At 42.5% G+C, this 115,000-nt stretch overlaps 6 protein-coding genes across 17 annotated transcripts in view; 2 read left to right on the top strand and 4 right to left on the bottom strand.

Moving 5' to 3' along the window:
* The window catches only part of caska (calcium/calmodulin-dependent serine protein kinase a), an 87,826-nt gene extending 84,291 nt beyond the window's left edge, over positions 1–3,535 (top strand). For 6 of the 7 annotated variants that reach the window (XM_034693864.1, XM_034693860.1, XM_034693863.1 and 3 more), the window contains one exon: positions 2,430–3,535. In XM_034693864.1, the coding sequence (XP_034549755.1) occupies positions 2,430–2,606 (177 nt within the window). In that variant the 3' untranslated portion in view covers positions 2,607–3,535. The remainder of the gene's footprint in view (positions 1–2,429) is intronic. The other variant, XM_034693862.1, reaches the window with a different exon arrangement.
* A 7,076-nt stretch (positions 3,536–10,611) lies between these two features.
* Positions 10,612–20,419, bottom strand: nyx (nyctalopin). 2 transcript variants are annotated; one of them, XM_034694139.1, is made up of 5 exons: positions 20,239–20,419; positions 19,959–20,023; positions 17,622–17,908; positions 14,674–14,978; positions 10,612–11,805 (listed from the first exon to the last, which is right to left on the bottom strand). In XM_034694139.1, the coding sequence occupies exons 2-5, from the start codon at positions 19,978–19,980 to the stop codon at positions 10,977–10,979; spliced, it is 1,443 nt and encodes a 480-aa protein (XP_034550030.1). In that variant the 5' UTR covers positions 19,981–20,023; positions 20,239–20,419; the 3' UTR covers positions 10,612–10,976. The 2 variants fall into 2 exon arrangements, with proteins under 2 accessions (XP_034550030.1, XP_034550032.1); XM_034694141.1 differs by lacking the exons at positions 17,622–17,908; positions 19,959–20,023; positions 20,239–20,419 and adding an exon at positions 17,220–17,312.
* Positions 20,420–24,686: 4,267 nt separating this feature from the next.
* ddx3xa (DEAD-box helicase 3 X-linked a) lies at positions 24,687–44,691 on the bottom strand. Of its 5 annotated transcripts, none has more exons than XM_034693750.1 (19): positions 44,363–44,691; positions 40,079–40,130; positions 38,615–38,662; positions 37,946–38,005; positions 35,374–35,547; positions 34,930–35,068; positions 33,660–33,764; positions 33,474–33,573; positions 33,251–33,386; positions 32,914–33,110; positions 32,672–32,832; positions 32,421–32,565; positions 32,122–32,266; positions 31,734–31,784; positions 30,160–30,341; positions 29,799–29,916; positions 29,553–29,706; positions 27,866–27,996; positions 24,687–27,774 (listed from the first exon to the last, which is right to left on the bottom strand). In XM_034693750.1, exons 1-19 carry the CDS (start codon positions 44,405–44,407, stop codon positions 27,680–27,682), a joined length of 2,238 nt encoding a protein of 745 aa, XP_034549641.1. In that variant the 5' UTR covers positions 44,408–44,691; the 3' UTR covers positions 24,687–27,679. The 5 variants fall into 5 exon arrangements, with proteins under 5 accessions (XP_034549641.1, XP_034549643.1, XP_034549642.1 ...); XM_034693752.1 differs by having other exon boundaries at positions 35,440–35,547; positions 44,363–44,690; XM_034693751.1 differs by lacking the exon at positions 37,946–38,005.
* Positions 44,692–49,969: 5,278 nt separating this feature from the next.
* nup35 (nucleoporin 35) lies at positions 49,970–61,825 on the bottom strand. The gene is made up of 9 exons (XM_034694310.1): positions 61,512–61,825; positions 52,763–52,918; positions 52,539–52,669; positions 52,394–52,451; positions 52,182–52,290; positions 52,020–52,089; positions 50,592–50,720; positions 50,363–50,497; positions 49,970–50,270 (listed from the first exon to the last, which is right to left on the bottom strand). Exons 1-9 carry the CDS (start codon positions 61,522–61,524, stop codon positions 50,193–50,195), a joined length of 879 nt encoding a protein of 292 aa, XP_034550201.1. The 5' UTR covers positions 61,525–61,825; the 3' UTR covers positions 49,970–50,192.
* A 1,380-nt stretch (positions 61,826–63,205) lies between these two features.
* On the top strand, positions 63,206–75,655 carry dnajc10 (DnaJ (Hsp40) homolog, subfamily C, member 10). The gene is made up of 25 exons (XM_034694513.1): positions 63,206–63,519; positions 65,729–65,933; positions 66,042–66,210; positions 66,302–66,352; positions 66,597–66,679; positions 66,870–67,001; positions 67,571–67,664; positions 67,774–67,851; positions 68,180–68,223; positions 68,809–68,874; positions 69,554–69,619; positions 69,725–69,814; positions 69,896–70,006; positions 70,084–70,198; positions 70,876–71,003; positions 71,496–71,612; positions 71,695–71,796; positions 72,309–72,369; positions 72,820–72,914; positions 73,007–73,140; positions 74,010–74,063; positions 74,176–74,323; positions 74,439–74,561; positions 75,070–75,177; positions 75,259–75,655. The coding sequence occupies exons 2-25, from the start codon at positions 65,751–65,753 to the stop codon at positions 75,268–75,270; spliced, it is 2,364 nt and encodes a 787-aa protein (XP_034550404.1). The 5' UTR covers positions 63,206–63,519; positions 65,729–65,750; the 3' UTR covers positions 75,271–75,655.
* Positions 75,656–87,198: 11,543 nt separating this feature from the next.
* On the bottom strand, positions 87,199–105,119 carry frzb (frizzled related protein). Its single transcript, XM_034694425.1, has 8 exons — positions 104,611–105,119; positions 97,067–97,315; positions 94,785–94,820; positions 94,557–94,616; positions 92,767–92,832; positions 90,196–90,400; positions 89,914–89,977; positions 87,199–89,665 (listed from the first exon to the last, which is right to left on the bottom strand). Exons 1-8 carry the CDS (start codon positions 104,813–104,815, stop codon positions 89,606–89,608), a joined length of 945 nt encoding a protein of 314 aa, XP_034550316.1. The 5' UTR covers positions 104,816–105,119; the 3' UTR covers positions 87,199–89,605.
* Positions 105,120–115,000: the final 9,881 nt, after the last annotated feature.

The following is a 115,000-nucleotide window of genomic DNA, read 5'->3' as shown; positions in this document are numbered from 1 at the left end:
GACAAGGGAGCTCAGGGACTCCAGAAAGGTCTATGGTTAGTAACTTTAATGGGACAGGAAGAGTTAAAGTGAGAGACAGGCAGAGAGAGGAGAGAGAGGGAAAGACAGGATCCCAGTGTGTCAGTCTAAGCCTATAGCAGCATAACTAAGACCTGGTCCAAGCCTGATCCAGCTCTAACTATAAGCTTTATCAAAAAGGAAAGTTTGAAGCCTACTCTTAAAAGTAGAGAGGGTGTCTGCCTCCTTGGACTCTGACTGGTAGATGATTCCAAAGGAGAGGGGCCTGATAACTGAAGGCTCTACCTCCCATACTATCTTAGATTAGTCTAGTTTAATCTTCCATTCATAGGTCATTTTATATTCAGGGATTATTATAATGAACCAGACTGTTGATTCCTCTAACGTCCCCTCACTGAGACTTGTGGCTGCGATCTCTCTGATCCTGAATCAAAGCAGAATCTGCAGAGTCAGTTTGTGACTCTCTGCCATCACACAGCATGAGTTCATCCTCTCTCCTCCTCTCTGCACTCCTTTATTCCTGCATGCTGCATGCCTTTGTTTCTTTGGCTCCTCCGTCAGATGCCCAGGTGGTGTCGGACGCTGCCAGTAAGTAAAAACCTGACAGGATGGCGGCCGTGTCGTTGTTGTTATTTGTGTGTGTGTGTGTGTGTGTGTGTGTGTGTTCCTCCCCGTGTGCTTGTGTCTGTGTTGTTTTAGTCTCTGTTACATCATCCTCTGCTGAGTGAAGGCCTCTACACACTGTGCTGTCCTGCAGGTTAACAACACGTCACACACAGGGTTCTTAAGACACACTGTGATAATAGAAAAGAAACATGTGTTCATCCTTTCATCACATATCAACAAACGAGTTTCTGAACATGCTTTTAAAACAGTAAGCTGCTGCCTGTTGCATCATAAGCTGTTTTACTTTGTTGCTTTGGAGAGATGGGTCAAAATTGTGTATTACATAAGGAAGAATTGGATTGTTTATTTATTACATTGTTTACTCAGTCTCTTAGAAAAATTGAAATTGCATAAATTGGTATAAAAGTGAAACCTCAGAGTGTGTGCGGTGTTTAATCTGCAGCCTGAAGGGCCGGCTGTTTGTTGTGTTGCACTGTTACACAAAGCGAATACAAAGATATGTAACAACGTGGAATGAGACCAATAAGGGGAATCAAGTAAAGCTACAAATCTGTGTGATTTATGTAATTTTAAATCGTTCATTTGAGCCAGAAACTCGTGTCACACTGAGGTTTTTATGACGTTGCATAAGGCACAGATTATCCAAACTTCAACCTGACAAACCCTGAATTCAGACCTCAAACAAATCTACATCCTGATAGTTACTTCAGCATCTCTTCAGGCGGTTCATCAAATCAAAGTGAAATGTGTTCATTCTGGCTTCATAGAGCTGCAGGAAGACAAATTCAAGCTGACTTCAGTGAGAGATACAGTGAAACTGAGACCCAGCAGATGGACAAGCACTCCACAGCTGAAAAGGATAGGTAGTTAGTGTCCATCAGAGGAATCCTGCTGTTGATCCAAGCTAACAGGTCATCAAACTGAGCACAGGTCAGCCTTGAAAAGCTGGAAGCAGCAGGAAAGTTCATCCACACACAGATCATGGAGGAGGAAGGGACGTTACTTGAGCTGTGTGAGAGTTTGGAATGATCTGAAGTGACTAATTCTTCAGTTGTTTAAGTGGAAATGAAAATTCTTGACTAATACAAAGATTAGGAAACACTCAGAGGACAGTCAAAACCGAGGACAGCTTATTCAACATGGCTAAAAACAGGATCAAGGAGTCTGCAGGTGACATTTGCTTAGAGAGTGTGTCTAAGGTTAGCAGAGCTAGCACCTCCTTGCAGGTTAGCGTCCTCATGCCTGTGCTGGTTCCTCGTTGCTCTGCTGGAGTGGTTATAAGTCAGTTTAACAAAAACACAGCCTACATACAACTTCATCTCCATTTACTAGATGAACATACTGACAAACCACGCCGTGCTACGAGGCGTCATCTGTCACCTGTGCTCCTTTACATCCGGGTAGTAGAGCTTTAGAGCGTCATGGCAGTCGCCTGTAGATGCACGACGGCTTAGACACAGCAGACCGGCAGTTTGAGACAACTTTGATAAAACTATTGATCATTATGAGTAACTCTGGTGCCAACTAGTGAGGATGATCATGTTTGATCATTTAGGAGACTTCCAAAAAGGCAAATATTTGCACGTTGATTTCCTTCACAGAAAAAGGTGGAGCAGAGAAAGTTGTGAGGAGGACCTGCTTCTTAGATTCTGACACATCCAGGATATCACACAGTCTGTAGAGGCCTGGGAAAGTCTCCTGTCCGTGTAGCTCTTATGTCTCCCTCACTCTCACAGCCTTCATCAGTCTCTAACATCCTCCTCCTCTTCCTCCTCCTCCTGCAGGACGAGTCCCTCCAGCGGCTGCAGAAGGAGTCCGAGATCCTGCAGAAGACCTACGCCCACTACTTCGACCAGACCATCATCAACAACGAGATCGACGAGACCATCAGGCACCTGGAGGAGGCCATCGACCTGGTCTGCACCACCTCCCAGTGGGTCCCTGTGTCCTGGGTGTACTGAGACCCCTGATCTCCACCACCTCCACCTCCACCTCCACCCGCTCCTCCCTTCTCAACGTGGACACCTCGAAACATCTTTTCCACTTCAGAATAAAAAAAGAAATGTAAAAACTGTCTCGATCGACCCCCCCCCTCAGCGAGCACCTCCTGACGCTGCACCAACATCCTGCGGCGTGACAAACCGGACTGGACGGACGGACGGACGGACGACCTCGGTGTAGTGTTGTACAAAAATCAGAGTTAACAAACGTGAATATTGTCATGTCTGTTCTAGCTAGGAGGAAACATTTTTCTAGATGTTTGTTTTAAAGAGACAGTACCGTGTCCCGTCCTCCCACAATCCTCGGTTTCAACATTGTAGTCCTGTTGGGTGTTGTAGTTCTAAAAAGACACTGGCGGTGTGTACTCTGAATTAAAAGCACACAAACACGCTGCGATGTCTTCTCACCTGTAGATCATTATTTATTCATCCTGCTTTGTTCTAACACCGGGTAACATCCTGGCCCGTCTGCCCGCCCTGCAGGTACTGTCTCTTCTAAATAAATCCATTAATGTTTTAGAGATTTGAATGAGGTTATCATGCATGTGGACATTTTGCAAGCTTCCATGCTGTCAGTCAAGTCAGTGTTCCCCGTGTCCCTCTGTGACCCTCCGACGAAGAAGAAGAAGAAAAGAAGACTCAAATGTGAATACAAATAAAAAAACATTCCAGCTGTTTGGAAAATAACGGACTCAGCCGAGAGGAAGCGCAGCGAGGGGGCAGCAGCAGCGAGGACGGAGCCGGACGTTGACGTGACACCTATGCACATCCCTTGCATTCGGGTGACATTTCTTAACCACAGATTTACTAAGAAAACAAATGAAAGCCGATCATGTAGTGAGATGTGTTTGTAAAAGAAGAAATCCAATAAAAGTCTTGATTTTTCTCTTTTTGATTTGTCATACACTGAAAATATGAACTTCACGATACCCTTCATACGAGAATGTGATGTTCAGTGTTCGTGTTTGAATCGAGATCAGGAGATGACATTTTTATTCTGTGACTGTTTAACGAGGAAGAGGAGGAGGAGGCAGTGTGTTGGTGTGTGTGTGTGTGTGTGTGTGTATCTGATAACTGTGTGTATACAATGAAAGACTAACAGCTGTGTAAATGACTCTGCAATGATAAAAGTTCTTCAGTATGAACACTTTTTTAAATATATTTCCTTTTATGTGTTGGAAAAGTGAACCTTCGCGTGGCTCGTCTTTGTGTTGGAGCTTTTACTGTCGAGTGTTTTCAGAGTCCAGTACCGCCCTAAACGCAAGATTTGCAAGGGCTAACGTGTAGACTGACTCATTCATACCTACATGCAATCCATCAATCTATCAATCAATCAATCTTTATTTATAAAGCGCCAAATCCCAACAAATGTTCTCCTCAGACTCTTTCCAAACAGAGCAGGTCTAGTCCATACTCTATGCTCTATTATTAACAAAGACCCAACTTCAAGACCAGATCAGATCCAGTCCCATCTTACAGACAGGACTCAGTCTGATCTCATCTTAATCCAAAGATCAGATTGTATCAAATCTTCAAACGGGGATCACTGAATCAGATTAGATCAGGTAATCCAGGTTGTTTTGTTGCAAACTTGAAGGATGGGGATAACTTTGATAACTTTGACCCATAAAGTGAGGATTATCCTGGGTTTAGGCTGGGCAACAGGAACTGAATGAAAAGCAGTCAAACAAACAAAACAATCAATCTCACAACAAATGTTCTCCTCAGACTCTTTCCAAACAGAGCAGGTCTAGTCCGTACTCTATGCTCTATTATTAACAAAGACCCAACTTCAAGACCAGATCAGATCCAGTCCCATCTTACAGACAGGACTCAGTCTGATCTCATCTTAATCCACCATGAGCAGAAAACTTTGCAGCATTTAGCAAATTACAGTGGCAAGGACAAACTTCCTTTAACAGGCAGAAACCTCCAGCAGGACCAGACTCATGTTAGACACACATCTGCTGAGACCGTGTTGGAGAGAGGGATAGAGGGAGATGAAGAGAGAGAGAGAGATGATAGTGGGGAGACGGATAGTAGTAGTTGTAGCAGCTGGAGTCTGGCACGTCCACAGCAGCAGAGATCCAGAGGAACCTACGAGACAAGGGAGCTCAGGGACTCCAGAAAGGTCTATGGTTAGTAACTTTAATGGGACAGGAAGAGTTAAAGTGAGAGACAGGCAGAGAGAGGAGAGAGAGGGAAAGACAGGATCCCAGTGTGTCAGTCTAAGCTTATAGCAGCATAACTAAGACCTGGTCCAAGCCTGATCCAGCTCTAACTATAAGCTTTATGAAAAAGGAAAGTTTGAAGCGTACTCTTAAAAGTAGAGAGGGTGTCTGCCTCCCAGTCCCTGACTGGTAGATGATTCCAAAGGAGAGGGGCCTGATAACTGAAGGCTCTACCTCCCATACTATCTGTGCTATCACACTAGTCTTGTAATTTGCTGCTGTCTCTTGTTTACACTCTCTGCGCTTTATGTCTCCTGCCTGTAGTCAGCACCTCACTACACGTCCTTTGGTTTGTGTCCCTACAAACACTTTTACAGTTTACCACCTTAAAAACAACATTTACTGGATAAATCTGATATGTGAATGTTTGTAGCATCTTTTTGTCCTCTATGATGAAAAAATCAAAGATCGTTTCAACTACAAGTCGTTAAAGACATCGATGTTAATGTAAAAATCCATTATTTTGACTTTCAACAGATATAAAAATGATCCCTGAAAGAATCAGTAAAGAAAACAATCACAAGTTAAAGTGTGTGAATGGATTAAAGTGACTCCAGCATCACGTGACCCAGTCGCTGTGTTTCAGGTAAACCAGGATCCAGCTTCATTTCGAGATTTCAATCAATCAGAGTGAGCGATCGGAGCAAACTGCAGCTGAATGATGTTCCTCTGTTACATAATCCAACATCAGCATTAACATGAGAACAAAAAGGCTGACGACAGCTGTGTTTCAACCTTTTATCCAGAATGGGTTTTAAATCTGAGGACTCTGTTATTGATGAATGCTTTTAAAGCGTCACCTGTTACACCACACTCTGAGAACTGAGCACAGATTCAAGGTTTGTTCTCCATCAGAGATAATCTGTCATTAAACTACATAACACAAAATATAACATACTTAAATATTAGAGTCACAAAATAACGGCCTCACCTGGTTTTTGGAGCTGTTCAATAAATATTAACACATAATAATATTCACCATGAGGCAAAACGATATGATCACTCCACCGCTGCTAAAATATCAAAGAACTAAAGAGTTTTAAAAAATCACTGGGATAATCAAACACGCAGAGAACACAAGAAAGACGTACAATGATCCAACCAGGGCAGGGGAAACAAAGAAACTAAATCCACAGAGTGATTAACAAAGGAAACCAGGACACAGGTGAGACTAATCAGGGTCATCAAAAAGGAGGGAAACACATAAAGACAGGAAGTAAAAATAAACTGGACCCACATTAAAACCTAATCATAACCCTAACCCTAATCGTAACCCTAATCGTAACCCTAACCCTAACCCTAACCCTAACCCTAATCGTAACCCTAACCCTAACCCTAACCCTAACCCTAATCGTAACCCTAACCCTAACCCTAACCCTAAACGTAACCCTAACCCTAACCCTAATCGTAACCCTAACCCTAACCCTAATCGTAACCCTAATCGTAACCCTAACCCTAAACGTAACCCTAACCCTAACCCTAATCGTAACCCTAATCGTAACCCTAACCCTAACCCTAATCGTAACCCTAATCGTAACCCTAACCCTAACCCTAATCGTAACCCTAATCGTAACCCTAACCCTAACCCTAATCGTAACCCTAACCCAACCCTAATCGTAACCCTAACCCTAACCCTAATCGTAACCCTAATCGTAACCCTAACCCTAAACGTAACCCTAACCCTAACCCTAATCGTAACCCTAATCGTAACCCTAACCCTAACCCTAACCCTAACCCTAATCGTAACCCTAACCCTAACCCTAACCCTAACCCTAATCGTAACCCTAACCCAACCCTAATCGTAACCCTAACCCTAACCCTAATCGTAACCCTAATCGTAACCCTAACCCTAAACGTAACCCTAACCCTAACCCTAATCGTAACCCTAACCCTAACCCTAACCCTAATCGTAACCCTAACCCTAACCCTAACCCTAACCCTAATCGTAACCCTAACCCTAACCCTAACCCTAACCCTAACCCTAATCGTAACCCTAACCCTAACCCTAACCCTAACCCTAATCGTAACCCTAACCCTAACCCTAACCCTAACCCTAACCCTAATCGTAACCCTAACCCTAACCCTAACCCTAATCGTAACCCTAATCCTAACCCTAACCCTAACCCTAATCGTAACCCTAACCCTAACCCTAACCCTAATCCTAACCCTAACCCTAACCCTAACCCTAATCGTAACCCTAACCCTAACCCTAACCCTAATCGTAACCCTAACCCTAATCGTAACCCTAACCCTAACCCTAACCCTAACCCTAATCGTAACCCTAACCCTAACCCTAACCCTCGGAACCCTAACCCTAACCCTAACCCTAATCGTAACCCTAACCCTAACCCTAACCCTAATCGTAACCCTAACCCTAACCCTAACCCTAATCGTAACCCTAACCCTAATCATAACCCTAACCCTAACCCTAATCGTAACCCTAACCCTAACCCTAACCCTAATCCTAACCCTAACCCTAACTCTAACCCTAATCGTAACCCTAACCCTAACCCTAACCCTAACCCTAATCCTAACCCTAACCCTAATCGTAACCCTAACCCTAACCCTAACCCTAACCCTAATCGTAACCCTAACCCTAACCCTAACCCTAATCCTAACCCTAACCCTAACCCTAACCCTAACCCTAATCGTAACCCTAACCCTAACCCTAACCCTAACCCTAATCGTAACCCTAACCCTAACCCTAACCCTAACCCTAATCGTAACCCTAACCCTAACCCTAACCCTAATCGTAACCCTAATCCTAACCCTAACCCTAACCCTAATCGTAACCCTAACCCTAACCCTAACCCTAATCGTAACCCTAACCCTAACCCTAACCCTAATCGTAACCCTAACCCTAATCGTAACCCTAACCCTAACCCTCGGAACCCTAACCCTAACCCTAACCCTAACCCTAACCCTAATCGTAACCCTAACCCTAACCCTAACCCTCGGAACCCTAACCCTAACCCTAACCCTAATCGTAACCCTAACCCTAACCCTAACCCTAATCGTAACCCTAACCCTAACCCTAACCCTAATCGTAACCCTAACCCTAATCATAACCCTAACCCTAACCCTAATCGTAACCCTAACCCTAACCCTAACCCTAATCGTAACCCTAACCCTAACCCTAACCCTAACCCTAATCGTAACCCTAACCCTAACCCTAACCCTAATCCTAACCCTAACCCTAACTCTAACCCTAATCGTAACCCTAACCCTAACCCTAACCCTAACCCTAATCATAACCCTAACCCTAACCCTAATCGTAACCCTAACCCTAACCCTAACCCTAATCGTAACCCTAACCCTAACCCTAACCCTAATCCTAACCCTAACCCTAACCCTAACCCTAACCCTAACCCTAATCGTAACCCTAACCCTAATCATAACCCTAACCCTAACCCTAATCGTAACCCTAACCCTAACCCTAACCCTAATCGTAACCCTAACCCTAACCCTAACCCTAACCCTAATCGTAACCCTAACCCTAACCCTAACCCTAATCCTAACCCTAACCCTAACTCTAACCCTAATCGTAACCCTAACCCTAACCCTAACCCTAACCCTAATCCTAACCCTAACCCTAACCCTAACCCTAACCCTAACCCTAATCGTAACCCTAACCCTAATCCTAACCCTAACCCTAATCGTAATAGAACATAGAGTACGGTCTTGACCTGCTCTGTTTAGAAAGAGTCTGAGGATAATGTTTGTTGGGATTTGGCACTTTATAAATAAAGATGAATTGATTGAGGAGGGGAAAACACTTCACCAGGCTCACCACAGTCCAGTTTATGTCCTGTTAGTGTGACTTTTAACACGGCCTGCCATCATGCAAAGGAATATTTACTCGCAGGGAAAAAAGGCAAATAAATGAGCATAACTCACGAGGAGAAGTATACGTATAAATGTGTCCATTTCCACCTCTGATCATGAAAACATTATCCCTACAACACCTCTGACACTTCACCTTTACCCTGCATGAGTTAAACACATCCTGGACGGACTCATCCTCTGGATCAAAACAGCTCAGAGGAAGTGAGAGGGGGTGGGATGTCTTAGTCCGGGTCTAATCCCACATTAAGGGGCCATCAGGAGGCTGGCATGGAGATTAACTGGTGTGGAAACAAGTCACTCAGAAGGCATGAGAAAAGTTTAACAGCAACTTCTTTATTGTTATTATGTATAAAAATATAACACGTGATGAACGTTATGTTAAAATACACGACTGAGTCTGTCAGAGAAAAAACACGCAAGAGTCACCAAGGTAGAAAGAAAGCAGTGGTCCATCTTCAAAGGCCCTGTGAGGAGTTTTGAACTGGCTGAGAAACAGGCTGGAAATGACACTGATGCCTCTTTATGACCTTCAATAGCAAACAAGACCATCAGCAGCAACACTGACACCTTCTCTGTTGTCATTTTTAAAGCCTGAAACCGCCCTGAGGGGGTCGGTGTCAGACCAGATGATGGACATCTCACTTCAGAAACAGCCTTTATTTGACTGTTTTCATGGAAAAGAATCACATTGCCTGATAACATTGCCAGGAAATGGGCAGGGAGCATTACCGCTGACCCCTCACACCCTGGACACAAATTCTTCAAACTCCTCCCCTCCGGCAGGCGCTACAGATCACTGTGCGCCAAAACAACCCGCCATAAGAACAGCTTCTTCCCCCAGGCTGTCACTCTGATGAACACTAAACCATAACAGTGTCATACCTGTCAGATAAATACTCTCTGTAAATATACATGTAGATACACAATGCAACAATTCTCAAGCAGAATTCCATATTTCTATTTTTTGTATTATTTAACTTCTATTTTATAATGTAAAACTACCTCTGCAACTCACCACTGCACTTTATCATATTTTTTTAGCCTGTACATATTAGTCATGCCTATTTGTTGTTTCTTTGTATTTATAGCTAAGGTTATTGTTATTATATTTTCATTTTATTTTTTATTGTAGTTCTTATTCTTATTCCTATTCTTATGCCTTGTACAAAGAGAGCACAGTTTACTAAAGTCAAATTCCTTGTGTGTTCAAGCATACTTGGTGAATAAAGCTGATTCTGATTCTGATTCTGATTCTTCTGATAAAGTTAACTGTTAAAAGACAACAGGATGAGCTGATGAGGCTTTTGTTGAAAACACTACTTTTGCATGTTTAGGACAAAAGATAAGAGGTATCACTTTGTCCACAAGGGGGCGCCAGAATCGCTACAAAACAAAAGTTCCTCACAGCAGCTTTAACGTTTGAAACTTCATGAAGTCAACACTTATTTAATCTTTGCAGAAGAACGTACAAATCAAGAAAAGCTCATTTATATGCAATGAAACTTACCTGTGAGTATTTATCACTCCCCCTCCTCCCCTCCCCCATTCAACCTGACATATGGTAATCACATCACACCCCCCCGTACACACAGAGGTCACGTCCATAGGAGGGCGACCATCCATGCATACGGGGCGGAGCGATGTGAAAGTCCCTGCATTACGCTGCAGCGCACACAAGCCGCATGCAGTAAGAAGATTAATGAACGCATTTATGGAAAAGCTGCAGGACGTACACTTAGAGCTGAATGAAGAGCAGAGAGGACATCTGTCTGAGAGATCACCAGCCATCTCTCTTCATGTTACACATCCATGTGAATGAAATACAAAATAAACATAACGCATGAATATTACATAATATTAATTCAAAGTGAGTGCTATGCAACAAGAGGTGGAGGTTCACACACACACTTTAATGACAGGAATCCACAGTTTGAATCAACCCCCGCAGCGTTAACATGGCGTCTGCATCAGGACGGGGCGGACATGTTGGTTTCTCTTATGCAAGTACTTCACCTAGAAATATCAGGGATTATTGTTCATGAGCAGCCGTGTCAGCGTCAGTCTTTCTCACAACAGGAGCTGCAAATATCCAGGTTGCACGCCACCAGAGAAGAAGAAGAAGACATTCTGAAAATCCTACATTTGGCACGAGGAGAAGAGGATTCCTCGGACTTCATCTTGTATCTCCTCGGCAATTTGAAAAGCTACTCCTCATCGTTCCCCTCGTTCAGGAAACACTCTCCTTCCTCAGTTCTCATGTGCAAGAAAGACAGAAGTAAACATTCGATTGGTCGATCAAATTAAAGATCAGCCACACCCCGAGGAAGCAGACGAAGGATCTGCACCCCTGCTCGTGTTGACCTCCGACCCCTGCAGAGAGCTGTCCGTCCTCAGGATCCAGCAGAGTCCCGTTGCGGAGGCTCTCAGTGCTGTTCCCCATCTCCTCTTTGAGCTCCTGCTGCAGCAGTTTGGAAATGAGGCTGATGAAGCGGTTCTCAGTGGTGGAGACGATCTCTGAGGACACCGTGGTCAGGTTCAGCTCTGCGGGGTCCACGCAGGTGCCGTTTATTTTGGCGAAGACCACCTCGCTGAGATCCATCCCCGCGACCGAGGAAGGCGAAGAACAGGGGATGTCCCGCACCAGCTTGTAGCTCTCCATCCACTCCTTCAGCCACACCAGGGAGCAGTCGCACTCCCAGGGGTTCCTGAACAGGTACAGGCGACCCAGGAAGTAGATGGGCTGGAACACCGGGAACGGGAGCGTGGTGAGGTTGTTGCTGTTCAGGTGCAGCGTGATCAGGCTGGTCAGGTTCTCAAAAGTGCCCTCCTCGATGAACATCACCTGGTTCCTGTCTAGGTACAGGACCTCCAGCTCCACCAGGTCACTGAACCAGGTCTTAGACACATTGATCAACTGGTTCCCCCCGAGGTTGAGCATCTTGAGGCGTGTGAGACCCTTGAAGGCGTGCCGGGGCAGATCAGACAGAAGGTTGTCATTGAGGTAGAAGTTCTCGAGCCGCACCAGGTCCTGGAAGGCCTGGTCGTGGATCACATTGATGCGGTTCTCCTGGAGGTTCAGGTACCTGAGATGGGAGAAAGACAGAGAGACTTGAAGACTGAACTCAGGATGATTATGTCACACGAGGTAAACGTGGAATGAGAGGATGCTCGTGCAGAAAGGGGAAAACTGAGCAGCAGGAAGTACCACATGATGGGAACACAAGATCAAGCTTTAACAACGGGTTCTTCAACAAGTCTGCTTTCTTTCTACATCCACTGTTTTCCATTTATTCCAGATCAGATTGCAGCAACAGCATGCTTAGCAAGATATCCCAGACATCCTCCTTCACCAGCAACCCTTTCACCTACTCTTGGAGGATCCTGAGGGATTCCCAGGTCCAGCTTAGATCTGTGTCTACCTCCAATTTCCTACCAAACACAGAAAAACCTCCAAAGTAAGGCGCCCAGGTGGATCCTGAAGATGCTGAACTACCTCAACTCTCTTCTTGCACCATGAAGAAGTAGCAGCTTGGGGACGAGAGAGGAGGCATAGAGCCAGAGGAGGAGAGCTGGTCTAAGAAGACGGAGGTTTATGGAGAGGAGATAGAAGCCGTGTCTCTCCTCTCTCATCATGGGCAACGTGAGATCTCTGGATAATAAGATGGACTAGCTAACAGGACTAGCCTGGAGTCAGACGGAGTTTCAGGAATGTAGCATGGTGTGCTTCACGGAAACGTCTCCAGTGACGGCTTCCAGACTGTCTATTGTGTATAGAGCAACTGTAATGATTGAATCTACCCCCCTTGTATAAATAAAGTATCTCTGACTCTGATATATAGAGGCTGTAGTCCTCATTGCAGAGGTCTCTGGTTTTCGACTCCCGACCACGACCATTTGCTGCATGTCTTCCCTCTCTCTCTACTCCCCACATTTCCTATCTCTCTTCAGCTGTCCTATTAAATAAAGGCCCAAAAATATAACTTAAAGAGACAGAAAGAAGTAGCAGCTCTACTCGGAGCTCCCTCCAGATGACAGAGCTCCTTCTTCTCTCTATAAGGATGACCCGGTTGATGATCCTGCAGGCACTATCTGCTGATGCTGCACCAATCCTTCCATCAATCTACCGCTACGTTTAACCCTCAACAGCAAACACAAGCTCCGTGAGTCAAGGCAGTAACTCTCTTCCAACCTGCTTAACCCAAAAAACAACTCAACAATGCCAAAGCTTCTAAACCCCGGGACGTCTTTGACCCACCTCAGGCTTTGCCCTTCCACGTAGGCACATGGAAGGGCAGGGAGTTCCAAATGTAACTTATTGCATGCTAATACTTCCTTCTTTTGGTGAAAGTGGTCCTGACTGAAATGGGTTTATCCTAAAAACAGGCTCATTAGTTTCCTGAAGCAGCTGGACTCTTGTTTTTAGCAGATGTTCCCGACAGATGCAAAGTGTGAATGGAGAAACCACAAGCACACTGAAAATGATTTCCATCAATTTAACAACACAGGAGCAGATGTTTCTTAAAAAAGGGCTGCAAAGACAGAAAGAACATCCAAGTGTCGGCGCAGCAGAGAGGACTCAGGAAGTGTTGGCTTGGCTTGGACCAACTTTTGTCCCACCGTAAAAATGAAGCAAACTATGACGACAGACAATCAGAACATTACACCTCTAATTACAGGACCTAATTATCCTGACTGAGAGGTTGAGGCAGTGGGTAGGTGTCTCTGGGAGTGCCCTGGATTGGTTCTCTTCCTATCTCTCTGACAGGAGTTTTTCTGTGTCACTTGGTCCATACATGTCTGAAACTGCTGCTCTCTCCTGTGGTGTCCCTCAGGGTTCTGTATTGGGCCCTGTATTATTTGCCTTGTATTTGCTGCCCTTGAGTCACATTATCAGTAAATTCAAAGGTATTTCTTATCATTGTTACGCTGATGACATCCAGCTGTATGTGTCTTTTAGGCCTGATGACACAGACAAGCTGATAGTTTTGCTTGATTGTCTGACTGCCATTAAGGACTGGATGTCTGACAACTTCCTGCAGCTAAACGCTGACAAGACAGAGGTCCTTATTGTTGGTTCCGATACTATAGCTTCCAGGGTTGCTCAGTGTATTGGTTCCCTCTCCTCTGCTGTCCAGTCTAAACTCAGAAATCTTGGAGTTATATTCGATCAGTCCATGTACTTCGATCACCACATAAAACAGTTGTCCCGGTTATGCTTCTTCCATTTACGAAACATTGCCAAACTCAGGTCTGTTGTGTCACATCCCGAACTGGAAATGATCATTCATGCTTTTGTTTCATCCCGACTGGACTATTGTAACTCACTTTTCACCTGCCTCAGTAAATCGTCCCTCCATCGTCTTCAATTAGTCCAGAACGCTGCTGCAAGGCTGTTGACCAAGTCCAGCCGGACAACCCACATCACTCCGATTCTAGCTTCCCTACATTGGCTTCCAGTTAAATTTAGGATTCACTTTAAAGTCCTCGTTTTCGTGTATAGAGCTCTGCATGGTCAGGCTCCTGAATACATCGTCGACCTGCTCCACCCCTACCTCACCAGTAGGCCACTCAGGTCTTCTGACCAGGGCTTGCTGGTTGTCCCTCGAGCTCGTTTAAGAACAAAAGGTGACCGTGCTTTTGAAGTTGTGGCACCGACATTGTGGAATGCTCTTCCTGTAAATGTCCGTTCTGCTATATCTGTTGTCGCCTTTAAAAAACTTGTGAAGACACATTTATTTAAACAGGCCTTCGACTCACTGTGTTCAGACTAATGTTCTATTTATGCTGCGGTCTGTTTCTTTTAATGTGTTGGATATTTTCCTGTGAAGCACTTTGTGATTTTATTCTGTGAAAGGTGCTATACTAAATAAAATTTACTTTACTTTACACTCAGAAGTGTTATCAAAATATTTCCTCCAGCAGTTAAATCATCATGACGAGTCACTTCTTACCTCAGACTCCCCAGGCCCAGCAGGGAGTTGTAGGCCACCGCCTCGATCTTGCTCTTCTCCAGGTAGATGTGGGTCAGGTTCTCCATGCCTCGGATGGCTCCGGGGATCCTCCTGAAGTTGTTCTGGAAGCAGAGCAGCTCCTTCAGCGCCGTCTGCTCGATGAAGATACGATCGGGGATGTTGAAGAGGTTGCAGTCGGACAGATCCAAACGCACCAGCTTCTTCAACCCGGTGAACGTCCGCGTGTGAAGGTAGCTGATGTACTCGTTGTGTGCCATCTTCAGGTCCACCAGGTTAGAGAGGCCCTGCAGGAGAGAGAGGGGAAGGTGTTAGATGTGGAGATTTTAATCACTTGGTATCATTCTCCTGTATCAACCATGAGGTCAAAGAAAAAAACTCCTCCTGGTTGATAACTTACATCTCACAGCCAAACTTCACCAGCAGAGCTCTAAACAGAGACGCTTCAGGGTGAGGGACCAGTAGTAGATATTTTAAGATCCTTCCTTTCCCACTCTGACCCGTCCAAAATCATTCATGCTTTTATTTCTTTTAGTTTAGAGCATCATCTTTTTTCTCTGAATTTTAAAAAAATGTTAAAGGTGACATATCATGCAAAATTGACTTTTTAATGGTTCTTTACCTGAAATATGTTTCCCTGGCATGTCTACAAACCCCCCGAGAATGAAAAGAATCCATTCTGCCCCTGTTCTGATTTCTACACCTTTCTGTAAATGTGTGTGAAACGAGCCGTTTCAGACTTCCATGTTTTTGTTACGTAACAACAATATCCGGTCTGTCACGGAGTCAGAGCTCGGAGCTTGTTCAGCCCATACTCTGTATAAAATAATACTGAATCCCTCCCACGTTTTTCATTACCTGCACAAATGTGTGCTAACAAGGAGCTTAGGAGGGAGGCATGCTAGTTGTAGGCTGTCTTAATAAACACAAAGGTCGGTTTTACTCCCCACGTCTGCAGATTTGAAGATCTAGTGGATGATTTTTATTTGTCATGGATAAGTGCTAGCGCTAATTAGCATAGCCACATAGCTATATGTTAATAGCTGTAGCTGTAGCTGTAGCTGTAGCTGTGTACCAAGACACACGTCGACATACTGACAAATAAACAACAAGAAACACTAAATCTGTGACCAATCCTTCAGAAAGGTCCTGCTGCCTTTCTGGCAGAGGTCGGTTTTACTCCCCACGTCTGCAGATTTGAAGATCTAGTGGAGGATTTTTAGTTATCATGGATAAGTGCTAGCGCTAGTTAGCATAGCCACATAGCTACATGTTCGTAGCTGTGTACCAAGACACACGTCTACATACTGATAAATAAAACAACAAGAAACACTAAATCTGTGACCAATCGTTCAGAAAGGTCCTGTTACAGGCGCCTCTCCGTCAGGATCAGATTCTGGATCAGATTCAGAGGGTTGAAGTAACGCGATCTCTGAGCAGCCGTGTATATTCAGCCAACATGTAAACATTAGATCAACGTGCTGGAGAGCCGAGGCCACACCCACTTCCTGAGGGGGCGTGGTCAGAGAGAAAACAGAGTGTTCTGATGAGGAATGAAGAAGAGGGTTTTTCAGGCAGACCAAAATCTGATTTCAAAGTGTTTTTTTGAGCATAAACTTTAAAGACATGTTTTGTGGACCTCTTAGACCAATATATATTGATGAAAAAAGCGTGATATGTCCCCTTTAAAATATATAAATATATTTTTTTTATATTCTAAGAAAAAAATATCTCAGAATAAAAAAAAGATACATTTTAAAAATGTTGCCCACCCTCCAAAAAAATGTTTCTCAGTGGCTTTTCTTTTGCAGCTCAGAGCACTGAATGAAATGCCATGCTGTTAATCCTCTATAAAAAACACGGTCCATGACAACTGTCACAGTTAAATGTGTGTATTATCTGGATTACAGAGACACTGACTCCATGTTAATCTGCCTTTCTCTGATATACATTAATTCTGTTTGTTTGTGCAACAGCATTTTAAATCCATTTCATTATTTTGAAGTTGCTGCAAATATCTCTAAACCCTCCTGTTGTGTTCGTTTATCTGGAACAGCAATAATGATCCTGGGTCAATTTGACCCGGGGCATATTCAATTATCCAAAAGTGTCAGAACACCAAAAATTCCATATACACATTTTTTTTAAATCTAATTTTTAATCAATTTCTAACCATTTAAATCAGGATTTGGTTCATTGGTGTTCTTTAATTCTCACAGATCATAGTCATATGTGGACTCACTTGTTTTTAATTAAAATTAATGTTAAAACTTTTTTAATGTACATTGGGAAGCCCTAAAATTAAATACAATAGTTTAAAATGACAGATTTTTTTAAATTTTATTTTAAATTTTGAATTTTTTTATTTTTATGAAGTGATGCATGCTGCCCAGATTTTGATGCTGCATTAATCTGGTTTGGAAGCATATACTGCCTAAAATAGACTTTAAAAAGGGTCAATTTGACCCGCAACATAACAGGAGGGTTAAATACTCTTAACCTGGGTGAGTAGATTTTTCCTGATTTACATGAAAGTTTTGAGGCTCTTTGTTTGTCATTAACATCCAGAGAACAGAGAGGTCTTGACAGATGTGTGCTGTGTCTCGTTGTTATGTTTTTTAGTCCCACTTTCCAGGTTCAAAATGTATGCAATGTTTATAATAACTGCTTTCATCCTGCTGGAAGTGAAAGGACACAATCTTTCTCTGGAGTGCATGACAGATAAAGTGAGAAATGTCAACCTTGTTTTCATGATATGGAAACTGGACAGCGCTCTTAAAAAGAGCAACGCATGGCAAAGTAAGAAAGTAAGAGTGGTGTCTATCCTTCAGGTTTACAGAAAGGTATTTCAAAGGGTGACAAAATCACACCCCTTCTGTATGCATCTGTCTTTTCTACAAGCCTAAACTTAGACAGAAGTTAAAGCAGACCTTGAACGCCCCAGGAGTGATGAAGGAGATGTTGTTGTGGTCCAGAGACAGAGACTTGAGGGAGGGCAGGGTGCCGAACGCCCTCTCGGACAGGAACTTGAGCCGGTTCTTGTCCAGGTTGATGGCGGAGGCCTCGCAGGGGAACTCTTTGGGCAGCTCAGCCAGGGCGGAGCGGTCGCACAGCACACTGCAGCTCTTCTCCTGTGTGCAGGAGCAGGACGCCGGACACGCCCGAACACACGCCCACCGTGCCAGCACCGCCTGAGGCAGCAGGCACAGCACAGAGACTGCAGGAGGGCACAGTGAAACAAAGTTAACACAGCACTGCAGTAAAGCATGATCAGAATGAAGAATTACATTTCAAATATCAAGAATGATGCATCAAATAAGAACACTGCTCATGTGCAAATCTCCCCCAGTACTCTGATGTACCCTGAGACAGCAACTAAAGTTCTGGAAACCTCAAACCTCATGCAGAAGGGTTCCTTAAACCAGACCCTATCCATCCATGCATACATTTATACTCCTTATCCTAGTGGGGGTCGCCAATCCAAACCGTCATTGGATGAGAGGTGAGGTACACTCTTGACAGAGACATGTAGAGACAAACAACCAACACACTCACACCTATGAGCAATCTAGAGTGGCTAATTAACCCAACAGGCATGGTTTGGGACCGTGGGAGGAAGCCCCGGAGATACAACCTTTAAATGCACAGGGAGAACATGCAAACTCCACATGGACAGGCTCATGCCCAGGATGCCTTAAGACCACATTTCTGAGGATGACATGTGCCGCTGAATAAGACACCTAAACCTGTTGGATTAAACCAATTTGCTTTCTTGCAAGGGTTGCTTGATGACACTGAAACCACCTCCACCTCTGCACAGAAATCTGACAACTAGCAGACAGCAGCTGGTGAAGCTAGCTTAGCACAAAGCTTGGAGAAAAGTGGAAACTGCTAGCATGACCCTGAAATTTGGAGTTGTTTGTTTGATGCAAGCTGCAAACAAAGCAGACAAACGTAGGCACATGGAAGGGCAGGGAGCTCCCAGAAGAGAGTGATACCGCCAAATACAACATACTAAATTTGATGCCATAACTCCTTGACCCTGGAGGTCTTTGCTGCTGCTCTCCCTGCCCCAAGTCAGCATTTGCCCTTCCACGTAGGCATATGGAATGGCAGGGAGCTCCTAGAAGAGAGCAATACTGCAAATACAACATACAAAATTTGATGCCATAACTCCTGGACTTTGGAGGTCTTTGCTGCTTCTCTCCCTGCCTCCCTACCTCAGGCTTTGCCCTTCCACATAGGTACATGGAAGGGAAGGGAGCACCTAGAAGAGAGTGATACCGCCAAATATAACATACTAAATTTGATGCCTTAACTCCTTGACCCTGGAGGTCTGCTGCTGCTCTCCCTGCCCCCTTACCTCAGGCTTTGCCCTTCCACATAGGCGCATGGAAGGGCAGGGAGCTCCTAGAAGAGAGCGATACCGCCAAATACAAAATACTGAATTTGATGCCATAACTCCTTGACCCTGGAGGTCTTTGCTGCTTCTCTCCCTGCCTCCCTACCGCCCTTCCACATAGGCACATGGAAGGGAAGGGAGGTCATAGAAGAGAGCGATACCGCCAAATACAACATACTGAATTTGATGCCATAACTCCTTGTCCTTGGAAGTCTTTGCTGCTGCTCACCCTGCCCCATAACAGGATTTGCCCTTCCACGTACGCACATGGAAGGGCAGGGAGCTCCTAGAAGAGAGCGATACTGCCAAATATAACCTTCTGAACTTGATAAACACTACCTGGCATCAAATCTAGAGGTCTAAGGAAGCTCTTACTCCTGATAACCGTCCTCTGTTTGATGATTCACTCCACAGTGAGTCAGCTTTACGACAGATCCTGCACCGAGGCGAGGTTTGAGGTGAAATAATATAATTGAAATGTCTGCAGGTCTTTGAGATGGATGTCTGATTTGATGTTTGAGTCACGTTGATGGGCAGGTTTATGACTGAACTGTCTCTCTGCCAGCTGCTGCTGAAACGATGATGTGATTAAGAAAGAACAGCTTACATCAGAGATTAGCTCACAACAATAGGTACTGTCTGTGCGAGGGATTTCACCCTCCAGCCCGTCCACCATGGATCCAGATCGGCCTTTTAGGCTGATCAATGAGCGACAGACGTGATGGAAAACTACATTTTCAAGACGCTCTACTGAGAGAGAGTCTTTATAAACGAACGTGCAGCTTCTTTTTACATCATTAGACATTTTAGAGCTGAAGAAGAGGAGGAGGAATAAGAGAAGAGGGGTGAAGGGATTGAAACTGACCAGTGAAAGTGATGACAGTCATTACTGTAGTCTCTCATCTGGGACATGCCAGGATTAACGGAGGTCTGAAACAGCACAAAAAGAGCACAGCAGCACAGAATAATGAACCACTGAGAGTTACATAAAAGTGTGACAAAGCCTGAAATCCGTCAATGATCCAGTTTAGGAAAGTTCTCAGTTTGACTTTGACTTGGAAGAAGAGAGGGTTTTAAATCATCTGCATGAAGAAAAGGAGAGAAATCATCTGAGAGAGAGACGCAGGTGTGTGAGTCCGACCTACCTGTAGAAGTGTCCGGACAGCTGCATCCATGTGTGTTCAAAGTCACGGTCCAAACATGTGGGTCCATGTTCTACATCAGTCAGCACCTCCAGCCGAGCCAGCTGCTCTGTCCTGACACAGTTCTCCTGCTGAAGTGATGTTTTCACTCCTCATCCTCCCCCCTCTTCACTCTCTGTGTGTGTGTGTGTGTGTGAGAGCAAAAAGCCATCTCTTAATGGCCCTCAAATCCCCCTGGATGGATGGATAGATGGAGAGAGTGATGTAGTGATGGAGGGATGGAGTGATGGACGTTTTGCAGGATTACAGAAGTAAAGCGAAGCTCTCAGATCAAACCGAGGCCGAGCAGAGAAACACACACATGCAGCACGAAGACGGCATGAAACTTGACAGGAATGCAGATGTTGGAATGGATTATGGGATCAGCCTCCATCAGCGGTGTGATCTGATGAGAGGAGATCAATACGATGGGTTAAATAAGACCCTGGGGGGACAGATCTTTCTCCTGATTGATGCTCTTTTAGCTTGTATTGGAGTCATATTTAAAGCTCCTGTGAGGAGATTTTGGGAGGTTATAAAACAGAATGAAATGAACACTGATGTCTCTCTATGACCTCAAAAAACAAGCAAGACCTTTAAGAAGAGGAGGGGACGTTTCTGTAGTGATAATCTTACCTCTGAAACCACTGGTGGAGGAGGGTAGTTGTCAGGCTTTCATGTGTAACTGCAAAGATCCTCAATGAATGATACATTTGACTCTTAAAAGAGAGAGCATGATGAGTATTTATTTTATGCACAGGACAAAATCTGCTACGCCCATTTTGTCCACAGGGGGCGCCAAATACGGCACAACCTGAAAATGAATTACTGGAGGGTTTTTTGGGGGTTTTTTTTCGCCAGTTGTGTTTATTGAGTGAAATGCAATGACAAGTTTACATTTTTTTAAATTTTCATTTAAATGTAAAATAACCCCTTCCTCAAATTAAAAAAAAAAATGTAATTAAATAAAAAAATAACCCCTAAATGTATAAAAGAAAAGCACATAATAATGACACGCCTAACAGGAGAAGGTACATACATGTGCATAATCATATACCTGTAAAGGTCTATAAATACAGAATCACCTGCACATTTACAACACAAATATATGAGTCTCAGAACTAAAAAAAAACATGAGATAAATAATAAATAAATAAATTACCCCTTCAAAATACAAATAAAAAATAACCCCTTCCTCAAAAATAAATAAATAGAAAAATAAATAAATGAATAAATAAATAAATAAATAAATAACCCCTTCCTCAAAAATAAATAAATAGAAAAATAAATAAATAAATAAATAAATAAATAAATAAATAAATAAATAAATAACCTCTTCCTCAAAAAAAATAATATATATATTTTTAAAAACAACAAAAAAAAAAAAAAAAACCTTCCTCAATAAATAAAAAAATTAAAAAAATTAAAATAAATAAATAACCCCTTCCTACTTACTGGAGCTTTAATTTGGAACAACAGCTTAATCCAACCGATTGTTCTGATTGGACAAGATGAATTCCAGGCGTGCTGTTATACATGAAAACAGATTTATAACGTATGCGTCCATTTTATTAATTAACCCTGATTTAGCAGGATTTTAATATATAATTAAATGATATAATGCATTTTACCTTTTGGATATAGATTTGAACAGATTTTTATTTATTTATTTAACAGTTTATTTTATTTTACCTACTTAGTCGGGCTTCAAACATCTCTATATATATGTCTTTTAGTCTGTTTTAGTGATATATATTTTGGGACCCCCTTGAACACGAGATGCTGCATCTCAAGGAGCTATCCTATAATAAATAAAGAAATAAATAAATTAAATATATATATGTAAACACTCATTTTTGAGTGTTTTTTCACTCTTTAAATCTCAAACTTCATGTTTTTATTCATTTTTTAATCAAAAGCATCTTTTATTGACCCTGATCTTCCTCTATATTCCACTCACATGTCGTCTGCTGCGTCTTTAAAAAATCACAGGAATTATACAACCAGGTTTTAGAGAGTCACCGCCTTCTGCTGAAACCACTCAGCACATTAGAGACCATGTGACCCTTTAAAGAGTAACCTAAAAAAGGCTCAAAGTGTGCTTTATCAGAGTATGACAACACATTTCTGTCACAGCAGAGAGAGCATTACAGAGACATCAGATCCAGGTCAGCTGTTTTTTTTTCTCATTATTTTAACCTGGTTTTAACAGAATGAGTCACAACAAAGATCAGCACTCAGGCCTCAGCATCACGGAGTCTGCACGTCTGGTAACCATGGCAAGAGACGATGTCAACATGTCAACTGGCGGTCTGATGGGATTTGGGTCAGCAGAGAGATTCAGCTGAGTGACTGTAACACCTCTAAAGCCCGAAACACCCAAACTCAGCACCCAGACATGAGGCCTGATGAGCAGCCAGAGTTTAATCATGTGAAGCTGGTCCACAGAGTCCAGGACAGATGCTGTATGAAACACTGAATTCTCAGTGATGTCACATATTGTTGTGTTTCAGACGCTGACTCCAACTAACACTTTGTTACAGCCTGATCTCGCTTCATCGATGCATAAGTCACGTGCATTCAAACAAAACCTGTTGCAGTTCAGAAGTCCGGCACATGCAGCATCCTGCGGTCTTGAAATGTGAAGCCAATGCATAATTGTTAAAGACTGCAGTTCATCGAGCGTCCACTAGAGGCTGGCTGCAGAAGCACAAGAAACCACATTCACACCCATTCAAAGAAGACGATCTTTACAGCAGAAATAAACATGTTTACAGCCTGGTTCAAAAAACAGGTTAGGTCTGAGGTGCTCATTTCTGTATCGGCAAACACTGTACAAAAATAAAGTAATATAAAATAAAATAAAATATAAAATAAAGATTCTTACAAATGTTTTCAGTCACTCCCTCACTCTCTCCAGAGACCAGAAAATATTTAAAATAATAATATATGACACCCTTCTGAATTTAATTTGCATCATACAGAATATTGTTTTTCTCTTTCACAGTTTCATTGTGTTTTTGTCTGTCTTACTTCATTGTGCTCTTTATGTCTAAGTGTTTTAGTTGAGTGTATTTGTATTATACTCTGAGGATGGATGTTTAACCTTTGAATTCTGCCTAAAAAGTGTAAATTAAAAAGAAAAATACAGTCAATGGTGAGGCAAACATGCCTCTGTCTGTTTCATGGACCTGTCTTAATGCACGGTCATGTTCAAACGAAGGATTATGAAGTTTCTCTTGCACATCTTGCTTCCAATTCGAGGTGTCTTGATCTGAGTTTAGGAGTTACCTTATCCAACAAAAGTGAGTCCACCTCTCACATTTCTTCTAAAGATGAAGCACAAGAAAGTCCGCAAACAGTTTTCAGTGGGGGACCAAGATAAACTTATTTGGTTCAGAGGATGTCAAGTGTGTGTGTGGGCGCCCAGGTGAGGAGTACAAAGACAAGTGTGTCTTGCCTACAGTCAAGCATGGTGGTGGGAGTGTCATGGTCTGGGTCTGCATGAGTGCTGCCGGCACTGGGGAGCTACAGTTCATAGAGGGAACCATGAATGCCAACATGTACTGTGACACACTGAAGCAGAGTGTGATCCCTCCCTTTGGAAACTGGGCCAAAGGGCAGTACTCCAACATGATAAGGACCCCAAACACACCTCCAAGACGGCCCCTGCCTGTCTAAAGAAGCTGAGGGTGAAGGTGATGGAGTGGCCAAGCATGTCTCCAGACCTAAACCCTATTGAGCATCTGTGGGGTCTCCTCAAACGGAAGGTGGAGGAGCACAAGGTCTCTAACATCCACCAGCTTTGTGATGTCATCATAGAGGAGTGGAAGAGGACTCCAGTGGGAACCTGTGAAGCTCTGGTGAACTCCATGCCGAAGAGGGTTCAGGCAGTGCTGGAAAATAATGGTGGCCACAGAAAATAGACACTTTGGGCCCAATGTGGACATTTTCACTGAGGGGTGTACTCACTTTTGTTGCCGGTGGTTTAGACATTAATGGCTGTGTTGAGTTATTTTGAGGGGACAGTAAATTTACACTGTTACACAAGCAAAGTGTCATTTCTTCACTGTTGTCCCATGAAAAGATATAATTCAATATTTGCAGAAATGTGAGGGGTGGACTCACTTTTGTGAGATACTGTAAATCAGATTTTTATCCATGTTTGTTTTGTCCAAGATAAATTTGCAGAATTCTGAAGTTATTGTTGCAAAATGTTCTTGTCTTTTTTGGTCTGTTCATTTTGTTGTGAAGCTCTCAGACACATCTGTAGAAAATCCAGAATCTTCCCTTCCATGTTTTCCCATGTTGTAAACTAAAAGGTGGATCCTGTGCCACTAAAGTGACTCTGGATGTCAGGTTGTTGGGACAGTGACAGACTTTGTCAGGGGAAATAAAGCTGCTGACACAGATGAATTTACAAATGAAATCTTTATATTTTTTTTTCAAAAGAAATGAAGCCCATCCAATCTACAATACCAAATTGAATATCGCCGCCGGTCGTTCCGCCCCGTATCCACACGAGGCAGCGACAAGCTGCTTGCTACAGGTCTTCTCAGCACAACTACAGTAAACAAGTCTTCATGAAACATGCTTGATTTTTCCGGATACTTTTGCATTCAAACATTTTATTTTGGTAAAATCATACATTTGCACAGCTGAGTATTTCTCATGCAGTGCAGTGGCCTATAAGCTAATACAGAAAGCAAATTCTACGTCTAAAGAGCTCCGGGGTTCTCTGAGCAATGTGGAACGGGTCTCTGGTTCGACGCGAGCAGAACCTCCTCCTCGTCATCCTGAACGTTTCCAACAGACGCCGCCGCCACGTTGACCCGCTTCACATACACAGAGAACACCGGAGGGTTCATATATGCAAATACAACAATGAGAATAAACCACATGTTTGTTTCTTTTAAGGATTGCCATGTGCCAGACATTCACTGGAGAACAGAATCATCAGGTCAAATTAGAGTAAAGAATCAATAATGCACACAATTGGAGAATCTGAACACTTCTGCACTGATATGCTTCGGAAATTTATTTGCTATTTTGACAGCTATATTCCAAACCTTGGCATGTTTGTTCAATTCCATTTCAAATTTTGTCGACCAATTATCATAAAGAGATGACTGGCCCTGAGGAGGCCTGAAACAGCTGTGGATATTATTGACTGAGTCCAATGTATCTTAAACATTAAAAAGCTCACACTACCCCGAAATATATAAATTTCACGCATACAGGTGACATTCAACATTCAAGTGCCAGTGTTTTTGTTACTGTCTTTTGGTCAAGTTTCTGAAACTTTCAAAGAATCACTTTGAGGCTTACAAAAATAAATATTTGTCAAAAATGCTTAATAAATTACACAAAACTAGCAGCAAAAGTAGAATCTAGAAATCTGTGCAAATGGCTAAATTCCCCCGACTGCTAAATCCCCTGGTCCCAAATAAATCCTGGTTTAAACGTTGAGAACCCTTCCCCTTTGTAAACAAGCTGCGTTTTTCAACAATCTCCTCACACACAATATTTGGAAGCTTAAGGACACATATCCAAGACATCTATATAAAACTCTAGATGTGCAATAAAATAACTTTTTGTAAAACTTGATGGGCACGACGTACAAGGGCCTACACACCTAAATCAAGTAGCACCATTCAATCTCAAGTTCTCAACACTGTCAGTGCATCCGCTTTTAGTTCAATTTCTTAAAAAACAAAAAAAGGTTTCAAGGCACAACACAGCCGCTGAGACAAATGAGGGTGACAACACCCCGTCTTCTCCTCCTCCTCTCGATGGCTGCTCCTCTTTGAGAGGAAAAGCCTGCTCTGGATTTTTTTTTTTTTTTAGAAACATCTGAGCAAGATAAGCTCAGAGGACCTGACAGTACATTAAAGAGGTGGACTCTTCCCCCCCCTCCCTGATCTTTGGCCACCTCCACAGTTAGACATCGCAGCGATGGAGGAACCAAAGCTGCGGACGACGGCGGTGCACTGAAAATCTGCGCCCCACGCCTGCTACCCACCCTTCCCGCCACCCGCCCCCACCCAACCCGAGTGTCTGGAGTGCTGCTGAGCACTCTGCTCCGCTGTTTAAACCTCAGTGATCATCAGAATGCCTGTATCTTATCAAGATGAACCGTGCCTCCAACGCAGCTTGAAAAGAGAAAACGTTTGGTAATTAAGTTAAGCCTGCGACTCAATTCTCGTGTCTTTTCTTCCTTGACCAAAAAACAAAACACTTGCATGCGTAGAATACCATCTGAGCCTCATGGTTAAACACTAACACCACGCTGTGCCCCCCGATGCTGTGGTCCTTTGTGCGGCCATTTTGAACTTCACTTTCAAGATGGCAGGCATTTTTTGTTTTGATACATATTTGTAGAGAAACAATTCAAAAATCAAAAAACTGAAGAAGTCAGTTTTTCAATTTTGCACACACCTGCACCAAAAATGTCTCAAGTAGAAAGAAACAAAAAACACCGCCCACTTAGTGTAGCTAGCACTCGGTCACATACTAGCTGCCGTAACACTGTCGAGTCAATTGAAAAATGTGGAGTAACAAGTTTCCAGCAGAGATTATTCTGGTTAAAACCTCAGCGTGTGCTGGCGCTGAGCTTTAATGACTTCTGTGTTCGTTAAGATTACGTAAGGAATGACTGTCACACCCGTTTAAAGGAGCCTGTCCAGGATAGAGTGAGCAAAAAAAAGGAAAAAAGAAAAACAAATGTAGCTTTGTCCCGAAGGATTTGAATACAGTTGCTTCACAGAGTGGCCCAGTTTGATTAGACGGAGAAATGGCTCCATAAGCTGTTCCACTATAAAAGGCTACATGATGTTCCTGCAATAAATTTGAAGTTCAAATGGAATCATGACTCAGAGCCACGATATCCCAGTGTTTGCCAAGGTTTGATTAAAGTCCAAGCTTATTTTACCTTTCTAATAGTTTTCACCAAACAAAAGAATCGTAAAATCAAATTTGTTGAGCTCTTGGCCGTTCGTCTGGTGAAATGAAAACATAGATTTCCTGTTTAAATTCCAAAGGCACAGTACATTAACATACAAATGATCCTCAGGTTATTCGATTGGGGGTTGTTTCCACAAAAAGAACAAAAATACTTTGAACAATGAAAGTCCGAAGTTGCTATCGGACAATGCATGTCAGCATCCATGCTCACTCTGAGGTGTGCGAGTCTCTGCGCTCTCCGGTGCGTTTTTGCACGTGCTGGTGACTTTCCTTTGCGTCGTGCTGCACTTCCTTTGAGAGAGAAGCGAATGGCAGAGAACCAGGGTTGGTAATGTACTGTGTGTCAGTGAAGCTACACAGGGAGGGTTTGGTATGGTCTGGCTTAAGTTAACATGTGGTTTCCATTGGGCTGGGTTGGCAGGGCAACCTATTCCTATGGTGACTAGTTGCCCCACCAATCCACACTACTAGAGTGGTTGTAGTTTCCTCCGTAGCCATCGTTGCCGTAGAAGCCGCCGCCGCCGCCGCCGAAGCCACCTGAGGAGGACAGAGGTCAGTCAGTCAGACGAGCAGTGACCACAGAGATTTCACCGTTAAAGAAGTGCTAAGATCATTCTCTCTTCCTTACCTCCACCTCCAAAGCCGCGGTTTCCTCCGTGGCCTCCAGTGTTTCGTCCTCCACGGTTGCTGCTGTAGCTTCCGCCTCCGCCGCCACCGGACGACTGACGGTAATCTCTGGCTCCGAATCCAGTGGAGCACCTGGATGAGACGTACGTGTTTGTTAAATACAACGGTCTCTGTTTCCTCCGGGTGAAATAAATCAAAGCTGAGGATGTCTCGAGCCAAAAGCATTACAGTGGTTCTCAAAGTGGGGTCCTAGGACCCCCAGGGGTCCGCGAACCAGAGTGTGGGGGTCCGTGAAATAATTATAAAATTGTGCTGTCATTAAAAACAGCATATATACAGATGAGGACCATTTGCGCCAATGAAACCAGAATATCTAAACACAGATGAAGTGTTTTCTGTGTATCACTGTGGAACAGGTCTGGAATATTAAGATTGACAAGTTTTACAATTCAAATAGTTCCAAGGGCATCAAAGAGTGCAAATGGTGGTAAGCATGTGCTTAATCTATGTTACAGTTATGAGGGGTCCTTGGAAAATGTTCACCTGTAAGGAGTCCCTGGCCCCAAAAAGTTTGAGAACCCCTGGATTAAACTAGCAACATGTAAGAGGATTAATATTTTAATCTGTGCTTTAACATTTATTCATCTTATTTATTTTATTCCCTGTATTCTTCTGATCGTGTTAACTCTACCTTATTTTTAACTTTTCTTTCCACTCTTATTTTATTAAATTTACGGTGTTGATTTTATTTAATTTTATTTTGAAGTCTTTCATTTATAATCCTGCCTTTTTTTAATTTTACCATCGCTGTTTTCTGTCTGTTATTCTGTGAAGCACTTTGGGCTGCATGTTTATATGTATTAATAAAGTTGAGTTGAGGGGATGCATCCCTTTAAGTCTGATTACAGAAGTGTTGCTTTGATTAAACATTGAATCCCCCTCATGCTGGATTTTCCTCGTCTCATTTCTGACGTGGGCACATGCCCTGTAAAGTGGTTTTGTGAGGCGCCGTTGGCCTATCGGTCTAATTGCGCCCCATGTACAGAGCAGGCTGTATATAAAATGGATGTCATCTCGCTCGGCTGGAAGTGAAGCTTCCACAAAAACTGCTGCCCCTAGTGGATGGCTGCAGTATAGGTCAAAGACTGTCTCCCCCATTCATTTGAATGGGGCTGCGGTCAAACTTTAAAAAACAAATACACGTGGTATGAATGTTTCTCACATCCGTATGCTGTGGTGATATGTAGTTAGTATTTGACTGTTTTGTGTTCAAGGACTCTTTTTTTGTTAGTTATTAGAGGGTAAAAAAACGGGGTTTCACTTTTGGGTTTACTTTGATTGACAGCTGCCGTACAGAGAAACTCTGTAGGAGCTCGGGACACAAATTCCCTACTGCGCAGACCCTGGCTGCAGAAAATTTACAAGATGGCAGCGCTCTGGAACAGGATATTTTGGCCTCAAAACCGTACAATGGGAAAAGGCGGAGTGACGCTGTCCATTATATATACAGTCTATGATTCAGAGGCTAACCCTCGTCACAGAGGTCCCAGCAGCGATCGTTTCCTGCATGTCCTCCCTCGCTCTCTGCTCCCCACATCTCCTGTCTCTCTTCAGCTGTCCTGTCCATTAAAGCCGAAAATGCCCCCCAATAATATAACTTTAAAGTGGCTTTGTGTTTATCCATTTACCTCTTGGAGCGTCCGCGGCTGCTGCTCTTGTGCTGGTGCTCGTAGGCCAGGCTTTCAAGCCAGGAGGGAACCTCCTGCTTGGCCTCCACCAGAATGTCCAGCAAATCTTTGGTTATGTTGCTGTTTTTGTCGTTAAAGAACGACGTGGCCAGACCTGAAGGAAAAACAAGAGCAGCGGTTAGATCAAACCGAGGATTCGTTCATCAAGTCAGTGTTTTAATGGATTCATAAAAGATAAGGTCTTACCAAGGTTGCCCACACGTCCCGTACGGCCGATACGGTGAACGTATTCCTCAATGTCACTGGGCAAATCAAAGTTAATAACGTGCTTCACATTGCAGATGTCCAGACCTCGAGCAGCCACCTGCAAAAGATGGAAGAGTTGAAATGGAAACATCTGAGAAGCTGGATCAATATTTTGTTTTGTTAGGATACAACGGAGGATTAGAGTAACCTCAGTCTTGTAGGAAACATTTCTCAGAAGCTAAAACAGACTTTAACAAAAGTCTCCTTTGCTTGGTTGTGAGCTAATGCATCTGGTTTTACAGTTTACTTCCACTGCTGAAGCCCAAATTGAGTGTTTGTTTGAAGAGTACACATCACTTACAGCTGTAGCCACCAGGATGGGGCAGCGTCCGGATCTGAACTGGTGCAGAGCCTCCTCTCGGTCTCTCTGGGATCTGTCACCGTGAATGCTGGTGCAGGCGTAACCCTCGCGGTACAAGAAGTCCTCCAGAGAATCTGCTCCCTTCTTGGTTTCCACAAAGACCAGAGTCAACGATTCTTTGGCTAAGAGGGGGAGGAGAGGGGAACAAGAGGGAGGAGAGCAGGATGAAGAACACAGAAGGAGGAGGGGGGGAGGGGAGAAGAAGATGTGTTGATAAAGGGGAGTGAGGATGTGGGTGAGTGTTTAACTTCAAGATAATGGGAGCAGGAACTTAAAGCTGTCTCTAAAAAGAAAAAAAAGGAAGTTAAAGAAATTTTTTAATCCAAATTGGAAACTGAGGAATGGAGACAGGGGTCAGTGGTCACCATAAACTGACCATGGGTTCAGCTTTTACAGCATGCAGCATTTAACAGCTGCAACTACAGTGTTGCTGCTTTCATCTTGGATCGCTAATAAAGATGTTTGTTTACGTTTCTGGTCTCAATGCTAATCTTTAAAACTTAGCGTTTCAATTTATCTGATCAGTTAATGATATGAGCTTAAAATGTTGATACAAAAGCAGGTATCTCAGATATTCTCACTACGCAGCATTCACAGTTCTACACTGTCGGTGCAGAGTGAGATATCTTAGCACATAATCAATCTCTGAAGCTCCAGCAGGCTGAGATAAAACTGAGAAGAAAGAGATCAGATTCATGTTCATTTATCGTATACTCAAGATTAAAACTGTCCCTCATTGATCCTACAGACTGGTAGCGTTAATAATAAACAGAGTAGAAGCTCTGTAAAGGAAACAGTAAAGTGGTGAAGGTCTTATAAAGAAGCACATCAAGAGACATACCCAGAAAATAAAATATGCATTCATCTGAGCTCCACCCCCCTCAGAGTTACTGAAGCCTGAGTGTTTTAAAGCTTAAAATCAGCCGAATTACGACTGTTCTGCAGCTGACGACCCCAAGCCTCTTTGCTTTGGTCTGTAACGTCCAAGTGTCGGCTTTAACGAGGCTGTTCGTGACATAAATTACACATCAGGTGGCTTTTTGTAGCAGCAGCTGCACCTTTAACGTCTGTGGTTGCATCAAAGCGGGAGTTTTTAACTCTGCACGATAATTAAAAGGGTCATCTTTTCTCCTTTAAAAAGCAACCTGAGGTCGAGACTACATCAACGCTTGTATTCTGCTCACAGCTCTAACAGATGGCGGTGACAGATATAACGGCTCCGTCCTGACTCATGGAAACTGAGAGCTCTTTCTATGACAACCAGCCAACATGGCTGTGTTGGAGCCAGCTGACCTTAGCACTGGTGTTGATGACACTCAGCTAAATAAGAGTCTTTTTTTTTTAATGGGTTGTTGTGATGGTCAATATTATAACTTTGTCCCAAGAAGCTTGTTTAAAAAAATGAAGGAAACAAACAGGAAGTAAGGCAGCATGTCAGGGACAGGATGAGCTGTGGGATGTGATGTTTCTGGCTTGTGGGTCAGAGTGAAGTTAGGGTATATGTCCATACTTACCAGGTTTCTCTGGGGCATCTGGCACACTTTCCGGAACATCACAGGGAATAACTAAGATAAAACCAAACCGGCCAGTAAATGTGAGACTGCTCAGCACATAGAAATCGCAGCTTTAGATCATCATGAGAAACCCTTACACAGGGCTGCCAGCACCTGCTTTCCCCCCTTGAATGAAAGTGTGTTTTGATATCTTATCTTTTACTGTGAGCTCTGGCTATAACGATAACATTTGTTAAGTAAGCAGAGATGTAGCAGAGTCAATATTAGCTTGATATGAGGCAGACTGACAAACACAGGATGATGGGTTAGAGTCCAAAGTGGCCATCATGGGAGGAAGAAAGTCTAACTGTGTGCTGTGCGTGTGTGTGTGTGTGTGTGTTCACCTCACCTGTGGCATTGAGCAGATCGAGGAGGAAGGACCTCTTGTCGGTCTCCTCCACCCAGACAACCTTCTGGGTGATGTTCTCTGAGGTGGAACCAACACGGCCCACCGCCAGGAAAATGTAGTCATCAAGGAAGTCACGAGCCAGGATCTACGCCGAGACAAAAATCAACATCAGTCTCTGATTTAATCAAACAAGATTACACTAGGAGAGAAGCAACAGAACTATAAATGAAGGGACAACTGTAGCCTCTGTGTGGGTCAATCAGCACCCCACTTTCAAGGCTTCAGATAGTCCACCTTACCTGGATCTCCTTGGGGAAGGTAGCACTGAACATCATGGTCTGGCGGATGCCTTTAGGAGGCATGGTATCCTGCTCCACAATACGTCTGATCTGTGGCTCAAAACCCATGTCCAACATGCGGTCAGCCTCATCCAGGACCAGGTAGCTGCAGAGACGAGTTTCAGATTGTATCAGAAAACAAATAAACCGCTGAGTCATGCTTTAATGTTTATAATAAAAAGACTCGAGAAGGATCTCTCAGCAGTACTCACTTGCAATAATCCAGCCCGATTTTGCCCCTCTCCATCATGTCCACCAGACGTCCAGGTGTGGCCACCAACAGGTGACAGCCTCTCTCCAAGTCCCTGATCTGCTGTCCGATGTCAGCGCCTCCGTACACCACGCAGGGACGCACGCGGGAACGGTACGCAAACTATGAAGAAAGACAAACAGTCAAGCTTCTAATATTCAGACAACAAATATATCTTTAGTTTCAGTATCAGTCAGTTCTCACCTTTCTGGCCTCATCGTAGATCTGCAGAGCCAGCTCTCTGGTTGGAGCCAGGACCAGGGAGAGAGGGTACTGCTTACGGCGGCCATACCTCCCGTTCTCCTGTCCGGAGTTTTTGGGAGCCTGTGCAGCTTCTCCCGGCCCCTCAGTGTAGATCTGACTCAGCACTGGCAGCAGGAAGGCAGCGGTCTTTCCAGAGCCTGAAACACAACAGGGATCATACATTCAGTTTCAGCGCTGAGACCCAAAAAAAGCTACCTTATGTTCCGATTAAATAACTCCTAAAACCAGTTAAAGGGGGAGGGTGGTGGGAGATCTACACTGGTGGGTTCAAGCTCACCAGTCTGAGCACAAGCCATCAGGTCTCTCTTGGTCTTGATGATGGGGATAGCATGCTTCTGTACCGGGGTGGGCCGAGTGTACCGGCTCAGGTTGATGTTCCCCATGATGATCTCCCCCATGTCCACATCGTGGAACTGCAGAGAAAATATCACACATCATTAAAATACGTCAAACTCAAATATATACGACGATCAATCGTCATTTCTACGATGAGGACTCACACTCTCAATATGGGGAGGACAGTTGCTTCCAGTGGCCTCCACTGGAATGTCGTCATACTTCTCAAAGTTTATCCCGGTGTTGCTTCCAGCGAAAAGCTCACTGCAGAGACAGAGTGGTGCATCAGCAGAGTTTAAAAACAACAATGAAGGTTTTTTTTTTTTTTTAAGTTCAGAAATCAGACTCACTGTTCAAGGCGCTCATTGGGCGCAGTGGGCTTGGACCAGTCCTCCTCTCTGACGTCCTCCACCCAGCGAGTGTTTCCTCCACCAGAGAAGCCTCCACGGTCATATCTGCAACACGATTCAAAAAGTGTAAAGGTTACTGAAGTCAGGAATGTTCTACAGTTCACTAAAGTCTTTAAATATCATCGATCTTATTCCAGGAAGGTCTTTTTTATCTATAACATATTTATATCTGTGCTTTTACATGGATTGCTTTATAAATCCTGTACTCTATTTGATCTGCATTTTATTTCATTAGTATTTATATCTCATTTTATTCCTTCTATTAATATTTTGACCTTCTTACATACTGTTTATTAGAGCTCTGTAATGACTGAATTTAGTATTACTACATTCATCTGCTTTGAGCTTGTCGGATAAAGTAATCTGGAATAACTCAAGTCGTATTCATTCTGTATTTAATGTTTGAAGGTGATCAAGATAATGTCATAACGGACTAGATGAAGCCCCATTTATTGGCAAGAAACCAGAGGTTATAAGCAGCTATGGTTCTTTGTTCATGTCTTCCTGATGGGGATGTCAACAACTAATGGAGAATCGATTATTTGATTGTTTAGAACTTACTCAAACACATTATTTTGATTGGATTATGAGCGTGTAAGCTCCACACGTTGATATTCAGCTCGTTTAACATTTTGAACAGCTCAATACGACCCGAAGATATTAAATACGGTCAGTTGTATATATTGTGTCGTGAAGGAAAATTTGATTCAGGGGAAAAAACCCATTTGCCGTTGTTTTTGAAGGAAAACCTTTCAGTTTTTTTTATTTTTATTGATCAAATCGATAATTGCTTCAGTACCATGGGTGCCCGAGGCTTCAGCTGCTCAGCACCCAGACTCTGGAACTCCCTACCCCCACACATAAGATAGTCGGACTCCATAACATCATTTAAATCCCAAATCAAAACTCACCTTTTCAAACTGGCATATTCACTCTAACTGGACTCTCTGCACTTCATTAGTTTTTATTTATTACTGTTTGTTTTTCTGATGTTTTTACTGATGAATGTTTTTATTATCTGTAAGGTCACCTTGGGTGATTTGAAAGGCGCCCAAAATAAATTGCATTATTATTAATTGATCGTTAACATTTCTAAAGATCGATCATGAAAAATACTTGAAATTTCCATCCTTACTTCCTCAATCTATGAACACAAACTAAAGCATCCAAACCATATAATAAAGACTTATATACTCATGATCACACACACCTTCCCCTTGAGCCCGACCCACGGTCGTTGTAGTAGCCCGTCTTGGAGCGATCATTGCGTCCTCCAAAGTTGCTGAAGGCGGCATCCCTGGGTTGTCCTCCCCAGTTGCCGTCTTTGTTGTCATAGTTGCCTCCAAACCCTGTTAAAGACCAAAAGTTAGTTACATCCGAGGGAGAGACTTTTCATGGAAATCCGCCTTCAAGGGGGTCGTTTCCTTACTCAAGCTGTGAACCCCTCTGAGCAAGTAAAGTGATCTTCAATCAAGCGCACACCTAAAGTTATCAAAGCTGACCTACCTGGTGTATCATTATCTAAAAACACGGTGCACTAAAGACACCGTTCTGACTGAAGCAAGGGTGGGGGGAGGGCTGAGTTTAACTCTTTAGCTGCTTTTATTATTCTATCTGCGGTTATTAAGTTTGAGGACCGACAGGATTTCCCCACCTGCATTCTGTAATGGTTGATTAAACGTGCCTCCACCCCTGTTACCACGGTAGGCGCCTCGCCCACCTCTATCATTGCGAGGGGGTCCTCGGCCTCCAAAGCCCCCGTTTGCTCGGTTGTCGTGATAACCATTCACAAATCCATTGCTTCGTCCGCCGTCCCATCCAGGAGAATCTTCACAGGAAGACAAAGAAAAGACTGAGTCAGAGGCCTTGGAGGAAGAGCAGACTGTTGAACACCTTAAAGTTCACACTAGCCATGAGTTTTCTAAATTAATTCATCACCAAATTTCCTGATAAGTGGGATGCAAATAAGATTTCAACCAAGTCTAAATTACTCTGTGTCACATTAAGAAGACAGAATAACAAACAAGGGCAAAAAATGCAAAGCAAGTTCTAAACTTGTGCAAAGGACACACTGCAGAAAAATTTAGGTTTTCTGGAAATCAAATAATCCTCTCCTTACTTTTTAAAGCTTGTTTTTGTTTTTAGGAAGGATGACAGCTACCGCTTCACAACGATCGGCTGAGCTCTACACACTGACTGCGTCACTGCCCCCCCTTTAGGGGCCTCACTGTTATCAGGGAAACTGCAATGCCTGCTGAGTGGGGTGGGTGTTGGGGGAGGGCCATACTCTGCACCGAGGCCTCACAAATTCAGCGTCTTGCTGAGTCTTTCAAGCAAAAGGGGCCGATCTAGATCCGTGTCAATCTGGACTTCTACCGGAATTTAATCAGCTGTGAAAATATGCATCAGGGGTTTGATTGCTCGGAGTGGAGTTGGACAGAAAAGATGCATGTGCACGCTGCGAACGACACGAAGATAAGATCAGCACCGCAGACGACGCAACAGTTCACACCAAAACCAAACCACCAAGCTGGAGAACCTCAACGACACGGATGATGCTAAAGCTGTCAGAGGAGGGAAAAACACACAACACGCACAATGAATAAGCTGAACGCAAAGAAAGTGGACGTAAACATGTGACCGAGCATCTTACATTTGGGATTTTGATCTATTTGAACTACAAGTGGTTAAGAGGGCCGAACACAGCCTAGAGGGAGGAAACAAACCCCCCTACCACAGTCCTACTTATCACAGACGAGCACCAACTCGGTCACACTCCAAATCCGGACAGCAAATTGACAGCGTTTTCTAGGTTTCCGTGTCACGCCTGTTCAACTTCACAGACCGCAATTTTCTTTATCTGAGACAAGAGGAGTACAAATGATCCTGGACGCTGTCAACCTAACAAACAATCAAACACTTTAGGGTTCACAAACAGCAAAGAGAAGTACACTACGAGTCAGGAGTGTTCAATCATGTGCCGAGAAGCGTGTTTCTGTTCCACCTAATGCACGGGAGATTTCAGTGGTTACTCCAAATTCACACAGAGGACAAATGACTAATCAAAGAAATCTCCTGGAACAAAAGCCTGCATGCACTCAGGATTGCCGCACTCTGTGCTCTGTAATCTCTTTATTGCTGTTCAAAGCATGCCACTAGCAAACACTAGAAAGCTAAAGGGTCCATTAAGAACTCAAAAGAAGGGAGAACTTGTGATTCATAATGAGCTGGATGTTTTTTTATGCCAAAGCTGCGATGTAAAGCTGTGACATTGATTCACAAACTAAATCCCTGATTGTATTTAATGACTTGCAGGTTACAGGGTTCGAATGTTGAGATTGCATAAAAAAAAAAGGGGGTCTCATGTGGTCTTTCTTTCACAGCGGCGCTCGTGTGGTTATTAGTATAACAGTCACACTAGTGATGCAGTGCAGCCGCACCATCACCATGCATCACTTCACGGCCAAGCGTCCACAAACTTGTGTTAGGCCCAGATTTCAACTGCTTCTCTAAGTGACCATGACAAAGCAGGGGCATGCTGACGATGCCCCGGTGTTCAGTTAAGTAAAACTAATAAGAACTCTGCCAATACATTGATGGCATGGCATGCAGGTAGAGTCAAGGTATACCACTTCTGTTTCGCCAACCCCCACTGTAGGCATGGTAAAAGGCAAGCTCTTGAGAGGCCAGTCTTGGGTAACCTGAGCAAAGGTAGGGAAGCAGGCTATAAAAAGACTCTCCCATGATCACTTGCTCATGCAGTATGAGTGTTGGGCTTGACTTAACACTAATAGTTACCGATCGTACAGTCATCCCATCCTGATGGACAGTTATCGTTTTGTCTTTGCTGACACTCTGCCTGCCATGGTTGTGGGCACTGTTTAGAAGAAACTAAGCGACATTGCAGGTGAAATAAGGGCTGAGTAAGAAACAGTGAATCAAATGTGTATTTAGTAATTATTTACTTTCTACACAAGATTTAAAATTCAATTAAAGAAGCAATGATTTCACAAGCTTTTGCTGACATTACAAATTGCCCTGACATTTCTCATTTGACTGCGAGCATCCCAGCAGAGAATTAACTTTTGAATTAACAATGTGGTAAGCTCTAACTCATCCCTCTCCCCCTTTGCACTGGCTTTGCTGCTGCTGTGTAAAAAAATGGCTATTTCATGCATCTGAAAATGCAGATTGCCCTCAGCAAAAGCAGACAGGAAGGGACTTACAGATATTTATTGGTGCCACTGTATAACCGCACTGTCTAGCAGCGGAATAAGCATTTCCTGCTGTGGAACAAGAAAACAGTAAAACGAGAAAAAACGTCAAGTGTGCAAATGACTGAGAATCAAAGATCCAATATTTAAAGATTATTTTACTGTCAATGCCAGGCATGTGTCTTGAATTAAAGCCTTTAAGAGGCTAAAGCAGCACAAAAAAAAACTTCCTGGCGTAAATTTTTTTTACATTCAAAGACAAGAGATGTCATTATTTGTGCACCCAAAGTCCCCTCTACCTTCCCCTTTATCAGAGCAGCCAACAGCTAGCACTCCTCTTTCCAAATGTGGGAAAATAAAAAACTTAGGAGGTTGGATTTTTCTTCAATGTGAATCCAAATCAAACAAATTGGTGAGCAGTCTGGGGTCCTTGCCCTCCTGCCAAAATCAGCATCCATGCGCAGACAGAGAACCACTTTGACATGGCTCAAGTCGAATGAAACTGGTGAAGCCCAATGTGCTCAATCTTGCCTCACCGCTTTATTTGTTTGTATTTTGTTTCTCAATGGTGCTTGCTTTTACCATGCTCTGATGGGTTCAACGGTAAGAACACCACACCTGTAAAAGCTGTGTGGTTGCTCTTAACCGTGGTTCAGCGAGTGACCGGTAGACCACACTTACCATTTTTCGGACCTTCTTTGTTTCTCAAGTGAGGTGGAATGTAACGGGCTGCGGAGGAGGAGGAAACAGAAACATGTCATTTTGCAGTTAAACGACAGATAATCACATTTACTGAGGCTGCTTGTCTTCCAGTTAAAGAGCTATGCACGCTTTAAATAGATGTTGCATTATATCACCACACTACAGAGCGTCTATTATAGTGTCGCCGTCTGCTGCTCTGTTAAACATGCAAAAAAACAATCATACCTAGTCTATTGTGTATAAACCTCTTCTGCACTCTGACTATATTTAACACCTCTCCTTTCTGGTCTTCAAAAGAACACAATAAACAAACTGCAATTAATACAAGAGCTTTAACGAAGACCAGAATGAGAGCTCATGTTACACCTTTTATATCTTTACATGGCTTCCTGTTTCTTTTCGTATTGATTTTAAAATTCTTCTACTAGTCTTTTAAGACGCTGCACGGCCTCACACTAGACTACATATCAGAGATGCTTTTAGTGTATAAAGCAGGAGGGCCTCTCAGATCCTCTGGCTCCTCTCTTTTAGTTGTTCCTCAGAGGAGAACAAAAACATTTAGTGATGCTGCTTTCAGCCATGAAGCTCCTAGACGATGGGACAGCCTGCTGGAGGATCTGAGGGGAGCTGACAGAGATATTGAGACTTAAATATAAACTAAATATGTATTTATTCAGTCTGGCTTTAATGTAGGGTTTTACAATTGTATTACTTACTTTTTACTGTTATATTTTGATTTAAATGTTGCTTTATTATTTTACTAATTTTGTCAGTTTCTTATCTTATTTTTATTTATTTATCTTAATGTATCTACTCAGATTTATTGATATTTTAATTTTATTTTCAACTCTTATTTTTACCCCTTTTTAAATTTAGATATTCTAACTAATTATATTCTTATTAAAAATCACATTTTATTGTTGTCAGTGTGCATCAGTCTCTTTTAAAATCCTTTATTTTTTAAAATGTCATGCCATTATTTTATTACTTACTTTTTACTGTTATATTTTGATTTAAATGTTGCTTTATTATTTTACTAATTTTGTCTGTTTCTTATTTTATTTCAATTTATATACTCAGATGTATTGATATTTTTAGCCTTAATTTTATTTTCAACTCTTATCCTTAACCTTTTTAAATGTATCTATCTTAACTATTTATATTCTTATTAATTTGACGCTTTAACTTATTTTAATTACACATGTTTTATTGTTGTTTGTGTGCATTAGTCTATTTTAAAATCCATTTTGTTTTTAATGTCTTGCCATTATTTTATTTCTGCTTCATTCTTATTTTCAGTCGCTGTAAAGCCCTTCTGGTTACATTTGATTTGTATGAAAGGTGCTCTATAAATAAAGCTTGATTAATTGATTGATTGAACACAGATGCACCAAACCATAAAAACCACAGGTTATGTTTCTGCAGGATGGTAGTCACACTTACTGCCAGTTCCTCCGCCCTGTCCGTCAGGAGAGTTCAAGTCTAGGCCAGCAAGCTACAAAAGAGAAGAAGAGAAATCCTGATTATAATTCAGTCAGACGCAGATATGCATTCATCAGAAATATCAGAAATGACGCTGAAACATTGGCGTGTGTTCACGGATCGAGCCAAACAGGAAGGTGGAGCCGTGAAGCACCAGAACAAGGTGTGTTGTGCCAAGACTCACAAACAAAATAAACAATGCAGTAGTTTGTCCTTGCACGCAGGATTAGGCTTGTCAAATATGAACTCAACTATACCGGTCGCACTTTGTTGGACACATTTAAAGGTTTGTTTGGAGGATAAACAGGCTTGGCTTTGCAGCACACATGCACAAGTAATCGTACTTTTGGTTGCTTCCTGATTTAATATCATTAATGAAAGTAATGGGTTACATTTTCTGCACCACCTGACTTTGGCAGCTCTCTCAGGAGTCACTTAAAGTCAATAGAGTACCTTCCAGTGACTGTAAATGTTAATGACGCTGAAGTTGGCATCCTATTCACCCACAGCTTCCGATTCAGCTGCTGCAGGGAAGGTTACCTAAACTTGTCAGATCTTGCTTAGATTATCTAAGAGGGTGTACAGACTTCTTAAAACACAGTTTCAGACTTGTGAACACTTTATTCCATATGCCAAAATGCAAAAAAAAAAAAACTGTTGATTCGCTACCTTTTTTTTTTGTCTGCCTAGACCACATCAGACCAGGTCCTGATGGAAAACCCCCCCATGCCTACGCTTGTGGGATCTTGCCTTAATTATGTCAGAGGTGCTGTAAACTATTTTTAACACCATTTCAGTTTTGTGCAACCTTTATTCTGTGTGTGAACATGACCTGGTCCTGATTCAAGGTACTTAAACTGGTCCTTCTAACTGGTCTGATCTATTGAAGATTTCATTATACAAAAAAGTGACAGGTATCTGACATAATAAAGGATTCACTTATATATAATTAAGTCTTAAAGAGACTACAGCCTCTGGAGGATAAGCTAGTCCAGAAATTAGACATGCAAGTGTTCAGGTTTGGGATCAGGACTTGGTCTTGATATAATCATTCCATAAAAAGTGCACAGTTTTTGCATTTTCACATGAATAAAACTGTTGTCAGAAGTTTGTAGACTCTTTCTCATGATGTAGTCCAGATCTGAACTGTTCTAGACTTGTGGGATCTTACCTTAATTACATCAGAGGTGCTGTAAACTATTTTAAAACACTATTACAGATTTGTGCAACGCATGAAGATGACCTGGTCCTGATTCAAGATACTTAAACCCTTTTAATTGATCTGATCTAGGGAGTCTCTTTAAAACCAGTCTCAGATTTGTTCCTCCTGTGACAGGTATATGCTATAATAAAGGATTCACTTTAAGAAGAGACCACAACCTATGCAGGATAATCTAGTCCAGAAATTAGACATGCAAGGGTTGGGGGATGGGATCCGGACTTGGTCTTGACATAATAATTTCATAAAAAAGTGCAGTTTTTGCATTTTCAAATGTATAAAACTATGTTGTAAGAAGTTTGTAGACTTTTTCTAATGATGTAGTAAAGATCTGAACTTGTGGAATCTCGCCTAAAGTACATCAGGTGTGTTGTAAACTATTTTAAACACTATTACAAATTTGTGCAACCTTTATTCTGTGCATGAATATGACCTGGTCCTGATTCAAGATACTTTAACTGATCTGATCTAGGGGGTCTCTTTAATACCAGTCTCAGATTTGTACTAGGTAAAAGAGAATACAACATCAATCCCATGACAGGTATATGATATAATAAAGGATTCACTTTACAAAGAGACTACAACCTATGTAGGATAATCTAGTCCAGAAATAAGACATGTAAGTGTCCGGGTTTGGGATCAGGATCTATGATCAGGACTTGGTCTTTACATAATAATTTAATTAAAAACTTACTAGGAAAATGTCATTATGAAAATAAGATGAAACAACAATCACTTGACAGGTATATGATATAATAAAGTACTCCCTTATACATAACTAGGTTTAAAAGGAGAGCCTCTGTAGGATAATCTAGTCCAGAAATTAGACGTGTAAAAGTTCGGGCTTGGGATCAGGACTTGGACATGACATGATAATTTCATTTAAAAAGTGCAGTTTTTGCATTTTCCCATAAACAAAACCGTGTTTTCAAAAGTTTTTAGACTCTTTCTCATGATGTAGTCCAGCTCTGAACTTGTGGGATCTTTCCTAAAGTACATCAGAGGTGCAGTAAACTATTTTAAACACTATTACAGATTTGTGCAACGCGTGAATATGACCTGGTCCTAATTCAAGATACTTAAACTAACCCTTTTAACTGATCTGGATCTAGGGGGTCTCTTTAAAACCAGTCTCAGATTTGTACTAGGAAAATGTCATTATGAAAATAAGATGAAACAACAATCACATGACAGGTATATTATATAATAAAGTACTCATATATAACTAGGTTTTAAAGAGAGCCTCTTTACAATAATCTAGTCCAGAAATTAGACTATTAATGTTCGGGTTTGGGATCAGGACTCGGTCTTGACATAATAATCACATAAAAAGTGCTCAGTTTTTGCCTTTTCAGATGCCTAAAACTGGGTTGTAAGAAGTTTGTAGACTCTCTCATGATCTGAACTTGTGGGATCTTTCCTAAAGTACGTCAGGTGCGCTGCAAACTTTTTTAAACACTATTACAGATTTGTGCAACCTTTATTCTGTGTGTGAACATGACCTGATCCCGATTCGAGATACTTTAACAGGTCCTTTTAGCTGATCTGATCTCAGAGGTCTCTTTAAAACCAGTCTCAGATTTGTACTAGGAAGGTTTCATTAAAAAAAAATCAGATGAAACACCAATCACGTGACAGGTATATGATATAATAAAGTACTCACTTATATATAACTAGGTTTTAAAGAGAGCCTCTGTAGGATAATCTAGTCCAGAAATTAGACGTGTAAAAGTTCGGGTTTGGGATCAGGACTTGGTCTTGACATACTAATTACATAAAAAGTGCAGTTTTTGCATTTTCACATGAATAAAACTGTGTTGTAAGAAGTTTGTAGACTCTTTCTCATGATGTAGTCCAGATCTGAACTTGTGGAATCTTGCCTAAAGTACATCAGAGGTGCTGTAAACTATTTTAAACACTATTAAAGTTTTGTGCAACCTTTATTCTGTGCCTGAATCGGACCTGGTCCTGATTAAAGACAACTAAACTAACCATTTTAACCGATCTGATCTGGGGGGTCTCTTTAAAACCAGTCTCAGATTGGTACTAGGAAGGTGTCATTATAAAAAGACAATACAAGCACGTGACAGGTGTATGATATAATAAAGGACTCATATATATATAACTAGGTTTTAAAGAGAGCCTCTGTAGGATAATCTAGTCCAGAATTTAGACATGTAAGTGTTCTGGTCTTGACATAATAATGACATAAAAGTTGAGTTTTTGCATTTTCACATGAATAAATCTGTGTTGTAAGAAGTTTTAGACTCTCTCATGATGTAGTCCGGATCTGAACTGTCACAGTATAGTAGTTCTGGATCCGGGCCTTGTTTCCCTAACCTCCCCTGTCGACTCTGAAGCTGTAAATAAAGTGACACCTTCATCGTCGCAGTGTGAAGGCATCAGATAAGAAGATCTAAGAAGCAGTAAAGTGAATTTTGATATTTATGTCGTTTAATAAACTCATTTAATCCAACAGTTCACGGACGTGTTGACCGGAAAATGCTGACAAATAAAAAAATATACATCAATAACAAAATAGAAACAACACCACACAGCTCCTGTATTCATATACTGCTTCATTAAAGAGTTATTTCTCCTGTTTTTCCTCCATTAAACACTGAAAGTCGGTCTAACCGGTGCCAACATTTCTTCCTGCGCCACGTTTCAGGTTGAGAAGGCCGAACGTTAGCCGAGCTAGCTTACCGGCACGTCAACCAATCTTTAAAAAAATTACACAAAATCTCCTTTAATTCACAACAGACTCCATTACACGTCACGTTTAAGTGTTTTGGGGTTGTTTTAAGGAGATGTAAGGACACAGAAAGGAGGTAAAATGCTCGTAAATTAGTTAACTGGCACATCGTAGAGGAGAGCTCCGCCATCACAATCTCCTCCACATCAAACCTCCATTTTAGCTCCATGCTAATGTTCCTGTTCGAGCTCCAAACTACATGTGCGCAGAGGAAAATTACAAAACTCCAACACGAAAACCAGACAGTAAAAATACACTGTAAAGTACTCACCTGCTGATCTAGACCGTTTGGATTATCAACGACCACATGACTCATAACTAAAGAGAGGAGTGGGGATTATTTCTGAAGAGAAAGGATTTTCTTTGTTAGCTCGGCCCGGCTATGCTCAAACACTAACTTCCTTTTTTTCTGTACAAGTAACGACCTTGAGTTCTAAAGGTATCGAGAAGATGACGTGTGCTTTAAATAAATAAAAGGTCGGTGTTAGTATAAATATAAATTCCGTGTTTCCAGATGAAAGCTTGGTGTGGAGCTGCTGAACAGAAACCCCCTCCCGGCAGCTTGATCGCGGTGGAATGAGACAGTGCGCAGGTAGCGCGAGATATCATCGCCTCTGTAACCCGAGGCCAGCGAGCTGCTCTCCAAGTCTCGCGAGATTTCGTCCCAAATGGCCTTCAGCAGAAACAGCAGAGAGACATGAAACCAATCATTACGGCTGACTGGAGTTTCTCTGTGCAACACAAAGTAACGCGTTGTTACAGTTATGTGTTTTTAAAACACTGATTTGAAACACAAACTTCAGTAACATGATACAAACTCAATATTCCCAAACAGAAGGAAAAGTTGGAACACTTGGGGCTGTTTCATGTAGATGTTCATGACATGTACAGGGGCGTCTTAGTGGGATTGACTACCTAGGGGCCAAGTGGGGAGGGGGGTCCTAATGGGCCTGAAAGTTTTCATTTCTTTTTAAAGGTGACATATCATGCAAAATGGACTTTTTAATTGTTCTCTACCTGAAATCTGTGTCTCTGTCTACAAACCCCCTGAAAATGAAAAGAGTCCATTCTGCCCCTGTTCTGATTTCTCCACCTTTCTGTAAATGTGTGCTGAAACCAGCCGTTTCAGTTTTCAGTGTTTTTCATACGTCACAACGCCATCCGGTCTGTAACAGGAAGTCAGAGCTCGGAGCTTGTTCAGCCCATAGACTGTATAAAATACAACTCAACCCCTCCTCTGTTTTTCATTCCCTGCACACATGTGTGCTAACAAGGAGCTTAGGAGGGAGGCATGCTAGTTGTAGGCTGTCTTAATAAACACAAAGGTCGGTTTGACTCCCCACGTCTGCAGATTTGAAGATCTAGTGGATGATTTTTATTTTTCATGGATAAGTGCTAGCGCTAGTTAGCATAGCCACATAGCTACATGTTGATAGCTGTGTACCAAGACACACGTCGACATACTGATAAATAAAACAACAAGAAACACTAAATCTGTGACCAATGGTTCAGAAAGGTCCTGCTGCAGGCGCCTCTCTGTCAGGATCAGATTCTGGATCAGATTCAGAGGGTTGAAGTAACGCGGGTCTGTGAGCAGCCGTGTATATTCAGCCAACATGTAAACATTAGATCAATGTGCTGGACAGCCGAGGAGGCCACACCCACTTCCTGAGGGGGCGTGGTCAGAGAGCTCATTCTCATTTAAAGGCACAGACACAGAAAACAGCCTGTTCTGAGCAGGGCTGAAAAAGAGGGATTTACAGGCAGACCAGAATCTGATTTCAAAGTGTTTTTATGAGCAATAAACTTTAAAGACATGTTTCGGGGACGTCTTAGACCGATATATTTTGATGAAAAAGAGCAGAATATGTCAACTTTAATTTGATGCTCAGACCATGATCACATGGTATGGAGCCGCAGGACATAAATTTCAAATAACAAAACAATATAATGATGGCACACGGCATGTTTGAAGTACAGCAGATCTTACTTAAACAAAGTAAGGACATTCTTCAGAAAAGCCCCTAATTTACAGATAAGTTTCGGCTTATCTGATTGCAAAAGTAGAATTAATTTAAACACAGAGGGACGTTGGAAATAATACCTGGGTATGAACCTCTCTCTATTATTCAGAATGATTGTGTTCCTGCATTCAAACAAAATATGGTCCTCATCGCCCACACGATGATCATTACAGAGATTACAAATCCTCTGTTTTCTATCCAGGCCTTTATACCTTCCAGTGACCTTAGGGCTCCTGGTGTTATTCATTCTAAAATGACAGATATCCTATCCATACTTCCGGTTTTCAAATAACACATATTTTTCTAGTTTTACATCTCCTTTAGATTGTACATATAAATCACATGATGTCATTTTATCCAGTTCACTTCACCACTTTTGCAGAAACTGATCTTTAAGGCTCTGTTCAACAGTTCATCTAAGCCAGTTAATGTTATACACTGCTGTGTGATCCAGAGGTTTCTACTACGCCTTTTCTTTTCTTTTGTTATGTAAGGATAATGTATGGTGAGCAGGTTGGTATGGGAAAAAGAATCCCGACAGGGTGAGACAAGACACCGACATGAATTATCCCGCTTATTACCCGGCCACTAACTTAAGATAGAAACACGTTGTCAAAAATATTGATTAAAATATTATTTTATTGATTTAAAATGATTTATATTTACAGTTTTAAAAAAATAATCCAAGTGATTCCACATCAGTCAGCGTTCCATGGTGATGGATTCTTGTCTGCCTGTTAAATGTGACTGAACTCTTTTCAGTGGATTGTTTTGACATGAATGCATGTGATCAGTTTGACTCTGGTGTTGCTCATGTTAGTGAATGTTAATAACCGCTTTCAAGGGGTTGTCAAGGGATTTTGACCAATCAGAATCAAGCTTCTTACACAACCAGAAGATCAGTAAGAAAGCCGGTTAATAAAACTGCAATAAGGTAACTCAAATTGTCTGAATAAATAAACAAACATTCAGAATTCATTTCGTCACAGGATTGATTTAAAATTGCACGTTTCACATACAGGGCCCTAAATGGCCCTACATTTTTTACTATAATGGGTAAAATGTACTTTAAAAAAAAAACCAACATTCTGGAAGACATCTGACAACCCCCCGTTTGTGTCTCGCGACCCCCCAGGGGGTCCTGACCCACACTTTGGCACTGGAAATGTAGAGGCATATTTTTTATAGCTGTATTAAAAGCTGATTCTGATCCCTCTCCCAGGAGAAAAGAAGCAAATAGACCTCTTAGATTTCAAGTGTGGACAAAAATAAAAATGACTCTTTGGATAAACAGGATTAGACTATACATTGGAACAGTGCAAACAGACAAAGAAAAGGATCCAGATGGTCGTTTACTTCCAAGGAGGCCACAAAAACCTGGTAACTCAATAGGGCCATAAACCCAGAGAAAAATAAACATGCAGCTGAGTCGACTAGAGCTCAAAGACCTGAGTCAGAGAGGACTCTGCTCTGAATATAATCTCTGTTATGTCCCTTAAAGTTGTTTAAATCGACAAACTGTGCCATGAAAAAGGTTTTAAATGTCCCCTCTTAGGTCAGGAAGGTCAAACATAAGCTGAACCAAATCCTCCCCCGGTCCCTTCCTCTCACATCCCCCCTCTCTGTTTCCTTTCAGCCGTCTGTTCTGCATACAGTCGGAGCAGTCAGAGAGGCCTGATCCAGTCATAGTAAGGGCAGAGGAGGCCATATGTCACCAGGATCAGGTACACCACGAGTAATTGGCTATGAAGAGAGAGAGATCAGCTGTTGAGAGGTTTCTGACATGACTGAGAAACCCCCCCCCCCTTCACTTCACCTCATAGACATCAGGAAAATGAAGCAGCACATGACTCATATGAGTCAGTGTTTAAAGTGCAGAGGGAGACTCACTCCTTCACTTTACCTGTTTGAGCCTCTATGATACCTCACACAGGAGGATCAGAGTATATTTCCACCATAACAACTCCTCATTAGTTATTAGTCATGAGGTATGAGCGGTGGATTTCCCAGCAGGTAAGGTGCACCTGCCTAAAGTATGTTGCCTAACTTGATACAGAACTCTCAGAGTGGGTGTGAAGCTTAAACATGTAACGGTCATCACACATTGGATTTAAATCCACAACCTGTTTAGTGACTGAAGTTTATGTGTCTCCCCTCTCTCACTCGTGTAAACATTTGAACCCAAACTTTTGTTTCACCACACAAGAGATAGTTTTATGAGTTTTGAGGCCTCACTCATGTAATGGTGCTTCTGAGATTTGTGCAGCTGTGCTTGTGGCTCCATCTGCTGGACAAAATCATAATTCAACAAGTCAAAGGCAGCACTCCTCTGCTCCTGCTGAAAGGGGCACAACTACACCTTTCACATTCAACATCTGATCAGTGTATTTGCACAACTGCACCTCCTTGCAAAGTATGTTCACAATGTGGATATATTTTAGATATGTATGTTTATTTCCTCTAGTATTAAGTTTGTTTACTGTGTGTGTCTTTCTCTAATGCTTTATAATGTTTTTAAAAGCAAACTCAAGACCTACTTTTTTTAGTCTTTTAACTGAGTTTTATTCTTATTACCGTTCACCTTACCTTATTCATTTATTATCTAGTTCACAATTTAGTCTCTTTTTATTTATATTATTTTATTTTAAGTATAGCATCTTATTTTCTTTTAATTGTTTCATATTTTAGTGTTTTATTATCTTAGAAATGTATTTTATTTTGGTGAGTTTAATTTCCTGTGTTGAGTTTTAACATCTTATGTTTCCTCCAGTGTTTCCTCATTAAGATATCATGAGAGTGTTTCCTCAGTTTGTTCAGAAACGCCTTTATAATTTTTAATTTATTTAATTTTCATTGTTATAATTACTATTTTTGCATATATTGTGTTCTTAACCTTAGGATTGTGGGGTGGGTCTGGGCTTGGGTCTTTTTATTTCTATATATATATCTTTCTTTCTTTTAATTTATTCTATTTGAAGTTGTTTTCATGTACAGCACTTTGTGTTACAATGTCATTGTATGAAAAGCGCTTTATAAATAAATCTGATTGATTGACTGATTGATGTATTTGCTCTGAAACCTGCTGCTGTAACTCTGATCCATCTATATCTGTCAGGCTGGTCTAAAGGTAAGAACACACTCAGCAAAACTTCAAAATTGAGCACATATAAGTCAACACAGTCGGGATTGCAGATTCTGCAGGTAAAATAGTTAGAAGTGTGTTAAACACTAGCAGATCTAGCACCACCATGTCCACATGCCTGTGTTTGTTATGCATTGCACATCTCCATTTTCTAGATCAAAATACTTACAAACCACGGCGTGCTTTGAGATGCCATCTGTGCTTATTTACATCCAAGTAGTAGAGCATTATAGCAATAACCATTAACCGGGGCTACAGAGCCAGCTAGTGGCAGGAGGCAGCACTACGTAGACATAACGTACTGCCACCATTTCAAACCAACAACAATAAAAATATTTTTCTCAACCGACAGGAAATTCCTGTTTCGTCTAGTGAGAGTGAAGACAAGAGATCAATCACCTGTCTTTGACTGTGCGTGATGATCATATAACAGGTGCATTTCCTCTTGACCTATTTAAGTTTTCACACTGTATTAAAGCTCCCCGGGATAAATAAAGTGTATCTGATTCTGATAAATGTGAGTAAGCCTCAGCAGATTGTTAAAGATATCTGGTTAAAAAAGCAGAAAGAAGAGGCTGATCAATAAATCGATCATATTTGACTCTTTGTGTTTCTGCAGATTCTTGGTCATGTAATTGAAGTCTGTAAACTGAACAGCTCCCCCTAGTGGCGGCTGAGAGAACATCACCTCTGAATAAAACTTCAGCTGGGCTGAATTCAAACCAGGGAAAACTTTATTGAGACAAAAACTTTAAAAAACACTGATCATAAAAGAAGAGAGAGACAGAAAATCCTCGACTAGCACACTCACACACACTCTCACACTCTCTCACACTCTCTTACACACACACTGTAGTGAATCAGTTCATCCATCTCTCCCATGATTCTCCTCTTTCCTCTGATGCTGCTGGTTTCCCATGATGCCCGGTCAGATGTCACCAGCCAAACATGTACTCCATCGCCTTCGAGACGAAACTGTCATCCTTCCTGGGAGTGTGTCTGTCTGACACCACCTTAAAAAAACACACACACACATCATTAAGGTCAGACAAACACTCGGCTGAGACTTTCAGGTAAGGGTGTCAGTCATGCGGTCTGATGTCACCTGGTAGTCGCTGCTTGAGCTCCTGTAGGCGGCGCTGAGCGGTCTGATGGCAGAGCGAGGAGTGCAGGGGAGAGCGGAGGTGGAGAAGGAGGTGGAGAGAGGAGAAGAAATGGCGATGCTGCTGTCCATCACACTCTACAGGAAAGAGGAGGAGAAAAAAATGCGACGTGAGGCTTTAAATCAATCTGAGGACCAATCAGACGATCAGGAGGTTGAAAGCGGCGCTCACCTTGTCTATGCAGGGCTTCACTCCCACCATGATGGCGTCTCCGAACACCTTCCCGTCTTTGGATAGAGCTTTCCTGGCCTGAAGTCTGGACTGATACTGAAGGTGCATCCAGTTACCGGGAGACGCCATCTGTCAGGAAATAAACATCCATCAGTTTACATTTCTGTTTCTCTGTCAGTCTGGTTCTGTTCGAGGTTTCTGCCTGTTAAAGGAAGTTTTACTTGCTCATGGTGGATTAAAGTTGGGTTTCTATGAACAATATAACAAAGAGTAGAGTCTAGACCTGCTCTTTATGGAGAGTGTTCTGATATCTTTATATATTTCTTGTTTTTGGCCAGTGCTTATACATTTTGTATCCCTATTTTCATTCTATTTTGGTATATTTTGTTATTTAATTCACATCCCTATATTTCTAAAAGCTGTTCTTCTGTATAAGAGCAACCGCAAGCCAAAATGTCCCCCTAACAGCCAAATTCAACCAGATCCATGTCCGGTCCGCGTGCGATCCGTCACGGCACCGGATCTGATAGCTTTCTATTCTAGTCAATGTGTTAACTTCCACTGGATCAACAACAAACCGTCATGATGAGCAGAGCCAGGCCTGGAGTCAACAGGTCAGAGGTTTTCAGAGGACCAGAAAGACAACATGGATGAGGAGAGGAGGAGGAGAATCTTGGTCACATGACTCCAGCTGTCCAGCGGTCCTGCCCCATGCTGCGTTCTGAAAATGCAACCGGTGGGTGTTGACGGATGAGAGAGCACAGAGCCGGATCACAGCTGATTGGAGACGGACCGTACACGAATCTGGTGGAAGTCCTGTGTAAGGATAGATAAAGTGTACTCTAACATCAGACTTCCACCAGATCCTCTGTGGTCCAGCTCGCTCGGAGCAGGACCACTGGACAATTGGAGTCATGTGCCCGAGGTTATCCTGCAGTAATCACTGAATCAAGGATTCTCCTCCTCCTCCTCTCCTCATCCATGTTGTCTTTCTGGTCCTCTGAAAACCTCTGACCTGTTGACTCCAGGCCTGGCTCCGCTCGTCATGACTTTGGTTTGTTGTTGTAGTTAAGTGAAATACGATCTGGTGATAACACAGAGTGTTTTATTCTGAAAATTAACCGGATGTTTTCATTTTGTTTTGGTGAAACCTGACTTCCTGTCCCGCTCCATCTGCTCTGTTGAGATTGATGCGTCGTGCTCCGGCATCCAGAGAAAATAGAAGTCTTGTGTATCTGATCCGGAGGACTCCGACCTGCTGGATCAGAGACGCAGCCAGAACGCAACGGAGCAGATCCAGTGGAAGTTAACACATTGACTAGAATAAAAACCTATCAGATCTGGTGTTGTTTGGAGACGGACTGGACACGGTTTTGGAGGAATTTGGCTGTATGTGTGTGTGTGTGTGTGGGTGCGTGTGTGTCTCACCGTGTGTTTGAGGATGTTTCCATACTGAGCAAACTGCAGCAGGATGTACGACGCAGAGGCTGGAGGAAAACTAGCAAACACACAAACAGAGATCATGCTGAATTATCTGTATTATAATATTCAGTGAAACAGTGTTAGTGGTACATTAAACAGTATAAATACCCAAATACTGTGACCCAGGTCTGGTCCAGCTGGTCGTCAGATGACAGAGCCTCCCCCTGGCTGTAGAAAGGATCCACCTGAGCTGGAGACAAACACACCTGCTGCACGCCTGGAGACAGAGAGAGATTTAGGAAGGAGGAGCACAGGTTAGATTTGAAAGAAATCGATGGAGGAGTCGTAGTATGAGCAGCAGTGATAGCATCAGTGAGTACCTGTTCCTGGAGGAGAGGCCCCGCGTGCAGCCAGAGGAGACTGCATCACTGGAAATGCCTGAAGAGAGAGAACAAATTAATGAATGTACTTTCTTTCACCTTTCACATGATTCTGCTGCCCTCCATCACCTCTCCTTGGACTCACCTGTCTGTGTGTGCTCAGGGGTGACGCCACAGCCATCAGGTCATCATGGATACTGCGAACAGGAGGGGCGCCACTTTTGTCTTTAGGGGTGGGGACGACGGGCTGCGGCGCTGAACCTCCTCCTCCTCCGACTAAAGAGCAGGAGAGAAAAGTGATGAACCAACAGAACATAGAACAATCAGCTGATCATCAGGTGGGCATCTTCCTGCCGACTCGGCGCCTACCTGTGCTCTCCATGAGGGGCGAGGCCAGACTGAAGGGGCGGGGCTGAGGGGTAGCTGGAGCGGGCAGGTCCCCCATTAGAAAGCCAGGTAGAAACTGAGCTCCGGGGGTCGGCTTTGGAGACGTGGGAGACCCGAGGGTCATCGGTTCAGATCCCACTGAGAGACACAAACAGAGAGAGAGAGGTTCAATGGTTTCCTCTTTTCCTTTTGTTGTTTTTGTCAGTTTGTCGTACTTCACTCTGTCTTACATCCTCGATCAGAGACCACAAAGACCGAGCGATGAGGTCAGCGGGTCAGACCGGTTAGTTTGAATCCTGTAAATGCAGCAACCTCAACTCAAACGCAGACCTTCAACATTTTGCCAGTCCTGTATCCTTTTCTTATTTCAAAAGTAAACACTCCTGTCTCTTCTGTCTTCAAGCTTCAGTAAATAAGAAACTTTCACATCTTCATAAACTAAAGAGACGCTCCATAAAGACTTCTTATCATTCTTCCAGCTGCTTCACTCCTTTTTTTCTCATTGTTTTGATTGCTCTGGTTAATTTTTACTGCTTCTATGGCTGTTATGTATCTTTATTACGTTTATCTACTTTAACTATCATGTGACTTTGAATTTATTTTACTGCTTCAATTCATTTAATTGCTTTTACCTCTTTTATTCTAACTTTCTCTTTTTGTTTCATTTATTTTCTTATATTTCTACAAGGAATAAGCATTAGGGCCATTGATAAAATAATGTTTTGGGCACGGACTTAATCTAATGATTACGTTGCACGTTCATGTAGTGGACCGTCCGGGTTTTTAGAATCCAGCCTGTGGCCTCTTTCCCCACATGTCATTCCCCCTCTCTCTCCCAGTTTCCTACACTATCCACTGTCCTGTCCAGACATCTTTTTTTTTTAAGCTGCAATTTATTATTTCAAATAATGATATTAAATCAGAATTATGACGTTAATCTCTGAGTCAGAATTCAGAGATCCATGTCATAATTTCTTTAAAATTGTTTGAGGTGTATTTTTTTTATTTTAATTTTGATTTAAAAAAGTCATAATTCTGACATTAATCTCATAATTCTGAGATTAAAATCTGAATTATGGCTTTTTTCTAGTTATTAGAAAATAAATACACCTCAAAAAAAATTTTTTTTTGCTCACTCATCCTGTTGCGGCTGACTGACGATTTATCCAAACCAAAACCGACACGCCGCGGAAGGCTAAGCACGGGAGTTTACCTGTGACGCGCACTCACAGAAACACACATCCACTTCTAATGCTCGTTAATGCTCTTTATTTCTCACGATGCGCAACTTGAACAGATGCTTCATACAATACAAGACAAAGTACAGAACGGCAAAACTAATGTGGTGTTAAGCGTAGCGGTCAACAGAAAGTGTCACTCCCGACTCACCCTTCCTCGTTAACAAAACCAACAGACTACAGGTGCGTGGAATTACTTGTAACCACCGCGCCCACACCCACAGTGACGTACCCACCACTCAAGTGCCAGCAGAGTGCACACACCCCCCTCACATCAATATACAGCACTTACCAACACGTCACATATAAAACACACACATATGGCTCCTACATTCCGGCCCCTAATTATGCTAAAACACTAATTACACAACAACTAACCTGTAGGAGACAGAAACTGCAACAAAATCAATCAGTTAACAACATTACATTCAAATACAAATCCATCAAGTCCAAAAAAAACCCCCCCAAAGACTCTAGCTGGAAGTTTTAGCTGAAGTTCATTACCATGTCCATTTGCGAATGTCCAAGTCAAAAACAATAAAGTCCATGTCTGCAAAAGTTCAAGAGTCAATTCAGATCTTCATGGTTCCTCTGCTTCTTGAAGAAGGCACACCTTAGTGATGGGCCTGTCCAGGCAGCTGGTCTTCGTCTTAACACGAATCTGTCTCACCAGTCCTCTCTTATCAGGAACAGCTTACACCACTCTTCCAGTGAGCCATGAGTTACGAGGCACAGACTCATCCACAATGACAACAAGATCTCCAGGGACGAAGTTCCGTCTGATGCTCTGCCACTTCTGTCGCTCCTGAAGTTGAGGCAAGTACTCCTTGACCCACCGCTTCCAGAACAAATCAGCGTCTTCTCATTCAGCCTTTCTTCAAGCTGCCTTTCACCCAAGCCAGACTGAGCGAAAGCTGCTCTCAACTGCTTCCTCCTTTGACTAAGAGCCAAAAGCAATGTCTTAAACCTAAGGAGCCAACAAACCATCCTCTTCAACTTAATCCAAGAGGAGAAATAACATATGCGCATAACCAAGCCCGTCTGCTCATCAGCTTGGATTGCATTCACAGACACAACTGTCTTAACCTCAGGATCTTCTGGAGAGAGCTTCCCAGAGACATCAGGGTTTTCAGGCCAATCACTTTCAGGCTCGACAAGAAACTTGGGCCCTAACACCCAAGCGTCAGCCTTCAAGAAGGATCCCACTTTAGCCCCTCTGGAAGCCAGATCTGCAGGATTACTCAATGTATTCACGTACCTCCATTGCGATGGACTGGACAGTGTGAGTATTTCTGACACCCGATTTGCAACAAAGGTTTTGAATCTCACAGTTTCGTTCCTGATGTACTTCAACACGGAAGTACTGTCAGTCCAAAAAACGGAATTTTGCAGAGGCAACTGCAACTCCTTCCTCCACAGCTTATCCATCCTGCCTGCAACCACTGCCGCTGTCAATTCCAGACGAGGAATAGTGACGGATTTCAATGGAGCGATGCGGGCCTTTCCCATCACAAATGCACAATGCACAAGAGGTTTCAAGCACCTTTCAACCCTGAAATTCTCAAAATGATGGAGTTCCTTGAGCCAGGCTATCCATTCTTGGGCCACCATGACTGGCAAGGGATCATCCCAACCAAGCTGACTTCTGCACAACCTCTGAAGGATTCTCTTTGCAGAAAGGACAACAGGTGCCAGGAATCCCAAAGGGTCGTAGATGGAGCTGATGACCGACAAAATCCCCCTCCTTGTCAGAGGCCTGTCCCTGAGTGTGATCTTAAACTTAAAGACATCTTCCTGGACACACCATTGTACCCCCAAGGCTCTTTCCATGGGCAAGATATCACTATCCAAGTCAAGATCCTTAACTTCAATAGATCTTTCCTCTCGAGGAACGGCAGCAAGCACAGTGCGCCTATTGCTAACCCATTTGGTTAGCTGGAAGCCTCCTTTAGCACAGATAGCACAGAGATCTTGATAAAGCAATACAGCCTCCTCTTCAGAACCAACAGATACGAGGCAATCGTCCACATAAAAATTACGCAGAATGGTGTCAATGACCTTAGGACTGAACTGACCTCGGTTATCTTCTGCACACTTTCTTAAGGCAAAACTTGCACAACTTGGAGATGACGCGGCTCCAAAGAGATGTGCAACCATTCTATGATCCACAAGGTCCTGATTGTGGTCTCCATTTGGCCACCAAAGAAACCTTAACAGGTCCAAGTCTGAGCTTGCTACTCTGACCTGATGAAACATAGCTGCTATGTCAGCCATAAGTACAACAGGCTCCTTTCGAAACCTGCCAATGACGCCAACCAGGGAGCTAGTAAGGTCTGGGCCTTGAAGAAGCTGGGAATTTAATGATGTTCCTTGGAATGTAGCAGCACAATCGAAAACAACCCTCATCTTCTTCTTCTGAGGATGGTACACCCCATGGTGTGGTATGTACCACACCCTCCCATCACAACGACCCATATCCTCAGTTGGTACCCTTTCAGCGTAACCCTTAGAAATTATGTCGTCCATGAAGTTGGTATAATCACCATGCAAAGCACTGTCCTTTTTGAACCTCCTTTTGAGACTCAGTGCTCGCTGCTCGGCCACCTTCCTATTATTAGGCATTTTCAGGTCACCTTGCTTCAAAGGCAAGCCAATGCTATAATGGCCATCAACCAACCTAGCTGACTCTGAAACGGACTCCATGAAGTGTCGGTCTTCCCTAGACAGCCCGAGTTGTTCGTCCTGAGCACATTCAGGGAAGTCTGTCTTTGTCTGCTGCTCCCAGAGCTCATCAAGCTTTGCAACAGAAATCCTGTTAACAGTGACATCATACTCCACACAGTTATCAGTGATGCACTCTCCTCTAAGAGGACCATTCACAGTCCAACCCAACATCGTTTTAACCGCATACGGACCACCATTCACGCTGCGAACAACCTCCCATGGCTCAAGGGCCCTGGGAACGTTGGTTCCAATAAGTAGGTCCACGCCTGAGTCAATCTCTGCTATCTTTAAATGCTCTAGGTGTGGCCATCTTACAAGATCTTCCTGTCTGGGAATGTTACCTTGATGGACAGGCATACATTTTTGTGTGAACATCTCAGGTAGCTCAATGAAAGAGTCTGCGCCAAACCCAGCTACCTCTAGGTCTGCCACAATATTACTGCCAACTACTTTCTCTTGACCCATGGTTCTAAGGAGAATGTCTGTTTTCCTACCTGTAATATTCAACCTGTTCATTAGTCCTTCAGTGCAGAATGACGCTGAGCTCCCAGGATCCAGAAAGGCATAGGTAACAAGTGTTTCTTGCCCTTTCTTTGACTTAACTTGCACTGGCAGTATAGAGAGAGTACAATCATGCTCACCGGCCCCAGTAAGCCCACTAGACTGCACTGAAATCAAAGCACTTCTACCAGTGGCTCCTGCTCCCCCCCTTACTTGCACTGAACCATCTTCACCTTCTTTGCGATGGATGTGCAACATGGTGGGATGCTTCAGATTGCATACCTTACATGAAAGGCGCTTCCTGCAATCCTTACTTCTGTGCCCAATGCACAAACAGCCAAAACACAACCCATTTTCTTTCAAGAAGGACATCTTCTCACTATGCATCTTCTTCTCCAATAGAAGGCATAGATCCAGGGTGTGTCCAGCTCCACAAAACAGGCAAACCTTTACCACAGGTGTATCGATTCTTCTCTTCGTCCCAGCTTCAACCTTCTCATCCACACTAGTAACAGTAGTGGCAAAACTACTTCCCTTCGGCTTAAAAGAAGGTTGGGATTTAACATGTCTAACATCCTTTCTTACTGCCGCCGGAGAATCACTAAGGTCTCCAAAGATCGGGTCGTTTGCAATTTTCACTTGCCTTTCAATAAACCCAACAATGTCCCGAAAGTTGGCTCTTCGATGGAACCTTTCCTGTATATCACAGACGACATCTCTCCAACGATCCCTGAGCTTATAAGGCAATTTCTTTGTTACTGTCTGCATATTAGTAGGAGCATCCAACTCATGTGTGGACTCAGCTCCTTCCATAGCATTACAGCATGCCCGCAACAAGAAGCTATATGCCTGCAAAGCTTTCACATCCTCAGATTTTACCACCGGCCATGTGAAAACTTTCTCCATGTAGGCAGAAGCAATTTTCAATGGATCGCCAAAATGTTCCTGGAGCAAAGATTTAGCCTTGACATATCCACTCTCATGAGGCATATGCTGACAGCTTCTAACCATCTCCCTAGGCTGCCCTCTGGTGTACTGCTCAAGGAAGTATAAGCAATCTCTTGCACTGTGGGTCTTTTGCTCAATACTATGTTCAAAGGCCCTGATGAAAGCCTGATACTGCAAAGGATCCCCATCAAAAAACTGAATGTCACGTCTTGGAAGAAGAGAGAGAGATTGCTGCTCCACCAGTAAGGATGTTATCTCATTTTGCCTCTCCAAGACTGATATTAAGCGTCCCTGATCAGTGCTACTTCTCATCACAGGTGCAGAGAGATCTTGTTCTACATAGGGTCCAGTATTAAAGCTCTGTGTACCACTTTTCTTCATCTTTGAATCTAGTCCTGGCAGCTGGTATGACAATGTGGCTTGAGGTTGCAGTTCCACATTTCTTACCTTGGGTCTTACATCCACCAAATGTTGTCCAAGCTGGCCACCTACAGAGGTATACAGAGATGCCTGGCCTGCAACCACAGGCACAAAGATCTCAGCATCAACATTCAATGCTTGAACCCTACCCTTTTCCCTTTCCAGGTACGAGCTCATTCCATCCACTCTACTACGCACAGCACTGGAAACACGTGAAGTGTTGGAGGCTTTCAACACATTCAATTTAGCTGCAGATGCAGCTATTTCCATCTCCAAATCAAGCTTCTCTTTCCTTTTCCTGAGCTGCTCCTCTTGCTCTTCCAAAACATGCTTATCCTTTAACAACCTTTGGCGAGCCATAAGTGCAGCCATATCTGCCTCAGCCTTAATACATGCAGATGAAGTGGACGAAACACTGGATCTTCCGACTGAACTTCTTTTGTTCGATTCTCTGCTTGCAACATTAGAGATGCTGTCACTCGGCCTAATATCATCCTCAACATGATTGGAAACAAACAACTCTTCATTTTGTGCATCTTGCAACTCAACACCAGGCAGCAGTGACTGAGGGAGTGTAGAAATATCTGTATTCCTCAGGGTTAGGATTTGGGCATCAGAAAGCCATTCCTTCACCTCATCCACAAACCTATGATGGTGTCCATGCACGCTGGAAAACCACACATTTTGTTTTTCTTGTTCTTCCTGAGGAAGCAATGGAATTACAGAATCATGGAGCTTACCTGCATCATCAAACAGCACATGCAAATTTTCAAGCTGAGACTGAATGTTTGTAGCATTATCTTTATTTTGCATTAGACCTTTAATTACCTTTGAAACACCTTTAATTTGATTTACTTTTACTTTTCGCTCCTTTTGAAGACTTTCAATTTTATTCGCAAATGCTTTGGCAGTGAGTTTACTTTGTCTCTTATCTTCCTTTTTTTGACCCACATCAGAAGAGGGATTTGACCTGCCTGACTCCATTTTCATTCACAAATTATCAAAAACCATGCAAAATACGTTCATAACTACAGTCAGTTGACCTTTAAGAATAAGATGCATATACTACAACAAGCTTCACAAAAAACACTCAATTAACAGGTAGACCAAATATTCCCCTCTAAACTGCCTACAGAAAACTAGACTAACCAACTCACCCTAGTCTTCTGTGGCTCAAGCGGTGGGTATTTATGTACCTGTATACCGATGGTCCCGAATCAGACAAGCTGTCTTAAAACGAGAACCACGGCGGTACTCCCGAGACAATTTGCTCCACCCGCCGATGACACGAAAATAACAAACGGCTGAAAAACAAAAAACAATACAACCACCTTACGTGGCTATATCGCTTATGCCTACCAGGGGAATAGTTTGATTCACCAAAGGAACCTGTTGAGTGTGTGTAGCAGTACCTTAATTCCAGCGGTGATGATGAATGAACGTAGTAGTAGGCAGGGCGTGAATGAATCAGAGGAGACCAGCGATGAATGAACTGTTACTCACCCGCGTAACAGCGAGCGCTCCAGGAGTCCATAAACGAAACATCTTCCACGTATCAACACTTCGATAACTTTTCTGTTGACTAATGTTGCGGCTGACTGACGATTTATCCAAACCAAAACCGACACGCCGCGGAAGGCTAAGCACGGGAGTTTACCTGTGACGCGCACTCACAGAAACACACATCCACTTCTAATGCTCGTTAATGCTCTTTATTTCTCACGATGCGCAACTTGAACAGATGCTTCATACAATACAAGACAAAGTACAGAACGGCAAAACTAATGTGGTGTTAAGCGTAGCGGTCAACAGAAAGTGTCACTCCCGACTCACCCTTCCTCGTTAACAAAACCAACAGACTACAGGTGCGTGGAATTACTTGTAACCACCGCGCCCACACCCACAGTGACGTACCCACCACTCAAGTGCCAGCAGAGTGCACACACCCCCCTCACATCAATATACAGCACTTACCAACACGTCACATATAAAACACACACATATGGCTCCTACACATCCTTTAAAAACATTTTTTTCAGTGGCCCTAATCCTCGTCCATAAGATTAACTATTTCTTTCTTCTTTTTTTAAATAAATAAATAAATAAATAGATATATGGTTGGAGGGCAGACCGGTTTTCTTTTTAAAGTGCAATTTCTTTTTTCAAATTATGATATTAAAATCAGAATTATGACATTTTTTTCTCAGGAATTTGATTAAAAATACACCTTCAAATTTTTTTTTTATTCGCCCGCAATTTGAAAACATTTTTTTCAGTGTCCTTAATCCTCGACTGTAAGCTTAACTTTTTATTACTTCATTTTTTAAGATAATAAATAAATGTAATGATTAATTGAATATTTTGAAAATCATGACTCATTTCTAGTTTTAACTTCTTCAGTTCTTGTGTTGTTTGGATCACGTTTTCAAATGTGCTATATAAATATAAGGTTGTAATTAATACTATTCTAATATTGAATAACACAAGCAGAGTTCTGCTCCTCCTGCAGATGCTTAAGTATTCTCTTAAAGGTCTAAGGTACTGTGAATTGTTTATATTATAGCAGCAGTGTATCTCAGACTGCCTCCAACCCTGAGTCCAGGTTCAACTTTAGTCCTGTTTGAATCAGGATCAGCTCATTAAACTCACAGTTCAGTTAAACACTGTCAAACATCTGTTCTCTTTAGTTTCCTTTCAGTCTGAGTCTTCACTTAAATCACGTTTAACCCTGTTTAACCTCCAATCACGACTATAGCTTCAATAACACAACAAACAGTACAAATACAGACCACAGTTTGTTTAAAACACACTATCGAAGCAGTAATATGATTCATAAACACAGTAAAAGCACCAAATAACAGGTAAAAAGCAGCTAAAGGCTTCATGTGTTCTGATGTTACCTTGTAACTCCATCTCTGTTTGGATCCTTTCTGGCCGCGAGTTTCAAAAGTAGGAAGTGACGCCGGGTGAAGAGATGGCGTGGTAGCTAACGAGGCTAGCAAATCTAAGTAATTCCTCCCTCTGCCTCACTGCTTTAGAAAGATACACTCTATATGAATAAATACTGACTTATATCATCTATAGAGTCACAGTTCAGAGGCTCAGACCGGGTTTCTGTGTCCACAGCAGCTTGTTTGATGAGCCCTGGAGGAGCGAGCTGACGTGAAACTGGAACTCTACTGACAGGGTCACTTCCGGTGCGTTTAGATCGCGTCAAAGTGAGGGAAGTTCAAGGATGTAGTTTTTCCTCCTTATTTAAAAAAGAAAACAGTGTTATAAAAACAGTGCTAATAGCTTGTAGAAGCAGAGCAGGGGAATGAATTAAATACAATTTAAAAGGTAAAAATAAACATGCCCAAGAAGTGTGATTTTATGAGTAGTTCAAAGTAGATTCCGTTTATTCTCCATCATGAGAGAAGTGGAAATAAATCCATCAACAAGTGATACATAGACAGGAGTTTGGCAAAATAACTTAAGATATATTCTCTTTATCAATACATGTATTCTTTCACTATTTAATTCACAGATGTAAATACATTTACTCAATTTGGCGACCCTGAAATGTAATTTTGGAATATCTGCATTTATGAACGAGCGTCCCTGAACGCACCAAATCTCATCATCGGAATGCTGCCGATGTTCTCCGAGTTACGTCAAGTTACCCCAGCCAATAAGAAGTACACCTTCTTATATCCGCCCTCTCCTTTCAGATTAAAAGCACAACATCTCCCAACCTTCATCTTTTTTCTTTTTTAATAAATATATTAAAAATAAACGATACATAGGACACGTTAATGTCATAGACATAGTGTACTTTAAATAATGAGGAAATAAATAAAACATTTTAAATAAATCTAAGTCAGCACTGAAGGTAATGATAATAATAATTTTATTTGTAGAGCACTTTTCAAAAACCAAGTTACAAAGTGCTTTACATGGGCAGCAAAAATAAAACAGGCAGATCATAACAACACACAAGTCAAGATAAAGAAATAAAACATATTTTAAAAGACATAAAATTCCCCTAAAAGAACTCTAAAGGAATACAATTATTTTAAAATATATTTCTTAAGACGGTTAAAATAAAATAAAATAAAAGGCAAGCTTTCTTATTATTAATGTCTGAATTTAATTTAATTTAATTTCACTTAATTTAATCAAATTAATTTAATTTGTTTTATTCCACTTATCAAATTAAATAAATGTTTAAGGAAGTTTCCCAGATTTTCCCAGAGTTTACTTAAAAAAAAAAAAAAAAAAAGGCTATCATTTAATATTTAAAAACTCTGCACCTAATTTCTTCATTTTTTTTTAGCTTGAATTGAAATTTTTTTTCTGAAGTTATGACATACAATAAATACAATTAAGGCATTTTATGAACAAGAACAAAGTCACCATTCCTGGAGTGTCCGCATCATAGACTGTATATAATGAAATATTATTAAAGAAAAAAAAAAATATATAATATATCTATTATATAAATATGTTTTACAGTCTATGGGAAATATATATATATATAATACAGTCTCCAACCGTTTAATCCACCGTTCTCTCCCCTGCTTTTATTGTGAAAGAACTCAACGGAAGTAGTACCTATTAACGTCTGAAACTTGATGCCGGTCTGAGCCGGATCCTGATGCGGATCCCCAGGCTTGCAGAAGTTAAGACACGTCTGAGGTATCATAGCTGCAGAGTTAAACAGACAAAGGTCGGATAAATGTTCACCGTGTCTCCTCCTTCACTCTGCAGGAGGATTCATGTCGCTGTGAAGCTAAGAAGCTAATTAGCTTTAATTATAGATACTGCTGACTGACACACAGCTAGTTAGCTTAGCCTGTGGAGCTGATTTTAACCTTTCTGCTGCTTCAAGAAGAAAAGGACTTCAGTCTGAGAACACTTTGACTTTAGGTAAGTCTCTTTGTTTATTTCAATAACTCTCATTTTACTCTCTGTTATAAGTGTTTAATATCCGATATTACTGCTGCATTAAACACAGACTGTCCATAAAAACAGACATGACTCTGTAGTGGAAGTCACTGCATTAAACACAGACTGTCCATAAAAACAGACATGACTCTGTAGTGGAAGTCACTGCATTAAATACAGACATGACTCTGTAGTGGAAGTCACTGCATTAAAAACAGACATGACTCTGTAGTGGAAGTCACTGCATTAAACACAGACATGACTCTGTAGTGGAAGTCACTGCATTAAAAACAGACATGACTCTGTAGTGGAAGTCACTGCATTAAAAACAGACATGACTCTGTAGTGGAAGTCACTGCATTAAAAACAGACATGACTCTGTAGTGGAAGTCACTGCATTAAAAACAGACATGACTCTGTAGTGGAAGTCACTGCATTAAACACAGACATGACTCTGTAGTGTAAGTCACTGCATTAAACACAGACATGACTCTGTAGTGGAAGTCACTGCATTAAAAACAGACATGACTCTGTAGTGGAAGTCACTGCATTAAAAACAGACATGACTCTGTAGTGGAAGTCACTGCATTAAGAACAGACATGACTCTGTAGTGGAAGTCACTGCATTAATAAACAGACATGACTCTGTAGTGGAAGTCACTGCATTAAAAACAGACATGACTCTGTAGTGGAAATCACTGCATTAAAACAGACATGGCTCTGTAGTGGAAGTCACTGCATTAAAAACAGACATGACTCTGTAGTGGAAGTCACTGCATTAAAAACAGACATGACTCTGTAGTGGAAGTCACTGCATTAAACACAGACTGTCCATAAAAACAGACATGACTCTGTAGTGGAAGTCACTGCATTAAAAACAGTCATGACTCTGTAGTGGAAGTCACTGCATTAAACACAGACATGACTCTGTAGTGGAAGTCACTGCATTAAACACAGACATGACTCTGTAGTGGCAGTCACTGCATTAAACACAGACATGACTCTGTAGTGGAAGTCACTGCATTAATAAACAGACATGACTCTGTAGTCGAAGTCACTGCATTAATAAACAGACATGACTCTGTAGTCGAAGTCACTGCATTAAAAACAGACATGACTCTGTAGTGGAAGTCACTGCATTAAAAACAGACATGACTCTGTAGTGGAAGTCACTGCATGGGCTCCACAAATGCATTATAAAACTGAACCATGCAAAGAGGAAACCATATATAAGCTTGATCCAGAACCACAGAGACTTCTCTGGACCTGAGCCCGTTTAAGATGGACTGAGGGGAAGTGAAAAACTGTCCTGTGGTCTGATGAATCAAAATCTGACATTCTTTTTGGAAATCCTGGACGCTGTGTCCTCCGCTCTAAAGAGGAGAGGGACCACCCGGCTTGTTATCAGCTCACAGTTCAAAGCCAGCGTCCCTGATGGTATGGGGATCATAAGAGTCCATGACATGGGGAGCTTACACATCTGTGAAGGCTCCATTAATGCTGAACTATATATACAGGTTTAGGAGCAACACATGCTGCCATCCAGACAATGACAAACCACATTCTGCACGTATCACAGCAGCATGACTCTGTAGTAGAAGAGTCCAGGTTCTAAACTTGCCTAAACATTTGAAGCATCATGAAACTAAAAATACGACAAAGGAGACCCTGAACTGAAATCCTCTATCAGGCAAGAATGGGACAACATTTCACCTTAAAGTCCAGAAGCTGGTCTCCTGAGTTCACCAAGGTTTACAGAGTGTTGTTTAAAGAAGAGCTGATGCAACATGATGGTCAACGTGTCCCTCAACCAACTTTCTTTTGGAACGTGTTGCTGGCATCAAATTTAAAATGAGGATATATTTTATTATTATAGCTTAACTTGAACCTCTTCAATTAACTTTTGCACCCAGAATCAGAGAAGTAGAATCACTCTGAAGTGCTGCCCATGCTGTTTCCTCCATACCCAAACTGAAGGCCCCGTAGGATGACAGTCTGGGGGGTTGGAGAGACCTAATTGGCTGCAAACCCTCCTCCACCTGCTCTCATGCTCTAAGCCAATCCTCTACAGACACATATCTGACTCACAGAGAGAGCAAAGCAGAGCAAATACTTTAATTATGACTGAGGCTGTAAACTTTACAGGCTGCAGGGTTGGGCTGTTTCTAACCTGGTGGCTCTGGTGTTCTAGGTCATTACTGGGAGGACTGGTGATGGGACGCAGGGTCGTCCTCGGGGTTCAGCAGCTGCTGCTCCTCGTCGTCCTGCTGGTGGCGGTCTGGGCGGAGAATCGCGATTTCTACAAACTCCTGGGAGTCAACAGGGAGGCAACGACGCGGGAGATCCGACAGGCTTTTAAGAAGCTGGCGCTCACGATGCACCCCGACAAAAACCCTGTGAGTAAAGCTGAGAAACAGGACCCTGTGTTCATCCTGAAACCACTTCACACATAAACCATACATGTGATGACGGGGGAAGTCTCTGATGAAAGTTCTACATTTCAGGGTGACCCCACAGCCCACGAGAAGTTCCTTCAGGTGAACCGAGCCTACGAGGTCCTGAAGGACGAAGACCTGAGGAAGAAGTACGATAAGTACGGAGAGAAGGGATTGGACGAGCAGCAGCAGCAGGGCGGGCGCTACGAGAGCTGGAACTTTTACAGATATGACTTCGGTTCGTCTCAGTCTTCCTCCTCACCGTGTTCAAGTTAATATTCATGCTCCTGATGAGACTTTAACTTCTCCTGATCTGTCTTTGCCTTCAGGTATCTATGATGATGATTTGGAGATCATCACGTTAGACAGCGGAGACTTTGGTAAGAGCAACTTTCTTCTTCTGCAGGCAAGGATGTCACTGATTCATCCTCACAGCTTACATTTCCCACAATGCAACTCATCGACCCCTCTGCATTCTTTACATTCAACCTGTCACTTTGTGGCTGCATCAAGAGAAGAGAGATGTCACGATTCAAACATGATATTTAAACATGTGTGTGTGTGACACAGGAGACAGGTAATAACTGCTGTGTGTGTGTGTGTGTGTGTGTGTGTGTGTTTCAGAGTCAGCAGTGAACTCTGGAGAAATCTGGTTCATCAACTTCTACTTCCCACGATGTTCACACTGTCACACTCTGGCCCCGACGGTAATGTGACACTGAAACACGTCACAAGCTCACAGAAACACAACGATTTAAAACTCACTGATTTAAATCTCTAATTCTGACTTTTAAGAGACATTTTAGCTCCTTGTGTGTTTAATTTTCCCCCTCAAGTTTAATCTGATGGACACAATAACAAAGTAACACACCGTCTGTCTGTCCCTCCGTCTCTCAGTGGAGGGAGTTTGCCAAAGAGATGGACGGAGTGATCCGGATCGGAGCGGTGAACTGTGGAGACAACAACCATCTCTGCAGGAGGAAAGGCATCACCAGCTACCCGAGCCTGTTCGTATTCAGAGCGGGACAGGTCTGTGTCCTGGTTATTGATCCTTTTGTTATTGATCTGAAAGTTAGAGTTAAGTGAGGGATGCTAAACCTGCAGGGAGGCGGACACTCTTCTTCCACCTCAGTCTGAAAGGATTCAGATCCTCTTCTTATGTTTACAAGCAAAACAAACCGGCGTGTTTACAGGATTTGAAATCAACAATCAGCAGAATTTGCTCCTCTTCATGACGGCGTAACTGATAACTTTAAGTCAAGAGTTAAACTCAGTTTTGTCCTTCACATGCTCAATACATCTGACGTCTGTAAGCAGAGTCAGAACCAGAATCAGGTTTATTCTGCAAAAACAACAAGCACAGATGCACTCCTGATGTCAAGAAACTTTAGTAGAAGAAGATTAACATATAAAGATAATACGTGGGATAAAAGAGCTGAACTGTTGTGCAGAAATGTGCACGGATGTAATTGCAGAAATCTTGCAATATGCAATTTAAACACAGCTCAACTCAGTGCATGAATGCATGAAGCTGCTCAGGAGCTTCACATTAATATAAAGCTGGATGATGATCCCTAACTCTTTCTGTCGCTCTGCAGAGACCGGAGAAGTTTAACGGGGAGCGCAACAAAAACAACCTGATCAGTTTCGCCATGCAGTTCATCACCACCTCCGTCACCGAGCTCTGGCAGGGTAAAACCTCTGAACCATGCATCTTTCCCCCTCCTGTCTCAGGAGTCTGAATCTCTAATCTCTCACTCTTGTTTTCTCATCTAACTTGTCGTGGTTGTCTTCCCTCCAGGTAACGTGTTCACTGAGATCGAGAACGCATTCTCGTCGGGCCTCGGCTGGCTGATCACCTTCTGCGCTGACTCTGGAGGTAACTCGCTCACGCTCACATCAGAGTTATGTGTTCCTGTATTTACCACTGAGGTACAGCCAGCCTGCAGAGCCAGTTCTTCTTATTTAACTAACATTTATTAACAGGGAAGTCTGAGATAGCAATCTAAAACAGATATTACAAACTCAACAGAGGATTAATCAGACAAGTGAGGCAAGTTTGGTAGACTTTAAGAGGACCTTGTATCTCTCCAAGTGTGCCAGGAAACTCATGCTCTCTCTCTCTCTCTCTCTCTCTCTCTCTCTCTCTCTCTCTCTCTCTCTCTGTCTCTCTCTCTCCTCTTTCTCTCTCCCCCCTCTCTCTTCAGATTGCCTGGAGTCAGGGACACGACAGAAACTGGCCGGCATGTTGGTGAGAGCTCATCTCGGATTTATTCAACTTCTACTTTATTATTATTATCTCGAAGGAATTTGATCAGCAGCAGAAATCAAATACAAAAGGAACAACACGAATCAATAAGGACTCTTTCCAAACAGAGCAGGTCTAGACCGGACTCTATGTTCTATTATTAACAAAGACCCAACATCAAGACTGGATCAGATCCAGTCCCATCTTACAGACAGGACTCAGTCTGATCTCATCTTAATCCACCATGAGCAGAGCACTTTGCAGCATTTAGCAAAAGAAGGAAAGTTTGAAGCCTACTCTTAAAAGTAGAGGTTGTCTGCGTCCCGGACCCTGACTGGTAGATGATTCCAAAGGAGAGGGGCCGGATAACTGAAGGCTCTAACTCCCATACTACTTTTAGAGACTTGAGCAGGCCTGCATGTTGGGAGCGTAGTGTTCTAGAGGGGTTATAGGGCACTATGAGGTCTTTAAGATATGAAGGTGTCTGAGCATTAAGAGCTTTGTAGGTCAGATATAAACGTGCACATGTCATTAAATATGTCAAGAAGCTCACAGTCGTGTGTGTGTGTGTGTGTGTGTGTTCTGCAGGATGGGTTAGTGAAGGTGGGATGGATGGACTGCACCTCACAGGAGCAGCTCTGTGACAGCTTCCAGGTAAGACTCACAGCTGCTGCTAAAACTTCACTTTAACAACAAGCCGGTTTAGTTACTTCCTGTTTGTCTTTCCTTTGATAAAACCTGCAGATTTGCAAATGGATGCACTTGTTATCCTTCTGTTGAGGTACCTCACTGTAGCACCGATTCTTTGCAGGTGACGACTGTGATTTACCTTTCAGATAAATCCCACCAGCAAAGAAGGAAAGTTAGATACTTACTGAACATTCAGCTTCACTTTTTAGATGTTTGAAAACAAGAGTGTTCTCCTGGAAGAGATGCACCGATTACAACTTAATTAACTGATTCAGATTTCCAACAATTCAGATGTTCTTTGTTAGATCCATGCATCACACTTTCACATCAGGAGGAGCATATGTCAGGAAATGGTCCAGTAGGTCAGTGTCTTTATGCCTCTGCACACCCACACAGCTGAGATGTTTGTGTGTGGGTGTCTTGTTAGTGTTTATGTCGCTGTGCACGTGACAGAAAACATGCTCGTGTGTGTAAATCTGACATCAGTGCAGAATCAAATATATTTAAGAGGACGATCACGGCCACATAGTCTGAAAATTCAAGCACTGTCCCGTTGATCGGTGCACCTCTACCTCCCAGAAGTCACAGCAGCAGTTTAGTTCTGTTATGAGGAGGATCATCTCTGTAATCTGTGATCTCTCAGGTGACCACCGGATCCACCGCTTTGTTCCCACCCGGAAGTTCTCTTGATCAACCTGACAGTGTTCTGGTAAGACGCATGTTACTTAAACTAGAACAGTCTTAAATACCTCTGCTCATAACGCTGAGTCATCATATGTATGTGTGTGTTTGTGTGTGTGTGTGTGTGTTGCAGTGGCTGAACAGTCTGGACAGCAGAGAGATTTACAACCTGGTCATCGATCACCTTCCTGATCTGGAGCTGCTGACCGGGGAAACTTTCAAGGTACAGACTCTCAGTAACTACAGCTTTCAAACATGCTACATCATGCTAACGTGCTAATGATGAGTGACGTCTTGTCTGCAGAAGAAGCTGGCTCATCATCGCTGGTTGGTCAGTTTTACGTTCGGAAGCGGAAGCCCCGCCTCCAACGAGTACAAGAAGCTGAAGGGTTCACTGCGAGACGACCACATACAGGTACCTGTCTGTTTGTCTCTTTATCTCACTGTCTTGTCTGTTCACACACCTGACTGTCTGTCTGTCTGTCTCCTCAGGTGGGCAGAGTGGACTGTATATCAGACACACAGTTGTGTGAGTCTCTGTACATTCATCAATCCTGCGTCGCCGTCTTTAAAGGACTGGGAATCCAGGACTTTGAGATCCACCACGGTCAGTACGACGCACCTCATTTAACTGTTTCTATAACTTTCAGTTTTCTACCAATCAATCAATCTTTATTTATATAGCGCCTAATTCTAGACCGTCCTCTATGTTGTATTATTAACTAAGACCCAACATCAAGACCGGATCAGATCCAGTCCCCTCTCATAGACAGGACTCAGTGTGATCTCATCTTAATCCACCATGAGCAGAGCACTTTGCAGCATTTAGCAAGTTACAGTGGCAAGGACAAACTTCCTTTAACAGGCAGAAACCTCCAGCAGGACCAGACTCATGTTAGACACACATCTGCTGAGACCGTGTTGGAGAGAGGGATAGAGGGAGATGAAGAGAGAGCAGCAGAGATCCAGAGGAACCTACGAGACAAGGGAGCTCAGGGACTCCAGAAAGGTCTATGGTTAGTAACTTTAATGGGACAGGAAGAGTTAAAGTGAGAGACAGGCAGAGAGAGGAGAGAGAGAGAAAGACAGGATCCCGGTGTGTCAGTCTAAGCCTATAGCAGCAGAACTAAGAGCTGGTCGGAGAAGGACTTCTAGAAGCTGTTTTCTTTCATATATGATGGTGCAGCATGACTCTGTGGACGACTTTAAGGTCTCTCCTGTCCTTTCCCTGCTCTGTTGATAAAGTCCTCGTCTGTATAACCTGCGTGTTTCTCCTCTCTGCAGGTAAAGATGTTTTGTACAACATCGTGGGTTTTGCGAGAGACAGCGTCCGCGCTCACGTGACGACTCTGAGACCTGAGAACTTTCCTTCGGACAAAAAGGAGCCCTGGCTGGTCGACTTCTTCGCTCCGGTTTGTGACAGACAACTTTAAACCAAATCACTGAATGATGCAAAAACTTGTATTGATTGTTTTTTTGAAGCCTGATCCGTCTTAAATCTTTAGAGCAGGAAAAACAGGCTGAAGTGTTCTTTAACTCTCCTCAGAAGAAGATCTGGAACTATAAAGACTGCAAACTTAAAGTGAAGTGAAGCTATGAAGCATCCCTGACTTGATTTTAGTTAGTTTTAAACATCATGTGTTCCTTCTGAATGAGTCCCTGTTTGCTCTGAGGGCTGCAGGTTCAGGTGTTACACCTCCAACGCAAATATGAGCAACAGGGTGACGGACAGAGTGATGCAAGCAGGAATCAGACGCAGGGTTTTACGTGAGCGTTTAACCAGAACGTTAAAGAGCGTATTTACTTGTCAGGCTTGTGATCCTGATATTTATTATTACTGAGGTGGAGACAAAGTTAATAACTTTCTTTCATCTTGATAATAAAAACGTGTCCTCTTGTTTCAGTGGTGTCCTCCGTGTCGGGCGTTGCTTCCTGAACTGAGGAAAGCTTCCATCCAGCTGGCGGGACAGATGAAGTTCGGCACTCTGGACTGTACCATCCACCACAACCTCTGCTCCATGGTAGGACACATCACACCTGGACTGAACCATTATCACTGAGCTGCAGACAGGTTGATTACATGCAGTCTTCTCTGTGTGTCAGTATAATATTCAGGCGTATCCCACCACGGTGATCTTTAACGGCTCCTCTGTTCATGAGTATGAAGGACTTCACTCAGCTGACGGCATCCTGGAGTTCATACAGGTACGTAAACCACAGTGACCGGGTTAAGTCTGTGAAGGGGGCACTATGGGAAGGGGGGGGGCAGAACAGGGAGAGAGTTCAGCATCCTGACTGCCTGGTGGATAACACTGTCCCTCAGTCTGCTGCTGGTTCTGGTCCGGAGACTGCGTAGTCTCCTTTCTGATGGTAGCAGGCTGAAGAGGCTGTGAGACAGGTGGGAGGGGTCGCCTGCAATGCGCAGGGCTTTTCAGGTGAGGCGGGAAGAGTGAATGTCATGGAGGGAGGGGAGAGAGTTCAGTAACAGTGAACGGGAAGCTCCTGAAATTACTCGGGCTTGACTTTCCTAAAATGATCCAGAAAGTTTAAAGAGTTCATGCATGAACGGGATAAATCAAATGTAGTTTTGTTGCTCTGCCTTTCAGGGATTGTTTTTTCATTTTCACACTGCTGAAACCTTCCTCATGATGTTTCTATTTCAAAATCATGTAATGAGGAACATGTTAAACTGAAAGAGATGCTTTACGTTCTTTCAGGATCTGGTGAATCCGTCTGTGGTGATCCTGGATCCTTCCAGCTTTGCAGAGAAAGTTTCAGGTAAGCTGCAGACCACAAAAGAGATTCTAATATTAGTTTTGGTTGCTAAAGCTGCAGGATATGTTACTGAAACTTAAGTTGTGACCCCTGCAGCACAAACTCAAATTCAAATAATCTGAACGAGCAAAAACTGCAACAAAAAAAAGGTCCATCTCGTTTCTTCTCCACAAACATGGTCAGAAACATGTGTTATGAAGGAGGTCAACTTTTTTCTAGAGCTGATGCTTAAAAAAAAAATGCTTTAGGCCATATTTTTGCCATTTGATAGAAGACAGAATGAAGAAGATGCTCCTTCATATTTCAGATTAAAGTCTTGGAAATGTGTGAGAGTTTTAGAAAGAGCCTGGAGAATGTTTGGAACTTGATGAGTCATGGTTTTTAGTCTTTACTCTGGTCCAAAGACCTCTTACCTGCTCTAACTCAAGATCCTCAACTGTTGTTTCGTCACAGGTCGATCTGACGGGGAGGTCTGGGCGGTGGATTTCTATGCCCCGTGGTGTGGTCCCTGTCAGGCTCTGAAGCCAGAGTGGAGACGTATGGCCCGGGTATGACACTCTCTACTCATCTGTCATCTCTCCAGGAAAGTCTTAACTGCTTCGATGTGACTAACCTGTGTGTCTTTTCTTTCTGCGTCCAGATGCTGACGGGTCAGATCCAGGTCGGTTCAGTCGACTGTCAGCAGTTTCAGTCCTTCTGCAGAAGCCAGAACGTGAGGGCGTATCCTGAAGTCCGCGTCTACCCCGGGAACTCTAGACAGGCAGATCATTTCATGTATGTTCCACGTTCACCAACACACTCATCCATCAACCTTTATTTATGTAGTGCCAAATCACAACAAACCTTATCTGAAGACTCTTTCCAAACAGAGCAGGTCTAGGACAAACTTCCTTTAACAGGCAGAAACCTCCAGCAGGTCCAGACTCATGTTAGACACACATCTGCTGAGACCGTGTTGGAGAGAGGGATAGAGGGAGATGAAGAGAGAGAGAGATGATAGTGGGGAGACGGATAGTAGTTGTTGTAGCAGCTGGAGTCTGGCACGTCCACAGCAGCAGAGATCCAGAGGAACCTACGAGACAAGGGAGCTCAGGGACTCCAGAAAGGCTAGGAACTTTAGTGGGACAGGAAGAGTTAAAGTAAGAGACAGGCAGACAGGCAGTCTAGGCCTATAGCTGCATAACTAAGAGCTGGTCCAAGCCTGATCCAGATCTAACTATAAGCTTTATCAAAAAGGAAAGTTTGAAGCCTACTCTTAAAAGTAGAGAAGGTGTCTGCCTCCCGGACCCTGACTGGTAGATGATTCCAAAGAAGATGGTCATGATAACTGAAGGCTCTACCTCCCATACTACTTTTAGAGACTTTGTATGTTGGGAGCGTAATGTTCTAGAGGGGTAATGGGGCACTATGAGCTCTTTGAGATACTAAGGTGGCAGCAGAGAACCAGAGGAACCTACGAGACAAGGGAGCACTTGACATTTTGAAACCTGGAGTCAGAGGAGAGGATGTTTAGTGGGTGTTAATGAAGCGCTTTTAGCTGTGGAGTTCCTCTGGGCTCTCTGTTAGGTCCTCATGAAATTTGATTACATGCAGTAACATTTGTATTTATCTGTTCACTCATTGGTTCATGTGTCTCACTTCAGGAGTTATAACGGCTGGAACAGAGACGCTCACTCTCTGAGATCCTGGGCTCTGAGGTGAGTCACAGCATCTCAAATCTATTTTCTCTCTTTGGTTAAAAGCATCAATCATCAGGTTTACGTGGACTCGTATATGTGTCGTTGACGTTTACATCTTGTGTGTTTTTAGCGCTTTACCTCGAGTGTCCGTGGACCTGACTCCAGACACCTTCAGGACTCTGGTTCTGTTGGGAAAGGACCACTGGGTTCTGGATTTCTACGCACCGTGGTGCGGACCCTGTCAACACTTTGCCCCCGAATTTGAGGCCCTAGCTCGGGTGAGACGGATCAGACTCCTCCTGCAGCTGCAGAAACATGACCTTCTTTTAAAGAGGAGGATTTAAAATGACATCCTCTCTCTCTCTCTCTCTCTCTCTCTCTCTCTCTTTTCAGATTCTTAAAGGGGAGGTTCGAGCAGGGAAGGTGGACTGTCAGGCGAACTACCAGCTCTGTCAGTCGGCTGGAATCACCTCCTACCCGACCGTCAGATTCTCCCCGTACCTGGGAGTGAAGAGGGTGAGGACACACACACACATGAAGCTGCAGAACAAAGCAGAAACAAAGGGTCCAAATTAGCTTTGTAGTGACACTTATATTCATGCACAACAGAAACTCTAAGGTGCTTTTAAACACACTTTAAAAAACACATTTTTATATATTTTTTAAGTTTGCAATCCCAGTTATTTCTGCTCTCAGTTTGACTTCCTTATTCTACATTTTTAAATCATTTTAGGAAGTTTTAACGTCATTTTTAAGATAAAAAGCAGAGCATCTGATGGTCACCTTCTTCTAAAATCAACTTCACTGGGTCTCAGACTTTCTCCAACACACTTCACAAGCTGGAAAATATTTTTTACTAAATCAGTGTTGGATAGATGAAGGAACAAACTGTTAAAAAATAAAATATATATAAAATTTGCAGAGAAATTGGTCCTGCATGGGAAGCAGAGACAAACAAGAAAAGCTTACAAAAATCCAGCAATAGGAGAATTTGATTCATGAACTAAGTGTTGTGTGTTTGCAGCACGAAACCACAGGAGATTACATCAACAGCCGGGATTCAAACGTGATCTCCAACACCGTCAGAGAGTGGATCCAGCAGCTGAAACCACGGTTACAAAACAAAGCAAAGGTGAGCGTCCGATCACCTGAAAGTCAAACATTCAAAGCCACACGATGATTCAGTCTCACACTGCGTTTATATTCCCTGCAGGACGAGCTCTGATGACGCTTTGGGTTAACGCAACGATCTGATTGGTCAGAGAGGGACAAACGTGGATTTGATTGGTCCACATGATGATCAATCAGGAAACACTCCTTTTATTAAACACGCAGCGACGGACTCACACTGACTGTTACTCTGCTGTGATGAATGTACGGAAAGCTTTCAGCCTTTATTTTATTTGTTTTTTTATGTTTGTCTCCATCGTTTGTATTTACTCTATGAAGTAAAGCTGTGGGGCGCTGTATACTGTACGCACACACACTCACACACACACACACACACACACTCACACACAGGGTGCCACATGTGTTGGACATGGTGTTGTATTTTATTGTGGATGTTGAATCTGTCAAACCTTCAAAATAAAATGTTTATTTTAAAATAATTCTGTTGTCAAATCAGTCTGAACCTTTCTTTAATATCACCTGTGAATCTTTGCAGGTCGAATCAATTTCATAAGAACTTTAAGCATCATGCACAAGTACATTTATTCCTTAGTGTGCAAGGGAAACATACCTGAGGATATGCAGCCCCAATGTCTGTCTCTGTCTCCTTATTTAGAGCTCTGCAGCTTTCTTTTGTTTTGATTTACTGCAGAAGTTAGTTGTTAAAACCAGCAGGTGGCAGTGTTCCTCCTTTGTTCCTTGTTCCTCTGAACATCAAGATTTGATCGAACAGAAACTACATGAACAAGTTTGCAGAAAATCCAGTGCAGAGTTTCTGATACAGGTTCAAACATGGAGCTCTGAACTCTGGTTTCTACTTGAATTTCTGCAACCAAGTTTATTCTCTTTACAAGATGTTCAAGACTAAACTGTTCTGCAGTGATTCAGGTTCTTATGGAGTCAAGAACAGCAGGTCCCATTAAGTATTCAGTCTCTTTACACAGACACAGAATCTTTGTTTGGACTTGAGTTTCTGTATCTGATGCTTCTGTTGTTCTGGTGACCTCAGTGCGTGCCGATGACTCAGGTAATTCCCTCAGTGAGATTTGGAGCAGATGGGTTAAGAAACAATGGCCGAATGATCGCTCTGCCATAGAGCTGTCATAAAAGATTTCATTGGTCAGTGGAGGAGTGAACATTCACTGGGCTGCCTGGAAATGACAGGACAGGGTCTGTAAAAGACAGTGAATGGTCTGAGATTCATCAGGATTATTAGTTTTCTTTGGTATCTTTAGACTAATGTGAAGATTTAAAGGTGGAACAGGGCACACAGCACATTCAAAGGGCGTTTACAGGGTCAAAGTCATCATGTTTGTATGTTTCAGAACAGCAGAAACATAATTCATCTCTTCCATCTTTAAAAAAAACAGAGTAGCAGTTCAAGACAGTATTAAAATGACCACTCACCTGACCTACCATGAAGACAAGTCCAGTCTGAATTTGGCCTCGAGAGCTGAATGCTAAACTACGTATGCAAAAATAATGCAAACATGTTAATGCTATGAACACAAATTAAAGAGGCTGAAGGGAAAGTCAGCAGGTATTTGGTCATAAACCATAAAAAGTCTTGAGGGTAACATGAAAAAATCTGAACCACATTCATTGAAATCCAAAGATCAGTTCCTGGAACATTCACACCAAACCACAGAATTTGATTAAGCGCTTGTAAAAAGTCAGAGGATCACCGTGAGTAAGCAGGAATACTGGACTCAGATCAAACAGGATTACTTCAGTCAAAGTGAGCAGGATTATCTCATTAAGATCCCTGATTAATGAACCAACATGATCATCCTCTGGGGACAAGAGTTTACCTCCAGTCCCTGAGAAAAGAAGCCCGTGTGGAAGTTCTAAAACTGCAGTACCTGGGGACAGAAGCTGCAGTCCTTGTAGCAGAGGTCGCCACATTTCCTGTCTCTCTTCAGCTGTCCTATCAATAAAGACAAAAATCCCCCAAATGTATCTTAAAAAAAAACAAAAAAAAAAAAAAAAACTGCAGTTCCTTGAGTGTCCACTAGATGCTTGTTGCAAACTCCCAGGAAGCACATACACACCCATTCTAAAGAGCCCATCTTCACAGCAGAAATAAACGTTCCCAGCAAGGGAGAGGTTCCGGTGGCTGGTGGTGAGGCTTTCAGCAGTGTGACTGCCCCCTGGTGGCTGGCTGCAGTATAGGTCAAAAAATCTGTCTCCCAGAGCAGTCAAACTTTAAAAAATAAATACACGTCGTACGAATGTTTCTCACATCCGTATGCTGTGGTGATATGAAGTTAGTATTTGACTGTTTTGTGTTCAAGGCCTCTTTCCTGAAAAGTTTCTTCTTCGTTAGTTATTAGAGGTTGAAAAACGGGGTTTTACTTCCTGTTTCCTTTGATTCACAGCCGCCGTGGAGGGAAACTTGAAAGGACTCAACGTCTTGTGAAGTCACGCTGTAGGGCGGAGCTTGTTACAGTGGCTTCACAGGCTCTGGCTGCACAATGGCGGCGCCCAGGAGAGGGATTTTTTGGCTTCAGAACATAGACTGTAAAAAATATGGACGTAGTATCCGTGACGTCACCCATCTGTTTCTGAAGAGCTGCTTTGAGACCAATCGGCTGCGGCAGCCATATTGCTTCTGTCGAGCCAGTGTGACGTAAAGAGGCGGGCTTTGAGCCTCCTAGCCAACAGCTGCAGTGTTCCCACAGGCAGCTGTGCCTCTCATTGGAAGACTAGTAATCTCAATATCTTCTAAATTACCGAATTAGAAAAAAATTCACCCCCCTCACAGTGAGAGGACATCTAGAAATTAGCTATTAAGACTACACTCATCTTTTGTACCAGGCTGTAAACATGTTTATTAATGCTGCAAAGATCGTCTTTTCCCCATTCATGTGTATGTGACTTCCGGTACTTCCGGAGCCAGCCTCAAGCGGATCCTCGATGAACTGCAGCTTTTAACACTTCCGCATTGGACTCATATTTTTAGACTGGAGGTTGCCGCTTGCTTCAGAACCGTACAACGGGAAGAGGCGGAGCAACGCTGTCCATTTTTATTTACAGTCTATGGTTCCCAGCCTGGTACATAAAAATAGTTTGACTCATTTTGCTGCACGTCTTCCCCCTCACGAATCCTCACATGTATTATCTCTTTAGCTGTCTTAAAAAATAAAGACAAAATGCCAAAAATTTAATTTAATTTTTAATTTAAAAAACAAGAAAAAGACAATATTTTGGTCTGAGTTGCTTATTTCTCATACATGCTGTTCAAGCTCATCATTTTTGAAGATGTAAAGGTGAAAAGTTTTGCATAATCGTCTGCATGACTGTTGAGGCTACAGGCCTGACTCAGTCCCACCTCTTTGTCTCATGCTGGGTCGACTGAACGTTTGGTTGGGTCAAAATTTTGGGTATGGAAATAGCTTTGAAACTCTACTTCAACTACTTCTACTTTATTCTGTTTTCTACATAGCTTATTGTATAACTTATTGGGTATAGAGCAACTGTAAGGACTGAATTTCCCTCCCTGGGATAAATAAAGTATTTCTGATTCTGATTCTGAAACCAGTGGGGACGTCACTGAGAGTACGTCCGTGTTTTATACAGTCTATCTCGGGAATACACACAACAGTTGTTAAGATACTACAATCAGGAATACTGTTATTCTTTGAGCAAACTCCTGAGTATGATTTATTGTAAGCTACTACATGAAATATGTCAAAACATCAGTGTTGCACAATTTCCCTTCTGTTTTCAATAATTATTTGATCAGAGGAAAATGGTGTAAACTTGATTATTCATTTGCACGGTTTCACTTTGAGTGTCTTTTTTTCTGTTTCCAGAATAAATAAGTATGAAAATGTAGAAAGCAGAAATTCTCACAAGGAAAAACCTCCACCACTTAAAAAAAAAAAGGTGATCTAACACTGTAATTAACTAAATGACCTTACGTACTTTCCACCTCTTAATATTGTTCGAGCAGGGCATATCTCCCCCTCCCTCCCCCCTCCTCACCCTCGCTCTGTTTTGTGGGCAGTTGGAGGTCAGCATTGACGCAGCACTGCTCCATAAACCACTGGAACCACTTACTGTGCGTGCGTTCTATTGTTTCATGATGTGAAATGGAGCAGCAAGTTGGACAAACACTGGCTGAGGTATTGTGGGAACCAACCTGGTATACACTGTGTGTGTGCGTGTGTGTGTGTTTGCATGATGACGTCAGGTTAAAATCGCTCTGTGTGTTGGACTGTTGGAGCTTTGGCTGTGCGTGTTTGAGTTGGAGGGAGCGCTGATCACGATGATTAACGCACAAAGGAAATTCCCACCAGATCTGTGAATGTTTTAACCTTTTCATGTCAGCAGCTAAATTAATAAACAATAAGATTTTTGTTTTTTAAATTTGATCAATGCTTTTCTCTGGACAGCTCAAACAATGCAGGGCAAAAAATGTGTGGAAACATTGTGCAATACTGGACTGAAACAGGGCTACAAGATTCACAGGATAGGAAAACAAACAAGGGCATAGATCACAGCAAACATGCACCAACATGAGTTTGATACTGAACCAAACTGATGGTGATGCAGCATTAAATATCAGACTAAACAAGAGCAAAACACTGAACAAGACCGGAGCCTAAACACTAGAAAACACCAAGCCAAAAACAACCTGAACACAACTTATACAGCAACAAACATCGGACCATTGAGGGCAGAAACACCAGAAAATACTGCAACACACCATTAGTCAAAAACCTGAGAATGTGACTAAATCCTCTGAGAGTACTGAAGGAGGCGAGCGATAACACAAGTGAATAATTCACCAAACCAGGATAATAACACTTTTAAATATTTGGTCCAAACACAAGAGAATACTGGACCTAACAAGGTCTCACTGATGCCGGACTAAAACACCCAAAACCAAAGCCAAGATGAGATTCTAGATTAGACTGCAGAAAATCCTGGTGAAAGCATGAGAGATTTGGGGGATAAGTTGTCAAAAACAGCCAATATTGGTCCAAAAAAGGTTTTAACAACAGCTGCAAATGTTGATTAACAGCAACTATAACACAGACCAAACCAGGCCTGAAAACACCAGTGAATGCTGGACTTTTAGCAAGTATTTGAGCAAAGCTGGGCAAAAACACCAATTACAACTAAACCAAGCCATAGCTAAGCCACCACTGAATATTGGATAAAGCCAGGGCCAAAGCACCACACATTACTGGACTAAACCAAAACAACAACACTGATGACTACAGAGGAAACCAAAATACATACACCAGGGTCAGACCAAATCAACGCTGAAGAAATCAATGATTAGCTTGATCCAACCAGATCTAAAGCACCAAATAAAACTGTAGAAAAACAGGATAGAACAGAATAAAATGGAATATAATGAATGGAGTGGAATATGACCCAACCAGACCTAAAACACCAGTTAACATTGAACCAGACTGGGACTAAGACACTGAACAATGTTGGTCAAAACCAGGGTAAGAATGACTTTGATTACTGGACTAAACAAGATAAAAAACACCTCTGAATATTGGATCAAATCAGGACTAGAGCACCAGAGGGTACTGGACAAAACAGGGCTAATACACCAAAAACATTAAATCAATATAAACTGGGCCAAACCAGAGTTGACTGGATCCAACTGGATCCAACTGGATCTAAAACACCAATTAAAGCTGTAGATAAACAGAATGGATTGGAATAGAATGGAATGTACAGAAATGGAATAGGACCCAACCAGATCTAAAACACCAGTTAACATTGAACCAGATTGGGGCTAAGAAACTGGACAATGTTGATCTAAACCAGGGAAAGAATGACGTTGAATACTGGACCAAACCAGATTGGAAAAGCCTCTGAATATTGGATCAAATCAGGACTAGAGCATCAGAGGGAAGAGGACAAAATATGGCTAATACACCAAGGAGTACTGGATCCAACCAGATCTAAAAAAAACAATTAAAGCTGTAGATAAACAGAATGGAATGGAATAGAATGGAATATGACCCACCCAGACCTAAAACACCTGTCAACATTAAACCAGACTGGGGCTAAGAAACTGGACAATGTTGGTCTAAACCAGGGAAAGAGTTATGTTGAATACTGGACCAAACAAGATCAAAAAAGCCTCTGAATATTGGATCAAATCAGGACTAGAGCACCAGAGGGTAGAGGACAAAACAGGGCTAAAACACCAAGGAGTACTGGATTAAACCAGGACTAAAACACTAAAGAGTACTGGACCAAACAGAGCTAAAACACCAAGGAGAGCTGGATTAAACCAGGACTAAAACACTAAAGAGTACTGGACCAAACAGGGTTAAAACACCAAGGAGTACTGGATTAAACCAGGACTAAAACACTGAAGAGTACTGGACCAAACAGAGCTAAAACACCAAGGAGTACTGGATTAAACCAGGACTAAAACACTAAAGAGTACTGGACCAAACAGGGCTAAAACACCAAGGAGAGCTGGATTAAACCAGGACTAAAACACTAAAGAGTACAGGACAAAACAGAGCTAATACACCAAGGAGTGCTGGATTAAACCAGGACTAAAACACTAAAGAGTACTGGACCAAACAGAGCTAAAACACAAAGGAGTGCTGGATTAAACCAGGACTAAAACACTAAAGAGTACTGGACCAAACAGAGCTAAAACACCAAGGAGTGCTGGATTAAACCAGGACTAAAACACTAAAGAGTACTGGACCAAACAGAGCTAATACACCAAGGAGTGCTGGATTAAACCAGGACTAAAACACTAAAGAGTACTGGACCAAACAGAGCTAAAACACCAAGGAGTGCTGGATTAAACCAGGACTAAAACACGAAAGAGTACTGGACCAAACAGAGCTAAAACACCAAGGAGTGCTGGATTAAACCAGGACTAAAACACTAAAGAGTACAGGACCAAACAGAGCTAAAACACCAAGGAGTGCTGGATTAAACCAGGACTAAAACACTAAAGAGTACTGGACCAAACAGGGCTAAAACACCAAGGAGAGCTGGATTAAACCAGGACTAAAACACTAAAGAGTACTGGACCAAACAGAGCTAAAACACCAAGGAGTGCTGGATTAAACCAGGACTAAAACACTAAAGAGTACTGGACCAAACAGAGCTAAAACACCAAGGAGTGCTGGATTAAACCAGGACTAAAACACTAAAGAGTACTGGACAAAACAGAGCTAATACACCAAGGAGTGCTGGATTAAACCAGGACTAAAACACTAAAGAGTACTGGACCAAACAGAGCTAAAACACCAAGGAGTGCTGGATTAAACCAGGACTAAAACACTAAAGAGTACTGGACCAAACAGAGCTAATACACCAAGGAGTGCTGGATTAAACCAGGACTAAAACACTAAAGAGTGCTGGACCAAACAGAGCTAAAACACCAAGGAGTGCTGGATTAAACCAGGACTAAAAAACTAAAGAGTACTGGACCAAACAGAGCTAAAACACCAAGGAGTGCTGGATTAAACCTGGACTAAAACACTAAAGAGTGCTGGACCAAACAGAGGTAATACACCAAGGAGAGCTGGATTAAACCAGGACTAAAACACTAAAGAGTACTGGACCAAACAGGGTTAAAACACCAATGAATTCAAGAGAAAATGAGGGCTTAAACCCCTGAAAAATACTGGACCAAACTAAGGCTCAAATACCAAAGAATACTGAACAAACCAGACCTGAAACACCAACTTTATTGGACCAAACAAAGGCTATGACACCTACAGCGCTGGACAAAACCTTGGCTATAAAACAAAGAATGCAGGAAACGAAAAAGAGCTCTAACACCTGAATATGTTGGACCCGATCAGGGCCAAAATGCCCGTGAAAGGTCTGAGAACTAGGGCAACAACACAGAGAGGAGTTGAATCAAGTGGAGGTTAAAGTGGATTTGATGAAACTACTTTCAACACAAAGTGAATTTCACCAGAACGAGCATAATTCCTGTTTTTATTATTTTCTGTCGTTGCGTTAGTCTGCAGAGCTCAGTGAGATAAATATAGTCCACGGAGGCTCCTGTGTTTTTTCCACTTCCTGCCCTCTGGTGTTGAAAAATCACTTGATGCATCTTTAACTTCTTTCAGCGAGGTCAGTCAGTATGAAAATATTCAGTGTGTGCGACTGTTTGCTGTGTCAGCACTCGGGAACATGAATAGAGGCACTCAGCCTGAAGGAACAGACTTCACCTTATACCAACACCAGGTGTGTTTTCAGTCAGGCAGTCAGCTGAAGTCAACGTGGACTGGAGGAGAGAGAGGGGGAGAGAGGGAGAGAGAGGGAGAGAGAGAGGGAAGCAGAGGGGGATAAGGAGGTGTAATAGCAGTAAATCTATGAAAACATTTTCTCTCCCCTCTCATGGAAACTGCAGCTGAGAAAACACGGCTGGAAATTAGCAGGCAGGGACTACTGGAAGCACGCCTACACACACACACACACACACACACACACACACACACACACACACACACACACACACACACACACACACACACTGAGTGTGTTCATGCTACTGCCCTGTTCTGTTAAACAAACTTCACTCCCATCAGTGAGGTCTGAAGGTTCAGCTCCTCTCTTCTAGTTTCAATCTGTGATGTAGATTTCTATCACTCTGTTTTTATATCAAACATTAAACTGAGTTTTTTTCTGAATAAATGATTTGAAGTTACAATCTTGACGTCAAGTGTTCATTGACAGACGATGGAAACACTCTTCCCTTGGCCCTTTTAATAGATGATTAAAAGCCCCAAACAGGCGACCTATCTGCTGCTGTCTGTTACATTGGAATATCATCTAGTGGACAATGTGTAACTACAAGCTGATTAAGACATAGGCAACCATACCTGCACATTCGGTCTCAGCAGATGTGTGTCTAACATGAGTCTGGTCCTGCTGGAGGTTTCTGCCTGCTTTTTTGGGTCTGTCATTCATCCTTTCTTTCTTTATTTTCTGTCTTACTTTCTTCACTTCTTTCTCTTTTTTATTTTTTCTTCCTTCTTTCTTTCATTCCTTTTTCCTTTCTTTCTTTCTTTCTTTCTTTCTCTCCTTGAGTCCTCTTTCCTTTCATTCCTTCCTTCCTTCTTTATTTTCTTTACTTCTTTCTGTTTTTTCTTCCTTCCCTTTTTCATTCCTTTTTCCTTTCATTCCTTTTCTCCTCTTTCCTTCTTTCTTTCATTACTTCTTTCTCTCTCTTTTATTCCTTTTTCCTTTCATTCCTTCCTTCCTTTCTTTCTTTCTTTCTTTCTTTCTTTCTTTCTTTCTTTCTTTCTTTCTTTCTTTCTTTCTTTCTTTCTTTCTTTCTTCATCCTTTATGTCTCATTTTCTCATCCCGTCCTTTCCTTCTGTCTTTCCTTCATCATTTATTCTCCTCTTTTTCTTTCTTCTGGTCTCCCTCTCTTCTCTCTTTTCTTAGACCTTTCTGGAGTCCCTGAGCTCCCTTGTCTCGTAGGTTCCTCTGGATCTCTGCTGCTGTGGACGTGCCAGACTCCAGCTGCTACAACTACTACTATCCGTCTCCCCACTATCATCTCTCTCTCTCTTCATCTCCCTCTATCCCTCTCTCCAACACGGTCTCAGCAGATGTGTGTCTAACATGAGTCTGGTCCTGCTGGAGGTTTCTGCCTGTTAAAGGAAGTTTGTCCTTGCCACTGTAACTTGCTAAATGCTGCAAAGTGCTCTGCTCATGGTGGATTAAGATGAGATCAGACTGAGTCCTGTCTGTAAGATGGGACTGGATCTGATCCGGTCTTGATGTTGGGTCTTTAGCTGCATTTCGACCAAGAGTTCAGTGGTCTTTTAGTCTTACCCTGAACTAAAAGGTCCGTGTGCCCCCATTGAAGTCCCGGTTAGATTGTGCAAATCAGGCCAGTGACATGTGGAGAAAAAAAATATTAAATAATATTTTGAAATCTTAATAAAAAACTAAACTAGCATGCATTCCCAGGATTAACTACCCCTGAACTAAATTTAGACCCTGGTTCCTCCAGTCAAAGCACATGTACTGTAGTTCCTGCGGTCGAAAAACGCCTTTTGTTAATAATAGAACATAGAGTACGGTCTAGACCTGCTCTGTTTGGAAAGAGTCTGAGGAGAACATTTGTTGTGATTTGGTGCTTTATAAATAAAGATTGATTGATTCAACACTAGACTGAGTGTTTTGTTCCCTATGAGAACAGAGTGCTTTCATACAGGAGGGAAAAACACCGTCCCTTTCCATGGAGGCCGCCATCTTTCAGCGCTGTGTTTCTGCAGTAACTCAGAATGGACGTACGTGTTTTTGTATTTAGTGAGTGGTCTTGGGAAATGCACCGGTTGGAGGACAAAGTCAAAGTCAAAGTCAAAGTCTTCTCTATTGTCAAAAACTGCAGTATGCATCAGACATACAGAAGATTTGATATTATGTGTCTCTCTCAGACCATAGCAACGACAACAACAGATAAACGTAGGAAAGCTAGAAAAAGATAAGTTAAAATTAAAGGTGACATATCATGGTTTTTTCATCAACATATATTGGTCTAAGAGGTCCCCAAAACATGTCTTTAAAGTTTATGCTCAAAAAAACACTTTGAAATCAGATTTTGGTCTGCCTGAAAAGCTCTCTTCTTCAGTCCTCCTCAGAACAGTCTGTTTTCTCTCTGGCCACGCCCCCTCAGGAAGTGGATGTGGCCTCGGCTCTCCAGCACGTTGATCTAATGTTTATATGTTGGCTGAATATACACGGCTGCTCACAGACCCGCATTACTTCAACCCTCTGAATCTGATCCAGAATCTGATCCCGACGGAGAGGGCACCTGCAGCAGGACCTTTCTGAACCATTGGTCACAGATTTAGTGTTTCTTGTTGTTTTATTTGTCAGTATGTCGACGTGTGTCTTGGTACACAGCTACGAACATGTAGCTATGTGGCTATGCTAACTAGCGCTAGCACTTATCCATGATAAATAAAAATCATCCACTAGATCTTCAAATCTGCAGACGTGGGGAGTAAAACCGACCCTTTGTGTTTATTAAGACAGCCTACAACTAGCATGCCTCCCTCCTAAGCTCCTTGTTAGCACATGTGTACAGGTAATGAAAAACGGAGGAGGGGTTGAGTTGTATTTTATACAGTCTATGGGCTGAACAAGCTCCGAGCTCTGACTTCCTGTTACAGACCGGATATTGTTGTTACGTAACAAAAACATGGAAGTCTGAAGCGGCTCGTTTCACACACATTTACAGAAAGGTGGAGAAATCAGAACAGGGGCAGAATGGATTCTTTTCATTCTCGGGGGGTTTGTAGACAGGGACACATATTTCAGGTAGAGAACCATTAAAAAGTCAATTTTGCATGATATGTCACCTTTAAAAAGAGTAAGCTAATAAAAATGATAAAATACAGTATTGAAACAGTGCAAAAACTTTGCTATAGTGCAATTTAAAATCAAAGTGAGTGTGTGCATTTCAGTCCTGAGGATGACAGACCTCAGAAGTATAGTAGTACAAAATAATTTGTACTCATTGATGCTACAACTTGACAAATGGAGGATACTACTTATCATATTACCCTGTGGAGGTGGTGGCTGACAGGAGAATTATGGCCAATCTGTCGTCTTTGATGGACATTTCTTTTCTATATATATTCTTGTTCTGTACACCTTCTTGTTTGCTGCTGTAACTCCATGAATTTCCCCGTTGTGGGACGAATAAAGGAGGATCTTATCTTATCATACATTAAAGGAGCTTCTTGTCCTTAAAGGCCACCGTAGCTTCACCAACAGGAGGTATAAGCAGGGGAGGGTTTCAATCTACAGTCTGACTGCTATGTTGCTAAATGTTCCCATTTCTTCACACTTAACCTTTAAGTACATACAATGTTTACTTAAAATCCCCACCTGTGTTAATAATTACCCTGATTTAAAGGTCTAAAGCTGTACAGCTCGTTCTCATTAGACTGAAGAAGTTGCACAATTGGTGTAAGATAAACACACACACAGACGTCACCGTTGTGGTCTAAATTCATGTTTATTATTGCTGTGACGAGCCCAGAGATCAAAATATCAGAGTGTTAGTACAGTTTAAAGTCGTGTTGAGTGTTAGTGTGTTTACATGGACAGCTCCTGTGATTATGGAGGAACTGAGCGTCTATCAGAGAGCGAAACAAAACACGAGAACAGAAAAGGAACATTAGGAGACACATCCTGACAACACATTAGACAAGTGCAGACTCAGTGTAGCTGCTCTGGATTCAGGTTCCTGATGTTTGGGCTGCTGGTTCACTTCTGCACCGTCAAGGTTTCCAGAGTTACCTGGCTGAGACAACTTCACATCTAACCATAGACCTTTCTGGAGTCCCTGAGCTCCCTTGTCTCGTAGGTTCCTCTGGATCTCTGCTTTTGACGACCTGTTGCTGTTGAAGTGCCAGACTCCAGCTGCCTCAACTACTACTATCCGTCTCACCACTAATATCCCTCTCTCTCTTCACTGAGACAACTTCACCAACTTCTTCATCTCAATATGCAGATGACAGCCATGTATACATCATCAACTCAAACTAGACTTAATGAGTTTAGTCCTCTTCTCTCCAAACCAGTTGAGCAAAATCAAATTCATGTTTGTGTTTTGCAGCGTTACAAGTGCGTGACAGCATGAGTCCAAACGCCTGCTGGGAAAAGGCCCTTTAGCAGACTTTCTTAAGGTCGTCACACTCGCTAGTCGGCACCTCAACAACCAGTTAAACAAATTCTCAATATTTGTATTATGCAGGCCCGATATGCTGTTCATATGTTGTGTATAACCTGCAAAACCTCAAACCGCCACTAGCTGGGGCTGCAGCTCTGGTTAAGGGCTGCAGCCATAACACTCCAAAGCTCAACTACCTGGATGTAAACAAGCACAGATGATGATGTCATCTTGTAGCGCAGTGTGGTTTGTCAGTATGTTGATCTAGTGTATGTAGATAAAGTTGCGTCTGGTTAAACTGACATATAACCACTCCACCAGAACAATGAGGAACCAGCACAGGCATGAGGACTCTAACCTGCATGGGGGTGCTAGCTCTGCTAACCTTAGACACACTCTGCACACCAATTTGACATGTTTCCCTGCAGACTTTGTGGTCATGTGTTGAATAAATTGTGCTCAATATCAGCTGTTTTTGGTGTGTTTTCTTATCTTCAGACTTGTAGGTTAGTTTGAATTCAAATTTCTGTCCAAACAAGGAAATTAGTCGCTTCAAAACGTCCCAAATATGAACACTTGGTGATAGAACAATTCAACATCCAGTCTTGACAGGATAAAGTTGAAGTGTCTCTTTGTTTTTTTCCCCCTTAAGTGTAAAAGCCGCTGTTACAGGACTATTTTGGTGTCGCTTTAAGAAGATGTGTTGCCATACCTCTTTCCCCACAACATCAGCCCACAACAGAAAATGCATCAACCATCCAAACAACACACTGAATGTCACATGATGTATTTAACATGGCCTGACCAAAACTGGCGGATTACAACTGTTAAAAGTTACAAGTACAAGAAAAGATAAAAGAAAATATCTCAGAGTAGAGTCTGATTATTAATGATGGCCTTCATAAAGCCTCAGTTTGAGTCAATAAAGACGTCTGCAGACTAGTTCTTGAAGCCTGGTCCAGGAAACCTTCACCAAAGTAGAAGTTTTGATGAACACAGCTGCATTAAGGTGTCCGCCTCTCTGTTGTGATGACGGTCAAAGGCCCTTGGATGATTAAGAAGTTGCTGCTGTTGCTCTTGCTCCTTCATGCTGTTGTTGTTGCTCAGGCTGCAGGTGATGTTGTTGCTCCTGCTGCTCCTGTTGCTTTGGTCGTGTCTGCAGAAGACGTGAATTTTCTTCTTTCTTTTTCTGCACACTGCAGAAGAGTTAAGGCGACAGATCCATCATAGTCCAAAATGTCCAAGTCAAATGGCTTTTGTATCATTAAAATGTCCTCCATCACATCACCACAGACACATCCAGGATTATTGCAAGCTGTGACCGCCAAGATGGCCGCCACGGAAAAGAAACAAGTCCAAAAAAAGGTGGTACTGTAATATACTGTAAGGCTGTGTGTAGGTTTAGTACTACAGCTCTGAAGCTACATCCCTTCTCTAGTCTTTTCTGAGTGCTTTAAGTGCACACACACACACACACACACACACACACACACACTATCACACACTCACTCATTTAAAAACACACACACATGCATACACACTCTAAACGCACACTACTTAATGTTTGTGCAAAGAAAATAAAAGACAAAAATCAGACTTCAAACAGTCTGACTGATGAAGAGATGAACTAGATTCAGCTACAACATCCTGTCATAGTGCAATATCTACACACACCTCATGCGCAACACACACACCATTACACACGCACACACACACACACTGGATCAGGTCTTAGTGGCGATTCCGGCGCTGATTCGCTCGTCCTTTGCCCTGCAGGATCTGATCCCATCTCTGCAGAAACACAGACAACAAACTCTGAGTCAAACTCTCTTTAACTCCATGCACAGGCTGCAGAAACATTCAGTACTAATCAAAATCAGCATAAATGGCCTCCACTTGTGCCGCTGCAGGTGTGTTTACACAGAAAACAACATGCAATGCAACCCCTGAAACCATCAACATGTTTTTCTTTTAGGATTAACCCTGCTGTCAAGAGAACTGCTGCTGTCTGAGTGCGAGCGTTTGGATGTGAACCGCACCTTGACCTTCCTGCCCATTCTGTCCTTCCACCGCTGAGCAATGGAGCCGTCAATCAGGAGCAACCTGCAACCACAAGCACAGAGTGAGGTTTGTGCAGGGTCTACCAAAGTAAACGTGGAATTAAGGCCATTAAGTGTCGGGGAAACAAGCATTAGCCCTTCATTAAGGTGAGAACGCTTGATTTATTACTCATGGCAAACACCTGGTTCAACTACGGATGAGGTAATCTGATATATCTAGACTTTAAGTTTACAGGTCTTGTTTCCTGGAGCCGCTCTTACCTGGACGTCTCCTCGTTCTCGTAGCCCATAATGAGGTACTCCTCCCCAGGAGTTAGAGGAGGACACAGGCAGGAGGAGGAGTAGTACAGCGTGTGTGTCTCTTTGGGAATGTTGACCAGAGAGGATTTCAGCACCTCCTTCACCTCCACCACGGCTGTGGGCTCCAGACCGCGATTCCTCACCTCCCTCACCCTGGCTTTGATCACTGAAGGAGAGAGTCGTCAGCATACAGAGGAAATCTGGACTCTAACTTCACTGACCTCCTCTTCCAGAAAGAGAGTCTCTCTGTCTTTGGATGTTCAGAACCAGTTCAAGTGCTCATCGTACCTAAAGTCTCTAAAAGTAGTATGGGAGGTAGAGCCTTCAGTTATCAGGCCCCTCTCCTTTGGAATCATCTACCAGTCAGGGTCTGGGAGGCAGACACCCTCTCTACTTTTAAGAGTAGGCTTCAAACTTTCCTTTTTGATAAAGCTTATAGTTAGAGCTGGATCAGGCTTGGACCAGGTCTTAGTTATGCTGCTATAGGCTTAGACTGGGATCCTGTCTTTCCCTCTCTCTCCTCTCTCTGCCTGTCTCTCACTTTAACTCTTCCTGTCCCATTAAAGTTACTAACCATAGACCTTTCTGGAGTCCCTGAGCTCCCTTGTCTCGTAGGTTCCTCTGGATCTCTGCTGTAGATTCCTTTTTGGGGTCTGTTATTCATCCTTTCTTTTCTTCCTTCTTTCTTTATTTTCTTTCCTACTTTCTTTACTTCTTTCTCTTTTTTCTTCCTTCCTTCCTTCTTTTATTCATTCTTTCTTTCTTTCTTTCTTTCTTTCTTTCTTTCTTTCTTTCTTTCTTTCTTTCTTTCTTTCTGTCTTCACTTCTCTTTCTTCCTTTGTCTTCCTTTTTGCTTTCTTTCTTTCCATGTTTCTTCATCCTTTATGTCTCCTTTTCTCATCCCCTCCTTTCCTTCTATCCTTTCCTTCACCATTTCTTCTCCTCTTTTTCTTTCTTCTGGTCTCCCTCTCTTCTCTCTTTTCTTAGACCTTTCTGGAGTCCCTGAGCTCCCTTGTCTCGTAGGTTCCTCTGGATCTCTGCTGCTGTGGACGTGGTCCAGACTCCAGCTGCTACAACTACTACTATCCGTCTCCCCACTATCATCTCTCTCTCTCTTCATCTCCCTCTATCCCTCTCTCCAACACGGTCTCAGCAGATGTGTGTCTAACATGAGTCTGGTCCTGCTGGAGGTTTCTGCCTGTTAAAGGAAGTTTGTCCTTGCCACTGTAACTTGCTAAATGCTGCAAAGTGCTCTGCTCATGGTGGATTAAGATGAGATCAGACTGAGTCCTGTCTGGAAGAGGGGACTGGATCTGATCCGGTCTTGATGTTGGGTCTTTGTTGATAATAGAACATAGAGTACGGTCTAGACCTGCAGGATTATATATCCCATCTAGCTTGGGAACACCTTGAGATCCTCCAAGGTGGAAAACATTAATGGGGAGAGGGATGTCTGGGTCGACTTGCCACAGCGGACCGACCCTGGATCAGTGGAAGAAAATTGATGGATGGTTTTTAATCTGGCCTAACTTGTTCAACAATTTAAATGGGACACCCTCAGCTTGAGAGTATTAAGATCCATCTGTATCTGTCTCTGCAGTGTAGTAAACAGTGCTTTCTGGGTAATTGGTGAAACTATCCAGGTTGCCCAACAGCAGCAGGAAAAGAGTCAAACCCTTTATTGTTAAAAACAGATATTTGGCTGATTTTGTCCCTAAAAGCTCCTTAAACGCATTCTTCCAGCGTGAGCTTACAGGCTGCAGACAAAGAGCAGAAAATAATGAAGAGCTTTCTAAAGAAGCCAGCGGTGAAATCCTGAAGACCACCTTGTTGTTCACTCTGTCATGCCACCGTGCTTCACTAAACTCCTCAATTATATCCGAATATTTCTAAAGTGAGCTCTTGTTTTTATGACGGCTGGAAAGAATCTGAAATCTTCCCCAAATGGATTCTGTGGCCAGAGGCATCAGAGAGCTCAAGACGTCCTCATGGAAATCTCTGCTGGATTCGCCAAATCGTGCCTGTGCACAGGAATCATCTGGAAAAGCCTTTTTAGCATTAGCGTGTCTGATTTAATCTAAGTAACCTAAATGCCTCCGAACCAAAATCTTTCCTGCAATGAGGAGAAATAAAGCTCAGAGAGGAGGAATCCACAGGATAATAAAAAAGGTTTCTCATTCAGCAGCACAGTAAAGCCTTCAGACGAGTCAAACACAGACTGTTTAGAAGATCCGATCTTATCTCTCATGTAGCAGCAGGAGCTCTGATTGGAAATTAAGATACAATACAATACTTGAACCACCATCAAACATTAAAACCAGGTTTGTGAAACACATCGCATCAGCTCTGCAAACAGAAACATGTAAGAATATCTCTGAGATCCTCCTGACGGCTGCAGACTGACTGTGAAGGGTTCTCAGAGGGATCAGCAGGAGTGAAGAGACAGGATTTAATGCTCCATAGATAATATTGTGTCAATGATTTCACAGAATCAGCAGGTTTTATAAAATGAGTGATGCTGAGATGCCTCACCGTAGTTGTAGTTGTTCTTCAGGTACGTTCTCAAACTCATTTTCACGCTCTTACATCTGCAGCGATCTGCAACAGACAAACAAATAAAACACACAAGATTTAAAAACAGAAAGCAAATACAGTCTGACTCCAGCTCTTTGAAAGGCTGAGAAAGGATTGCACCGGCTGAACTTGTGCAAAGACACAAAAGACACACGGGACTTCCACCAGATCCGCGTGCGGTCCTGCTCCGTCCTCTCTCGTCCGTCAACACCCACTGGTTGTGTTTTCAGAACGCAGCACGGAGCAGGACCTCCGGACAGCTGGAGTCATGTGACCGAGGGTTTCCCCGCTGTAATCACTGAATCAAGGATCCTCCTCCTCCTCCTCCTCCTCTCCTCATCCATGTTGTCTTTCTGGTCCTCTGAAAACCTCTGACCTGTTGACTCCAGGTCTGGCTCCGCTCATCATGACTTTGGTTTGTTGTTGTAGTTAAGTGAAATACGATCTGGTGATAACACAGAGTGTTTGATTCTGAATATTAGCGGTGGTGATATTTTGGAGGCAGCTCGTCGTGGGACGTCATTAACTGATATTCAAAATACAGTAAGGTGCTTCAGAGGTAAGGTCTTTATCTGAAACATGAACACACAAGAGACACAGAGGTAGTCCCAGGTAAACAAGACATGGCATAAATGGTGCCGCTGATGTAACGCCATTGGGTCCTAGAACTTTGAGAGCTTGAATGCTGCAGAGACAAAGGCCGCCTGTAGAGCTTCCACCAGATCTTTGTCCAGTCCTGCTCCGTGCTCTCTCGTGTACAGCTGGAGTCATGTGACCGATGTTTCCCCTCAGCAATCCCTGAATCAAGGATTCTCCTCCTCTTCTCCTCCTCCATGTGGTCTTTCTGGTCCTCTGAAAACCTCTGACCTGTTGACTCCAGGCCTGGCTCCGCTCATCATGACTTTGGTTTGTTGTTGTAGTTAAGTGAAATACGATCTGGTGATAACACAGAGTGTTTTATTCTGAAAATTAACCGGATGTTTTCATTTTGTTTTGGTGAAACCTGACTTCCTGTCCCCGCTCCATCTGCTCTGTTGAGATTGATGCGTCGTGCTCCGGCATCCAGAGAAAATAGAAGTCTTGCATATCTTGCGACGCAGCCGAAAAGCAACGGAGCAGATCCAGTGGAAGTTAACACATTGACTAGAATAGAGACCTATCAGATCCAGACCTGAGACGCACCGGACGCGGATCTGGTGGAATTTAATTCCTGAACACTGTCGCCAACAGCCACGCTAAATTAGAACAATATGTTTACCACCTGCTGAGAGTTGGTGATAACCACATGACATTTTTATAACTTCTGGGACATGCAAACTTTCTGGAGTTCATCACAGTTCCACCTCTGGATGACCCGAGTTAAATCAGTCTGGGTACACGTTTCCAAATGTTTGAGGTGGTCTAGTTTTTATCCGATCGAGCTGCTTCGTCGTCTCACTCCACAAAGGAAGCTTTGCTACGTACCGTAGAGCTTGTATCACATCAACAACTTCATAATAAACAGCTGAAAGAGTCTCCCCTTGTGGACAGAATGGAGCTCCGTCAGGATGAGAGTGCACAGTGCAGCTCTGTGCAGCAGAGAGTGGAGATGCTGACAGCTCATCTCTACAATCAGACGCAAAACAAGAGCAAACTGCACAAAGCTGCAAAAATGTATGGCTGGTCCACAGAAAGCCAATTCTCTGCAAGAAGGAGGAGCTGAAGCTGAAGCTGAAGCAGAGGTAGAGACAGGGGAGCAGACAAGTTACCTCCATTTGGTCCTCTGCAGTGGAGGTTGTTGGAGTCCATTGGAAAGTCTGGACTGGATTCTGTTGGAGGATTAGAGGAGATCAGCTCTTTAGGAACAGGTTTCCAGACTGTGTTCAGATGTGCATTATTACCACTGTTGTCCAGGTGGTCTATTTCTCAGTGTGGCATGCACATGAAGGTGCCCACATGTAAAGCAAGGCAGAAAGAGGGTGAAAGAGCAGCCTCACCTGGGTTACACCTGGCTGGATCCTGGTAGTAAGGATCTAAGGAGAGACAGAAAGGCGTTGGTGAGCATCAGCAAAGAGAAGTTGTATTTTCTGGTCCTCACAGAGTAAATCCGACTGGATTCAAATCTTATTTCAGGGGATCAGGGTACATCGAGTTCAGAGCGAACAAGTTCATGAAAGGAGGGTAAACTTCTTTAACTTTGTGGTTAACTCCTGTGAAAGTGTCCGTGTGAAAGCTGCTCCTGGATCAGTCTATTTCACTCTCCGTTGAAAACCATCAGGAAGCAGTTTCCCCGCTCTGCTGAGCCCCGATGGTGTTTTTTCTATCATGTTTCTACTCTCAGCAGTTTGTTTCTGCTCCCCTTCCAACAGATAGCGTGACTCATTTCCCCTCCGACTTCACTCCCACTGACTTTCTCAAAGAGCTCCTTGATACAGCCGGCCCACTCGTTTTACAGTCAATAAAACCCTCACTGTCCTCTGCTTCTTCAAAACCGGCCCTGGACCATCTCAATCCCCCTGACCTCCATAACCATACACCCACGTATCTCCGAGCCGCCCCGGCCTGGCCCGGCTCAGCGGGGCCTGGGGATTTTCCCTCGCTGTGATTTGTTGATCTGCTGAGGTTCAGGCAGGGTGGAAAGCTCAACGTGTTCCAGTGAGTTTCAGTGGTGCTGCTGTCTGAAGGGTTCTGTTAAAAAGTCTGTCTCTGGTGGGAACAGAGAGAGCCAAAGAAGTCACAGTCTGCCTGTTTGCTGCATGCACGCCCATGCAACTGTGATTCATTTACAGGTGATTAGAAAATCAGGAGCTGAAAGAACTTCTTCTGACTCAAACAAACTCACAGAAAGTCATCTGTGGTTCATTTCCACCCATTCTGAGCTTTGACGCCAAAAGACTCCTCCATGGGCGCTGCCTTATTCTGCTGCTGCTGCAACCACACCATGCACTGAAGCCACCTGACTTCACAGGACTGACGCCACACCCTCTATGCTAACCAAAACACACCAATACAACATCAAAAATCCCTCAGATGGGTCCAGTCCAGGCAGAACAGATTCATAGTTGATGGTTTTCGAAAGTTCAATGACTCTTGTGTTAGTGTTTGTTATATTTCCTGTCACCATTCCTCCTCTAATCTGATAATCTGGTGCTGCAGGAGCCTCATTGGTTAACAGAGCTATCAATCATGATGTCACATCCCTTTCTTTTACATTAATTAACTAATTAAAAATAAACTTCTGGACATAAATCAGCACAATGTGACTGAAACCATGTGAGAAACATTTAATTGACATGTATTCTAATTTTCGTCCTCTGTCCCATCTGTTAACTCTAAGGAGGCGGGGCTTAAAACCTACACTGCAGCCAGCCAGCAGAGGGAGCTCTAATTTTTTTGGCCTCAATGCAGAAGAGCTTACATGGCATCCATTTTTATCAATCGGCAACATCCGCTCTTAAAATATGAAGCCCATGTGTAAGTGCTGAAAACTGCAGTTCATTGACCGTCCACTAGAGGCTGGCTGCAGAAACACAGGAAACCTCATACACACCCATTCAAAGAAGACGGCAGAAATAAACATGTTTACAGCCTGGTTCAAAAGAAGACTTCGGTCTGAGTAGCTCATTTCTCTATCAGCACACACTGTACAGGAGGTGAATTTATTCATAACTTTGTATTTTTGAAGATATTAACATTAGGAGTTTTGCCCAAATAAGGGCGTGGCTGACTTGATTGACAGGCGGGAACACTGTAGCTGTTAGCGAGGAGGCTAGAGGCCCGCTCTTTACCTCACTCTAGCTTAGATGAAGTTAGGTTGAGTTCAGCATTTCCAATATGTCACCCGCCGACGATCTGCTTCAGGACAGATGGGTTTTTATATATTATCTCTGGTACCATGGCTTAAATGCACCGATCCCATACCATCATCAAATAGCCTTCATGAACAATTTAAACTGTTGGTTGAACTTGCTCATTTTCAGCATGCAATGCTTCTCTCTTATGCTGTCTATATTATGTTGCAGGATCATGTGTCGCTCTGGTATCAGGAGTCCTTTGAACCAAGCTTTAAATATCAAAACCCCAAAAATGACACCAGAACAGTCACTCTGCTTCTGTACCTTGTAGGTAAGGAAAAGATTGGGCTCAGAATCCCATAAAGGATGTTCTGCAACATCCCTGAGGTATCTTCATAAGGAGACTGATATAATAACTCCTCAGCTGTCTCAGGATGACATCATCATAAACGTTATAGTTCTATAAACGATGAAAGCATCGATACCTGGTCCCTCCGCCTTCACGATGGCCTCGGGTGAGATGCAGACGCCGCGGTCGTACAGCGGCAGCTCGCTGCAGGCCAGGCTGTCGGGCCAGCTGTGGTTGTACCGCTTCATCACCGGCTCGCAGCCGTACTTGGCCCGCTCGCACACCGCCTTGCAGGGTTTGATGGGCTCGTGCTGGAAGTCGATGGTGCAGATGGGAGCGTACATCGCACAGAGGAAGAACAGCAGGTCCGGACTGCAGCCAGTACCTGGAGGCAGGAACAGAGAGGTGGGTCACTTATGGAGCATACTTTATGAGTCAGCTGAAGTAGCTTTAGAAAACTTTTACAGCTGAATTCAACTTTCTGGGATTAGAAATATAAACTAAATCCTGTTTCCTTTTCAAAATGGGAAACAGGAACTTTTTTTGGACATGTGTTTACATATATTTTCCAACATCTGAAGCTTTAAATGAATGTGCTTTTACAACATGGGTCAACTTTGGATAGATTTAGCATCATGGTGATGTGTTTTAAATGTGCAACCACTCAGCTGCCTCTAAGGCTCATGGGTAATGTAGTGCTTTGACCTGCTTTGGACCAGTAATAAAGCTGAGATTTTAAGATGCAGACCCTCCTGACTGAGGCTTCAAGAGTCTTCTGTGAGAAAATGGAAGCTGGGTTGCCTTCCTGGTGTTGCACTGTTTTCTGAGGCTTGTGTTTCCAAACCCTACATCTAGGACTTCAATGTCTTCAATCCAGGACCTCAAAACTGTGAACTGAAACAAACTTCTGGAAAACTAGGAAGATTATGGCGAAGCTGCTCATCTTATCACCGCTCTCTCTGTCTCTTAATCTCCTCTATCCCTCTTTCCAGACCCAACACGGTCTCAGCAGATGTGTGTCTAACATGAGTCTGGTCCTGCTGGAGGTTTCTGCCTGTTAAAGGAAGTTTTTCCTTGCTGCTGTAACTAGCTGCTACTATGAGGTGCAATGCTCATGGTGGATTAAGGTGGGGTCAGACTGAGTCTCATCCTGTCTTGAAGTTGGGTCTCTGTTCATAATTTGACATAGAGTGGTCTAGACCTGCTCTGTTTGCAAAAGAGTCTTGAGATTACATTTGTTGTGATTTGGCGCTATATAAATAAAGATTGATTGATTGAATGTGTAGCACAGTTCTTTGCATGTGCATATGTACTGTATGCAAACTGTTTGGTGTTTTGAGTGATGAGAGCTACAAAAATCTGAGTTTTTGAGCCTTTTTTTTGGATTTAGCACTCTGTCTGCAACTTATATAATCTCTAGTCAATGCGCTGATTCTAATACCATCCAAGATTAGCCGATTCCCTTGCTTTCAAAAATCTAAAAAATAGGGTGTAGTCTTTACAAACAAGTTGAATCCACTTCTCTCCAACAGTTGACCTTTAAATCAAACCATGAGGTCAAACTATGGCTGAACTAATTCTGTTTGGAACGAAGCAACAGGAAAAGAATTTCCAAACCATCCAGATTTTGTGCCAAACTCTGGAGGAATTTTCAGTCTCTGTGTTTTTTCTCTTCCAATCTGAGGAAAGTTTTCTGTTAGAAGTCGAAGGACACGGTGGATGTGGCTCACCACACCCAGGACGTCTCCTGACTTCCATCCTGCTGCAGGTTTCACACGGGATGAATCCAGTCAGAGCTCAAACTTCACATCAGAGCCGTTCCTGCAGAGAGGGCCTGAGGTTTGGCGGAGCGGCATCGTAATGAAGTCACAGAAAAAACTTTGAACCCGTGACCTGAAACTGCTTCCTGGTTTTGGCCTGCAGGTCTTTCATTAAGGACATTTTTCTGGTTAAAGCTCTTTGCCTCTGCATTTTCTCTCCTCACTCTTCCGACCTCAGCTGAGCCCCGAGTTCAGCCAAAACCTAACATTTTGATTGAAGACAGACGTGCTTGTGTCGTGAAATATCGCCAGAGTTAATGAAGCCGTCCACATCCTTCTCATTGCGTAATAAATTACAGTTTAGGACATTTGAACCGCGAAAACAAGTGAAACTCCAAGAAGCAGCGATGACTCTTATATCCTGTTATCTAACCTGCGGACTCACTGCAGGACAGCTTAGAAGACTTACGCTTAAGAAGTGCACTTTCCTCATGAAATGCACCATGGGTAATCATATCTTAGATATTTTTATTCTTACACTTAATTTAGTTTTTCTTTTGTTGCTGCAGGGCTTCATTCTATTTCTACACCATGATGATACTTCAAGGTTCTTCTGTCTTCAAACTATCCATGAGGACAAACTTTGAGTGCATGTAGTTATTAACTTGTGTGTAAAAATGGAGACAAACATGCTTAAAATATCTCCAAATTAAGAAGCTGCATTTAGAGACTCTTAAAAAAATGTTAAGTCAGAAATCTAAATCAGCGGCACATATTTATACACAGAAAATCAATCTATGATTGAATTTATCTGCCAAGACTAGGAGCTTATGCTTGCATGTTAATGTCGAGCAGGTATTTGGTGTTTCAGCATGCTCAGATTTTAAATGCAGCACAAAACATGACGTGCATTTAAGGCTCTTGGAAATTGCATCTGTTTTTTGGGGTATTTGGTTCCTGCAGGGATCCAACTATTCAATATTTTGACTTTTGGGGTGCTGTTGGCCTAGCAGTCTAAGCCACGCCCCATATACAGAGGCTACAGTCCTTGTCACAGAGGTTGCAGGTTTGACTCCCGGCCTCTACCATTTTCTGCATGTCTTCCCCCATTCTCTACTCCCCACGTTTCCTCTCTCTCTCCAGCTGTCCTATCTAATAAAGGCCAAAATGCCCCAAAAATATATATATATTTAGACTCCATGATGCACCAGATGAAGTGGGTTAAAAGGGGCCACAGCTCATCATGTCAGCACCTAAAATCAAACCAATGACATTAAAGTTTTTGAACTTTTTGAAGTCATAAATATGAGTTCAAAGTGTTGTTGGAAAATAAGTTAGATGAGGAGGAGAGTTCTTGGGATTTACTGTCATCTGAAAGACATATTGTGACGATCTATCCAAGTGGTTGGTTTATTTATGGTAAGTTGAAAGCGGTGGCCTGGAGCGAAGGATCCTGCGGCCTGCATTCTGTCACATCTACACATATTAAGTCTATGGTCCCACCATCAACATACATGAGATGCAAAACCTGGTAACAAACAGAACACACATGTAGAGGAGAGAACAGCTTGATACCCTTCAGAGTTTACCACAGGAAGTCTGTAATATTTACTCTCAATGGAGGGAGACACAGAGATTAAAAAGTCAAATGGGAGCCAGACTTAAAAGAGTCAAATAAGTTCAGTTTACTGACGGAGTGTGTGTGGACAGAACGTGCAGAGTCGCAGAGTTGCAGCATTATCAGCTCAGCTTATCAAAACCACACAAAGGTTTTCACATTCTGTGCCAGCTGGTGTAAGAGGACAGAAAGGTTTCAGACTGAAGAGAGAACAGCAGCATGCCAGGGTCAGTTTTAAGACTGGCTGCAAATCAGAGCAGTCAGAGTTAGCTGGTTATCATATCTTAAAGAGCTTATAGTGCCCAGGGTGTGCAGAAAGTAGTATGGGAGTTAGAGCCTCCAGTTATCAGGCCCCTCTCCTTTGGAATCATCCAGGAATATCTTTACCCTTTAGAAGGAGGCCTGAGTCTACAAAATTAGTATGGGAGGTAGAGCCTTAATTTATCAAGCCCCTACCATTTGGAATATTTATCTTTTCGAAGGAGGCATAAGTCACCAGAAAGAGTATGGGAGGTCGAGCCTTCTTATCAAGCCCCAATTTTTTTAACTGCTTGTGTTTTGTAAGAAAAAGCCCTGAAACTATGTTCCCAACATGCAGGCCTGCTCATCATCCCTAAGGTCACTTAAAGTAGTATGGGAGGTATAGCCTTCAGCTATCAGGCCCCTCCCCTTTGGAATCATACAATCATCCTGGGATATTTTTATCCTTTAGAAGGATAAAAATCAATTATCAAGCCCCTCTTTTTTAACTGCTTATGTTCTGTATAAAAAAGCCCTGACCCACTAGGCTCCTAACATGCAGGCCTGCTCGTCTTACATTAGGTCTCTAAAAGTAGTATGGGAGGTTGAGCCTTTAGCTATCAGGCCCCTCCCCTTTGGAATCATCTAATCATCTTGAAATATTTGTATCCACTAGAAGGAAGCCGGAGTCTCGAAAACAGTATGGGAGGTCAAGCCTTCATTTATCAAGCCTCTGTTTTTTAACTGCTTATGTTCTGTATAGAATAGACCTGAGACTACGTTCTCAACATGCAGGCCTGCTCGTCGTACCTAAGGTCACTCAAAGTAGTATGGGAGGTAAAGCCTTCATTTATCACATTTCTCCTTTGTGATCATCTAATCATCCTGGAATATTTGTATCCACTAGAAGGAAGCCGGAGTCTTGAAAACAGTATGGGAGGTCAAGCCTTCATTCATCAAGCCCCCCAACATGCAGGCCTGCTCATCGAACCTAATGTCTCTAAAAATATGGGAGGTCAAGCCTTCAGCTATCAGGCCCCTCCTCTTTGGAATCATCTAATCATCTTGGAATATTTTTATTCTTTAGAAGGAGGCCTGAGTCTCCAAAACACTACGCTCCCAACATGCAGGCCTGTTCATGGTACCTAAAGTCTCTAAAAGTAGTATGGGAGGTAGAGCCTTCAGCTATCAGAACACTCTTCTTTGGAATCATCTACAGGGTCCGGGAGGCAGACACCCTCTCTACTTATAGGCTCTAAACTTTCCTTTTTGATAAAGCTTATAGTTAGAGCTGGATCAGGCTTGGACCAGGTCTTAGTTATGCTGCTCTAGGCTTAGAGGCCGTCAAACTCTGGCATATATGCACTAGAGTTTCCGTCGTTCTGGTGCATCCATGTGCACGAGGATCGTTTTCATGAATATGAACATGGACCTTAAACTGTTAGGTGACCTAGCAGATGTCTGAGTCTGAGTCTGTTTGAGGTCTCTGCCTGTTAAGGGAAGTTTTTCTGGAACACAGAGCTCCTCTCTCTCTCTCTCTCTCCCTCTCTCTCCCTCTCTCTGTATTCTTCCATGTCATATCAATGAATCTTACTAATTTAATATCTTTATATCCCAAATGCATCTACTGGAGGAGTGCAGAGGAGGGAAGAAGTGATGAAGATGAGAAACTTTAATAAAGATTTAGTCTTGTTCTGCAGGGAGCAGTTGATCAAGGAGGGAAATCAGAGGATGAAACAGGATGAGGGATGATCTGCAGTGTTTTCCTGTTATTTATAAGGTGGGGTGATTTTCTGCACTTGATGCTCCTCCTGCGTGAGCGCCTGACTGACTGCAGTCGGAGCAGAAACCTGCAGAGGGCCGTAACTCAGACCAACCCTTCAAAATCAGACTGCTCGATCACTGAGGGCTGCTACAGGAGCCAAGTTTTCCCTTCCTAAGTAAACTAATCAGAATGATGTTTCCACAGAAATGTTTCCATGCTCTCGACACGAACCGATGGTTTTAGGTTTCCTGTTTCTCAGGCGGGCTGAACAGTTAAGAATCCTCTCTCTGTAAGAACTCCATGCAGGGCTGAGCCAGGTCACTTCAGGGTCAAGTTTAAACAAATCAGACCAAAATAAAGTTCTCATTGTGGACTTATTTGTGCAGGTTTTCAGATGTGGAGTGCACCTCTGTTGTTTCTACTTCAACTTCAACTGTCCTGATCAGACTCATAATCCTGCAGAGATGTTTGCAGCGTGACATAAAGGCCCACCTGATCTCACCTGAACATGCACAGGTACGATAGTTACAGCTGCAGCATGCTAAAGGAGGACTTAACACCCTTTGATGATACTGCTACTGACCTCTACTGATCTTGTATTGATGTGATGTGCAGTTCATGCAAAGGTGATGTACAGGTGTAGCTCAGGGAGTTGGGACTTAACTTTGGGTGTATGTGAGAACAGGTGCATGCTGGGACATCAAGTGTACGCTCATATTTGTATCTGCTGCAGGTGATAACTCACTTTAGGGTGATTTTAAAACGTTTAACCGAACAGATCATCTACAAAGAGTCCAATATTGTCCTCTAATTTAAAATAATACTAATTTAAAGATTTTCAGTCCTATTTAAATGTTTTTTTTATTGCATAGTTATTTTTGGTGTCTTTTATTTGTTCTATAAAATATAAAAGATTTAAAATGGATTAAATAAGGAGATTGAGATTTAAAAAAAATAAAATAATTGATGCTAAATTCAAATTATAGCCTCAGAATAAAAACTTAGAACTTATCCAGATATTTAATAGAATTTTAATAGGACTAAATGAAAATAAAATATTAGAAAATTAAGTTTTAACAGTAATTTTTGTTACTCTTCACTAGTGTTATGTTCAGGGAGTTCATTAGTCCCTGTCAGTTAATGAGTCCTGAGTCCATTGGAGGATTAATTGGCGGATGGTGATGTGCAGTTCATGCAAAGGTGATGTACAGGTGTAGTTCAGGGAGCTGGGACTTAACTTTTGGGTGCATGTGAGAAAAGGTGCATGCTGGGACATCAAGTGTACGCTCATATTTGTATCTGCTGCAGGTGATAACTCACTTTAGGGGGATTTTAAAAACTTTTAAGCGAACAGAACATCCACAAAGAGTCCAATATTATCCTGAAATTTAAGATAATACTAATTTAAAGATTTGCAGGAATATTTAAATGTATTTTTTTTTATTGCATAGTGTCTTCTTTTTGTCTTTAATGTGTTCTATAAAATATAAAACATTTAAAATTGAATATATGAGGAATTTGAGATTCAAAAAAAATTATAAATTGATGCTAAATTCAAATTATAGCCTCAGAATAAAACCCTAGATATTTAATATATTTTTAACAGGACTATATGAAATTAAATATAAAATAAAATGAAGTTTTAACAGTACTTTTTGGTACTCTTCACTAGTTTTATGATCAGGGAGTTCAACAGTTCCTGTCAGTTAATGAGTCCTGAGTCCATTAGAGGATTAATTGGTGGGTAGTAATGTACAGCTCATGCAAAGGTGATGTACAGGTGTAGTTCAGGGAGCTGTGACTTAGCTTTTGGATGCATGTGAGAAAAGGTGCATGCTGGGACATCAGGTGTATGCTCAAATGTGTATCTGCTGCAGGAGATTTTAAAAACTGTTACCCTAACAGCAAATCTACAAAGAGTTCAGGATTGTCCTCTAATTTAAAGATTTTCAGTCCCATTTAAATGTTGTTGTTTTTTTATTGCATAGTGATTTTTTGTTTCTTTTATGTGTTCTATAAAATATAACATTTAAAATTGAATAAATAAGGAGTTTGAGATTTAACATAATCAATAAATTGATGCTAAATTCAAATTATAGCCTCAGAATAAAAACGTAGATATTTAATATAATTTTAAAAGGACTATATGAAAATAAAATATTATGAAATAAAGTTTTAACAGCACTTTTTGTTACTCTTCTTTAGTTTTAAGTTCCTCAGTCCCTGTCAGGTAATGAGTCCTGAGTCCATGAGAGGATTAATTGGAGGATAATGAGCCCACGGATCAGGAGACTCACCCAGCAGCCCCTCAAACTGCTCGATGGCCAGCACCGCGTTGTCCTGCGTGCTGTGGTGGAGGTGGTTCGGCATCTTGGTCATGTTCCACGGCATGGACCGGCACAGCGGGATCCGGACCGACTCACAGGACGCCGCCCGGACCGCAGCCGGACCCAGCGCGCAGGACAAGGCCAGCAGGGACACACAGAGTCCCGGGGACAGCATGACGGAGGGTCGGAGGAGTCAGGAGACTTAGATCCACACAGAGACCAGGTTCTGAAGGGAGTGGGACCTCTCTGCTGTCCGGGTCTGCAGGCAGCTCGAGGAGGCGGGAGGAGCTGCTTTCTTATTCAGACTTTCACCTCCTCCTCCTCCTCCCTCCTCCTCCCTCCTCCTCCTCCTCCAACAGCTCCCTCCTCCCTCCTCCTCCAACAACAGTTCCCTCCTCCTCCTCCTCCTCCACCTCCTCCTCCTGCTCCTCCAACAGCTCCCTCCCTTCTCCTCCTCCTCCACCTCCTCCTCCTCCAACAGCTCCCTCCTCCTCCTCCTCCTCCTCCCTCTCCTCCTCCTCCAACAGCTCCCTCCTCCTCCTCCTCCTACTCCTCCTCCAACAGCTCCCTCCTCCTCCTCCTCCTCCTCCTCCTCCTCCAACAGCTCCCTCCTCTTTTCCTCCTTTACCTCCTCTCCTCCTTTCTCTCCTCTCTTTATCCTCCATGCATAAAGTTAGATTCCTTTTAGATGAAAAGTAAATACCAGTAAAGCTGGTGAAGGCTCAGTGATGTCTGGGTCATTACACCTCTTTAAATCTGAGGATTTAACATCATTCAGCTCACTGACAACTCTTCAAGTGCAAATAAAAAGATGGGAAAATAGGAACATTTGAACATTTAGTCACAGTACTCGCCTGTAGGAAGTGTAATAGCACTCCTTATGTAGAAAAATATGATTTGTATCTGATTCTGTCTGAAATAATCAGATTGCACAGTGATGCATGGATTAACAATTCAAAGATATTCAGATAGTTTAGTCCAGGGGTTCCCAAAGTGTGGGTCGGGACCCCCTGGGGGGTCACAAGACACAGTCTTGAGATGTCTTCAAGAATGATTCTTTTAAATTATGTAAAAATAGTACATTTTACCCATTACAGTAAAAAATATAGACATAAATAGTAGCTAAACTGGAAATAAAACCTTGAAAATAGAAAGTGTAATGAGTTTTCTGCCTTTCTTATTGTCAGATGACTCCTAAGTTTAGGGTTAGTGAGCAGTGAATTATCTAAAGCATCAGTAGCAGCAGGTTCATTCATAACAGCACAGGAAACACAGACACATGCTCATATAGGGAGGCTCATTTTCTGCAGACCAGCTAAATGAAGACACATTATATCACTTTGAGGGACAGTGGGGGTCACAAGTCTTTGGCACCTATATTTTGGGGGTCCTGGACTGAAAAGTTTGGGAACCCCTGGTTTAGTCCACTGGAGGTCGAGCCCCTTAAAGGAGCAGGATATAAATCTACAGCTTTATTCACACGTGCACAAAACTCCTTCAACTTCCTGAAATGTTCAGGATGAGCTGCATGTGTGAACGCAAACACAAAGTGGACTTTTTCATGCAAGCCCTCTAATTAAACACCCGCAAGAAGTCATCGACCAAGAAGGCAGAGGGGGAGAACTTTTATGTGGCTTGTGTGGACGCTGAAGAGCGACTCACAACAGGATGAATACAAACATCTGAGGTTGGAGAGGAAGGATCATTTTAAAAATGAGAGCGGTGAAGATTTCTGCACATCTGTCTGTTCACACAAACTGCTGTCTCAGAGTAGAGCTGCGTCGCTTTGACCTGCAAGTTCAGGGGCAGAGCTGCAGAAAAGTGCATGTGTGAATGGTAGTCCTGACCTCACCTGATGGATCTGTGGCCTGTTCCTGCAGCTCTGTGCAACTTGTGTCTGAAATTAGGGTGCAGTCCACACTGAACCATGCATTGAAGCTAGTTTGAAGTTCAGTTGCACCATGTGGACATAACTTTCATCTCAACTCGTGAAGCACAACGTCAAACTAACCTAACTAATGACCTTTTCTCTCCATTTGTGGATCCCTAACTGTCTTAAAAAGCTCTTTTCTTAATGAGGTGTTTAACTCTCATGTGTGATTGCCTCTCTGCAGGCTGGAAATAACAGCTGGTAACTTCATCGACAAACAGCAGCATGAAGGAACAAAAGATGTGACAAAGCATTATGAGAAGGTGATGATGAATCCACAGGGTGACACTACAACAGTGACATCTAGTGGTTGAAAGAGGATGATGCTGCTGACACTTAACAGCCAGTAAAACCTTCTGCATGCTTCAGACTCTTTCAAAACGATGATATGATAACCAATATTTTGAGATTTCAGATGTACTTGATGCCTGTGCATCAAGTACATCTGAAGTGCATCTTGAAACCCCTTAATTATGAGTAGAGCTTAAACTCCACCTTGAATCAGTTTAAACTGGGCTAGGATTGAACCTGTGCAGAGCTGATGTCACTCGTACATGCAAACCACACTCGTGATGTCACCGAGGGGTTCAGAGGCTGCTGTTGACCTTTGACCCTGGCAGGTTTGTTGCATCAACATCTCCTGTTAGTTAGTGGTCCATTAAAGTTGAAAATGAAGCTGCAAAGAGAGAGAGAGAGAGAGAGAGAGAGAGAGAGAGAGAGAGAGAGAGAGAGAGAGAGAGAGAGAGAGAGAGAGAGAGAGCTAATGGTTGTCAGATGTTGGAGGAGCTTCCCATGTCCGAGTTGAAGCCAACACACACACACACACACACACGCGCGCACACACATGTGGATCGACATGCAGAGTTTTGAGTCAGCACTTTTCCCTCCTTCCTTCCTTCCATCCTCCTCTTGTTTTCCTTTCCTTCTTCTCCTCTTCCGTCATTCGTTTTTCTTCCCTCCGTTCTCATGACTTCATCTCAGCAGTGTGTGTTTCTGTTTGTGACGTAAAAAGCCCCCTCACACTCTGGCAGGAAAATCTGATCCCTGGAACACACTCTCTGTGTTTTAAATATGTATTTGATCTACATACAGAATGTGGCTTGGAGTGGTCTGGATGGCAGCATATGTTGCTCCTAAACCTGTATATGTTGTTCAGCATTAATGGAGCCTTCACAGATGTGGAAGCTACCCATGCCATGGACTCTTATGATCCCCATACCATCAGGGACGCTGGCTTTGAACTGTGAGCTGATAACAAGCCGGGTGGTCCCTCTCCTCTTTAGAGTGGAGGACACAGCGTCCATGATTTCCAAAAAGAATGTCAGATTTTGATTCATCAGACCACAGGACGGTTTTCAACTTCCCCTCAGTCCATCTTAAACGGGCTCAGGTCCAGAGAAGTCCCTGTGGTTCTGGATCATGATTATATATGGTTTCCTCTTTGCATGGTTCAGTTTGAACCTGCATTTGTGGAGCACATGCAGTGACTTCCACTACAGAGTCACGTCTGTTTTTAATGCAGTGACTTCCACTACAGAGTCATGTCTGTTTAATGCAGTGACTTCCACTACAGAGTCATGTCTGTTTAATGCAGTGACTTCCACTACAGAGTCATGTCTGTTTTTTAATGCAGTGACTTCCACTACAGAGTCACGTCTGTTTAATGCAGTGACTTCCACTACAGAGTCATGTCTGTTTTTTAATGCAGTGACTTCCACTACAGAGTCATGTCTGTTTCTAATGCAGTGGCTTCCACTACAGAGTCACGTCTGTTTAATGCAGTGACTTCCACTACAGAGTCATGTCTGTTTTTAATGCAGTGACTTCCACTACAGAGTCATGTCTGTTTTTAATGCGGTGACTTCCACTACAGAGTCATGTTTGTTTTTAATATAGTGACTTCCACTACAGAGTCATGTCTGTTTTAATGCAGTGACTTCCACTACAGAGTCATGTCTGTTTTTAATGCAGTGACTTCCACTACAGAGTCATGTCTGTTTTTAATGCGGTGACTTCCACTACAGAGTCATGTCTGTTTTTAATGCAGTGACTTCCACTACAGAGTCATGTCTGTTTTTAATGCAGTGACTTCCACTACAGAGTCATGTCTGTTTTTAATGCAGTGACTTCCACTACAGAGTCACGTCTGTGTTTAATGCAGTGACTTCCACTACAGAGTCATGTCTGTGTTTAATGCAGTGACTTCCACTACAGAGTCATGTCTGTTTTTAATGCAGTGACTTCCACTACAGAGTCATGTCTGTTTTTAATGCAGTGACTTCCACTACAGAGTGATGTCTGTTTTTAATGCGGTGACTTCCACTACAGAGTCATGTTTGTTTTTAATGTGGTGACTTCCACTACAGAGTCATGTCTGTTTTTAATGCAGTGACTTCCACTACAGAGTCATGTCTGTTTATAATGCAGTGACTTCCACTACAGAGTCATGTCTGTTTTTAATGCAGTGACTTCCACTACAGAGTCATGTCTGTTTATTAATGCAGTGACTTCCACTACAGAGTCATGTCTGTTTTTAATGCAGTGACTTCCACTACAGAGTCATGTCTGTTTATTAATGCAGTGACTTCCACTACAGAGTCATGTCTGTTTATTAATGCAGTGACTTCCACTACAGAGTCATGTCTGTGTTTAACGCAGTGACTTCCACTACAGAGTCATGTCTGTTTTTAATGCAGTGACTTCCACTACAGAGTCATGTCTGTGTTTAATGCAGTGACTTCCACTACAGAGTCATGTCTGTGTTTAATGCAGTGACTTCCACTACAGAGTCATGTCTGTGTTTAATGCAGTGACTTCCACTACAGAGTCATGTCTGTTTTTAATGCAGTGACTTCCACTACAGAGTCATGTCTGTTTTTAATGCAGTGACTTCCACTACAGAGTCATCAGTAATCTGCAGCATAGAACACATCAGCAGTAGAAGTGTAGTGTTCTTCATTCTTCCTCTCCCTTTTTTTCCGATCATCTGGAGTTTCCTCTCCTCTTCTCTTTCAAAACGCAAAACAAACTTCTATGGAAACCTGACCTCCCTCTCTCTCTCCTCTCTCTGTTCTTTTTCTTTGTGCATGTGTGTGTGTTTCTGTTTGTGTGTGTGTGTGTGTGTGTGTGTGTGTTAGGAAGATGAAAATCTCCAATTTCATCCAGAAACTCAGAAACTCTCTCTCCTTCTCTCTTCCTCACACTGGAAATATTCTTGGAAACTACCAGAATCTTGTCCAACATAAATAAGAGTGCAGCTGTCCACACACACACACACACACGCACACGCACACATACACGCACACATGCACACACACGCGCACACACACATGCACACACACAGAAGATTGAAAATCTGCAGCAATTACTGATCTTGCTGCAGAGTCTGAGGGCGGAGCTTCTGGACTCATCATCCTCCTTTGTTGATATGTGATGAAAGGATGAACGCATGTTTCTTTTCTATTATCACAGTGTGTCTTAAGGAACCTGTGTGTGACGTGTTGTTAACCTGCAGGACAGCACAGTGTGTAGAGGCCTTCACTCAGCAGAGGATGATGTAACAGAGACTAGAACAACACAGACGAGCACACGGGGAGGAACACACACACACACACACACACACATACACACACACAAATAACAACAACGACACGGCCGCCATCCTGTCAGGGTTTACTTACTGGCAGCGTCCGACACCACCTGGGCATCTGACGGAGGAGCCAAAGAAACAAAGGCATGCAGCATGCAGGAATAAAGGAGTGCAGAGAGGAGGAGAGAGGATGAACTCATGCTGTGTGATGGCAGAGAGTCACAAACTGACTCTGCAGATTCTGCTTTGATTCAGGATCAGAGAGCTCGCAGCCACAAGTCTCAGTGAGGGGACGTTAGAGGAATCAACAGTCTGGTTCATTATAATAATCCCTGAATATAAAATGACCTATGAATGGAAGATTAAACTAGACTCATCTAAGATAGTATGGGAGGTAGAGCCTTCAGTTATCAGGCCCCTCTCCTTTGGAATCATCTACCAGTCAGGGTCCAGGAGGCAGACACCCTCTCTACTTTTAAGAGTAGGCTTCAAACTTTCCTTTTTGATAAAGCTTATAGTTAGAGCTGGATCAGGCTTGGACCAGGTCTTAGTTATGCTGCTATAGGCTTAGACTGACACACTGGGATCCTGTCTTTCCCTCTCTCTCCTCTCTCTGCCTGTCTCTCACTTTAACTCTTCCTGTCCCATTAAAGTTACTAACCATAGACCTTTCTGGAGTCCCTGAGCTCCCTTGTCTCGTAGGTTCCTCTGGATCTCTGCTGTAGATTCCCTTTTTTGGGGTCTGTTATTCATCCTTTCTTTTCTTCTTTCTTATTTTCTTTCTATCCTTTACTCCTCTTTCCTTTTTCCTTTCATTCCTTCCTTCTTTGTTACTTTCTTTACTTCTCTCTTTTTTCTTCCTTCTTTCTGTCTTTCTTTTTTCTTCCATTCCTTCCTTCCTTCCCTTTTCCTTTCATTCCTCTCTTTTGTTCTTTCTTTACTTCTTTCTCTCTCTTTTATTCCTTTTTCTTTTTATTCCTTTCTTTCTTACTTTCTTTCTCTCCTTTACTCCTCTTTCCCTTTTCCCTTTTCCCTTCCTTCCTTCCTTCCTTTCTTCCTTCCTTCCTTCCTTCCTTCCTTCCTTCCTTCCTTCCTTCCTTCCTTCCTTCCTTCCTTCCTTCCTTCCTTCCTTCCTTCCTTCCTTCCTTCCTTCCTTCTTCCTTTTTCCTTTCTTTCTTTCCATGTTTCTTCATCCTATATGTCTCCTTTTCTCCTTTCCTTCTGTCATTCCTTCACCATTTCTTCTCCTCTTTTTCTTTCTTCTGGTCTCCCTCTCTTCTCTCTTTTCTTAGACCTTTCTGGAGTCCCTGAGCTCCCTTGTCTCGTAGGTTCCTCTGGATCTCTGCTGTAGATTCCTTTTTGGGGTCTGTTATTCATCCTTTCTTTCTTTCTTTCTTTATTTTCTTTCTCACTTTCTTTCTCTCCTTAACTCCTCTTTCCTTTTTCCTCTCATTCCTTCCTTCTTTCTTACTTTCTTTACTTCTTTCTCTTTTTTCTTCCTTCTTTCTGTCTTACTTCTTTCTTTCATTCCTTCCCTTTTTCTTTCATCCCTCTCTTTTGTTCTTTCTTTACTTCTTTCTCTCTCTTTTATTCGTTTTTCTTCCTTTCTTTCTTCCTTTCTTTCTCTCCTTTACTCCTCTTTCCTTTTTCCTTTCATTCCTTCCTTCTTTCCTTCTTTCTTTCTTTCTGCCTTCCTTTTTCCTTTCTTTCCATGTTTCTTCATCCTTTATGTCTCCTTTTCTCCTTTCCTTCTGTCATTCCTTCACCATTTATTCTCCTCTTTTTCTTTCTTCTGGTCTCCCTCTCTTCTCTCTTTTCTTAGACCTTTCTGGAGTCCCTGAGCTCCCTTGTCTCGTGGGTTCCTCTGGATCTCTGCTGCTGTTAATACTGATTATTTTCCCTCCTCACCTGAGCTGAACTGATTCTACACAGAGATGTTTTGAATGTTGGAGTGTCACTTTTGGAAAGCTGCAGAAATGTCAGCATGTACGATGCCTTTTAAGAACAGGGTTCATCCTCTGTGGAGCAGGAATCAGCAACGGTACGAATTAAACATTTCATAAGAAAGGAATGTTAATGTGTCGATAAGAGGAGCTGCATAAGGTTGGACTGTAACTCAACACGTCTCTGAACCATGTTAAAGTCTGACCTTGGCATTTAAAGACTGGGGTATCATTTCCTTTAAAGCGCTCTAAGCCTGTGGTTATGTATGTTATTCTTTTTAAAATTGTCTGTATATTTATTTTCAGTATAAGATCTTTACATTTCAGAGTAAACACATTAAACAGCTCCATCGTTCTGTTTATAAGGCTGAAGCAGCTCATAAAGGCGGAGGTGTAGCTCCCTCTTGTGGCCAACAGAGGAAAACACATCCTCCATCAATCTCATATTCATGTTTTTTAAATTCCTGCACAGTGCGCCTGTTTTTATTTATATTATATGAAGTCATCATAAAGAAAAAGTGTATTTATAACTCTTTGTTTATCTTCTTTATCATGTTTTAATCCAAATAAATAAAAGAACCTTAAACCTGAGATGTTGTATTCACACATGTGTTGAATATTAAACTGAAATGACTCTTTTGTTATTTCTAGCTAACATATGTGTCAGTATGATGGAGCACTAGTGACAGACTGACAGAGTGACAGAGTGACAGAGTGACAGACTGCAGGTTTCATCTTACACAGCAGCACTTCAGCCTGACCTCCTGCAGAGTCAGTCCTCCTCACAGTTTAACTCAGACTGCAGCTGGACCTGGTCTAACATGGACCAGGTTTAGTCAGCAACAGGAAACCACTGGACCAAGCTTTTTAGTGTCTCCCTCCTGGACTGGAAAATGAAAAACTTGTCTCTTTTCTGCAAACTGATCCGGGTCATCCACTCTGTTTCTGGACTTTAAACTGGACTACCTGCCATCAGCTATCCTTCCTCCTCAGCTGTTTTATCTCTTCACGTGAGTTCCTTGATCTGAGAGTGTCTCAGGTTTTCTGAAATATCATTTTATGCACACTACTGATATACAACTCTTAACTCATTCTGCAAAACAACTCTTGTAGACTTTTTTTTTTTTTTTTACCACTTCTAGTCCTTTTTAGATCTAGCTTTCTCTTGCTTAGCTCTCTAAAGTTGAATCAACCCTAACTCACATCTCCCAGTCATGCTCTCAATGTGGTTTTGGACACATTCATGCATAAACTGTTGCAAGGATACAACCAAATGCAGCCTAGACCATCTTTAAATGTGTGTGTCGTGAATGTGTCTTTAAAGCATCTTCAGTCACTGAGACTCAAGATCACCAAAGATGCATGTTAAACCTCGGTGTAAACACATCTGAAAATGCAGTCATCCTCAGGATGGACTCTTTATATATTCTCTATCTTAGGTGAGCATGTTAGTGTGCTACAGTTGCAAATAAGTAAGGGATTAACCAAAGTATAAGACACATTGAAATGCTGATGTGATGGTGGAATTAGATAAAAAGTCAAAGGATCAAAAAAATTAAAACAGCTTATCCTGAAGAGAAAGGAGATTTTGCAATAATCCTGACCTGAAAGTGGTGATTTAATGAGATATACTGTACATTATAATTATTTTATTTTAACAATTTATTTATTGCATCTATTTTCATTCATTTTCTATTATTCTAATTATGATTTTTCATTATTATTTAATTTATTATTTACTTTATTTTTATTTATGCATTCATTTATTCATTTTCTTTTTAAGCCATCGACTTTATTTTATTTTATTTGTTTAATGAAATATTTCTGCATGAGATCTTCCTCTGAGTCTAAGTTTAAAAAAAAAAGAGGTGCTTTAAAATCCCTCAGAGGGTCACCAGTCATCAGGATGTCTCCTCTGGGACCATGAATAACTAAGCAAAGGTTAATGTCTGAGTAAATGTTCCCATTCTTTATTGAACTGGATGAGTAGATCCTGCTGGTTGCACTAGATTACATAATACACACTTATCTTAAAGTCAGGAGGGTGCATCCTCTGGAAACCATGACTGACAGCCAATTAAAACCTCCAGTTCACAGATGCATGTTCACACAGAAGTATCAGAGGGATAGATGTTTGGATTTTTGGATTGCAGAAGATGTACGAGCAACAGATTAAAAATGACAACCCAAAGCATCCTCTGAGGAGCAGGAATATCTAATCCAAGGTAGTTGAGATATTTCACTCTGGACAAACATGGGAAAAAGGGGAGAAAGCAAACTAAAAGAGGACTTTGTTTTTGCAGATCCTTTTTGTTATTAACCAGGGATGGGTTTAAAAATGTAGGAGCTAAAACTCAAAGGAAAACTGTCATTTAGATTCTCAAGAATTAAATCCTCAGAGATCTGTTGCAGTGAAATTCAGCTGCAGGAGCTCTGGGACTGTGAGCTCTGAAAACGATCATCATCGGGGTCTCGACCTTAATTCTCGGTCTGATAGAGAGCCAGAAGGAGACAAAGATCGCGTCACATGAGAACTTTCAAGGATCTGATTAAAAGCTTTGCAGCATTCAAGCATTCAGGTCCACCTGTAAGTGATCCAGGGAAGGTGAAAAGAGAGTCTAAATATAGTAACGTCCTCCGTCTTTTAAAAAACAAAAGAAACACTTCACAGGATGCTCAGAAGAACCACTTCAGGTTTCCTTTCTGGGAGATTAATCAAGGTTTAAAACACAAGAGTATCATCAAAAGGAGACTTTAAGAAATCTATACCTGGGCCCATCTACTCCAATGAACTCCAATGAACTAACATCATGCAAATAAAATGTGAAATAAAAAGGGTTGAACATCTTAGGGACTAGTTTCAGCTGTGGGTTGATTTGGTGTTGGTGCTCTCCTGAT

The sequence above is a fragment of the Notolabrus celidotus genome, chromosome 10, assembly GCF_009762535.1.
Source record: "Notolabrus celidotus isolate fNotCel1 chromosome 10, fNotCel1.pri, whole genome shotgun sequence".
Lineage (NCBI taxonomy): Eukaryota > Metazoa > Chordata > Actinopteri > Labriformes > Labridae > Notolabrus > Notolabrus celidotus.
This window is presented reverse-complemented; position numbering and strand designations above follow the sequence as displayed.

Excerpts from the sequence above, each read along its gene's own strand:
- nyx (XM_034694139.1), bottom strand. The coding sequence starts at position 19,980 with ATGACTGTCATCACTTTCACTG. Across the intron at positions 17,909-19,958 it reads GACTGTCATCACTTTCACTG|TCTCTGTGCTGTGCCTGCTG; the intron begins GTCAGTTTCAAT and ends GCCCTCCTGCAG. Across the intron at positions 11,806-14,673 it reads CTGGGCCTGGGGAGTCTGAG|GTACCTGAACCTCCAGGAGA; the intron begins GTAAGAAGTGAC and ends CTCCCATCTCAG.
- ddx3xa (XM_034693750.1), bottom strand. The coding sequence starts at position 44,407 with ATGAGTCATGTGGTCGTTGATAATCCAAACGGTCTAGATCAGCAG. Across the intron at positions 35,548-37,945 it reads AGTGGCACCAATAAATATCT|ATTCTCCTGGATGGGACGGC; the intron begins GTAAGTCCCTTC and ends CTTCCTGTGAAG. Across the intron at positions 29,707-29,798 it reads GGGACGTGTGGGCAACCTTG|GTCTGGCCACGTCGTTCTTT; the intron begins GTAAGACCTTAT and ends TTTTTCCTTCAG.
- nup35 (XM_034694310.1), bottom strand. Across the intron at positions 52,291-52,393 it reads GGCCTCTCCTCCAGGAACAG|GCGTGCAGCAGGTGTGTTTG; the intron begins GTACTCACTGAT and ends CTCTGTCTCCAG. Across the intron at positions 52,090-52,181 it reads ACCTGGGTCACAGTATTTGG|TTTTCCTCCAGCCTCTGCGT; the intron begins GTATTTATACTG and ends TGTGTTTGCTAG.
- dnajc10 (XM_034694513.1), top strand. The coding sequence starts at position 65,751 with ATGGGACGCAGGGTCGTCCTCGGGGTTCAGCAGCTGCTGCTCCTCGTC. Across the intron at positions 73,141-74,009 it reads AGACAGGCAGATCATTTCAT|GAGTTATAACGGCTGGAACA; the intron begins GTATGTTCCACG and ends GTCTCACTTCAG. Across the intron at positions 74,562-75,069 it reads CGTACCTGGGAGTGAAGAGG|CACGAAACCACAGGAGATTA; the intron begins GTGAGGACACAC and ends GTGTGTTTGCAG.
- frzb (XM_034694425.1), bottom strand. The coding sequence starts at position 104,815 with ATGCTGTCCCCGGGACTCTGTGTGTCCCTGCTGGCCTTGTCCTGCGCG. Across the intron at positions 89,978-90,195 it reads GAGAACGAGGAGACGTCCAG|GTTGCTCCTGATTGACGGCT; the intron begins GTAAGAGCGGCT and ends TTGTGGTTGCAG. Across the intron at positions 89,666-89,913 it reads GAATGGGCAGGAAGGTCAAG|AGATGGGATCAGATCCTGCA; the intron begins GTGCGGTTCACA and ends GTGTTTCTGCAG.